General features: G+C 39.6%; 3 protein-coding genes and 1 long non-coding RNA gene across 8 annotated transcripts; 2 read left to right on the forward strand and 2 right to left on the reverse strand.

The window, feature by feature from the left end:
• The first annotated feature begins 19,713 nt into the window (after positions 1 to 19,713).
• Positions 19,714 to 66,639, forward strand: PPP2R5A (protein phosphatase 2 regulatory subunit B'alpha). The gene is made up of 13 exons (XM_074897171.1): positions 19,714 to 20,765; positions 38,747 to 38,943; positions 44,805 to 44,906; positions 51,162 to 51,254; positions 53,178 to 53,308; positions 53,526 to 53,585; positions 54,395 to 54,503; positions 56,879 to 56,932; positions 60,989 to 61,039; positions 62,011 to 62,130; positions 62,215 to 62,342; positions 64,524 to 64,625; positions 65,415 to 66,639. Exons 1-13 carry the CDS (start codon positions 20,615 to 20,617, stop codon positions 65,545 to 65,547), a joined length of 1,431 nt encoding a protein of 476 aa, XP_074753272.1. The 5' UTR covers positions 19,714 to 20,614; the 3' UTR covers positions 65,548 to 66,639.
• Positions 66,640 to 68,395: 1,756 nt separating this feature from the next.
• PACC1 (proton activated chloride channel 1) lies at positions 68,396 to 91,105 on the reverse strand. Of its 5 annotated transcripts, none has more exons than XM_074897176.1 (8): positions 90,918 to 91,104; positions 86,940 to 87,036; positions 85,142 to 85,243; positions 82,963 to 83,117; positions 81,340 to 81,482; positions 74,983 to 75,127; positions 71,704 to 71,808; positions 68,396 to 69,943 (listed from the first exon to the last, which is right to left on the reverse strand). In XM_074897176.1, the coding sequence occupies exons 1-8, from the start codon at positions 90,951 to 90,953 to the stop codon at positions 69,782 to 69,784; spliced, it is 945 nt and encodes a 314-aa protein (XP_074753277.1). In that variant the 5' UTR covers positions 90,954 to 91,104; the 3' UTR covers positions 68,396 to 69,781. The 5 variants fall into 5 exon arrangements, with proteins under 5 accessions (XP_074753277.1, XP_074753274.1, XP_074753278.1 ...); XM_074897173.1 differs by having other exon boundaries at positions 85,142 to 85,351; positions 90,918 to 91,103; XM_074897177.1 differs by having other exon boundaries at positions 86,940 to 87,099; positions 90,918 to 91,099.
• Positions 91,106 to 93,614: 2,509 nt separating this feature from the next.
• NENF (neudesin neurotrophic factor) lies at positions 93,615 to 97,407 on the forward strand. Its single transcript, XM_074926108.1, has 4 exons — positions 93,615 to 93,807; positions 94,961 to 95,021; positions 96,174 to 96,277; positions 96,915 to 97,407. Exons 1-4 carry the CDS (start codon positions 93,658 to 93,660, stop codon positions 97,089 to 97,091), a joined length of 492 nt encoding a protein of 163 aa, XP_074782209.1. The 5' UTR covers positions 93,615 to 93,657; the 3' UTR covers positions 97,092 to 97,407.
• A 37,529-nt stretch (positions 97,408 to 134,936) lies between these two features.
• Positions 134,937 to 140,981, reverse strand: LOC141969906 (uncharacterized). Its single transcript, XR_012635114.1, has 4 exons — positions 140,912 to 140,981; positions 138,963 to 139,042; positions 136,608 to 136,713; positions 134,937 to 135,444 (listed from the first exon to the last, which is right to left on the reverse strand). It is a non-coding gene; the product is annotated as an uncharacterized LOC141969906 (long non-coding RNA).
• Between the last annotated feature and the right edge of the window lie 3,198 nt (positions 140,982 to 144,179).

Consider the following 144,179-nt stretch of genomic DNA (forward strand, 5'->3'; position numbering starts at 1 on the left):
AGGTCGTTTAAGGAGGAACATCCATTTTGTGATATTTACAGACATACCATGTCTTAAAGCACTGTGCATGGCCAGGGGGGGTCCTGAAGCGCACCATTATGAACCGTTGGCACCATGGGGCTCTCTATTTCTGGGCACTTTTTACTCTCCATCTGCAGGTCAACAGTCATTCAGGTTGGTATTTATCATAACAGTCAGATGGACTGGTATTGATTTTAAAACAAAATTGCCTTGCTGCAAGGAAGGCCGAGCTTTAAAGAATAACTAGAGTGTGAATTAGAAGAAACAACAAACCAAGAGAATCCTGCTTATGTTCATGAGTGAATTTACTGTCTGAAGGTGGCTGGTCTTTACCAGCCATTGCTGCCACCAGCCTGTTTCTCTTTGTGAATATGTTGATTCACAAATGGACCTCAAGGACTTAGGAACTGAATCCACCACTCTTTGCAAATCCCTTAAACTGAAAAGAAACTAAATTTTGAGGGTCTACTAGCACATAAGTGCTCTATAGGGTTTGTGTTCATCCCTGAGCAGGGGAAATTTTCTTGGAATATTAACATAACCTGGCATTCTAGAGGGAAGCTTTACCTTGGGTGCACCCACAGAAATGAATTACAAGAGTAAATACACAATATAGAAATTATTCACCTCACCTTGACAACTTGCAGTCTGAATTTAGGAGGTTAAGACATAAAATGTTGAGGCAGGTATGAAAACTACTTCATCTGAATGTAATTTGAATGTCCAACAGAATGTCACTGTAGTCCCAAATCATCCAAATAAACGACTGCTCGGGGAACATTATTCAGAGTTTCAAATTAAGGAATATAGAAAAAGGAGATAGCCTACATTATTTATAAAGGCTGGCCCAGTGAGTGACCCAAAGAGCCTGAGCTTTTGGGAAGTTCAGCCAGAGATGATCTCCTGTCTAAAGTCATTGGACTCCATAAATCATTCAGCCAGAGTGGACTTCAATACCCACAGCAAAGAAGCCCATATAAAAAGAGGAAATATTAAAGAACACAATAAATCAATAGCAATCCTGAGCAGCAGAAGGTAACTTCCAAGTCTATGAATCTATTGATTCATTCTTATGTTTATATAGTACTCATTTGTTCTCTAGAGTTTATTAAAAATAGCATCCTTTCAAATCTGAGTGAAGCAAATTGTACCAAAACCATAACAAAAACATATGGTCTACCTACAATTTTGGCAATTAGCAAGTGTGCTATTTTGAGTTAGTACAATAATTAGCAAGGGTTCTGCAAACATTTTGGGTGCTCTGGCAATTCACAACAGGCATGATATTTATTTGACTGTATTTGCAGCAGAAACAAAGACATGTCGAGGTCTTGCTGGCCTCCCTGCTAGTGCTCTAGAGCTGTTCACCTGCCCCAGCATCCTCACAAGTGGGCTGAGGTGCGGTGCCTGTACAACAAGCTTTAGCCTCCCCAGCTGCCCCAGCAGTCCCAGCACTGGCAGCAACAGGAGGCTTCCCACTCTCAGGTCCCCACCCTCTGGCTTCAGAACTGAGACCTGCTTTTTATCTTGCTATACTGTCCCAAACTGGCCATGCTATTGGCTCTTCCTCTCTTCTCCTGCCACAGGCTGTCTTCCTGTCCCTGTCACTCAGCTGCTCTCCACCCATTTTCCAGTTATTACCAGTCAAACCCAGGAAAAAGCAGCAACAAAAAGACAATTTCTAGCTCCAACATGACGTCAGCTGAACAACTCAGACCACTTCTTTGCCTGGTATATCATCTTTTCCTTTGCCTTCATCTGACCATGACTCTATGAAGCCTCTTATATAATCATGTCCCCATTTGTCCTACCTATATTGCTTCTCACCTGGTTTTCTGGTGAAATTCCTGGTTACCATTAGCATGACTGTGCATACACAGCCTGCTCAATGCAAGTGAAATAGCCTTTCATCCAAGGTGACACAGTCACCTTTCTCCCTTCCTTTTCACTTCATCTTTCAGAGCTGAAAATTTTAACGCCATTTGACTCCAAGCGTTTAGTCAAGCCTCTTAAGCATTGATACCGAATCATCTCCTGCTCACTTAGAGGTTACAAGAATGCAGCTTCAGCCCATCTATCAACTACCTCTCTCCACTGACTGTAGAGGGAGCATAGATCCCTAATTAAGGCAAGTTACTTATGTGCCCAAGATTAGTCTGTATGAATCCATGCAGTCATGTGTTAATTGATATGAGTATTGAGGTCCGATATAGATCTTATTTTGAATAGTTACCGTATTTCTGTGGGCTGATCCAGCACCCAGGGGAGTGGGCCTGGAGCTATTCTAGATTACAGATAGAAAATAAACACATGCAGAAATAGCATGGCTAGTGTAGAAGTGCAGACTCTCAAGCCTTTGTAGAAAAACTGCCCTGGGCAAGGGGTCCTTGGCAGCCTTGGGTGAGTTCTGCATCTCAGAACCCCACCATCAGATGCAGGCTTCCTGAAAAACAAATATATCTTTAAAAGGGGCTGGTTTGGATCCTAAATTCTTGTACCTGAGCCAACATACAAGCGAGGACTCCATAAGGAGTGCTCTCTACACACCATTATCAATAGTGGGAAGATGTCCATATTCAACACTATGAAGTGTTTTCACCACTATGGGTAGGAGTGCTACCTTTATCTGTATCTCATCTGGGCCCTGGAATCACATCTGTTTTTTTCCTGTAGTTATTGTACACTAAGCCAGCAAGCACAGCCCAAGGATTTTGTTTTGTTTATTTAAAGCCTGTTTGCAGCCATGAGGTTTTGAAATTCAGACTTCTTTTCAACTGTTGAAGCAACACTCTGGGATGACATATCACAAAACCAAGGCCAACTGCTTTCCAGAAGGAGAAACATCATAAAATAAAATAAATGACAAAGAAAAATGTGCCACTGTAAAAGCAAAAAGAAAACAGTGCAAGGTGGTAACATAAGCAAACAAAAAAGCAATGAAAAAAACCTGTACAGAACTCACACCACTCTTTCAATCCACAAAAAAACTCAAATAAGGGCAGCAGTAGTGGAAACCACACAACAGCACCATCATCCAGCTGCTTCATTCTTCTCTTATAAAAGTGGATCTAATATTAAACAGTGTAGCTCCTTGTTAGAACATGAGGAACTAATGCTAGGCACACACCATGAATCATAGCGAGTTTCTATCTGTATTTAAATTTTCTGGACTTTGAACAAAATGTCTTAACAGCTAAAAATACAATCCAGTCCAAATTTCTAAAATCCAATTTCTGCCCATCCTAGCAGTTCATAGCTGGTGATGGTTGGCTGTGAAGGTACCAGTGATGTGATGCAAGCTCCTACTGATTGGCATGGATAGGTATTCGAGCAGACGGTTTCTCTGAGCTATCAGTTTTAACTTCTGTGTTGCCCAGACATGATGACAGGAATCTAAAAGTTAATTACCTTGCAATTTTCCTTCCTTAAAAATATTTTGTAAGACTGACTTCTGGCTCCTGTTACAAGACTGTGGGAACACTACTACTCCCTGTATTTGGTCCTGAATGGCACTCATAGTAGCAAGCAGTGAAAGATGTCTCTTCTTACCAACCACAGAGATAAAGCAGGAGAAAGGAAAAAGAGTGGATTTTAATGAGAAAATTACCACATACATTACAGATTCCCTAAAAGATATAAATTTCCACACTGTCCACTCTGACTTAACAAATTATAATTCAAAGATAAAACAATAATTATGAATAAATGGCAACATCGAATTTTGCATAGGTAGCTGTATATACTGTGCAGACAAGGCTGACTAGACTTGAAAATGTTTCTATGGGACATGTAGACCAAGACCTTACAGTATGGAAGTGAGGATTTCTGTCCTGCATAAAGCTAAATTCAAACACCAGTGTTCATAAGTCATGTTTGGAAAACAATTCTTACATAGTCACGTAACTATATAATTTAGAAACGTCACCAAATACTGCTAGTCTCTCTACACATCTGCCTTATAGTGGAAATAAAGTGACTCCATAAGCCAGGGTTATTTGGGGTATTGATGTATCTTCCTAAATCAGCTTCATTTATTTAAATAAGTAGCAGGTCTGACTTAGGAGCGCACATTCCCTGAAAGTGAAACGAGTCTTCTTTTCAGAGGGGTGGTGCCTCTGTACTTGCGTGAAAGGTATAATCCTATTCAGCTGGCAACCTCATCTTGACAAGAAGTCTGTAGGATTGTATTTTTACAGTTCTTCAACCATGACAACCAAAGAGCAGATCATGCTAGAGAAGACTACTGCAAAAATCACAGTGGTAATAAAATTGTGCACATTAAAAATTGAACACTTTACCTGATAAATAAAAATCCTAGGAATGTATAACAAGTGAAGGAGCTGTAATGGCAAATTTGGAAAACCTATTTGTTAACTGATTAACTATGTGAATAAAGCAACAAGCTTTGTAAGTTTGTTTTGCAAACAATACTACATTTTTTTTTCTCATACAATATGCACTGTTTGTATCTCACTCTCATTTTCTTCTACCCTCAGACCAGAAACAGCACTACAGCAAAGTAGCCAAACTGTGACCCACCACTGGTAATTGCCTCTCATTTTGAAAACCGTGACCCTATCCCATTCTGGAGCAGAGGATCACTGTGCTTCATAGAGGGGGTGACCCAGTCTGGGACCATGCCTGAGAGTCAGGACATTATTACCAGCTGAGAAGTTGATATTTCTTGGATACACAGTAAAGATTATCCATATCGGACTAATGACCTCTCCTGGCCCCCATGGAAGAGTTTGGGGGATGGACAAGCAGTGTTACACAGTCCAGCAGAGCTGGGACCTGCCTCATATGTGACCCTGGAGTTGCAAGGGAGCCGTGGGGGCAGATCCTGTGCAAGCTGAGGGACAGGCCTCAGGGAGCTCCTGGGCTCAAGGCCAGCCATGGTGGCTAGGGCTGGGCATGGGTCAGGTGTAGCTCAGGCCAGGCTTAAATGTACAGGGGGGTCAGGACAAAGTTCCAGGGCCCTGTGGGGCTGACCGGGGTCTCACACTGACTGATGTACTAGTATGTAAAATGAAGGTCATTTTATTACTCACAGAAAAACCTGATGGCAGCTACATCTTTGCCTGCTCTCTCAAGGAAACAGAGCTTATGCAATCATCTGTTAGTATGTCCGTTAGATGTGCCCCTACAACAAATCCCGAGTCTCTTGGCCAATTTTAACCACATCTGACAGAAGGACAGGGGTCTTAAAGATAAAAGTTCTTCTGAATGTCATGCAAATTAGCAGCACATGGGTTGTGGTGGGCAGACCACAGCAGCTACTCCAGCATGAGAAGAGATCACTATGAGAGCTCAACAGCCATGGGGTTTTTGGCTGGTCAATGTGCAGCAGACCTCAGAGGCAGCCATGGCATCATCTGCGTCCTGCCCGCAGGAGTGCTGGGGCACCGGGGAGGTCATAAGGACTCACAGGGGACATCTGTGGTTAGTAAGGTACTGTAGGGCATTGGACACTTATCATAGGAAATCAGGCCCCATTAGTTCTGCTGTGCAGCTTGTTGCTGCTTTCTTTAAATTGATCCACAGAAGAAGGGTCCTTGTTAAAGGTCACAGGGATGAATCTTGCAAGAAAGTGTTGTCAAGAAACCAATACTTTAAAGTCTGATAGTTTCAAATGCATCACACTGACATGATAGCATCACAGTGTTATACTATTCTGAAATAACTTCTGATGCTCACATAATCTGTAGATTACCATTCTGAAGCTCTTATTAAAAAAAAAAATCCTACTGCTTTATTGTTATTTGGAATTTCATGTTGGACTAGACCTTTACAGGCCTCTATCTCACATGCAGCAATAAATGGAAGAAGGTAAGTAGTTTTCCAGTGTTTTCTCCTGTGAAGATGAACAAGCATCTTAGGAAGCCAAGCATCTTAGAGAGCAGTAAGAGAAATCCAGTGAGCATACTAGCAGTCGGTTTGCAGTCAGTTGACAATGACATCTTCTAACTTTGATAACAAATATATATACACATTTATATATATATATATATATATAAATATATATATACACATTTAATAAAAATGTGTATAACATTGCCTTCTCCATCCCCACCAGCATCTTCTGCAGAGAACTACCCTAATCACCAGGAAAACAGCATGCCTTATGGTACCAACCAGAGGAGGATGTGCCCTTGGGAAAGCCCAGAATCATCAATTCTTGCCAGATTGGTTGAAGAGGAAGGGAAACGGAAAGTTTCAGAACCTGGATGGCAACCATAAGAATAGCATGCTGCTTCTTTTAATCATTTACTAAGGAGAATTGGGAATATACAGTTTATTTTCTTAGAAGAAGAAACTGAGACCAATATTACTTTGTTCAGTTCTGTTTATTTATAAAGAAGGAAAAAAATCCTGTGTCTTAGAATGAAAAAGGAATCAAGCAGCTTGAGAGACAGGCTTTGCTCACAAATCCAATCCCCTGTATGGCTAGCACTCTGCCCAAAGGTCCTCTTTTTTAAAAAAAATAAAAAATTAACATTGCCAGACTATGGGTACCTCTGTGGCTGTGGCCATAACTTTCTTACTGCCCTATCTCTGTTTCTATGCTTTTTCTAACTCCTATAGTTTCAGTTATCTGGTCCATAAAAAATCCCTTTTTTTACTTAGTTATTGCAACTTACCTAAACTTATTAATACACTTACTCCTCTGAAGGCCTAATTAATGTTTAGACACAGCAAAATGATAGCAGCATGCAATCCGATTAAAGACACTCAGCATGATATGACCTATGAAAGTAATACAAAGAATTTAAACTCTGGTCTGCAGAGCTAAAAGCAACACTAAATCACATAGTGCTACAATTCCTACAGTGACAGATTGTTTGCAGTTAAAAGAGATCAGTGGTGAGTGAAAACAGCAAATGTAATACAACAAATGGGGGAGGAGGGGCAGAAAAAAATAAACTGATTAAGAAAAGACTAAAGAAATTGCCAGATCTTCAACCAGTGTAAATCAGTATATTTTCAGTGAAGACAATGAATTTATTTAAGGTAATGGAACTGAGAAAATGGCTCAAAACAATTGTTAGAAATTAGGATAGTCATAAAAGAACAAGGGGGAAAACAAATAAATTAATGCAAACTAGTCTCACTTTGCATTATCTAGCAAAAGAAAAATACTTTAAATAACATGCTTATTATTACTCAGATGACCAGAACATTATAAAACTCCAGTGACAAACCCAGTAACCGTGCTCCTCCAAGTGCTGCTGGCAGTCTCCTCTCGTCATCTGCACACACTTCCAAGTTTCTTCAGACCCACAGTACTACTCCTTGAGAGAAGTTGAGCTGTCGCACCCACTTTCTAAGGTGCAATAAACAAAGAGCCAGTGCCTAGGAAGTGTCCCTTCCTAAAGGGAGAACTGTTGGACAAAGGGAAGAATTAGCACATACAAGTTTTGGAGTTTGGGGTAACAGAGTGACCTGGCCAAGGAGTAACTGTAGGCTGTGCAAATATATAATGCAGTGAGGTGATTTCCAGGTGTTTCATAGATGAAGTATACTTCCATTCCGATAAATGAAAGTTTTTTGGAAACCAGCCCTTGGCATTAAGAACACACTCTTACCCTCAAAATCAAGGCACTGCTTGTGCATGGCATACTGGGGACTTGGGAAGGTCAGCCTGGGCCAGGTGCTGATCCAGTAACATAGAGGTGGGAGAGTCCCAGTACCTGGGAACAGTCCCTGCACTGTTTGATTTACTTGTATAGTCATAGTCTCAGGTTCCCAGGGAGCTTCATGAATCCTTTTCTATAGCTCTAGCTTTGTACATGTTTTGGTCTTTAGAAGCCAAAGACCTGGCCAAGTCATGCCCAGCACCTACACGAGATGATGGTCATGGTAAGCTACTTCTGTAGTCAGTGTAGAGAGACAGGTGGTCTCCAGAGAGCAATTCAGCCCGTCTGAGATGTGAGTTTCCACTACAGAGTGCCTAGCTTGCTCCACTGACTGGAGGGAGCCTTGGTTAGCAGGCTTAACATTTACACACCTCAGGCAGGTGCCTGTAGCTGCACAGGATCAGGCCGTGTGTAAGTCTCTGGGTGTCTGTGCAAAGCAGCGTTCATAGCCATGTAGACTTTGAACTGAACTCTAAAACAAGTGACTTTGCACTTAGCTCACAAAAGAAATATACAGTCATCCACAGAATAATAAACAATATTTTCCAAGCCTCCGTTTCCACAGCGTTATTTGGCAATATGTCAGACATCCTCTAGCATATCTACAATCTTCTTGCATTTCACTGCTTCTCCTCAAAATCAAGATTCCTTTCTCTGACATTGTAGGGTCTCATAGTTAAATCGCATCTCCTTTTTCTGCTTAAAAAAATCGCCTTTTTTTCCCATTCAAAACCTTTGAAGGACTCAATAAATCTTCCCCTTTGTTCCCTCTGTGAGTCCCTCTGGGACTGCCATTCTCTTAATTTCTGTTCCTTCTTCCTGTTTGAGAACTTTCCAGTTTATCTGGTACAGCCATTAAAGTCAATGGCTCTTCATCACTCTGACAAGTATGTGGTATAGACCCAGTCAGCAAACCGTCTGTTCCACATTAAAAATACGACATTCACAATAACGTTGTCCAAAATTCATAAGATGTGTAGAACATGCTGGCCACCCCATACGCCTGGGATCAATTGGTGTTTAAATGTTGTCTAAAAGGGATGTTTCAGGGGTTTTTTTAAGACAGATTGCCACTCATTTCTGAGCCTACTTTAGTCCCATAAACAGCAGCTAATCAGACAAGTCAATTAACACCAATATTTAAGTAAGACTTCAGTAACAATGATTTTGAAATTCCACCCTTTTTTTTTTTCTCTATAAAAAAGGTAGTCAATGGCAATAATAAAACTGCAGAACCAAATATCAGTGTTTGAAATCCCCACTGCTCTGTTGGACAAACACTAAAGACATTTAAATGACAATACAGTTTTTTGTAGTGTTTAGTAATTATATGTGTAGACAACAGCGCATTCAACGCTGGACTACAGCAAAGATACTTTTTAAATAAAAAGGTGAGAACTTATACATTCTCTGAAAACTCTGTGATAAAAATTGCTGAAGATGGAAAACAATTTTTGATCTAAGGTATATATTTGGAGGTATAAATGGGTCATTTCCAACCACAGAAATGATAAATATGTGCTGTTATTATAGCGATTTGTCTACATTATTTTGGAAATGCAGTGAATATTAACAGAAGTTGTCAGAAGAAGTGATCCCCTCTTCCATTCGTTAGAGTGATCTAGAAAAGTAGTCAACTTGTGCCTGTATTGAATAAAGCTGGAAGACATCTTTTAACTATACCCCCCTCTTTTTCTGAACACTTCAATTTGTACAGTGGAAAAGCAGGCCTATGTTTCACAGCATGACATCTGACCCATGGTGCAGTACAGCTGTTGACACGGACAGAATAAAAACACACTACACAAGAATTTCAGGACACAGCAACAGTACTTTAAAAACTCTCCACTCAGCAAACTTACTAGTGATGCTTCTTACCAGCCATAAAAGTCCAAAAGTCAGAGTAATCATTCTTAGGTTAGAGAGGAACAACAAGGTCAATGCAACAAAGTCTATTTTTTTAATTCATACCATCGAAATCATAACAGCACTGAGTATTTTGGAATCAGTTTTACCAATGATTATGTTGAAATAACACTTAACATTCTTCTGCCATGTTTTTCACACACTGTTTATCAAATATCAGATCAGGTGCATTGATGCTATTTTGTGATAAATGCATGTTAAATGTCTTTACAAAGTAATCCATGTCCAAACCCAAATACGGTTTTCTTTGATTGCCTTAACTTATCAGACATGAAATGTTCTCCTATTTCAGAAGTTTCTAAGCTACTTCAAGGACGTGCCCCCAGTGGTGGCTCCCCAGAAGACAAAAAGATTCCACAGGCAGTGGGTAGCAAGTGGGCAGTGCATATAGTGACAGCGTGATGCATCCTATGGAAATGGTAATTGCATTTATTTTTCTTATGAAAGCCCTCTCAATCATCATTATTATTTTAAGACAAGCAGAGTAGACTCAGGCACAGTGCTACACTTCGTTGCACCGGTTCCCAACTAATGAATGCCTGTAACACAGGTGAGGCATGGAGCAGGCTGATAAATTCTGTGCGACTCATGCCAGCTCTGGGCAGAGAAAGTTCAGGACAGACTCATATGAATTTTCCAGCTGGGGCCAGAAATCATTCTGGCTTCCAGCTGGTGGAAATGGTAGGAGAGCAGGACATCACCCGGGTGAAAAAGGGAGGGCAGGTGGCAGCAGCCCCCCCCCCCCCCCCCCCCCCCAAGAAGCAGCACAAAGGTGATGAAGGCAAGGAGAGGAGGAAGGAGGCAGTGTGTGCAGCACAGAGGGGCACGACATGAGGAGTGAACATCAACGGGCACCATCAGCAGAAAGGCTGGGAATCAGTGCTTTGTGCAATACCCTGCTCATGGCGGGACAGGACCCCTACGGATCATTTCATTAACTTGCAGAAGGGTACAGCAAATGCGTTTGGTTTTGTTGGAGGTATTTGGTGTTGAGGATTGCATGGATTTGGGAGACCTAACACCAAACTCTGCAATTATTAGGCAGATAACCCAATCTGAGCAAGAGCTGCTGAAGTGGCCCAGTGCAAAGGGACATTGCAGACCCTTTTATTCTGTCAAATCAAGGGACTGGCTTGAACTTAATTAACAGAATAACCAGAATGGAACATACAGTATAAAATTAAATATAAATTTATCATTTAACGTAATGCAGTGGTAGGACACTCGAAGCAATCAGACAGGCAATGGCTATGGAGATGGATGCTAGCCTAGCAAGATGTCACCCAAGCCAATAGTAGGTACAGGTATCCTGGCCTGAAGTATATATTTTTTTGAATATATAAATATCTATACCAAATATATATATTTAAGATTGTATATATGTATAGTCTTAGTCCAGTCCTATCCCTGTATACATTTCATGTTTTTAACTGTAGCAGGGAGATCAGGGTCATGACTTGCCTTTAAAACCAGTTCTCTCAGAAAAGCACCAAGCCTTACTCACAGATCAGCTTGTCCTTCAGATGACTACCTGTTCTGTAAGAAAATGCATGGCTTTGCTTTCCAGACACCCACTTTAATGATAATTTTAAAGAAAAACTGACATTTAAAAATAAATTTTCATTTCAGAAAAATGCATTCCTGCATATTTACATTTTTTAATTATAAAATCTGGCCTTCAGGCTCATTTGAGGAGTTAGTCCTTAATGACATGTTAGTACATTTTGCGTCAACGTATCTTTGTCAGCTTTGGTGGCTTTATGGCCTCCAAAAACCACAGCAGAGAAGAATCAGGCCACCAGTTTTTACAGAAAGGGGAAAATGGAAGAAGATTCTGAGATATCCTCGTATGAGGGCAGACATTACCAAACAGTTTAGCATATTTTTCCTCTAAGGTCTTTTATGTTTTAAGTTATTAATCAGTGAGAAATAACCTAGAAAGGAATTACAGCAGGTGCTTGGTTATACTGTAATCATTCTGCTTCACCTCAGACAGTTCTGAGGTCTATTAAGACAGAATGTATTCTGAATTTTTTTCTTTCCTTAAAAGCTGGCGGCTTTTTAATGAAGAGATAGACTGGAGTAGCATATGTAGTCATTGCAATCTGTTCTGATCATTGCTGGCTAATTAGGGTTTAGCTAATTTAATTTTGAAAGATGGTTTGAGTTAGAATCTGAAAACTCTTGTTTAGTAATACAAATGAGAACTGAAAACATATGTTACAATCGAGAATGAAACAGCACTTGTACGACTCATCTTAATGGAGGCTGTAGGTGTCACTGACAGCAGTTCATTTCACAGTAACAGTTCTGACTCAAGGAAGATGATGTCTTTTTAAAGTGTGAAATAACTGACTGGTCAATTCCAGTGTTTGAAAAGGGACACTAAAAATGAAAAGGTCAAAGTAATCAGTGATGGGCTCAAGTGGAAAACCTTCAGAAAAGGCTTTATTCTCTGTAAAATATCTTTTCCAAGGCTTCCATGTTGTTTCATTTGTAGAAATGTCAATGCAAATTTCTATTAGTTTGACTAGCAATATGGAATGTTTTTCCCAACACCTTGAACTAACTGTCTTTCCTAAGACAACAACAGGACAAGAAGTTCTGCCATTGCTTCTTGGCGTGTTCCTGAAGGGCTAAGCAGGAATGGTAGGATTTATGCACAGGCAACATGTACAGCATGGCTACTCCATGGCGCAGTGTGCTTTGAGACAGAATAATATTAAAGATGTGCTCGTCTTTTACTTCATAAGGGTTTAGAATTATCTAAGTGTTGTCCAGTATGCTCCTTCCCCTGTAAAGGTGAGATTTTGAAGAAATGTGGTCAGGTGAGATGATGGCTTTGGCCTGAGAGAATCCCATCCCCATCCTGCTCCACCCCTCCAGGGAAAAAGCGGGTTGTGACTTCTGAAGGCAGCTTTGCACTGAAACCAGGATACTTTGTAATGGCATGGTAAACTCCACAAACATTAGAACATATATTGAATGGCATTCAGTATGAAAACTGTATCTTTTTATGATGAGTAAAGATAAGTATGTCTACAGGAAAAATTCAGCTTGGAGTCCATTATACTTACTGTGATCAACTCTATTAAAAATGTTATATATTAAAAAAATACAGTTGACTTATCTTTTAAGAATACTCAAACATATTTCATATTCCTGACATTTGGATACCGGTTTGCATTCACAAAGCTCTTTCTTGAAAGTGGAAATATAGCACTATTTTCTTGGCAATGTTTAACTTTCTTCTTCTTAAATATAGGAAAGCAATACTGCTATTTAGATTGCAAGAACAGCAAGAAGAACATTTGCTCTCTTTAAATCTTCCCTTTCTGAAAACATGAGGTTTTATTTATTTATAATATGTGGAAACACAACTGAAAAAAAGTAAAAAAAAAAAGTAACAAACCAGAGTTATGAACTCAAATTACAATAATGGTATGAAAAGGCAAACATTCAGAGGTTAAAAACATGCTATGTTGACAACTGGTAATTTAGGATGAAATGAATCTCTTCCAAAAATGGCAAGGTTGCATACTGTCTAATCACATTTGTACGACATGAAGCTTTACTGCTCTCAAAATCTTTGTCTTTTTGGTTGGTGTTGATCTAAGACATTAGAAATTATTGCAATCTACAGCAACACGGGGAAAAAAATCAGTTGTTAAGCATGTCTGACTCTTGGAGATAATTCAAATGGAAAAAAATCCAGGTCATTGGCCTTTTTAAATAGACCCCCGGCAATATTTACTCCTCCATAAATAGCACAGTCACATGAAATAAAACTGTGTTCAGTAAAGCCTGCAAAACAAAAGAACAATTTACAGACTGAAACACAAACTGTGGCTCACGTGTTTGCTGGGCAGGATTAAGTGAGCTTGCTGCACGGTCTGTGCTTAGTGACTGTGGTGTCAGATCCGCTGGAAGGAGAGCAAGTCAGGTCACCGAAGGTGCTTCATCCTTCAGCAAAAGCAGGGAAACGCTGGGATCCTGCTCTAGACAACGACGTGAGAGACAGCTTTTGCCATAATGTCACATTTCACTGTGGTGGAAACAAGCACTGCTGCCTTTACCATCATGACTAAGAGCACATCTACATAAGGAAAAATCACAGGCGTTACTGTGCTGCTTTAATTTTACCACTGTGGCTCTCCTGCTACAGGGAAGGCAGTACATTTCCCCAAGGTAGACCAATCCTAACACAGAGGTACACAATTCTGAAATTTCAGTAAGACCATTTATTTCATCTGCTGGCAAAAATAAATATTTTTAGATGTTACAGACAAAAGGACAAATGACTACATTACTATAAATGTTATTTACATCTCTCTAAAGCTCACATCAATCTCTTCTGTGTGCTTACCCATGCTTATCACTTTATTTCAAGTCTTACTTCTTTTTTCCCCCACCTAAAGATCCAGCTCTGGGAGTCATGTTATTACGGAAGAACCACATGTGTCTTTTATTAGTCTCTTTTGCAGCTCAAATACGGTTGAGAAAAACTTGAAAATGTGAAAGAACTGCACACAAAAGCCGCATAGCCTATATGACAAATTAGTAGTATCCACAAGAGCATGTGACTTGATTTCATTCATTAACCAGGGAGGTAAAGGACTGATTATAATTAATCAATATTTAAGACTTCTCCTTACTAATAGCACTCATTCTGCTTTTGCAAAAAAGGTTTAAAAAAATGCCCCTGGAAAGGTATAGTTTGAAATTGAGCCTGGTTAAAGAGGACAGATTTGCAGACAATGGGTGCCAGCCCACTTGCTAGTGGGCCACGGAGAACTGGCTGTTCAGCAGACTTGCCTCTTTGTTTCCAGTTGCTAAATCACAGCAGAGACAGATGAAAATATAAAAATACTTTTCTGCTATTATTCTCCAAGGAGAATAGAATTACAAGGGAATAGAATTACAATTCAAGACGCAAAACCAATTCCTTACAGAAGTATTTTACACTGTCAAAGTGCTCAGAAACCCTGGTACAGCAAACTTTCCATCTTGGATTTACAGAGAGATTTCCCAATCCTCTTCATTTCTCTTTGTTACAGCCTATATATCTGCTTTACATCTCTTGGCTACACTTCGTACTTTTCTGGCTGCCACATTCATTAAGTTTCCAAGAGCAGCTGATTCTTAGCATGCAGTAATTCTTGTTAGCCCACTGAGAAGCTGACAGCAAAAACCTTGCTGTTTGTTTGTTTAATTCCCTTCACTGAGCATTAGGAATTATTTCTGAAAGAACTCAAGCTTCCAGGTGTTTGCTTTTACATGCAAACATTTCATAACAGAAATAGTTCTCTTTTATTTTCTAAATGCCATGTTGAACAATCTTCATAGAAGACTGCAATGCTGAGGATAGAGCTCTATGGCATTTACAAAGGTCTGGTTTGCCCCAGACAGAAGCATTTAGAAAGTGGTAGAGGAAAGGCTACAGTGTTTTGTGGTGGTGGTGGTTGGTTGGTTGGTTAGAGGGTCTTTTTTTTTGCATTTCAGTGAATATAAGTGCCATTTGTTACATTTAAAAATACTATGAATGCACTCCTCTTGCTGAAGATCTTTCCCCATTTTATATATAAAATGCAAACAAATCTTTAGCACAGAGAACAGATTAATAAATACACATATGCTCATGTTCTGTATTTTTTTGCTAAGGAAATGTCATTATGGCAAAGTTGCTAACTGACTTTGAAAGCTTATTGTAAACCTATATCCCTAAGGGATGCTTTGCCTCTTACCGAGCCAGAAAGACTGCTGTTGAGTTCTCAGACAGCACTGTTTCCACCCATAATGATGGTTCAAGACACAGACAAAATTAAGGAGTTAATTGGGATACATTTTCATTGGACTATCAGTTATGAAAATCAGTGTATGAGTGTGTGTGTGCCTTGTGTGCAAACTTCTTAAAATACGTTTTTTATTTGTAACACAATCACACTGGTTGTCTAACAGAAGATTTAATTTAAAGGTTTTTAAAATAACAACATGAATCAGAGCTAGTTTTAACAATCCATTGCCTGCACATACCCATACACATAGTTTTGTCTGAAAAGACTCTAATGACATATTCATAGGTATGCCAAAGGAAATCGAACTCAGGGCCCTTGCAAAGACGGTCTCACCAACTAATCTCTGAGTTCCAATCCCAGAATTTCAAATCCTGCTCTGGGAGGAGGGTTACAGATGGTCCCTGAGATAACTAGTGCTATATTTAAGGATTTATCAAGCAGAAGTCTTGGGAACTCTTCTGCTAGATAGTGACTAGCTAGTGCAGACCATAGAACATGTAAACATACAGTTTTACCTGAATTATGTGAATAGCTCATTGGGTTTTACTGGGACAGTCCGAGTTCTTAAACCCAATTCCATGCATGCTTGAAAGAGCACAGCCTTAGCCCAGAAGGTATTTTATGTTAGTTAAAATACCCCGAAAAACTGATGGGGTGGTGCAGCTGTAAATATAAGCACAGCTGCAGCCAACAGGGCTTTTCCTTAAAAATTTTCATTTTTAGAATCAAATAAAAGTAAGTTTTCATAACCTCTCTCCACAAACCTTCCTGGATGAGGGTTCACCCACTTAGGGCATCCTCTTCACTAAAATATTCCTCCCACTGTCTCTGAGAAAAGCTAGATTTCTTGTAGCTTGGTTTCCGAGCATCTGTACAGAGGAATGGGAAAGCAGACCTATAGTTAACTCTTTGTCTGCTGGCAACCAGGCAACTCCCTGTAGCGAAAACTCGGTAGTAACCTGGCACCACACTTCCAAGACAAGTTGCTCAGGATTCTGTAAGTCAATGATATGTCATGTTCTCATTCACCTCTCCAAAGGTCTCGCTCTTGGGTAAAGATGCTAAGAAGGTGAAGGAAGTAAATCTCTATGACTGAAAAGAACTGCAAATGTGACTTCTAGTTAAATCTGTTCCAGAATGTTGCTTCTCTGTTTTGAATAATGATCATGAATGATAATGAGCTTTCTTCCCAGTCAAGTTAGAGACATACGTGATGTTTTGCAGAATCAGTGCTTCAGCACATATTGAGGGCTCTGACTTAAGAGTGGGAATAGCTTGGCATAAAATTACTATTCACAACATTCTCTGTGGCCACATCAGACTTTTATGAATTGGATTTGGAGCCAGCGACTTATAACCCGGCATCATCGCCGTGTGCCTTTAAATACATTCTAAAAACTAGGGGGTTCAGAAGCTGACTCAGAGCAGCTCCGACAGCTGTGTAGGAAGCAGTATGTGCATAAAGTGGGGAAGGGCAATCTTCAGCCTTCTCAAACACAGCTATTTCAGATTGCCAGTCAGAGCTCCTGCTTTCATTTTTTTTTTCTCCAAATACCCCAGTCCCACAGGCCTGTATGTTCCCATGGCTTCTTACATCCATGTAATTCCACTTATTTCAAGTATACTTTAATTCAAACATTACCCTTTCAGTTTGGGAAACTGTAGCTGGCCTACAGAACTGCTGATGATTCTTTTCTGAAACAGAAGTTACATTAAAAAGACACAAGAAAAGTCAAGAGCTAAAAATACTTTTCATTTATGTGAGAGAATAAAAGTTTCTTTTTGTTTGCCTGACTCACATTTCACCAATGTTTCTTTTACGAGTGATACATGAAGATATGGTCTGAAAATATCTTCCAGTACAATTGGTATGAAAATCCCATCATTGCAAAACTACACCTATTATTTACGGAGGTCTTTGCATCATGAATTTCAACTGCCAACAGATTTTTACAACATAGTTTTAAACAGCATGGCAGCCATTTCAAAGCCTAGTAACTTTTAAGAAAATATTTTAAATATCAGAAAAATATTTTTACGTTACTTAGAACTTATACAAGGCTTTTCATTAACAAATTCAAAAATATTTAATTGATGAAACTTTAAGGTGGGTTCTTTTACACTAGGGACAAGCAGCAAGGCTTCAGCTGCCAATCAGTAGTATACAGGACACACTGGGCAGTGTCACTTTCTAAAAATGGATGCAGAAGAAAATGACAGCTGTTGGACGGCAGGCAAGAACAGAGGAACACACAGATACAGGGTCTGGGCCTTAGCACTCTGTAAAATGCAAATTGACCACGTAAGTGTTTCCTTTACTGCGATGAATACATGAGCCAGCAGTTTAAAGAACAAGTGCCTAAAGACTGGATTTTGTAACACATTAAAAAAATGAAATAAAAAGTCTATACACCTACAAGAAAGATAACAGTATATTACACTTGCCCCCTATCATTTCTAGATATGTTGTATCCAGAATTGAGTCTGAAGTATACAGAAAAGAATTCTTCTAGAGTACTCTCAATCTATTTCCAAATGCTAAAGATTATTTCACCAAAAGCAAAAAAGACAGGAGGTGCACAAGTAATCATACATTCAAAAGTTAGTAAAGATTTTGCTGACAAAGGAAAAAGGAACGAATGACAGAAGGAAACATGGACACAAGTTTATATTGAACAGGCTTCCACAGTCATCTTGTATGTTTGCATAAAGCTATAATCTACACTTGGATTTTGATTTATGGTTTATACGTATAAACTCTAACCCATGAAGGCATTTAACAAGCATGTATGGACATATTTATGTTCTACCTCAGCTACTGAAACTTGAGCGTGTATTTGTAATACTACAAATACTTATTTGCTGAATTGGTACCTAAAACTATGTAGTAAGAAGAAATGTGCTGATGTGCATAAAACTTATCTCTATGTGAACAGTTACAAGCTAAGGCATCCCACGTTTGCAGTGCAAAAGGAGGGGCTGTTCATATATGGAAGCGGGACTGAGCAAAAGTCAGGCTTTAATGCAGTCCTGTACTGCACGCACCACCATGATTTTCATCTGCTGCAGCAGTCACAGTTCTCATTTCTCACAGCCTAACTTCAGCCTCCACCATGGAAATTGTACAAGGCAGAAGAATTAGTTACCCCATAAATATTTACTCTTTGAAAGTTAAGCACGTGGTTGTTTCAAGCAGTTTTGTGCCTTCAGCCTGCAAAACGAGACTCTGACTCAGTGCGAGAAAGTGAACGCCATGGTAACACAGACTCCCAAGAGCCAAATTCATCTGGAGATGTGAAGACGACCAAAACCGCTGAGGTGCCAGAAGGGTGGGCAACAAGTAGTCTGAAGATGACATGAAACACAGCCGCGCGCTGCCCGTGGCTCCCCGCTCTGTTAAACACCGCTTCGGCGGGTTCTCCCGCGAGGAGCATCTCGTTGCGGCGTGCGGCTCCTAACGGCTCGTTGAAAGCATCAAGCGCGACTGCTGCTTTCCCCACAGCAGCAGCAGCAGCAGCAGCAGCAGCAGCAGCAGCTCTAGCACCGCCGGGAAGCTCCTGCCCTGTCCGCAGGCCTCGCCCCGCAGGGCACACCCGAGCCGGGAGCCCCGGCTCGCTCAGCGCGCCCACGGCCCGGCCCCAGGGGCGGAGGCGTGCCTCGGGCCCCGGGGCAGGCCCCACTCTGGGACAGCCGCCCTCTCCCCACGCTCCTCCTCCTCCTTCTCGCACCACCCCGTCACAGCCCACACCCGACCATGGCAGGGCGCCCGCGGCGGGAAGAGAGCCCCAGCCCGGGATCCCGGCGCCACCGGCTCCCCCTCGCCGACGCCCGCGCCGGCTCAAGTCTCCACAGAAGCGGCAGCGAGCGGGCTCGGACTCCGCAAGGAGAAAAAGGCCTTCGCCGCCTGCGACGGCGGCTGCAGCCAGGGGCGGTTCGGTAACGGGGCGGCTCGGTAACGGCAGCGTCGCGCGCCGAACAACCCCGCGCCGCCGCCAGCCGCTTCCCTCCCCCGGCCCCACGACCGCCCTCCAGCGCGGATTGGCCAGCGCTCGCCCCACCCACCGCCTCCGCCCCTTCCCCTTCCTTCCCTCGCGTTTTACGTCGGCCAGGAAAACCCCGCCCACCCCATCTCCCCTCCTCTCGGTTGGAGAAGCATGTTGTCAATCAGGCCGTCCGCGGTGCGTGTCCCAGCTCCCGCGTCCTCCCCGAAACCCTGAGCGGAGGAGGGGGGGTGTTCCACGATCCTCTTCTTTCATTGGCTGCTCGGCGCCGTCAATCACGTCAGCAGCGGCGGCGGCTCCTCTCGCCCCTTCTCGCCCCTTTGGCGGTCGCCTCCGCCCCGCCCCTTCCCCCTCCTTCCTCCCCTCAACTCCGCTCGCTCCGGCAAGTTGTGCGGCCGCTCGCCCGCCGGCTCCGGGGCTGTGGCGGCGCGGCTGCGGCGGGCGGAGACACTAGTGGCGGCCCCCGGCGGAGCGGGAGGGGGCAGGATGACGGCGGAGGCGCGGGGAGCGTCCGGCGGCAGTTGAAGGCGGAGAAGGGGCGTGTGGAAGCGAGCGACTGGGGAGTGGAAGCCGCCTCCCCGGCGAGCTCGGCCCAGGGGCGAGTCCGGCCGATGACAGCGGGCTCGACGCGGGCTGGCGCAGGCGAGACCGACTGAGGCGGGCGCGGAGCGAGCGACGCGGGAGCGGGGCAGCGGCGCCGCCGAGCCCGGCCCGCGGCGGCTTTCGTCGCGCCTGCCCTGAGGAGAGCGGGAGCCCGGTCCGTCCCGTGTCCGTCGTCCCCCATTCCACCCCCCCCCCCCGCGGCGGGAAAGTTTGGCGCCTGCCCGCCCCGCCGGGCAAAGTTGTCGTCGGGTTTGTTTGTTTGTTTTTCCCTTCCCTCCTCCCCCCCTTCCGGTCTCCCGCCGGCCGCCGCTCTCCTCCGCCTCCCCGGCAGCCGGCTCCGCGCGGAGAGGAAACGGCGAGGGCAGCAGGAACTGAGGAGCCAGGCGGCAGCCCCGACCCAAGAGCCCCCCGGCAGCCCGCCCCGCCGCCGCCCCGCTCAGACGCCAGCCCGCTCGTCCTCTCTTCCCGTCGGTGTCGTGTACGCAGGCAGGGAGGACTTGGCTTTCTTTTGGGGGTTCTTTTTTTTTTTTTTTTTTTTTTAAAGCCCGTTTTTTGCTCGCCCGCTTCTTCCTCCGCTTTAATATATGCTTCTGGAGAGCGACGTCCCCCCGCGCCGCCTCACCGCCCAGCCATGTCGGCGGCCATCTCTGCCGCGGAGAAAGTGGATGGCTTCACACGGAAATCGGTGCGCAAGGCTCAGAGGCAGAAGCGCTCGCAGGGCTCCTCGCAGTTCCGCAGCCAGAGCAGCCAGGTGGAGCTCTCGCCGCTGCCCCAGCTCAAAGGTACCGTCCGGCGTCCTTCCCGGCCCTCCCCTGCTCGCCTCAGCCCTGGGGCTACAGGTGCCGGTGCTCCCGGCCGCCCGGGGCTGTCTCCTCTGACACCGCTTTGCCCTGTCCCTGCCTGCCCTGGCTTGTCCCCTTCCCCGCACCCTCTGGCCGTCTCCTCCTCCGTTCCCGGGGCTTTCCAGGTGGGGACCCCGCGGGAGCAATTCTGCGTGCGGATGGGCTCGGCTCCTCTGCTCACGTAAACAAGTGTCGTACAGGTCGGTTCTCGTCTGCTGCCCCGGGGACTGGCTCCATTAACTCGCCACCCCTCCTCGGGGAGATTTAGAAGTAAGTCTTAGGAGGGCAAGTGTGCTTTTTGAGGGCTTACTGCAGGAAATGGAGACGCTAAGTTTTGTTGAGAAGTGCAGGGAGTTGAGTACTAAAACCTAGGAGCGAGCGGTGGCTCTTCCCCCGGGGGGTTTTGCAAAGAGGAACTCTGTGCCTCTGGCATAATATCCTGAGTTACCGGAGAGAGTTTGTGTTTTGTTCCTTCCCATCACTTCTGGACGGTGTTTGAATGACGTTTTGCCCGTCTTGTTTTAACCATCAGGAGTTTCCTCAGAGACCTTCTCCTACGTGGTGCTGCATGCGAATGCTCACAAGTGAATGGAAATTGTAGATGCTGGCATTGCTGACATTAAAATAGTTAGGTGAAGGTTGTAGCCTTAGTACTGGAGCTAAAATCTGAAAATGCTCAGTTCATTAGATTACGCAAATGAAACTAAAGATAATTGCAACCTTCTAGACCTTTGAAAGTCAATTTCTGTTATTTCTTCTTCTACGAATGGCAAAAAATATTAGGCAGAGAATATAAATCTGTTATTAAAGTATTTGACAGGGACCTGGAAAATACGGGAGAGAGATTACCTTAACATGGCCCAGCGTGTTAATTTTACACTAAAGTCAAGGTTTTTGAAGCTTTATCATATGATGGTGGAAAACATCTGATGATTTGCAGCAAATACCCCAAATCTGAATGAAATATGGCAAACTTAAAAATATTCCTAGATACTAAGTAATTTTCTGTTTGATTTTCGTGGCTTTTACAGTCATGCGTTGTATTTCGAGACAATTTTTTTTTTTTCCTACATCCGAGTGGCAGATGTACACAAAGTATAAAACTGGTGGAAATGTTATTAAACACTAAGCTTGGGTAGAAGAATAACAAGGGGAGGTTGTTGTTTTGTTTTTTTCAGCATGTTTATTGTAGCAGCCTTGGGTTTTACTTTAGCAACAGCAAGGGTGTTCTTGCTGCTTGGTTTGGGCTTTCTTTGTGAAGTTGTGTCCTGTCTTGGTACACTAGTTTGATTTGAGGGATTTATAACCTGAATAATTGGTTTGAAATCAAGATTTAGTCACATGCTGTTTAGACAGTATATTTTCCTCGGATTATTTTTATAAAACCACACTTGAGACCTTGTAAAAGCACTTGGTCAATACTGCACATAGGTGGCAGACTTCAGAAAGTTTGAATCCTGATCCGGCAAACAGTTAAACATACATACTTTATGCAGGCAGTAGTTCCCGTTTAAATCAGCAAAATGTCCCAAGTTTATGTTCTTTGCTGAGCTGGGACTTTTATATTAATTCTGTAACTCGGTATGATTAAATCTTACACTTTTGTGAGCGTGGTTTTACAGCTTTTTACTTCTAACACAGAGATTTGCATGGGATCAGCAGCTCAGATGTTCAGAAATTTGAGGCCATAAACTATCAGAGGAATTTCTTCAGTTATGCAGAGTTGTATAGTAGTTTGAATTGTCTTAAATTCTTAAAGGAGGATCTCACCTGTCTTTATGCTTATGATTTAAATTGCCCCCTAAACCTGCTTCAGAACATGAATTGTGGGCAAAATACACTTTTATGAGTTTCAGTATCCTCGCTGGCCAGTCAGCAGAAAGTCAGACAGTGCTTTTCTGCATGTTTTCTCCTTTGGGTTTGTGATGTTGTATTTGTCCTGAACATAGCTATGGACATAGGATGATTTCTCTCCATCTGCTTGAAGGGCTCCCTCTCCCTTCCTCTTTTGAACCTCCCCTGCCCCTCAAACCAAAAAAGCGTCTAGAAGGAAAGTGTTTGCTTTCTCTGTAAATGTATCATTTTGTAAAACTTCTTGTTCTAATCACTTATGTCTTGGGAAGATGAAGCTTTGCTTTATTACTTGAAGTTAATATGGAATTCGGTAATAGTTGTGATGCTGCCAGTGTAGTATCATCTACAGAGTAGTAGATGAGTCTTCCTAGGGAGGGGCTGAAAAGGGAAAGTACAGTCATACTGATGCCTGAGGGTGCTCAGCGTACACTTTCGAAATTAGATGAAGACTTTTTGCTTTTTCCAAGTATCTTCAAATAAATGGTTAAATCTGAGGTGTTTGAAGCTTGTATTGGGAGAAAAGTAGCATTTTGTGGATGAAAATGCAGTTTGGTATTATGCTGCTGTAAAATATTTAATCTTGTTTACAGTTACTGTCTTGTTTCATCACTTTTAAGAACAGATATTCTGAAGTAAGTATAAACAGTATTCTAAAACTCCCCAATAGGTTTGTGGCCTAAAATACTTACATCTACTTTACTGGGAGGAGAGATGTTCCAGAACAAAAATAAAAATTACCCATCCATGTTAAAACCTACCTTCTTGGGTAGATAGTGTTGTGGTTATTTTTCCTTTTATCTAGGGACTGTTGTTTGTTTGCCACTGAAATGGCCAGATCAGATTGTGTAACATGCTTTCATAGTTGTGTTGTTTGAAAGTCTGTACATATTTCTGGAGTTAATTGTACTGCTGCTGCATATTACCAAAATTTCTTATTTTGGCTGCATGTTCTATCACTGCTAGGAGAACAACTGTATCTGCAAGTAGTAGGTAACAGTCCCAAATAGTAGGTACTCTTCACTTTGGAGCTTTTGTTGGGGAAGTGAGGTTGAGAGGAGGGGCTGTAAAACTGTGTGGTGTCATTAACTTTTGGCTTATTTTTGTGTGTGATGATATCTATAATTTTTAGATAAAAGCTCTGCAAAACCTGACTGATGTCAGGATACATAAAATAATTAGTAATGTGTTCTTCAGTTAAGTTAGCAGGTTTCCTGTGTGTTTATTATTCAGGAGAGTGTCCATTTTACTGTACTCTTTAGAAGCTGAATAAGAAATACTGAAGACCCAGTGACTGTATTTAAAAGAAAAAAACCCCTCTTGTTAAACCTGTTAGAAGTTGAAATTCCTTTCCCTCCATCTCCTTTTAATTTCGTTACTTTATAGTTTACATAATACAAATCCTTTGAAAAATCTGCAGCCAAGTAACGTGCTGGCTAACAGCAGGATTTTATCACTTCATGGACAATTCTTAGAGTGGGGAGTTTAAAGAAATCTGGCAAAGGAAGTGTTATTTTTAACATCTTAAGAAGCGGTAATTTTGTCTCAATAGCAAGTTGTTTTAAAAGATTGTGATAGCACATGCAGTTACCTTCATTTTTGAAAAAAGAGATACTTGACCTTGAAACCTGATCTGACTCATTACAGTAAAAGTATGCATACTTGTTTGTCATTTTTGGTTGAAGAAGCATGTAAGAATATCGGTGGAAAATGGTGAATAGAAAACATAACTTGTTGCTTTTATTTAGTACAGTTAATATGGTCTGTCCGGTTGTAAAGCAAATACACCATTTTTTTCTCTGTGTACTGAACATGTCAAGTGCAGCTGGAATGAATAAACATTTCCTGATGCCTTTCTGTGATCTTCCTAATAGTGAATATCCATTTGGGAAGATGCATGTCACCACAGGCTTGTTTCCTATATCATGCTCAGAGAATAAACATATGAGAAGAAATTCTTAGTATTCACTTCCGAATTAAACTGTTTCCCCACCAAGAAAACTCTGGCCTTTACAGCAGAAGAACTGGAAGGTGGTCCAGAAATCTTTCAACCACAGGCTAGCGATGGTTATAATGATCTCTGTGGGGCTGAGAGTTACAGTGGTGAAGTATACTGGAATAAGACATTTTTAACAAGACCTTCCAATATGTAGTTTCAGCACTGAAATATGGGATCTAAAATAGGTGTTAACAATAGTATTTTCTTTACTTAAACCCTTGAGAGAGAGCTTGTGTTTGATTGAAAACCAGGTGTTGTGTTCAAGCTAAGCTTTTGTGGAAACGTTACAGAAAGGCCTTATAAGCTTGCTTATGGGTAAAATTTTAACGTTATTAAATATGCCAGGGTCAGTTCCAACCTTAAAACTTTGAATGTTTTGAGTCATATACTGTGTGCTTCAGAGCAACAAAACTAAGTGGAGTTAAAAACAGCTGAGAGGAATTCTCGTATTAAATTGCTCACCAAGTAAAATGTCCTTCAGAACTTGAGAATGGTTTACTTTTACTATACCCTTAATAAATATTTGTAAGTGAAATGACAGTTTTCTGGTTTGGATTTGCACTTTATCTTGTATCCCTCATGATTCATTGTTATTCCCTCTCCTGTAGTCCCCCATCCTCTACCTTCTGTATTCAACATCCCTTGCAACTGTGATCTGGGGTGAGTTTTTCCTTGAGAGAGATAATTTTTATTTCAGATGAAGAATGAGGATGTTCTGTGAGGAATTTAGGTTTAACTCTTATGTATAATCTCAGCAGGGCATACTATAAAGTAGTTAAAACTTCTGTTCAGTGAAGTTACAATCTTGAGAAATAGAGAACCTGTAATAGCTAAAAAAGCTTCAAGATTTTTTTTTTTAATATTCTAGTGTAGTTCCATGAAAAATGAGCTGTTTAATTTTTTTTTCTATATTAAGGAACTATTCCTAGTTTATGGAGTGGAACATTTAGTCTTTAATTCTTAACAAATTGACCTTTTTTACCCTTAGACTTGAATTTTTGGTCTTAGAATATACTTCCATCAAGAGCAACTCCTAAATATAGAGCCTATTGACAGTCTTCACATGAACTTTTCTATTTAAATCTTGCACATCTTCTGTGTGCCAGCTTAGTATCAGATTTCTTTTTCCATATTCATTGCTTTCTAGTTTAGTCAGATATTAGTTTTGCAGGTGCTGAATTTAATGTTAGTTGCTGTAGGAAATAAAAATGGAATTACTTATTGCTCCAGGCTATCTGATCAAAAGAAGATTACTTCAATCTACAGATTGTATTTTTTTAATATCTATCTGTCTTAAAATCATTCAGTGCTTTTGAAAAGGTGTCATACCAACAGTTCTGGGCAGATTAATTTTCCTTTTAAGCACAGAAGGGATATGTATTGTGTTCTTATGAAAAAAGACACTTCCATTGAGAAAGATATAAAATTCAGCTTCTATGCCATTGTAGTCCTGACTCCTGTTTTAATCTAGCAGGCTAAAATTGTATTTATAGTCTCATAACAGCATGTGGATTTTGAAGGTTGGAACCACAGCTGAGCTAGATGAATAGGTAGTAAATAACATCTGTTTTATAAGACTCCCTTGGCAAAATGCTCTGCTAGAAACTGGACCAACAGTGACAGCTTTTTAATGTCTGAATCATTGATTTTGATCAGACAGTCACTGAACTAGTTTCTGTTAAGTTTTGCTGAGTTCATGGCCAATGAAGTATGTTCTCTGCAAGATGCCTACTTCATAGTATACTTTTGACTTAAAGATAGAGCTTATCACAATTAAGGTCATCTACAATTTTCCTTCACAAGACCTTATTCTCAGCTGCTTACAGCATTGCTAAACTGTTTGGACTTAAGTTTTCCATGCCAAGTATGGACAGTTTTATTTGGAACTCTTTCTCAGGCTAGTTTTCTTAGTTTCAGCAAAAACAGTTCAAACTGCTTCAAAGACTAGAGGAAAAATAAATTGCATGGTGTCGGTATTAAAAAAAACCCCACAAAACCAACCAAAACAAACTGCCTTGAGGTTTAATGTTTGCTGTACTTTGGAGCTTAGCACATAGGTCTTCATGAAAATTGATCTAATTTGATCCACATTCTAAGACATGCTCAGTAGCTGTTGTAGCTCAGTAGCAAGACTGGTGATTTGGTATCTACTATGCTATTCTGTATAGGTACTTCAATATCTACCACTGTTCTCATCTACTGTGCTCGGTGAAGCTACTATGCATGGCTTTTGTTTCGTTTTCTCATCTGTAGTACTGTTAGGCATGTATGGAAAACCTGTATTTTTCTACAAGTAAGACCCCAGAAGTGTCTTACAAGGGAGGGGACAGAATGGAATTGGTGGGCTGGTTAGAGAAGCCAAAGTGGGAGGAGAGGGAAGAGGCTAGCTCCTCTCCAGTAGCTGCAGTATTTTGAGTCTCAACACTCCTGTTAGCAGTGAAACTTTCTGGAAATGTTTCTTACTGTACTCTCTTCTAGTTTCTTCATAATTTTTCATTGCAACTATGGTTTTTGAGTTTCCCGTGATGTTCCTAAAACTTTGGCTTCAGGTTTTTGTTCTGTACATCAGGAATTGATTGCAGATGAGTTGGCTCGCCAAATGAGAGTCTTTACTTTAGAATTGAAAAATGAGGAGAACGTAACTGCAGTAACCATGATTAGATCATGAAATTAACTTTCAGTCATTGTGCTCCTGGCTACTATATGTTTGGGAGGGGTGGTGTGGGAAGTGAAGCTGAGAAGAGCTGGTGGAATGTAGATGTAGGATACTAGGCCTTGGTACTTTAGGGATATGGAGGCTATGGGAAGAGACAGCAGTCTTACTGGAATTTTAGGTGACCTGTAGCCTGCTTAAGTAGTAGCATGTATTGCTGCTGTGAATATGATGAAGGGAAAAGGATACAGATTTTTTTTTTTTTTTTTTTTTCAAATTGTGCTGTTGGGTTGCCCGGCTGCCACTGGGAAAAGATTTGTATCTTGTTCTCATCTTTGCCATTGTTTCTTACTATTTTACCAAGCAAAGCTTTGGTGAAATCAGTAGTTTTTTTGTCAGCTTCATTGATATGATAGGGTTCAGAAGAGAAATATTAATTTTGCTTTGGAGCTGGGAGGCCAAGGTGCAAGTAGCAACAAAAATGATATTTGTATGTGTATATTCAAGAATAGTGCTGCAAAAGGAAGATGTTCTAATTCTAGCAAGTGGGTTTTAAGCCTTTGAGAATTAAAGGCATTAAAGCTACTCCCTACCATGATAGGAAAACTTTCAATGTATTGTATAAGTTTAATTTTTCAAATTACTCATTAGAAGTTTATATCTGAGACCATCACACCATTGGAGAGCTGACAAGCTGTGAATAACAGAGGTGAAAGCAGCAGGGTAGATTTTTCTCAGAACTGAAAGAGGAGGTGAGGTGAGTGAGTTCAGAGAAGGACAATATAGCATGGGCCAGGAAGGCTGATCTGAAGAAGAGCAGGGATAAAAAGTCACAGCAATTTGTCTGAATATGAAGCTTTATTTCTGCTTTTGCTGTATTTGAGAATTAGCAGGGTGCATCCCTGCATGAAACAAGTGAACTTTTAGAAGTGATTTAATAGGTTACTTTGTTTCTGTAGATGGTTGGTCCTTTAAAAAATAAAAGCACAGCTTCTATTTTATTAATTTCTTCCCAAGTAAAATTCTAAGGAAAAGTGTAGGGGAATAAAGTGGGTTTTTTTGTTGTTTTTTTTTTAAAAAAAACAATTTAGTGTAATTGGGTAAAGCTTTTGAAGAGTATATGATGTTTTTCTTTAAAAATTCTGTGCTTACTTAAAATATGGTATACATGTATGACTGAAATCTTGAGAGGCGTAAATTTTGGTTCCTTGTGTATGTAACAGCAACAAATGATGAGAATTTAACTTAGGTTCTGACTCATATATGGAATAAACTTGTGCATTTCAGCATTGTTAAGATTCTGCAGGAAAACAGAATTATTTTGAGATAAAAAATTAAGATGCAAATGTTAGAACCCCCTAGAGAGGCATAGGCAGGGTCCCACAGTACAGTCAGGAAGGACAAGATTCAGTAGCTTATATTGGTGTGTATTTTCCCTTAAGAGTAGGAAGCAGGAACAAAATAAACTCGGTACATCAATATGGTGTAAAAATAGCCAAGAGATTTTGCCAGATGGGAATATACTTCAGTGTAGGATCCCTCGTTACTGAACACTTGATGTTTACAGTTTTTGATAGAAAGAACCTAACGGTTAGAGTATGGTTAAAATTGATTTTGAAAGTAGCTCAACCTTCTATTTATGAGGCTAAATGTTTAATTTAAGTGAAGTGGGTGAAGAGATCCTACAAGTGCTTGAATATTCATCTGCTCAGGATTATCTATTCACATTGAGGTCAGTGGGAGTTAGGTCATCGAATGCAGCAGAACCAGGATTCCACCTGTGTTTCCAGTCTAATCTTAGTTCTTCCTACTGTAACACTTATTATAAAGTGTGTCATTATCTTGTTTGTCTGAGAGAATTGTGAAAATTCATTAAATATATATACTTATCTGAAGAGTTAATCCGCTATCTGTAACTTCCACCTGGATTTACACGGGGATTCAAGGGAAGAGGAGGTGTTTCCCTGGTTTTTGAAAAGCTAGATTGCATGTTTCGTCTGGCACAGACTTCCTATTAAATTATTCCTGTATACATCCCCTTCACACATTTAAAATAGCTGAATGCTAAATTAACTGCAAAATGAGTTTCTGTACCTCTGAAGTAATGTTTAAAAGCTACCCCTTGGTTTCAAATAAAAGGTATTTTTATATTACACTCAGCACTAATTTTGCTGTGTGAAAACAACATGAATGTTTCTTCAGTTGCTGGGAAAATGCAGACAAACTTGATTTGTAATGTTGATTTGCATTTTATAGCGTGGTGTTGAAGTTGCTCTAGTTTGGTGTCTTATTCAAAAATAATTTTATGCTTAGATAAGGTGAGGAAATGATTGGGGAAGAACACAAGTTGATAGATTTAAAAAACCCCCAGTATTCCACACTAGATACACTTATGGCATACTTCATTATCAATTCTCACTAATTATAAAATACCATAATTTCAGTCAGACAGGAGTTTTGCAGTTGACTTAATAAAAAGGGAACTTACTCAAATTGTAAATAACAGTTTCTGGCCTTTTAAGCTTAAAAAGTGCAAATCGATTTGTTTTGGTCGTCTGGTCAAGCAAAGTGTTTCTGTTCCTATGAATAGAGAATGCTTTTTCTACAGTACTGTATAATGGGTATTGAGCTTAAGTTTTTACTGAGTCTGTGTGGCACACAACTTTGTCACCTGCTTTTCAGCTGTCTTTATTCCTTGGTAATGTACGTACATAGTACTACAGCTGTTGGGGGGGTAAAATAGGAGCAGAGCTTGTTCAGATTAGTCTTCTTCTAATTCTTAGCAGAGTAGATGTGAAACGGTTCCTTGAGTCTGCCTTGTCACAACGTGAAGGCTTGTTTTACATCTTCAAAATTACATGTGAATATCCAAAATTGTATTGAACCCTTACACTTCGATAAATATTTCTTTAAGGGCAAATGCTTATGTTTGAGGAATAGTGTAATTAACAGTTCATGTGTCAGGAACAAGCAGCATCATACGGATTGTCCCTTCAGATCTTTTTGATTTGACAGTTGTATAAACTTGATCTGTAGTTTCTTCCACTTTCTGTAGAGTCTCTTGAGTCTTGCTGGTGGCTTAATTTTCCTGGCAGGTGAGTGAGTTACCAGGAGTAACAGTTACCAGGAGTTGTGTGCCAGCTTCTCTGTGGTACTTTCAACTTGTGTCTAATACAATGTAACCCGAGTTCGACTTTAGAGAGGCCTGTTTATATACCCAGGACTTTACCTTGACCTTTATTTGCCCTCTTGTTAGGAGGACTTTTTGAAAGCATGTATGTTTTAGCATAACAAGAACCTTTGTTGCATTTCAATATAACAACAGCTATTTAGGAGTTGTGTTTTCTGTTTTGGGAAAGCACTTTTAATTCTCAGGGCTTTGTATCAACTTTTGTAATTTTAAGTTAAAGGTTGCCATTTATCCCATATTCACATCTGAGAAACAATTTCCCATTCCAGAAATCAATTATTCTCCCTTCTTTCCCAGTTTGATGACCTGGCTGTGCATGTTAATTCTGTGATGGGATTTATCACCCTGAAATTTAACACTGTATTCCTTAAAGAAGCTGGGTTTCTATTTTAAATGATTTTATTATGACTATTACTTAATAATCATGAGCTATTACGCCTTTGTCAAGCCAGTGAAACCATTATTTGGGCTAATGTCTTGCATGCAGGAGAGAATGCTAAGCTCTTAGAGCCTCTGGTTATATTCAAAATAGGCCCATCCTGGCATATGATCAGTCATTAAAACTGCTTGATGGGTTTTAAATGAGGTCAGCAAATACAGTAGCAGTGTATGCCAAAAACATAAATGAATGTGTTGGGGAACATAATGGTTGGCTTACTGGTGGAAGAAAGCTGGTTTCAAATATGAGAGGAGTAGCATAATAGTTTTTTGAAAACATACACTTCAGCTGTGTAAGAAGTGAAACTTTGCCTTTTATAATAAATCTAGTATCACCCTGAATAAAACTTACATAGAATTAACCATACGCAAATTGCTAGACTTCTCAATACCTTCAAAGGCAGCATTGATTCAACTGTGTCAGGTCATTGGACAATAAGGGGTTTTTTTTCTGCTTTCTTTTTTTTTTGTTGCATGAAGCTGAGTTTCAGTTAGGTTCTGAACTGGTGGCATGCTTTTGAGGAGATCATTGTATTGTTCAAGTTGTAAATTTTGTTAAGGATGACTTCAGGGTGTTTTATGTTCCTGGTCCAGTGGTTGGTATGTTTGGCAAGTTTTTTGTTTAAGGAATCAATGGTGCTTTATATCTCCTTTTGAGAAAGTGTGGTAGAAATGAGGTAAACTGTGGCAGATCTGGTTATACTGGAGTCTTACTATTTAAATTTTGAGGACCAAGAGTAATTTCTATTACTTTTTGCATCTGACTGCATGTTGTCTGAATTAGTAGGAAATAGGGCTATTAATATGAAAGCACTTCAGCAGGGTACTTGCTTACTGTCTGAAGTGTCTTGGTTGACTCAAATCTTCATTAAAATCGAGGGATTTAATGTGGTAGTAGCTGAACATTCTTAACTATATGAGATTATAACAAAGATGGTAGAAGCAATGAAGATAAGATACTTGAAGCTTACCATCACTGCAAAGAGTCATTTGTTAGATCAGCATAGGTTTTTCAGATTTTCTGGACTGGTTTGTTAAGGTCAACTGCTGGTCATGTGGTGTGGCAGGTGAAACCATCTAAACAAACAGTATCTGTTACTGAATGGAAGATAGCTTTTCAGGAGTACTTTCAGTAAACGACTTCAAAATTATCTATAGCCTAGACTTTGTAACTGACTTAGGAAACCACAATGCTGTGTATGAATGAAAGTAATTGTTTATTATTATCCTTCCCTAGTTTTACTTCTAATGTGTGGTTTCTGTTTTTTTGTTTTTCTTTTTTCTTTTTTTTTTCCTCTTGTTCTTCCCTGGCATGTATCACAGAACTAGTCTTCAATCCAGAATATTCTCATGACAAAAGTTCTGATTTCCTAGCTAAAGAAAATGGAGGTTTACTTGGATGGTGGTATGATTTTTATCAGATTGGTTTGTTTTGGTGGTTTTAACTTGACTTTGCACAACTGGTTGGAGAAAGGTATATATTAACTTGTATAAAACATGTGCTGTGGGCACAGTTGAGCAAGCAGGATGTCACAGTGTATTTTTGAAGTATTGTTCATGCAGATCTCTTAGTGGAAGTCCTGCCCGACAACCATCTGCAGAACAGTTTACGTATAGGTGGAAGTGCAACAGAAGCTGAAACTATCTTGATTGCTCTTTTGCAATCCTTTAGATTTCTGAAATGAAGAGGTTAAGTGTTAGTATGAGCACATGGGTCCTAAATAGGGTTGGGCAATGTGCCATCTGTACCGAGTCTTTGTTTTGGTTATCTCCTATATGTAACATGAATTTCTTTGTAGCATAATGTTTGAGAATACCATTATACTTTGTCATCTTCCAAACCTCCTTCTCCATTGAACAAACCTACTACTGTATAGGGAGTTGGTTAACTTTTAAGATATATAATATTGCTCTATCTGACTCCCTTAGCTGACCTGGAAACTGAAAACAGAGGAACTTAGCTCCTTCCAGAGTTCCAGCAACCGCTGTAGACATTGGGATAATGGGTAATTTGAAAACATAGCCTGTTGAACTCTGAGTGGAGGGGTGAGGAGAAAACCTACAACCCTAGTCTGTGAGGAAATGGCACTTATTCCTTAGGGTGGCAAAGTTTTTTTCTATGTGAGAAAACCTGAAAATACTGATGACAAGATTCCTTGGATGCATAAGATGCTGCATGAGCGCTTGTTTGAGTAGCCTCACCAGTTTCAGTTGAGCTGTTGAGTTACCAAAAGCTGGAATTGTGGGAACTTCTCTTATAGGTGTATGGAGTTACTGGAGAATGTCATAGACTACCAGTATAGCCAAGTATACTGTGAGATTTCATACAGGGGCTACAGTTTCCTTTAAAAAGGAGCTGAAAGTGATTTTAACACACACACACACAAAAAAAAAAAACAAAACCAACCCAAAACCTCAAAATGTATTATTCAAAAAGGTGGCTAACTTAATTGTGTAGGTAGGATTTTTCAGTTATCTCCTACCTCTGTAGTTGGATGATATGATTCCAGAGGAGATGGTGAACTAACTTAACAGCTCACTGCAGCTGAAAGGAGTTTCTGCTCCCATCGCTAATCTTGTGCCAGAGCTGATGCACATCAGGCCCCTCCAAAAGCCATTTAACCTCACTAATATGGCCATGTTATTGAGTTAAAGCAGCTCACAGAAGAGTCTGACAAGTTCCAGAGCCAGTGTTGAGGGATGGATGTGACTGGGAGCAGAGGAGGGGAAGGGGAGGAATAAATGGCAAAGGGTAGCAGGGAGAGAGACCTCTCCTTTTCATTGTCAGCCAACTGTTTCACTGCCTGTCAAGCTGCAGATGTAGACTTCTGAGAACCTGGAAACATATTCTCTCTGTCTCCTGTTAGAACATCAGTTGCATCAAAAGTCCCATTTCTTAACAATGTCTTACCATGCCTATAACAAACATTGACACCCAGATGCTATGGGAAATCACAACAATAATGCACACAAAAACTCCCCGGGACAAAAATAAACCTTAAATTTAGATTCAACAGGACTCACTATCCTTGGTTTATGTAGGTTAGGGCATAGTTTGCCAGACTAACCCCTTTGCAGACTAATGATATCTCTGAAAAGAGCAGGCTGTACAACAGTGTTGATAATTTATTGATGTGAAGAAATAAATAAAAAAGCAAACAAAACCAAACACTTGATGTCTCATAGTACATGAGCTTCACTCTCTGTGTCAGTGTTAGGACTTCATTCTGCTCTAGCAGATCCCTCCACCATTGAGTACAGCTGCATATGGCACAGTAGATATTACTGGACAATGCAGACTAGATGCTAAACTTCACACTGTGGAATATGACATAACTATGGCTCAATCCTTGTCTGTATTTCAGCTTGTCAGAGAATTATTTAGAAGTGTAGGATTGCCCACCAAGTTCAGTTTGCTGTAAGGAGAGATGCAGTACTTTATTTCTTATTATCATTGCCCATTAACTGTTTGAAAGGGCTGTACGTGAACTGTTTTAAGAGACTGTCAGAAGAAAACTTCATGGTTGTTTCTCTGACTTCTGCGTTTTCCTAGGGTAGCTTTTTTTCAGGAAAAAGTAGATATTCTTAATTTGAGATGCTAAAAAAAAACCACTGGAAACTTGTTGCAAGTGTTTGAGAGGGTTTATTTTATCTTGGCAGGGAAAGTATGTTTTTTTTGAATTTCCAATTTGTGTAGTTGACAGAGAAGTTTTTGTAGACTTAGGTTCTGGTTCCTGCTACTGAAGCAAGGATTATGTCAGGTTCTCTGGCTTTGTACAGAAGGTCTTGGGTAAACAATTCTGTTGAGAAAGGAGAAGTATCTTATCTATTCCTTTCAGGAGAAAGGCCTGTAAACATATGAGATAAATATATTGTGGGAAGAGGTAATTGTAGTCCTCTGGCTAGTTATGTTGGTGGTGTTTGTTCTCTTCAGTTACATACTAGTGAGGTAGCTCTGTGATTTGTGAATGTTCCGTATCTATATTTTGTTTGAACCCTTTCTGAAAAAAATAATCTTTTGACTCAATATTCCATGCTTAGACTTGGATCAATGATCTTATAAATTTGGATGCATTTGACTTAAAGGTAAATCTATACAATCATGCAGTTTTAATGTTTAATAACTTCTGCTCTGGAGGAAATTCCAAGTCAATTTATTTGTAACTTTTTGTCCTTTGATATTGTGGCTGCTGTCTGTAGTGATCAGTTCTTTGTAAATACTAGAAGTAGTCTGAGAACTTCAGTATTATGAAGTACCATGATCAAATGAGCTATTTTCACAAATACTTTGCTTCTGGTCATATATATAATAGATGGTAATGCATATATTTAGAGTCACAGTTAAAGTGGATTATAATTTACAATAATTCTTTTGTTGTTAGATGGAAATTTTTGTCTTTAGGATTTCCTACCTGATTAAGAATTTTGTGGCTGCCTAAAATCTCATTACTACCTTCCCAAGCACCTTAAAACCAACCTTTCAAAGAATGCAACAGTGGATTTAAAAAAAAAAAAAAACCCTTCCTAAATCACACATCTGTTGAGCAGCCTCTAGAAACTTAAGTTGAGGCAACTGCCTTTTGATCATCTGGATGACATAGTGTGTAGACCATTTTCTGGGGTGTGGTTTAATGTTATGTATCTTGACACTCTTCTAAATAGGATTAAATGCCTTTGTTCCTCTTTTTCTGCTTTAGGCTTCCTCATGTTTTGTTTCCTTCTTTCCATTTTTTTTTTTTTTTTCCCCCTCAACTGTCTTTTCCAGCAACATGCAGCAATTCAGGGACAGGCTGGTCATAGAATTCAGGATTAATTTTTTTTTTCCTGCCACCCCCCATACAGTCTGACAACAGGGTTATTTTATTGAGGCATTCACTGTCTACTTTGAACCTGTGTTATCTTCTATGGTCCTTATGGTATTTAGGTTATTTGAAGAAAATCAGTTATCTTGAACTTCAGATGTATGCTGTGAATTTTGATAGATACTAAATTGAATTTGGTTTAAAAATTATGCCACAGATTGTTAAACTGCTAAAGCTAAAAGCTGCAATGCTAATGCAATTATGGTGGCATGGTTTATTTTGTTCATAGAATAGGAACAAACTATTGCAAAAGGTTTTAAAAAGTTAAGAACACAATCTGAGAAATTTTCCCAAATCACTTGGAGATACCCATGGTACCTCTCATAGCATTCCCAGGATAAATGTACTGTGTGTCAAGCAAGGATTGAGCGCATGAAGACAGATAGTGCTGGTACAGTGGGACTGGGTTTCTTTTTACCTTATTTATTAGCCTGGTTGCGCATAACGTTCATCTCTTGCGGATGTCTTTATGTTATGATTTCCCCTTATAAGTATGGAAAATGGATGTATGTGTAGAAGAAAATATTTCCTTTTGGTTTTGCTTTAAATAAGAGTAATAGAACAGATCAATGGGCAGGTTTTTCATTAGAGAAAACACGTCAATTTGAGATAGGTCATGTTGCTGATGAAATGGACTGATGATGCATGGCAGGAGCGATAGGATCTGTGTTAACACTAATGTCTAACTAAAAGGGTTTAATGCAGGGATTTCTTTGATATTCTAACAAAGATAGTAAGTGATGTGATTATTTTGTCTGAATTCCTGTTACTTGCTTTTAACCTTAGGTCTTCAGTATGTTTTAACCACTTTTAGGAGTATTCACATGCTGTCTTGGTTTTTGAATCTCCTGGGTAGATTTTGGTTAATGATGTTTCATTTTATTGAACATCAGCTAAATACACCGTATTAGCTGTGCCTCACTGCTGGGCTTTTGTAACTTGAAGTATAGTTCAGTTTGTAGTGAGGAAAAATAAGAGTAGGTTTGACTCATGTTTGAGTCTGGCTATCAGCTTGGGGCTAGCGTCAGAAAAAGCTGTCCTCCCTGTGTTGGTTTCTTAAATTAGGCTTTTTTGGATTTTATCTTTAGCATGTCACTGTTGTTGCTTTGTTGCTATGATACAATACTTACTCATGCAATCCTCTGTAGAATATTAGAAGGTCTGAGCTGAAATGTTATGTAACTTACAAATGTTTTTACAGCTGATGTTCATTATTTTGCAGAGTGTAACAATTCATGTCTTTGTAGTTATCTGAGCCAAATAAGCATCTTGAAAGATTTTTATTCAAAAGAAAAACGGTTAAAATTGCAGAATTAACATTTGAAAGTATGAATTGCTCTTTATGAGGGAGTAGTAATTGCTGGCTTTTTCAAAAGCTTAGTGAAGTTGTTATGCTCAGTTAATAGGATCATAACTGTCAGATGGGGAAAGGGAATACAATACAATATTCTGGTGTTCGAATTTGCAGGGCAGAGTGAGCAGTTAGGATTACAGTGGCAGTGTTTTGGTCCATTTTAGCAATTACTGTTTGCTTATGGAAGGGAAAGAATTTTATCTGATAATTACAACCACTGTTAACCTCTTGTTCCAGCCACTAAGTGGGAGGTGTTTTGGTAAGAAACTTGAGGAACTGACATTATCGAAGAGTGTTTGAGTTGTCATTTTAAGTTTGTAAATTTAACATTTGTTTAGTTAGAATAATCCTAAAACAATGAAGAGGAGTGTGAGATCTCTCTGTGATTTGTTCAAATTTTAAAGTGAGGCTTAAGATTTTTCAACACTCGGTGTTACAAGGCAATTGCCTTTTTCTTGTCTTGATAATCTTATGACTAAACAGCAGTATTAGTATCAGTACTGCAGTGAATGAATGAAGCTAAGGGATTAGTAGGTCTTGCTATAGACAGGTCTTGAAAATTCTTCAGGGGGAGAGCATTCCTTATTTGCAGATAAAACTGGAAATTTTTTTTTTTACCGGAACAAGTGAAATATCAACTGACTGATAGATGAGGTGATGCTGTGTGCTGGAGTGGCTTAGAACCTGAACAAACAATTAAAAACAAGAACGAAAGGCACTAAATTTTTTTTCTAGTTAAAACCATGGCTGCTTTTGTTGTGATCATGCAACTTTAGAACAGTAACAATGTTTTAAGGATGTATTAAATTTTTGAAGTGTACCATACTTAATCTGTCTTTTCTTAGAGTTAATGTGAAATACTAATGGAAGAATTTTGCTTATCAGCTTATAGAGAAACTGCACACTAAAATGAAAATGCCAAGTCATAGCCAAACACGTTGTCTTAATAGGCCAAAAAAGCTGGAAAACCTTACATGACTAAGACTGTAATAAATTATTTGGACCAAAGCATGAAAATTCAGGATTAATTCCTCTGAAATATTAGAGTTGATTCTTAAGAGAAATATTCATCACATGATGTCAAAAGTATGTAAAGTATTTTGCATTGGGATAAAAAGACAAGGTTCCTTCAAAGCAGATTTTACAGCTTTTAAGCAGGTTACATAATACAGGATTAAGGAACAGAATGAGACAAATAGGATGAATGAAAGGTTAGTATGATGCACTGCTTCTGTATGACTTTTGGTGAGGGAGAGTTGGTACTTATGTCTAATAATTTAAAATGAAGTTAATTCAGGAACTCATTTTCTGTAAATATATCTACTGCCATATATTCATCCATCGCTTCTTGTATAAAACACAAGCTGTGAATGGCAGGTCTTTCTTTCTAACATACTTAAACAGATCTCTTCAGTTTTGACAACATTGTTTATTAATTTGCTGACTACAGAGCATGCTATTCCCCATAATAAAACCCTGATGGCTATGCAAATTTTTGTCAACAGAATAGATTTAGAAATCTTAGTTCACTTCTAAAGACTTAAGTGTTGGATACTTTTTTTTTTTTTTTATAGATGCCACCTTCAATGAACAGCAAGATCTTTTTTGTCAGAAGTTGCAACAGTGTTGTATACTCTTTGACTTCATGGACTCTGTTTCAGACCTGAAAAGCAAAGAAATTAAGAGAGCAACGCTGAATGAACTGGTTGAATATGTTTCAACAAATCGTGGAGTGATTGTTGAATCAGCTTATGCTGACATAGTGAAAATGGTAAGTAGAGTGCTCTTTTACATTTTGATTTTTAATAAAATAAATTCATCAGTTTATGACTGATGGCATCTAACTCCAGAATTGCTGCTGGTTATTCTGCTTATACAATATAATATAATATGTTAATGATAATTTGGCTTACAAGTTTGTTTAGAATGGCTTGTAAAAACAAACAACTTGTAAGTTTTAATTATTAGCTGAAATATGATGCATTCTGGTTAATTAAAATGAAAGAACTGGTATATTGCAGATGCTTGCAGTCTGGGTAAACTTTGAAGTTTTCTCATTCAGAAAAAGGCAGTATTTCAGTGCTGCCTGTCTTTATTTAGGAATGGTGGTGGAATGACAGGCTAAAGTTTTTCAGGTGAAGATTCTTGCAGGTAGTGGTGTCAACAGAAAGGTTTATCAGTTAAACCTTAAGAAAGCAACTCTACTTTGCAAATGCTTTATATAGCTGTTTGTTACTCTTCTGGCCTTGGAGAGCTGCGCTAGAGGAGTCTAAGTAGTTTGCCTGAGTTGTAAACCACAGGATGACTCGTACTTGCAATTTCTACAAATGGCTTGTTGAATAAGCAGCAAAATATTTGTGGTCATTATCTGATGACTTTCCCAGGTTTTTTAATATGAATTTTCAAATGCTGTGTAAGTGATGTTTTAGATAGGCCTATACTCTATATACAGGGAACAAAACAGAAGGACATTTGACAATAATCTGAGATAGTCTAAATTTTTTTAATGTGTTTAGTGCCTGTGCATTAGGCTAATCGTTCTCTAAACTTCAGTTAAGTTTACATGGGCACAATGCTGACTTTAAAAGTAGCTATTGGGAGTGTAAGTTCAGATATTATGGCCTGTGACTTCTGTAGCTTTCTATACAGTGCAAGCTATTTTTTCTTAAGTTTTGTTTTTTGTCTTTTTCTGTGAGCAGCTGATATGCAGGATCAGATCTTTAATATCAATAAGCGTAGAAATTACTGAAGGGCTAGGAATATTTAAACCCTTTTAATCAATTTTGCTGTTGCACCAGTTTCCTATTAAGTTTTACGAAAGATCTAGGACACTGGAGTTTTTTGTATAGTTGTTTTTTTCTTGAAAAGACCTGTGTTTCTGTCCTAAATGTTTTTTTACACAAGGAAATAAAGGACAGAGTATGTCCACCTCTTTGGCTTTTTTTTTTTCTGCTGGTGGCAGCAAGCCTGAATCCTTGCAGTATTTTCTTACTCTGTGTGCCTTCTATAGCCTCTTGTTAGAAGGACGAGTATACTCACTAACGTATCATACTTGTTGAAGGGAGATTTTTTTTGTGGAGATAAGGCGGTGTTGAGCTGTTCTTTTGAGGTTATTGTTGTTGTGCAAATGATTGGGCTCTGTGGATGCTTGTTTCTCCTTCCATAACAAATTTCCATCTCCTTTTCTCCCCTAAAATGACAGAAAATGATGGCCTTAAATGTTCAGTGAGAGCTTTTTCAGAGCTTGAGACAAAAGATCCCTCCAAGCCTGAATAGTATTTCTAGTCTCCCTGGCAACTGGCAGCAGAAAAGGTCTTTGCTGTGAATTAGGACGAAGTACCAGCTTTCAGAAAGAACTCTGGATGTCTCTCTGCCTCCTAACAACACGTGTGTCAAGCTTGAGGCCTTTCTTTGTAGCATAACTTCTGTGTGATTTACAAGAATTTGTAAAAAAATTTTTAGACTTTTTAGTGTTACTTTCGCAGAGTTTGAAGTATAGTGTTTTTCGGGACAAAAAAGTAAAAATCAGCTTTAATGAAACCCAGCTATTATCTGACTGGTAGTAAAGGATGCACAGACTACATAAATGCCTTGAAAAAATACAGAGTGGCATCAGTGGCAGAAGCAGAGCAGTTTCCTTCCAAAGCCCATTGTCTTTCCGTAGGCCTGGGACACCTTTCCTCCAGCTTGAAGAGGAAGCAGCCCAATTTCCTTGGAGTTACCTGAGTCTTGGGGAGGCAAAGTCAACAATCCCTTACAGATATCAAGATGAAAAAAATATTGTTCCTGACCAGTGCATAGGCAAGGTCTATGCAGGTGAGGAGATCTCCTAGCATTCCTTCCCTTCACATGGTCTTTGTTACCATGATAGTCACTGGGCCAGTACCACTCAGTAATTGCCTGTGTAGCTGTCCCTGCTCTGCTTGGATTCTGTGGTAGGGAGCACTGGTTGAAATGATACCAGTGTCTTTTCAGGCCACCAAGGAAGGAATGAGATCATTAAAAAAAAAAAAAAAATTTAGGCAGGTGGGCAGGACATATGCTGTAGGTTCTTTTTGGTGCCCCAGGCAACCTGATTTTCCTACTGTTTTTCTTCCAAAGCCTTTGAATTAAGAACTGAAGAAGAGTTTTGCTTACAAATAGTGTTGAAGGGGTAGCACAGCGATCTGTGCACCTTCTTTCTAGGTCATCTAAAACTAGTGTCTTCACTGTTTGGGAATTCTTAGTTATAGTCTGAAGCTAACAGCAAATTAAGGTTTGGCATTGTGAATAGGTTTTTAAGCTTCCTGGGAAGTTAGAAAGCTCTAGCCTTTATCAGATTTGGAAGCATAATAGAAATGTCCCTCCAGTATTACTCCTCCATCTCCTTGTGCCTGCCAACCTCCCCTCATTCCCCACAAGCATATAAAAATCCAGTGTAAATGAGATTGTCCTAGAGGCTTGCACAAGCTATGAATTCAAAATTTCAAAAAACATCAGGTATCTGCATGCTTAAAAGTTGGAATAGAATCTAGGGTCTGTCCAATTGCTTAGCTCCTTGGGAAGTACAAGAGGCTGCTTCTTTTTAATGAAACGTAATTGCTATATCTTAACACATTAACTGGCACATTTTCAGATGTCACTTTCGCAAAACTTTGAAATTTAATTTAGAAAGCTGATGCTGGGTTTGCCTGGAAACCTATCCAGCTGTAAAAGCCTTTTATTATTTGTATTTCTCAGACATAAGACCCCACTTAAGAAGGAAGAAGGGGTATTTTAAATAATATGAGGATTGTCACGAGTGAGAGTATTAACACAGTAATGACTTAACAGGAATTTTAGATTTATCAATAAATAACAGCAATTGATCATTTACAAAAATAATTTAGAGGATGTTATATAAATAGTGACTTATTTACAGATTCTAGGATGACAAGATTCACACTACCTTACTTCATGGTATCTTAATCTATACATATGTGCATGCGCATACACAAACGTACAAACACATAAAAGTATTTGGATCCAGTAGAATGAACACAAACGTACAAACACACAGTGATAAAAGTATTCGGATCCAGTAGAATGAAGTATGTACCCACACACCAGTAAGCAGAGAAAGAACGGGTGAAAGAGAAGGTAGCTCAAAGTAAAATTTCCCTCTTCTCGAGTTTAGAGCTACTCACAATGCCTTGGCATTCCTCAACAGGTGATAATTGAGACTCCAGTGGGTTGATTTCACTCTGGCCTTCCGAGCTATCAACACTTTAAGGGTGTTGGTACCTGAGAGGCGTCCCAGCTCAGGGGAGATGCTGGTCACAGGCCCGCAGAGATCCAGGAGAGCTCAAAGGGTCTCCCTTGTGGTCACAATTTATAGGGTCCAAGATAATTGACTTTTGTCAAATACCTTTTGCTCAGGCCTGCCTCGAACAACCAAGTATTCTGGTGCCTTCCAGCAGTTGCACAAGAACTTGATGAATGTGCAACTCTGTTAATTGTTTCCGTTTGACCACTTCCCAGGCACAGGTGTGCCAGGCCTTTAGGAGGTGATGAGCTGTTATAACCATTTCTGAGCAATCTGGAGGGGCAGGAGCCAGGCTCCTTAACGTTATCAGTCCTTATCTCCACAAATTGGTGTATAGTTTGGGGGGGAGGTGGGTGGAATCACACCTAGCACCAAGCAGCCCAACAAGGAGGTCCGGGGAGGGGTAAGAATTGCACCACCACGATGATATAGAGAAGTTGCCGTACAAAAACAATGGGGGTTTTAACCCAAACCACATTTTTGATCAATACATTAGAAAGAGGCAAGAGAGAGGAAGCTGAAGTATTTCAGAAATAAAGAAGTAAATGAACCTGTTCTTTAGGGACACAGGCTGGTACATAAAAATGGTACATAGTTTATTCTAAGTTTCATATGGTCTCAGGAGACCGATAATGCTAGTAGAAGTACAAAATACTCTGAAAATCATGCAATTAGTTTTCTAAAGGTCTGGCCCAGAGGCTTGCTCTTTGTTTCTGCTACAGAAGTATGTTCAGTAGTTAGTACCTTTTGTTTTGGATTTGAAATTTTTACATTCTGTACTGAGGTTCTGTGCTAAAGGGTTGGCAGGTTCAGTTCAGGAAGAAGCATCTAGAAATAAAAGGATGCATTTTTCAAGAAATGTTAGTAGAGAACTTGTAAGCAGAAGTAGGGGAGTCTCTATAGGGGACTGATTTGTATGTTGGATGTTTTTGCTGAATACCCAAGAAGAGTAGACAATATCAAATAACAGAAACAGGATTGTGTCTTGATTTTCAGTTCACATTCTCTCAGACTCCTATTTCCCCCTTCTTTTCCCCAGCCAGTTTCTCTTGTGCTCCAGAATCCCAAGTCCTTTGTGTTCACAATCTTAAAGGACAACTGTATTGTTTGTTTGGGGTTTTTTCTGCTATGCAGTAAACTAGGAGACTGCTGTAGTGTCCATCCATACAGACCGTCATTGCCCTTCTACTCTAGAGCAGCAGCATCTGCAGCTTTCCCGTGTACCAACAGGAGACAGTGACAGGACATAGAATGAAGCGCACAGGAGGAACTGAAAAGTTTATGCAATAGCTTGATATCTTGTTTAATGAGGCAAATGATTCTTCTGTGCAGAGCCAGCTGCATGACTTCTTTTAAAGTCCCTTTGCAACATTCTTCAAACACCTCTGAGACTTCATGGAAGCTGTGCAGTAGCATTTGCTGCAAACTGTCAAAGATTTTCTTTTGTGTTTAGTAGGCTTGGATGATTAGCAGCTATTTGAAACAGATTTGATCAAAAAGACTAAAGAATTTGAAAGATGCTTGGAGAAGCTAGGCTAAACATGTTCCTGAATAAACAGTAGAAAATGCAAAAAGGGAATTTAACTTCATGTTCTCTTTTTTCATGTTAGAGGTTTAAAATGCAGTATGTTACATCTGGCAGAAGAGATGACATTATTTTACTTTTGACATCTTGGTCTTCTATCCAGACTTCTGTATGCTTCAAAAATCCCTGAAGAAACCTTTTTAAACTTGCCCTTTTGACACTGATTTAACTATATTGTATTTAAAGTAACTTGGTAGCTATTTTTCTTGGGTTTTTTTCAAAGTTACTCTGTGTTAAATCACAAAGTTACGATTGTTACATATTTCTGACTTCCCAAAACTTTGAAACATCTTGAAATTATGAAAGTTGAAAAATTGCAAACAGTTCTTCAGTTCTACTTGAAAGTGAGAAATATCTTGAAATTAAGAACTGTAAAATTAGATGTATTTTTGGGATTGTCTGCCTTACATGTGAAGAGAGCTTAGTGTAAATAATAACTGTTTAATCATACTGTATTTGTTATATAAAACCTCAGTTCTCAATGTCACACTTAAAAATCAATCTTTACAAGGGTAAACTGAAATGGTTTTTTTAACTTTAATGATTTCAGAGCAAAATTTTAAATATGACCGTGTCTAGGTACAAACTTGTAAAACAGTTGAGACAAAAGTTACTTTCTTATTATTGTCATTGGCCTGTTTCGGACCTTTGGATGATGATTTTGTTTAAATGTAATTTTAGGGTAAAAGCAGTACCTTGCTGAGTGTGATCTGTGGAAACATAAAAAAAAATTATACAATTAATATTTTTTTTTCTCTTGCAGATTAGTTCTAATATTTTCAGAACACTTCCACCTAGTGATAATCCAGATTTTGATCCAGAAGAAGATGAACCAACTCTTGAAGCCTCATGGCCCCACATACAGGTATGCAGTTCCTTTATTTTCAAGCCTTATTGTAAGGCAAGAGCTGTGAATGGAGTAATTTTGTGCCTTTGGTAAGAACATCAAAATGGCTTTTATAGTATAATTGAGTTTCTATAGTTGGGAGGGGAGAAAAAAGTGGTGCGTTCTTAACATGTATAAATATGGCAGAATGTAAATCTTCCAAAGTGCTTAAATACTTTTTTTTAATGGAGTGATTGCACTGTTGAAGTGTGGTATATGCATGTCTAAAATATATGGATATTTTAGGCAATTATGTTCTTCACTTAAGAGGTTTCTTTTCTGCACTTGAGCAACTTTTTTGTGTGATTTCAGTGAAATATAAGTGCATGTTAACAGTTCGGTTTCTTGTGACGGTAACAAAAAATGCAGTAATATCCTTTATTTGTCTTTTGAGCAAGAAATAGATTCTCCTTCTTCCCACCCTCTTCCCTTCCTTTATGCAAGAACTTTACAATATTGGCGTTGTTGTTTGGTAACAGTTGGTTAGTTATTCTATTGTTGCACTCCTGTGCTAGTCTCGTGACTTTTACAGCATTGCTGTATCAATCACGTGATTTACTTGCAATACGGCTGAATTTTTATTCTTTTTCAAGTAACTGTTAAACGTTGAAGAAACTGAAATAATTTGTAATCATCCAAGTTGATATCTCGGGTACTTTGTTGATGAATTTGTATAAGTAGTATCTGTTAAATTTATGTAGCAACTCCTAGTAGTGGGTGGAAGATTAATAGCTACTGCACATCTGGATACCATTCTCTCCCCTCTCTTAAGAGTTAAAATGCTACTCTATCCCTATATTATTACAGTTCTAATGTATCAACAAATGCTCTTATTTAAAAACTGGACCTCTAATATTGGCTATAAAAAGTACATGTTCAGGATAGTATTTGAGACTTACACCAAGTAAGAAACAGTTTATCACAGAAAGTAGGTTAAAAGCTGTGATTATTATCTTATACGTGGTTGATTCTAATTCATAGGAGAAATAGCTATAACTGAACTAGATGAGAAGCTTGATTTTTGTAGTGGGTGGGAGGGCACACAAGGGCTATGCAAATATGTCTTATAGATGATGTCACTACTGACTGACCTAAAAATGCCCCTGTCTCTCAGGAGTAAAACTTGCAAATGTTAGCTCAGTTCACTTCAGGTCATAAGTAAACTATAGTTCTTTTTATAGAAAAAGACTTGTGGTTTCTACATCCAGTTCACTTGTGCTTTAGGCTTGTCTAAGAGAAACTGATAGATTCATAGCCTGTGGTATTATCTGAAATTTTATTTTCAGCTTTTTCCTCTGCCTTTTTCTAAATGAGGTTTGGCCAGGGCTGTCTGATCATTGATTGTGGATTTCCCTTGCCTGCATTGGTTGTTCACCCTGTGCTTGGAATAGATTGCTCATTGCAGCACAGTGGGAACAGTTTGTGTTTTCCTCTCCTTTCTTTTACAGTTTATGTGCTACTCGATGGTAGAAGTGAGTTGGATAACTGACTAATTGCCTTCCAGGAGCACAGAGCTGCTGGAAGTGTCAGATTTTGTGTATGGAGGAAGGGGTTGTACACATCCATTCCCCCCTGCACCCATCAGAACCCGTTAACTACTTTTGGTATAGTCTAAAGAACTGCTGGCAGGCAGGCATGGATGTTTTCCTGCCTGTGATTTGTGATTGCTCACTTAAAAACAAATTCAGAATTCAGGTAGCCAGTTTTCTAGGAGGGAGAAGAAAAAATCTGAATCCCTACTCTGGTTGAATTTCTCTATAAAATAACATGATAGTGGCTTAATAAGTTGCCAGTGTGTGTAGTCACAACAAAAGACTCTGGACGTTCAAGTAAAATGAGTGCTGCTTGAAAGACATTGCTTTAAAGCTATGCTCAAGGTGGTTTGTAACAGCTAAGCTAGGTTGAATGTACACAGTGGCGTTAAAGCCACTGTGTATTCTGAAGCCTGGGGAGTTGCAGAGTTGTTGGAATTGGTAGCTTAAAGCAGTAATATTCTAGTGGTCTCTGCAAGAAAGAAGATTGAATCACCAAAGTAATAGGAATGTTATTTCATAGCTCTTTGACCCAAGCAGACCAATTTTGAGAACCCAAATGGCTAAATCCAATAGTTCTCCCCTGATTTAGTATTTCCAGTGGTAATGCTTCAGTTAAACTGGAAGTTGAACATACCTGTTGGTTTTGGTTGGTATCTGTTGTGACTAGAATCCATTCTTGTCCCCCTAGTTGATAGTAGTTGTTGTATGCTTCTAAATTTGCAAACATTAGCATGCAGGAGAAGGGAGAGGCTGACTATCCAGCAATGGCCACTGCAGCTTGCTTCCTGAAATGCCTCAGATAAAGCTTCATGAATTTCCCAAGGCTCCCAAGGATTTCCAAAGTTATTTGATACCTTTTAGCAGCTGTACATGTTCTAGGAGCAGGGATACAAATTATCAGGTTGCTAAATGATTCAGTAAGCATCAGAACTGCATAAATACTCTGGTGCACAAAACTTCTCTGTGAAACTGCTCAGAAACTGGATTTTTTTGAGCACTAAATTTTGTTTTTCTGAAAACTCTTTAAGAACAATAGCAGCAATTGTGGTTCTGGAATTGCATGTGTTTATATGAAGCATTCAAGTAGTTACTAATACATACTCTCCCTGTATTAGAAATTAGATATGTAACTGATTAATTTGTCATCATATATTGAGAATCTTGCATTAATATTGACTTATTCTATTTTATAGATAATATGTACCTTGGTTTTGGTCCCAATTGATACCCTAAACTTAATCTGGGACAGTTTGTACTGAGATGTTACAGCGCTATGCTTTAACTTGGTTCTCCTGCTTGACGTTTATCACAGTCCCCATATCTATTTATGGAAAGAAGCCATAATTGTCCTTCCTCCCCCTGTCCTTTAGGGAAAACAAAACATCCCAATTTAATCTTCACTTGTGTAAGGTGCTCTGTCCCATGACAATTCTAGTGGCTCCTTCTCTCTATCCTGTCAGGTTTGAATAAATTTTCTCAAGCATGTGTAGGACTCTGCTTTTACATCTGTGCTGTCAGTATCTTCCTGGAATAACTCAGGTTTTCATCTGTCGCTTCATTGTGTAGATGGATATTAGTCATCCTATGGTTAACCCTTTCTTAGCCTAAAGGCTTGCAAATGCTTAGCAAAGCTTTTTCTTGGATTTCTAACTGTGACTTTGCAATCCTTGAGTTTCATCCTGTATTTATTACTCCAGGCCTTCAGGGTCAACTTGCCCTTTTTCTTATTGATAACCTCACATACTTTTTTCCTTCCTTTTTTTTTTTTTTTTCCCTGGTGGTAGTTTCTGATATCATTGCATCATCTAAGCAATTATCATATGTGAATATTCTGTGTTGTGGTCACTGATAGAAATATTTAATACAGAAATTTAATTCCAAAATTAATCCTTATGAAGCTGTACTAATAACTGTTCTCCTCCCCTGTGTTTCCCATTTCAATACAAATCACTAATGAATTTATCTAGTTTCTAGCTTGAAAAAGATCAGTGGAATAATAAAATGGTTTGGGCTGGAAGAGACCTTTAAAAGATCACCAGTTCCAAGGTGATCTTACTCCTGCAGTAAGCAGGGACATGTTCAACTAGACCAGGTTGCTCAGGGCCCCATCCAGCCTGACCTTGAATGTTTCCAGAGTTGGAGCATCTACAACCTCTCTGGGTAACTTGTTCCAGTGTTTCACCACCCTCACTGTAAAAATTATTTATATATATTCCTTATATCTAGCCTGAATCTACCCTCTTCTAGTTTAAAACCATTCCCTTTTGTCCTATTTTAACAGACTCTACTAAAAAGTCTGTCCCTGTCTTTCTTATAAGCCCTCTTTAATTACTGAAGGGCTGCAATAAGGTCTCCCCAGAGCTGCCTTTTCTCCAGGCTGAACAATCCCAACTCTCTCAGCCTGTCCTTATAGGGGAGGTGCTCCAGCCCTCCGATCATCTTCATGTTCCTTCTGGACCAGCTTGAGTAGGTCTGTGTCCTTATGTTGGGGGCCCTAGAGCTGGACACAGCACTGCAGAGGGGGTCTCACCAGAGCAGAGTAGAGGGGGAGAATCCTTTCCCTTGACCTGCTGGCCACACTTCTCTTGATGCAGCCCAGGATACAGTTGGCTTTCTGGGCTGCGAGAGCATGTTGCTGGGTCATGTTCAGTTTTTCATCCACCAGGACCCCCAAGTCCTTCTCTGCAGGGCTGTTCTCAATCCCTTCATCTCCCAGCGTGTATTGATACTGGGGGTTACCCTGACCCATGTGCAGAACCTCACACTTGGCCTTGCTGAACTTCGTGAGGTTTGCAGGGTCCCAGCTCTCCAGCCTGTCCAGGTCCCTCTGGATGGCACATCCCTTCCCTCCAGCCTGTCAACCGAACCACACAGCTTGGTGTTGTCGGCAAACTTGCTGAGCGTGCGCTCAATCCCACTCTCCATGTCACTGATGAAGATATTAAATAGTCATGTTTGATCTTCTGAGATGGACTGTAGAGTATGGAACTATTTAAAATTACACTATTGGATTGTATTACCAAGTTTTTAAAAATTCTGTCCTATGTTGTTGTCTATTTTGCAAATGTGTGTTATTGTGTTTATGTACAAGACAACAAATTAAGGCTGTACAGAGAAGCTTGAGTTTTAATACAGTTACATGGAATTTGTGTACATTTAAACTGCTGATATGAAAAGCTCTTGTTAAGCTTTGTGAGAAGGGAAGAAAGAGTAAAGGGGAACTTGTGTTTCTGAGCTGCTTTGCAGATACAACATACCCTCCTTGAGGCGATGCATAAGTAGCTGCCGTCTCAAATGTTCTAGATAAAAAGTACTTATTGTCAAGCAATTCTCTCAAGTGAACTTCATAATTATAATTATGAATTACTCAGGTGTTGGCTCTCAGTTTAATAAGCACTCAGTGGTAATAATTGAAATACATGCCTGTGAGTATGACTAGAGCTCTGTGTGGGTTTTGTTTAGAAGTCTAATCAGCGATGTCTGTACGTATCTAAATTGCATTTTAATATTATTACTGATCAGTTGTTCAGCTAATGTGGAGTTCAGAAATAGGTGTTGAGAATATCAGCAGCTCTGAATGTATCTTAAACGTAAGACATCTTTCCTCTCAGTTCTGTCTTGCTTAAGAGATGCCCTGTGTGTATCTTATAAATCTGCCATTGTTGTGCAAGTGCACTATTTTGTGTCTTGGACTTCTGATGAACCCCAAAATATGGGATTTGTGCTCTGGCTTCTTTATGCCTCTCCTCTACCTCAGGCCCTTGCTAGCTCTATCTCCTGTCTGTTTTTCCATCTGTGGGCATTGTGGGATCACAGCAAATGGGGACTTAAACTCAGTAGAAATAATATACTACAAAATATGAAGGATGTTGAAGATAAATCTGCAGTGTCCTGTTGTGGGTGTTGGTCTCTTCTCCCAAGTGACAAGTGATAGGACAAGAAGAAACTGCCTCAAGTTGTGCTGGGGAGGTTTAGATTGGATTTGAGGAAAAATTTCTTCACTGAAAGGATTGTAAAGCACTGGAACAGGCTGCTCAGGGAAGTGGCTGAGTTACCATTCCTGAAGGTATTTAAAAGATGTGTACATGTGGTGCTTAGGGACATGGTTTAGTGGTGGACTCGACCGTGTCAGGTTTACAGTCGTACTAGACGTTCTTAAAGGTCTTTTCTAACCTAAATGGTTCTATGAATTGAGTGTCCAGGATATGGAAACCTAATGTTAAGCCAAACTTTTAGGTTTCTGTGTATTCATTTTTGGAGTTTGCAGTTGAAACTTAATTTCAGGAACACATAGTTAGCAGACTTTTCTTCACCTGTTTAAGGAATTATGTGATGTTAGAGCACTTAATTTTACCCTCAGTGTTTATAAGTGTTTGGTAACTTATTTCTTCATAATAAATTCTTAATGTAGTAGGAAATGTGAATATATACTTGTTTTTTGTCTAATAGTGATATTTTCAGTAGATAATTTATTAAGCTTTGACTCTTCTGGGAAGTAAAGTGTTCTTGATACTTACTGTAATTCTTTCAGTAAATGCCAGTAGAGGCTGTGATTGAGCAGTGATGTGTTAGGTTTTGGTTTCCTTATGTACCTTTTAAGCATGTGAATAGTTCCCACTGACGTCGTGGTGGTGGTGGGGCTGAAATCTGTGTTATGTTATACTTACTAACTTCAAAATTTTCATTTCAATGTTTGTAGTTGGTGTATGAATTTTTCCTGAGGTTTTTGGAGAGCCCAGATTTTCAGCCTAGCATTGCAAAGCGATATATTGACCAGAAATTTGTACAGCAGGTAAGTAGAGAGTTTTCCCACCCCAAGATTTAAAGCTCATCTCTCAGGCCTAACTTATCAGATGACTGTAAAGCTAAGGAGGTATTAAAGGTTTTTTGTTGACAGAGGGCTAAATTTTAGTTTTTCCAACAGTGGATTCTGCCAAACACTAAATAAACAGCACATCATACCACACAGGCTATATGTAACAGGCTATATTAGTAACTTCAGAAACTTTTTGTTTTCACGTATTGACCTCAGTGCTTTGCAGTGTAAGATAGTTGTAATGTGTAAATACAAGTTGTGTTTTTAATGATTTGTAGCTTGTTTCCAATTGGGTCAACAATATGCGAATTAAATTGTCGTTGTGCTTTTATGTCTGGGGTTTTTTTCATAGATTTATCTGGGGAAAACTTACAGCAAACTTTTTTCCTGTAAAAAGTTCAGGTACTTACTGTACATTAAATGTGTTACAACATCTGCTGACTTATGACTAGGTAGTGTCATTCTCTTTATTATTGTCTGGTAACCACAGAAGGAGAATCAAATAAGAAAGTAGATAGGAAAACCATGCTTCACCATGTAAAGTACACATGAGCAGGAAAGTGAAGTGAGATTTCATTTTAAATATAACTTCTTAAGGCATTAGGCGGTAGAATACTATAAAAAATTTTTGTCCGAGGTTAACTCAGTGGGGATTTTTTTACCATGTCAGAATACTTGTTTGTTGAAGAAAAGCTCAGTATCTGAAGAGCAAGTGCTGGCAGGCCGTCACAGTACAGCAATGAAGAATAAAACTATAGATGACACTTTCCCTCCCAACCTTCAGTGACTGCATTTAATTTCTACTTGTTTGGTTTTAGTGTTCTTGTTTATAGGTGGTTTATTCTGTTTTATTTCCACAAGATTTAGCTGTGGCTATCCAATTTACTAATTGACCCATGGTTCTTAAAAGCCATGTTGAAGAGTTGCAATTCCTGACATTTCACTTGATCTTTTTCTAGAGTACAAGGCAATGCAATGAACAGCTAGCTATATATGGGAAAAAAAAAGTGGAGTAGTGATCCCAAGAAATTCCTTCTAAATATAAAAATGAAATGAGCCCAAACAAAGTTCCTCAACAGCTGTTTCCAGCCATTCTTCTGCTTGGTGTAAAGATACCTAAGCTCACAGACCTGGACTGAGCAGGAGACTGTAGTGACTGCTTGAGCTAAGTTACTAACTTGTTTAGTGCAGGTAGCATTTCTGAATACACTCTTACTTGGACATGCAGGGGAAAAAAGTTACTAAAGTAGTGGTTTGTAATGGGACTAGAATATCTTTTGATGTCTTCAAGTGAGTATGGTCTTTGAAAACTCTAGAAGAAAAAAATGCATGAAAATCTTGCTAGTTTATTGCGGCATTTAGTCTGTATTAGCAGAGAATTGGTTCATAATTACATATTTTATGCTTACTTTGTGATCCCTGCCATATTAAATCATTAATTGTGAATTATCTTGTATAGGAATGCTTTTGCTTAACCTTCAAGACACAAGCAGCTTTTTGAGATGAGCAATACAGGATTTTAATTAAGAAATTGTAAATATCTGACATGAGTTTGATTCATTCAGATCTCTTAAAGACCAAGTGTAAACTGCTTACCTGAGGTTTCATAGTCTCATTCTTACAATTTCATTTCGTTTTGGTAGTGTGATAGTTGTTGGAATGGCTTTGTCTGTTTTATACAGACTTTTGAAGGAAATGCAGCTTCTGGGTGTTTTTAACAAATAATCAGCTTTATTGAAATTCTAATTTTGAAAATATAATATTGACATCCAATCAAAATTTTTGGTTAAACTGATTCTAATGTTTCTGATGTAAATTAAAGATAAAATTCAAATTGGCTAGTAACATAACAAAATTCAAGTCTTCCAAAAGTAATAAATTTCAATTTAATTTTTAAAGTTGTTGGAGCTATTTGATAGTGAAGACCCACGAGAACGTGATTTCCTAAAGACAGTTCTTCATCGAATTTATGGAAAATTCCTTGGTTTAAGAGCATTCATCAGGAAACAGATCAACAACATTTTCCTCAGGTATGCTGTATATATCTGTGTGTGTGTTTATGACTAGGTTGAGCAATACTTTATCTTGCCTTCATGGTTTGGGTCTGCAGTGATTGATTCTTGAAGTAAAAGGCCTGGCTTTGGTCTGTGATCTGACTTTCAAATATTTGAAACTTATTGAAGGTTATTTCTTTGGAATCTCAGATCTTCCGTTTTGATTTTTGATGGTTGTGCTTTTTCATAACAGGTTTATATATGAAACAGAGCACTTCAATGGTGTTGCTGAACTTCTTGAGATATTAGGAAGGTACGTGTGATCTGACACAAAATATAAAATGTTATTGTGGGTGTTCATCTTTCTTGCTTTGGGAGTGGAGGGAAGGAAGAGAATTATTACAGTAATGAGTGATGAAGTGCAGTCACCTATATAATCTAATACTGTCTGGTTTACCATGTGAATATCAAATTAGGGTATAGAGTGTAAATTGTTCTTTTTTCAGTGCAAGTTTTAAAAATGACTGGCAAAATATTTCTCAAGAGTCTGAGGAATGTCTACTCTTGCTTATCTTATAGCTGATAGATGACATTCAGAAAATTAATGTTAACTTTTGCCCTTATGCTGAATGAAATGCTTTAATCAGCAGGCTGTTTTCTTTAAATTCTATTCAGGAAAGCCTTGTAAGTGCTACGGTTTTTTAGTTGTCCTTTTTGACGTTATTTCATTAATTTTGAACTTTGAAGGTTTTTGTGGTAGTATTTTACTGTTTTTTCTAAACTGTCACATATATTTCACAGTAGACAATTTTATAAATATTACTGGTTAGACAGCAAGACTTACTGTAGATGACTTTACTTAATGGAGGTCATGATAAAAAGACTCATCTAATGAGTATTATTTGACTTCTACTATGGTTCTCTGGTATTCCTACCAAGAGTCTGAACTTGCATGATACCAACACTTTAAAGGCTTTGCATATGTAGAGTTATGGCTTCAAAATAATCAGGTTTAGAAATTGGATTAGAAATGGAGTGTCTCTTAAATTTACAGAAATTCTTGACTTGCTAAGAAAAAGCTATTTTTTAATAAAAATAAATCCTGCTTATTCGTGTTTTCAGTATTATCAATGGTTTTGCACTGCCACTGAAAGCAGAACACAAACAGTTCCTTATGAAAGTTCTGATTCCCATGCATACTGCAAAGGGATTAGCTTTGTTTCATGCACAGGTAAGCTTTTGCCTATTTTTGAGTATTGGGGGTTTTTTGTATTTGCATTTGAAACTAATGAAATTTAAAGCAGTATGTGTTGTATCAATATTCCAAAATATTTGCAAAATCAGTTACTTTTTTTAAAAGATCTTACAGATCTTATGTCTAAACGTTAATTTTGAGATATTTAGCATATATTAAAAGTGAAAGAGTATAACAGCAAGTCACTTATGTCAGCTGAAGGGGGAAGCTAGTCTTGTCACACTTTAAACGTCATTGAATCCCAGGAGCTTGTGCTGTTACCACTTCCTTTGTGTAACCTAAATGCTGTGTATAAAGGAACCTTGGGTATGGCCAGGTACTTATTTCAGAAGTGCTTTTTTATTACTAAAACCATACCAGTGACAGGGAGGGGAGGAGAATAATGCATATAAATGGCAGGAATGTATAGCAGGATCAGTGGATCAGCTAGAAATTATGTAAATCCATGACATGCGGTCCAAATGCTGCAGTTCTTCATTTGCCTTCCATTCTTATACTTTGCACAGACGTTCAGAATTTTATTTGAGGAATAATGTATATCCTTTCCAGACATATGGCACTTGACTATTGAATACATTTGATGCAAACTTGCAAGTAATTCTGCTGTGGCTAATTAAAAACTTGCTTTGTGAACTTCAGTCACTAATACAGCTCCTTATAGACTAAAGATACAAGGAGATGAGTTTCTAGTTCAAGTGACACTATGACTATGTAGCCTATAAACAGGATCAAGTTAAGAGCTCAGTTAATTCCTAATTCTCATATAAAATTTTACTTTAATTAAATCACTTGTGTTTGTGGTTTATTGCTATGCAATAGGCTGCTTCATGGAATGAGTCAGTGGTATGAAAGGGACTTGCCAAAGATTTTCTCATCAATAGGTCAGTACAGCACGCTGTCCTTTTCTTCATGATATGTGTAATCTGGTTCATCGGTAACTGAAAGGGTCCTATTAATTCAGCTGTACTGTGTACCAGAAAGTAGCATTTGGCTTGCTGACCAGGCTACTCATCCATCCCTTATAAACTATTAGTGCCACATGCAGTTTGCACTCTGTTTCTGTGTTACCCTGAAGGTGTAAACAAGTGTTAAATCTACTCTGCAATCAGGAGTGGCCTGCTTGCTTTGTTGCTACAGCACAAGTTTAGCCTACCCTTTAAAGTTGAAGCTGTAAAGCTAAATTAAGTCTTTGTCTTTGAACAATAAAGCGTTACTGTACAATATATATAATGGGATTTCATGAGATTAATGTGTGACATTAATTATTTTTTGAATCTACACATATACATCCTTAGCCTTAGGGTAAAAAATAAACTAGACCTCTTGTAATTACAGCATTGTAATTTTCTGCTTTGGGGTAACAGATTAAAAAAAAATAATGGAAAGGTAGTGCTTGAATTCAAGCATCCTAAGTATTGAAATTTACATGTAATGCATGTAAATAATTTTTCTTTGCTTTATATTGTGAGATGAAAAGTACTGTGACTTCTTAAAATCAGTCTTAATGGAATCTAGGTTTGTAACTACTGTAGTAATAGGATTATTGTATGGTTTCTGTACTGGGCAGAGGTATGGTTGTTCCTTAACTACGTGCTATGTAACCAAACAATAAGCAATTATATAACATCTATCATCACACTTTGGCCTGAGAAGACCCCTGGACAGAAATCACTAGAGGCTGGGAAAGCATGCTGGTGACTTAATCACATTATGCTTTCCCCACTTCATAAACTCTTGCACAGGCATTTGTTGTTGGCCATTGCTGAGGACAGGGTACTCAGCTGGACAGATGCTGCCTGATCTCTTGTGGCCATGTAATATGTTAAAATTTTTTCACCTGTAGTCTTATCACTGAATGTTGCATGCTGCAGATGTCTATTACTTCAGCAATATCTGCTCAGTCAGTCCTGTTCTAAAACATTTTTTTTGACTGAAAGTATCACCTTCTTTACTCCAGTATAGATGTTTGAAAATTAGAGTTTTGTAATGTTAATACAGGAATTGATGTTGAGACAGATCTGTCTGGATACTGGATCTGAGTTAGGGAAATATCTGTCAAGCTTAAAAGCAATTTTCTTCTAGGATGAAAAAAAAAAAACCCCACCACCACATTTTTGGTATGCAGGAAGTTTTTGTAAGATAGAGCAGGCCTGTATATCTTGCTGCTTTAATTGCTGTTTTGTTTAGTTTGAAAGAATTTAAAATGGCTGCACTGGGGTGGGTTTGGGTTGGGTTCCCCCTGCCCCTGTCCTGATCTGAAGTGCTTCCATTTTAAGTTGTGATATTTAGTTATGCTGCAATGTCTAAACAGTGTCTGTTTAAACTAAATAATCATATGACTTACATTCTAGCTTGCCTATTGTGTTGTACAGTTCCTGGAAAAAGATACAACTTTAACAGAGCCTGTAAGTGTTTTTCAGTTGAATGTTTTTCTATTTTTAATTTCAACTAAATATTTCAGTGTAACTTCTTAGAATTGTATAGCGGTGCTATCTGTGCTGTCTTGATTAATGATCCATAGGCGTTTTGGGGAAAAAAAAAATATTTAAATCTGGAACAGTTGTCAAGAGAATTCTGGGTTTGAAAAGGCAGTTATCTCTTAACCTGTGACCAAGATAGAGCACTAACTTAAATAAAAGTTTGAACCACTGATACAGTGCAAATTACCTCATGTGAGAAGGCATGTAACTGTATTCCCCCCTGGTAAGGACTAAAATTTCATTATTTTTGGTGCTGATGGCTTGTGCCTAGCCACTGCATAAAGCTGAAATATTTTAGGGAATAAACAATCCCAAAATAAAAGTTGGAAAGAATAACAACACTTTATTTAGACTGAAAGAACTTGAAATTCCAAATGCGGTGTTTCTGTTCTGTCTTTTCAGTTACTGGGGTGCCTGTTGGAAGTTACAATACAGGTGCTCCAGGCATCGGTGCCTTTTGCCAGACTGAATCTCCCATGATGTATATTGACAGCTCAGCTAAAAAGGGGCTTGCAGTGCCCTGTGCAAGGGCTTTGGCAGTACCCGTAAAGCAGCATGCAGGCTCAGGGCAGTGCAGCAGCTCATGGGATTGTAGACTGATATCAGACCAGCTAGGACAGAAACTGGGTTTGGTTGGACAATCAGAAATCTTTCTGTTAGGAGGTGTATGTTGATATTTAAATACTTTATGCCTTTTTTTTTTGACAAAAAATGTAGAGCTTATGTAAAAATCTAAATTTTTTCTGTAAAGGCAAAAGATAAACCACTTTGTAGAAATAATGTAGATCTTCACTGGTCTTTCAGTGGATCCTTGTTTTCTGCACAGCTACTTAAGTATTGGTGTTCCTCATCAGAGGGCAAATGATTCTGTAGGTGGTGGAAGGTGGTCTACTCAACTGTCTATAAATTTGCCTTGTCTGCTGGAAGCATCTTTTCCCCTGTACTGCAGTGTTGCCAGCCACACTGGTCAATAAGCTTAACTTGTTGGATTGGGCAAGCAGAAAGGAATTGCGTAAGTCAAGAGATAAAGCAACCCAGGCATTTTGACAGTTAAAGTTGACATGTGAGCAGAAAATGTGTAGTATTGCATGAACACCTGCAAGATTGAATGAAGTGACAATGTGACAAAGTCAGAACTTCCTGATATGAATTTACAGAACTGTGATGGAGGATCCAAGCCCGAACTTTGAAGAGAAGAAGGCAGGGCTTTTGGAGTAGGAGTGCCGTAGTGCAGTTCTGAGACTTCATCTGGACTGTAGTATATACAATTTGATTGCCTCTTAATCAGTAAAGATGAATTCAGAATGGAGAGGATAAAAGAACTCACTGCAGAGTTACTGCCTGTGCTTGCTTTGGTCATTACTCTGAGTATATAGCAAAATAGGCTTTATAAATGAGTAAAAGATAATAAGAAGTGAAGCTTTAAGAAACTTCCTGAAATGCTTGAAAAGTAAATATTAAAATTTGGGGCAACTACTGAGATAGCATTTGAAATTTTTTTTTTGGCTTTAGGTCAAGTTATATTTAAAGAACTCCATCAGAAGGCTGTCTTCACAAGTACCTTACTGTTATTTTTCTGGCAGGAATTGTCACTCAGGGTCAATTTAGAGGACATTCAATCTGAGCTCTTGTAACTATGGTAGTCAGCCTTAGGTCAGTCCTGACGTTTGCAGAGCTGACAAGAAGAGTTTGTTACCTAACCCTGCTAAGTGCAATGGCCTTTACATCGAGGAAGTCAGGCTAAACATGCAGTCCTTGTAGATAGGTAAGTTTTTCTTTCTAGCAGGTGCCTACTGTTGCAAGTCACTTCATGGGAAGTTTGTGGCTCAGAGAAAAATATTAGTCTTAAGAGTTTTGTGTAGTAAGAGCAGCAAGATTTCAGACCTGCATTCATGTTGAATATTTCTTTGAATAAAATCTTCGGACATAAATGTGCATGGATCAGTTTTTTAATATGAAAGCATAGTCAAGGTGGAAACTGCTGTCTCTGCGGAGCAGGGAATAGGTATCTTGTTGAAGTTTGCACTGTTACGCTCAGAACATGGTATTTCTTTATCAAGTTGAGAATATGAGTCTCTGTAGCGAAGTATATTCAACACTTAAAATAACAAGTGCTGGAAACTGGACTCTTCCAGCTAACCCAATTTTATGCTTTTGAAACCAGAAAATTCATGCTCCAGTTAGGGATGCATGGTAGGTTCTCCCAGCTCTTCTTTGGCTAATGTGCTTCTCTGAAATTCTTTGGCTTACTTGCATTGTTCTGGGGGAAGGGAAGGTGTTGGCAGAATGATCTATTATACCTTTAAATGTTTGGGTTTGTTCTTTAAAAATACAAAATCTCAATAGTATATAACGGAGTCATTCAGTTATGAGCTAATTAACAGAAAATGGACCTAGATTTAAAGTGTATCTACATAGACTACTTTAAATTATAAATCTAGCGAAACGAATGTCATTAATTCATGCAAATCTGATTCCTTGAGCGTGGAGGAGAAGCTAGCGAGCGAAGGACTGCCAGATCAGGTAATTGCAGTGGAATGGGGGAGATCAAAACTTCTCCCCCTCATTGTGCCATCTGCTCCAGCTTTTCTGCTTCATCCGTGGAGGCATCAAGGAGACTGGGTCAGTACCAGCTGAGCAGCTGCGGGAGGGAGCACTGCCTTTGTGGGCCAGACACAAAGTTGTAACCTGTGTGGGCTGACCCAGGCCACCTGCTCCTTCACCAGGTGTCAGATGCTGGTGTTAGTATTTGGCATTCTCTGTATCTTTCAACCAGCTTGGTAGTGGTCAAGGCTGTGTAAGGAGCCTGTTCTTCCCTTGTATCTTGGTCTGGTTTTGTGGATTTGAGTATAGGACTTTACCAGTTGCCTGAGGTTTCTGCATTTGCTCAGTGTCATTTGAAGTGACATTCAGTTTTGTAGTAGCAGGATATGTGAGTATCCTAGGATAAAGACTTGTGGGCACTTAAGATCATATTAACTTCTTCTCTGGAAAGTCACTTTTAATAGTACACATAGTTATGAATAAAATGGCCAGCTGGGAGGCTGGGGGAAAAAAAAAAACAACTAACATGGCAAAAACCAAATACAGGAGGTATTAAAGTACTTGAGCGAGTTTTACAGTTGGATGTGATCAATTAGGTGCTGTGGTATCATAAAAATAGAGGTTCTTTCCTCAGAATGAGAGTTTATAAGGCTCTGAGAATGTTTCTGCTTCCAAAACAGTCACAGCTTTTTTTAGCCAGCATTAATTTTGTAATTCAGATGCCATGTCAGATGATTGTTTCTAAGAAACAGGCCTCCAGCCTTTGTTTGTTGTGTGTTTTCCCCCCCTTCCTCTTGGGGACTGTACTTCCTAATTAAGTTTTCCAAAGGCTTTTTTTCCCAGTCTTGTATAAGATAGTTACCTATATAGATACTGAGATATATTTTCCCTGTAAGTCCACATTTTTTTCTTTTGTTTTTTAGTTTTCAGACTTTAACATTTCAAATCCCAGAAGAAAAAAGCGAAGTGGTGGAGGCCATAGCCCCTCTGTATAACCCTGTTTGTGCAGCCAGCATACTCTGCCTGCTCTGGGGCTTCTAACCTTGTTGCCGAGACAGGTGCTTCCCAAAGCAGTAGGATGAGTAGAAGACAAAAATGTTCTGGGATATCTAGCTAGAAGGGAGTTAGCTTCATGTTCTGATGTTTAATGTTATCAACATCCTATCAGTCAATGTATGTACTGGGATGGAAGCAGAGTGTTAACAGATTAATCAAGGACTTGTAAAGTGATAAGGGTCTAAATTATTCTGGTAAACCTAAACAAGATAAATACTTACAGAGCACAGTATTTATTTTCAGTGGAACTACATTTAGCTGTATTGAGTTTTCACTGAACCTCTGGGTAAGGAAAAGCAAACTAGTACTTTTTTTTTACATCTATTTGATAAGATTAATAGAAATTTGTTCTGCTTTAACTTGTTTGTATTTTCAATATAGGTAATCAGAGGACTGCTCAAATTTTGGCCAAAAACTTGCAGTCAGAAAGAGGTTGGTTTTGTCTCTTGTTTCTGGTGTCTGCTGTGATGTAAAATGTGGTGTGGCAGGTTCATATACCTTTCCTCTGCTGTGCTTTTTCAAGAGACCTTGCAGAAAACTTGCAGTTCTTTTGGCTTTTTGAGGCACTCATCTTTGTCACGCAACTCAATGCAATTGTTTTGTATGTTTGTTCTTACTATGGTATGTTAAAACTGTATAAAGCTATAAAAAAAGTTCAGATATTGTACAGAGAAGCAATTTTCTGAGGTAAAAAGTATTACAGTAGACACAGACCAGGTTGGAGGTGGTCATCTGCAATGGGACACTCATTTAGCATTTGAGGTATGTAGTATTTGGTAAAACATACATACGTTCTTTTTCTGTAGTATAAAAATAACTTTAATCTCGAAAATAAATTTTTTCTGGTTTCTTCTATGTAATTAAAATGAGTTGAAAAATTAGGAGTTTGAATTATGCCATCAGATCCCACCCCCCAACAGCTCTTTAAAAGTGTGGTCCCTTAACACTGTTGGCCCTGTTTGTGTGAATGGTGTTAAATTTTTCCATGCCACCTACTTAGTGTTCTGCTGGTTGTAATTTTAAACAGGAATTAACTATCTCTTCAAAAGCTACTTTTGGAGAGCTCAGATAATGATAATCTCTGCAGCCATTCTTGAAGAAATAAAATGCTGTAGTATTTTTTTAACTGTTAAAAACCCCCACCTGTATGCTGCAGAAGCAGTTCTGTGAAGTGTTCAGAGAATTACACAAAAGAAATTCAAGATGAGAACTGTAACCTGGTAGCTGAAGCTGGTGACTGAGTTCTTTCAGGCTGCAAAAAATCTGTGGATGTCTAAAAATGCATAGTAATTACATACAGTGTTCTTTGCAGGATTCATGGCTAATGTCTAAGGTGTAGTTTGTTTACAACGGTGATCTAAAACATTCTCATGCTTTTTGATATATTTCTTTTATACAAACAGGTAATGTTTTTAGGTGAAATTGAAGAAATCTTAGATGTAATAGAACCGACACAATTCAAAAAAATAGAAGAACCTTTATTTAAGCAAATATCCAAGTGTGTGTCAAGTTCACACTTTCAGGTAAAAAAAAAGTATAAAAAAACCTAACTTGCAGTAATAGTAATTTATTTTGCAGCTGTTGACCCCTAAACTTTTGTGTTTCAGGTTGCAGAAAGAGCTTTGTATTTCTGGAATAATGAATATATTCTTAGCCTGATTGAGGAGAACATTGATAAAATTCTACCAATTATGTTTGGCAGTTTATACAAGATCTCCAAAGAACACTGGAATCCGTATGTAATGTTTAACTTTCTCTATAGTACCATAAATAAATCGTCCACTTGCCTGTAAATGTGACTTCATCTTTACTTAAATCACATTCAGTCAATGAGAATGAGTGCTAAAATGGACAGTTTTCAGCTATATCATGCTTTCACTGTTCTGTATCGTTACGGTGGAGATCTGGAGTTTATGGCAAAAGTATGAGGAAGTGGGATGATGGTCTTCAGTACTGTAATCACATTTGATCTTATGCATTAGTTAAAAAAGCACATTAATACTACTTAGACCAAAACCATTTCCAAGGGATGCTTCTGCTGTATTTATTCTTTGGTGTCCTTTACTGCTTTAGATGAACAAAAATCTGTCAGTGTCATCTTAAGTAGTTACTGCTGCCCAGTGAGAAGATGATGAGGAAAGACCCAGTCAGAGCAGAGCAATGCCTACTACTGTAAAGGATGGTAGGAATGGGAGATGAGTGACTACTTCATTTTATATTTAATGCCACAAGTTAAATATTAGTATCTTTTTATTATGTTTGAAAGAAGCAAGAATTATACTGAAATACTAAAAAGCAAAATTTGCTTGTGTCTAGCATCCTGAATTGAGTTGCAAGTCAATTTGTAGAATGTAAAGCTCGTACAGGCAAAAGCCAGAGTAGGCAGGAGCCTCCCACAACTTTGAAGTAAAGCAGATGTCCTGTTTGAAGCCTGTAGAGGCTCAGAAATTATTCTGAATTTACCTAGACAATGTGTTTAGTTGCAAAAGTATCAGCTGAGACTGAATATAAACTCTGGAGATAAAGTTCTTGGAGCAGTAATAGTACTTGGGGCCTCAACAAGTTTGCAGGATGTCATTCTTTCTCTCGCTGCAGACAGAAGTTGCTCTTTATGAAGGAGGTGAAAGACATAGGATAATTGTATACCTTGAGGACAAGGAGGCTTGGGGAAGAAAGTCTAACCCTTTGGGTTTTTTAATCTGTTCTGGAGGGCAGAGAAACGTGCTCATATCTATCTAGCTGTCCCATGTGAACTTAACTACTCGCTCAAAATCAAGCTTTTCCTCTCAGAAAACCAAAACTCTGGATAAGCTTTTGTCCTCAAACCACATGAAAGCCAGGGTTCAAAAAAAACCCCAAACCCAAGGAAGGTATGTAGACAGCAGGCTAAGCGCACCGTGCATTTTGGATGAGCATAAGGCCTCTGATGAATAGAGTGCCACAGCTCACAGAGCGTACTGAAAAGATAAACCTGGTCCTTTGGTTACTTCCATAGATTTTTCTTTCACTCGTTGTTCAAGGTCATGAGACTGTACAGCACCCTGCCCTACAGCCTGACAGTCAGTGCTGCTGCCTGGAGGGGAACTGAACTGCTGCTAGTGGGGGGAAAGATGGGGAGGATGGTTCACCTTATTTTTGATTAGCAATAAGCTTCATGATAGGCACTTTTTTTTAATATTCAATTTTATTGCTATTTTTGCATTTCTTTGTATAATTGAGTTCAAAGGAGATAAGCAGCCTGATATTTGGAAGATAATTATAGAAATATCAATGCTCTCACAAAAAGAAGAGTAATACCTAATGTGGAAATACAGTCAGTCACCTAAGGCACAGCCAGTATTGCTCAAGCTGTTCAGTTTCTTAAAGAAACTGAAGTACAGGAAACCATTATTTGAGGTTCTCAATTCAGTTCTCTAACAGGGCATATGCAGCAAAACTGATCTGCTGCCCAGAAATGCTTCTGGTAGAGCTCTTAGCAGCTGTATTAAACCATGCGCCTGTGGTTCCTCTGCTGCATTCTTCTGCTGCCCAGTCTTGAAGCTATTAGCCAGAAGTTTTATTTTTCTAGACTCTCGTATTTCATTACTCAAATATTACAAAATTGTTAAAACTCGGTTTATTAAACGTTAACATAATTGAATGGCTTTATAGTACAGCCACAGTACTAATAATTATATCCTGTGCAATTACAAGAGTCAGGAATTTAAGGTTAAATAGCTATTTAAAAAAATGTTTAAATATGCATTTTATTAATTTACAGGGGAAGTTATAGTAAAGGATTTTGTTTCAGAAACTCACTGACCTTACAGTAGTATCTTAAATAAGAAGCTCAGAGTACAAGAAAGAAAGTGAACACTTGGTGACAAAATTAATTTTGTGTTGAGTGATTCTAATGGTTGTGTTCCTTCTGTCCTAGAACCATTGTGGCACTGGTGTATAACGTGCTGAAAACCCTGATGGAAATGAACGGCAAGCTTTTTGATGAACTTACAAGCTCGTATAAAGCAGAAAGGCAAAGGTACTGCTGCTCCTTCCACTGCACGTTGATGAACACATATCTGAAATGTATCAGCTGAAAAGAAACAAAACTGAACTGTTGTGGCTCTGGGGTTCTGTAGTATTTGCTGTTGGCTGGTGCGTGTCCCGGGGGTGAAGCACCCAGGTAGGCTGTCGGGGTGTGGGGGGGCCGAAGCCCGGGGAGGCGGCAGGAAGGCCCCAGCTCCCTGTCCTGCCTGGGCAGGGAGCGGCGCCCTCCCCTCTCTGGGGAAACGGGGCTCGGCTGCGGCTGCGAGGCGCTGCCTGGTGCTGGCTCTGCGGCTTCGGGGGTGTTGTGGGAAGAAAGCCGAGCTGGGGAACACTTCAGAGCTCAGCTAAAGCCTCTCTCTTGCCCTACTAACCCACCAAGCCGTAGGGCTGGAGGAAGGGAGGCGGGGCCTGGATGATCCTAGGCCAGCTGAGACCACACGCAGAGTCTCCTTTCAGGAGCTGTGTTTTTCTCCCCCAGAGATGCTTCGACCCTTCATTTGTTCGCATGTGATAAAAAACTTCTTTAGAATTGCAGTTGCTTGTGCAAAGTCATGCTACAGCAGTTATCTGAGTTTGTTAGAGCAAAGCTACAGTTTTGCCATGAACCGTTACTAATTTGCTCACTTTTTTTAATACAGGAAATTGTAATTGTCTCTAAAATTAGCTTTGGAGAAAAACTTAAAAGAAGAATTAGTAGATGTAAATCACAGTTGTTCAGTAACTGTGTCTCCACATTGCACTTAAAACACATCTGAAACTGATGCTTCACTCTTTTCTACAGAGAGAAGAAGAAAGAATTGGAACGTGAAGAGTTGTGGAGAAAGCTTGAGGAGTTAAAGCTTAAGAAGGCTATGGCAGAAAAGCAGAACAGCACTCACAATGTGCTAAATGCACACAATACAAGTGCCAAATAAAAGAAATGACCACCTTAAAAAAATGTCTACTCAGCAGATGTACTTTTTTGTACCCTTTTGAAATATATAAGGATTTGCAAAATAAACCTCATCAGTATGATAGAAACAGCCAATTTTTTTCTCTGGCAAATGTAAAGATTTGAATTTAAATACAGCAGTTAAGTGATGTCATTACCACAGCATATTGTAAATTTGTCTAATTATTGATATACTGTCACTTCCAATGTTTCATAGAACTGAATTATCATCCTTAATGAGTGAAATAATTATGGGAGTGGTGAGAATTATGACTTGAATTTTTGATTGTGTTGCACATAGGTGGTATAGTTTGCTATGTACATTTTTTTCCTTGTTTTGTATGTGCTTTTCACATCGCTGCATACTTCGGTTAAGATGATAGAAAAGGCTTCTAGTTGTGCTGTATTTTCTCAAATGAAACCAAGGTACGTTACCAGTAACTTGAGATACTCAGTATGTGCCCCTTACAGCACTGAAAGGAACTCAGATATGGTGCTGTCCTTGAATTCCTGGTCAGATTCAGATTTCTGTAATGCTCGTGTTAGAATGAGGCAAAGTAGGGAGAGCAAGTTGGCTTGAAGGGGTTGGGGTTCACCTACCACTTGGTGAGTGCCTCAGCCCCATTCTCGCTGCCTCTTGGTCCTGGGCTACTTGGAGATTTCTTCCTGCTGCAGCTGAGGATGGAGCTTCCTCCAGAGGGCCCATCAATGATGCTCCCCATCAGCCCAAGGCCTCCCTGCAGAGCGGTGCAGGTCTCTGAGAGACTGTCTTGGACACTTCTGCATTTGTTTAGCATCTCATGGACTAAAGAATTAGACCAAAATTGGGATTATTATGGGGGTTTTTCAGTAAAGAGGAAAGGATGTTCCTTGTTTTATTTAAAGAAAATGCAGTCTGTTTCTTAAAGGTGGAAAGTTGACAATAGAAGTCTTGTCTGTTTACTTGATCAAGTATTTTTCACATCTTTTATCAGAGTACCATTCCAATCTCTTAAATTGCAGTTGTGTGGAAAACTTTTGTAATGAAAGACCTTTGGGGAATTGAGCAGCATTCAATAAAGTCTTTATGTTTGTATTTAGTGCTTTATATTCCATCTTTCTGTTTATAAAGACTAGAAGAATTAGAATGGCTTTTACGAACAACCTCTTGACTGCGCACGTCTGAGTAACCTGTGGCTTTTCACGAGTGGCAGAAGGGGTGGAGGCGCAGGCCCTGGGGCTCTCCTCCGTGAGTAGAGTGGTGGCTGGCATTGTTTTGCTCTGGGGTGGTCAGAACAGCCAAGGCAGGCAGCCTGGGCTTGTGTTACCTGATGCTTGGCCGGTTTACTGACTTTATTTAAGCAGTTCCCAGGGGGGAAAAAAGTCTCTATTGCACTGTTTGAGTTGACTTTATTACACTTTTATTGTTATTTCATTTTTGTCTCTAGTTGCGTTTCACAGAGGAAATGGGAATAACACTGCCTGAAGTAGCTTACACTTGCAAAAGCTCCATCTGATCAAAACCAAGTAGCTGCTACTCTCTACATGTCTGTTTCACATAAAAAGACTACCTACTCAGCTGACCAGAGAAGGCTCTACCACAGTAGGTGGCTGTCCAAAATGGGGGGAGGGGGGAATCCTTTATTTTCCATGGTCCTGCTTGACATTAAAGGCTGTAGGGCCTGTAAGGGTTGTGCTTTGCCAGCTCAGGAGGGAGGTGACTGTCACACAGACAGTTTACCTCAGTTTAGTACTTTAGTGCCTTTTTTTCTGTAGAAGAATAAAGCCCCCAGTACGAGATAAAATATTTTCAGATGTCCTACAGTCTAAAGGAAATGAATTATACAGATGGTGGGGAATCTAACACTTACCTTGCAACAGTACAATTACCAGCTTTTGTAATTGTTATGAGCTGTTCAAAAATTTACAAATATGGACATCAAGAGTAAGTACTAGAAAAACAACACAGTAGCTATAAGAGGCCATTTCAAACAAGTTGTGCAATACTTGCTATTAGAATCATTCCTATAAATAGGTATATAACAGAAAGGCTTCTTGGCTGGAATCAGCTGTCCTGCTCTAGTTACATTTCCTTATAAAACAAAAGATCTTGATAGCTGAGATGTAGTGACTGAAGCTGACTACTATGGAAACTTATTTTAAAAAAGTAGTACATTAACTACTGCAAAAAGGAGTGCATCCTTTATTTAACCGTACTGCCCTCAGCTCTGGGGTAAGTTGTATTCCACCTTACCTTCTCTGACTTCATTAGCAAAAAAAGCCCCCAAAAATCAGTACCTGATCAAATTGTTTCTAAACATTTTTGTAAAATCAAATAAATACCTGCTGTAGTATCATTTGTTAAAAGAACACTTGGGTGTGAGGTAAGAAAGCTCATTTGTCTCTGTCTTACCTGTAGAACAGCTCCTCAGCAGTGTCTGGGAGAGCAAAGGGCCATGAGCTGCCCAGGAAAGGTGGTGGAATGCTTTCCTACCAGCATAGGCTGTTATACAGCACAATCAACATGGCTTTTCTTGATACAGATGTTCCAAGTCTGTGTGTTATTGTTTTCCCCACACACACACATATTTCTGTCCCATTCCCCACCAGCACCTAGGGCTGAAGTGGCTTTTAGTTTGCTTCCACAGTGCAGGGTTTGGTCTTTGCTTCTCCCCTTTCCCCTCCCTTGCTATGGACCAGCCTACCTACCTCGCCCGAGGCAGGTACAATATTGGCCCTGCTGGACCTGTTTAAGAGCTATCAGTGCAAGATACTGAATGTAAAATGGTCACTGAACAGCCCCTGTTCTTGCCTCCAACCCTTTTTTTTTTTTCTTTTCCTCCCCCCCCCCCCCCCCCCCCCCCAAGATGTAATCAGGTTAGCCCAGACTCCACCACTGAAATGAAGAGCTGCTTGAAGGACCACCCCAGGACCTGGGGAGGAAGCTAGAGCAGTAACTGCAAGTGGCTGGCAGACTGTAACTTCCACCTGCCCTTGCTGGCCTGGACCCAGGAGAACCTGTACGCTGCCTCCGTGCCTGCGGCCAGGGCTGCTAGTTTGTTTTTCTTACTGCAGTGAGTTGTTGCTCCCTTGCTTAAGGCTGGGTTTGATCAATGCAGTGCCTTGATTTGCTCTGGAAATCAGCTGAAAGTATTGAATTTTGTTCCAACATGCTTCCTTAGAAGGCAAAAAAAAGAGGGGGTACTTTTGATGTGCTTACGTCTATATTAATATTCTGTAAGCAGAGGATGGAAGAAGCAAAACATGACTTGGCATGCTCCTTCCCTTGCACCAAGCCTTCAGAGCACCCACACAGCAGTGTGCTGCTGACCTGTGCATCTAGACTAACAAGGGACTTACAAGGAAGGTGGCGATGCCACCACCCCAGCACCGTTAGCGCATGTTCTCTATAGAGCAGAATCCCGTTTAAATGTCAGGCTGATGAAAGACTCCTTTTCACTTCCTTAGCAAAGATGGGGGGGGGAAAAGAGGGAAGAGCAACAGCCTAAGACAGACTTTGAACTCTGTCATCAGCTCAGACAATAGCCGGGTAGTGAGTTGCACTGATCAGGAATAGATTTTCAGTTTTCACCTTTTTCTCTTGCAGTAATACTCCTGCCCAGACTACCTCTTGTAAAGCTCCATCTGAATCTGAGACCAGGTAGTTTCAAAGCATGTACACAGTATCTTCTTTGAAGGATTTTTTAATATTAAAGTCACTATACTTTAGTTCAAAAATGACACATAATAGAATTCCAGTGTATTTTGTTTTAAGACATACATACTTTGGAGAGGGGAGGCCAGCTTATTCTGTGCTGAGTGCTTCACCTTCCACTAAACACAGTCACAGAAGTAACCGCATTACAGCAGCAGATGCAGCTCATGCAGAAGTTACATGGTCTCCTGGCCCAAGAAGGATTCAAACACTGTCCCTCTTCTTAGAATTTAACCACTACTGTGACTTCTTGAACATTAGTGAATTCCCTCCATTTCCCCTGGTCCCCCCCATATATTGAGGTAAACTTGTTAAATTTGGAACAGAAAAGCCCGAGTTTGTTAGACCTGTCCTAGAGTTAGTGCCTTTCTGAGGTTCCAAGGCCAGTTCACTAGGCTGTTCCTCCAGCTGTCATTTTTCTGGAAGAAAACATACCTGATTTGCATCTTTAATTGGTGATTGAAGTTTATTCCAGTTATTTTCTATCCCTTTTGCTATAAGTAGTTAAAAGGCAGCCTTAGTCTCAGTTTATGTGGTTCATTACTTGACGACTCCTCTTCAGATGTCTCTTTCGGATTTTGATCATCCATTTAACACTTAACTTGGCAAAGTCTGCTGCCTTAAATAGAGCCAAAAAGATACCACAAAGAAGAGCAATCATGTTCCATGGATTTGCTGTGATAATCTGAAAGAGATTAAAAATATTATTCCTTCATCTGACTCAACATGTATTATACCTATTCAATAACAAACAATTCCATTTTTCAAACTGGTGTTTTGCAGCATATTCCTTTATGCTTCACAGGTGGTCTCTAGTGCCTTCCTCCACAGATCTGCCTCACATCCTGGTTTTCTGATTCTATCCATCAGGAAAACACTCCATACTAGCTGCTAAATTCCTTTTAGACTATTTCAGGATACTGACTTGTTTAAAATTTTAGAGATACAGTTAAATTGCTAACTTTAAGATGATAGATGAAATTTACTGTATTAATGATTTACAAGACAAAGCAGTCACATTAAAGATCTGCCAAAAGACAAAGCTAAAAGAAGCAACAGCACTGTAATGCTAAACAACTTTTGACAGCAGCAACCTGCAGACTTCTTACAGCAAGTATTTTATTTTTCTCTTTTTAATTACATTTAGTTCAAGAGTAGTTAAGTTTATTTACAGTTTGCAATTCTCCTCGCACCTCTAGGCACAAGGATGACTTCTGGGATCTCAGATGCAGCAAGCAGAGCTAGGCTTAGGCAGCAGTAAGTATCACACAGCTATGGGACTTGCAGCACAGCCTGCAGTTCTGATGGTCAGCATGAGCACAGTGTCACCACCCAAGCCAGGCCTTGAACAGGCTTTCCATACCTGCTTATCTTCCTAAAAGTGGCAGTGCTGGCTGCCAGCGCCTGTGAACTACGGCAAGCGGAAAGGAGCCCCCCCATGCACAGGATGGAGAGCAGCGTTCAGCTCGAAGGCAGCAGAGGTGTGATCTCCTCTGGCAGAGAGGAGCGAGAGGGGCCAGAACAGGACTGGGCTTGCGAGGCTATGGAGGCACCTGCACCAAGGAGGGGACCTGGCCCCGGCGCAGCCACAACAGGAGTGCGCAGGACCAGCTACCCCATCCTGCCCTGCACGGTCTGTGTTCACACACCAGCTTTGGGCAAGATGACAAGAACGCTGTGGATTTTTGTCAGTGATGGACTTTGGTTGTCAGGCAGGGCCATTTTAAATGCAAAATTTTACACAGGTTGTCTCTGCACACTTTGCTGTTCTACATCTTTCTGGGGAAGGCAAATGTACCTGACCTTCTCCCCAAGAACAGTAGGAAAACAAGATCTAGCTCACGTGCTTACAGCACACGCACCTGCAGCGCACACCTGCACACGTTCCAAGCACCCCACGGACTGATGGGAGTCCTGTCTGGCACACAGGCCATGCACCTCTGGCTGCAGCACACTGAGCTACATTAAAGTGTGCTTTGTGTGTTAGAATAGAATTTGATACTGCATTCAAATAACAGAGAAAAGTTATATTAGGTGATTTTTAGTATTCTGATTTAAGCCTAGGTTTCTTCCTTACCAATTAATTTAAAGTCATTAAATTGGTTTGTCCAAGCCACACTTCCTTAAGCAAAAAGGTTAGACTTGACCCAAAGCTACTCTTTGCTAGACCACAGGGGAGATGTGCTTTTTCTTAGCTACAGGTATCTCTAGTTGCAAAGAGAGTGCTGAGTGTGGCCAAGCCAAGGAAAGGCATCAGCTGGTCTTGACCCCCACAGAATTTGCATTACTGGATATAAGGAAGAGCCTAGACTGAAATTTCAGAAGTAACCTCACCCTTCCTCTGAATTTCTGCTTGGAGCGAGGTGAGAGAGGCATGTGCATGCACATACAAACCACGAGCGTGTACAGTCAGATGATTCAAAAAGGGACTAGCATGTTACTCACATCTTGAACAGTCTGTATGAAAGGATCTTTCCATTCAAATACCACAAAAAACAGCTGGTCACTTCTTGGTTTAGTTCTCTGGTCAATATAGTTAACCACACTAGTCTGGGGAGAGAAAGAAAAGGCAAATGTGCACGTTACTTTCTTCAGTGGTGTAACGAGTCTTGTGCAACAGAAAATATGCGTAAGAAGGTGGAAATACCAGATTGCTCAGGGACTTCCAATCCAGCCTTCCTCTACCTGGAACAATGGGCTCCCGAAATATGGAAAGGGCCGTTTCCTCCATCTGTCTCATGTCTGTATTCTTTTCCTATTTCTCACTTAAATACCCCTGCAATACCATTTTTACACTGGTATCCAGGGCCTTTATTTTATTACATACTTTTTTCCCCTTTCAAGGAGGGAAATTTCATTTGCAAAATTCATTTACTGAAGAGTAATACAGTATTTGGAAAGTTCTCACAAATGAATGCTAGATTATTTTTATTTACCAGAGAACCACATGATAGTGGCAGGAAGACTTTTTTTTTTTTTTTAAATTTAAAAATCAGCTGTAGAATAAACTAGAAGATGCTAGCAAGTGCAGAATGAAAACAGAAGGGAAATGGAAGCCTAGATGCTAACAATTAAAAAACATACTTCCCAGTACTGCCCATTAACTAGGTTACCATTTGAAACTAGCACTGAGCAGCAGAGAGCTTTAGTGCAATCCCACCAGCGTACAGTTTAGGATACCAGATCGATGTTACAGCCACACAAAGCCATAGTCTTAATACTTTCCTGATGGTGGTTCTTAAGACATCAGGCCTCAGAAAAACATTTATCTTGTAACACACACACACCCCCAGCCCAGAGGGGAAGTGCATGGAGTTTGTACACATGCAGCAACACCAGGGTTTGCACTAACCCCCCTGCTGCTAGGAGACAATGTAAACTGCTCAAGAGCCAGGCAGTTCCCTAAGGGGAAAGCACACCCCAGCTGCAGCAGAACAAGTGATGGAAGGACCTGCCCCTTATCCAACCCTCAAAGAAGTACTTACACCTTGGTGTGCACACAAGGGAGTACTGCTGCTCTGCCTATGTTAGTTTAATGCTGTACGGGAAGTCAAGAATCCAGCAGTACTGTAGCTGCATTTCAGGGTTGTGACAGGAACAAGAGACAGATGGAGGAAACGGCCCTTTCCATATTCTGGGAGCCCATTGTTCCAGGTAGAGGAAGGCTGGATTGGAAGTCCCTGAGCAGTCTGCTATTTCCACCTTCTTACGAGCCTTTCCATTGTACGAGGAATGACCTACTACAGAAGCCTCCCATCTACCACGGCTTAGTTCTTTCAAATACTTGAAGATTCCTGTCAGTCTTCTCCACACACCCTGCCCTGACCAGATTTAGGCTGCAAACACATAGAAGCGGGAGTCCAAACACTATGTGTGTCCATTCAGAGCACACGGGAGCTTCGCCACCTCACATTTTCTGGTCAAACACCTTTGCTGCAGGCTTACCCTACGCTCCTACAGCTCATTTACTTGTTGCAGCATACCGTCACCCCACCTACACTCATTCAAGAAAACTGCACACTAGGAAGCAAACAGTACGCAAAGCTAAATGAAGGCAATGGGAAAGGAATAAAAGCCAAAGTAATGACTACTGGGCTAGTTGGCAGCCTGACTGCTATTTGACCTAATACTTGTATTCATCTTTCTGGTATGCCATCTCCCAGTTTTAGATTTGAAAGGCTAATGGATTTCCTTATGCAATTTGAGCAAAGTGTAATTTATGTCTGAGCTATTTCAGCTTCTACTGTATCAGCTTCTAGTGGGATCTGAAGCCCAAAATTTTTTGTACCAATTCCTATTTCCTAGATTTTATTAAAAAACAGCCAACCCACAAAACAAACAAAAAAAACAACCAACCAACACAGTGTACACCTACACAGATGATCAGAGAGTCCATAGCTGCTGGACTAAATGAATGTTTATGGTCACAAAAAGCTCAGCTTTTTGTTTCCACTTTGAGACAGGTTAGACTTGGCCACAAAAAGGAGGACTTTCAAAGACCCTACAATGGTAAGTACAAAATGGCAAGTGATAGATACAGAGTGTCAGTGATGAAGGACAGACAGACAACTGCTGTTAGTGCGTACGTCGCAGCAGCTGACTGATGCATTCTTTCCTTTACTCCAAAATAAGACATTAGTTTGGAACTTGCATGACTCTGGGATTTGTCTCCTGTCCTCCTCCAGGGGAGTAGGAGGGTACTCACCTCAGCTCTTCCCTTAAGGCTTCACCATGTAATGCCCTAACTCTTAAGAACTAAAGACAGGAGAACTGAAGATTCTGCTTCATTTCGATCTCCACAAAGTACTGCTTCCAAGCGTACCACGGATTAAGTGTAGTCTCTGAAAGATACATTCTCTGGAAAGGACTGCTCTTAAAATTCTTATTTCTCACCATTAATGAGACACTTCCTCTTCAACCAACACCGGGAACAAGATAACAAACTCAAAACAATTATTCTCCTGTCCATTATTGTGAACAGAACAGGACCAAAAGTAAAAGTCATTTCATCTCCAGTTAAGGTTGCATCTTCCACCTGCCTATTTTCTTGTTTGAATTGATGCAAGAAGTTACTCCATTATTCTAAGCATACTCAACAGCTAAAAATCCCAAACCTAAACAAAAAGCAGACATGAGAATGCTACAAAGGATACAAGGCTTGTGTTTACCTCTTCATGCCAACATCAGCCCTTGTGGTAACCTAAATACCACCTCTTTCCAGTACTTTCTCTTATTCAGACAGTTCCTTTGGCAATTGTTCCCCACCTTGAACTAAAGGTAGCTGTGTTAATATTGATATGTCAGTCTCTTCGGACCCTTACTTCAGACTACAGGTCTTACTTAGGTCACATTCAAGGCCTGGATTTTTTGGCCTCCCCATTAGGAGACGTTTGCCTGAGATGTGTCACTAGGCCACATCAACAGCCAAGACATAAATGTCTTGATGCTTTTACAGACCCTCTCCATGTTAAGAAGGAATGCAAGTAGCTGTACAGCCAAAACTGCTCAGTGGAAGTGGCACAATGGATGCAGTGAAACAAAAGCCAAGCTCCTGATGTTTCATTTAACCAACCCATCCACCCACCCTTCTTCCAACTCATACTGTTATTTGCCCCAAGAACTGCTTCTGGTGGCCAGTTATCATTAAAACTGTGGCAGTAACTAGTTCTTAATAAACTAAGAGGTCCCAAAACACTCTTCCTTTTTTTTTTTTTTTTTTTTTACCTCTTGTTTGAATTCAACAGTCTCACTACCATCTTCTTCTTTTGTTTTCACCAAGGACATCTTGACCCAAGTTCGAAAGCCTCCGGAAAACTTCCAGCCAGAGTATGAACTTTCACAGTCCTTCATGAATTCTGCTTTTTCTGGACTAGAAGAAAAAGACCATTACTTTACTGACCAAACTCAGAGCGGTATCTGAGTACTGTAGGCAGGAAAACATCAGATCTACAGGCACTTCAAATGTGTTTAAAATTCCTTTTATGCTGAATTTTAGCAGCTGAACCATATCTAAAAACATTGTGAGTAGTGATGTTTTGATTAGCGGTAGCACTCGCACTCCTGTGCTCTTAACCACAGAAGCCCTACCTGGTGCCCTACCACCCTAGAGTTCTGCCTGCCCCTCAGGATTGTTCTGCCTTACGGAGGAGCTTCGTTCTGCTCATCTGGCATCTCTTGGACAGAAAGGAGCAGAGCCAGGACCCCAGGAAACAACTTGCCACAATGCTACGAAGCAAGAGATGGAAGGAGCAGCCTAGAGGCAGGGCAGGCTGCTTCACCCCACTTCTGGGATGCAAATAAACTGGTTGCGATGCAGACATACTTAAAACGCTTTGAAATGTATATTCAGTATATTCCTATTATTTTGGAAACACTGTCCCTTTGGTGTAAGGCTCCCACCTGCAGTAACACAGCTGCTTTTCCAACATGCAGTCACAGGTATTTGTAGCCCCAGAACAGCAAGACTGCTGTGTCTTTTTTTTTTAATAGTAGACCATAAGCCATTTTAAGGCTTCCAATACCCCTCATGCTACAAGTGGTAAAGGCTCTAAGACCTACCTGTCTCCATCCTTTCTCTACCAGCTGCACAGGACACAGTGAATTAACCATGCTATTTACTTGGAGCTCCTCAGTACCGTGATTTTAGCCATTTGCATGTCATCTCTATGAAATAAGCCTGGCCCTGCAGCTGCTTTTTCAACAAGGTTTCATTTGAAATGAAGGGGTAAGCCACTGTGATGAGTCATGAATCATTAAAGCACAGACTGCTGATTTTTACTAAGGATAGATTTCAGGATGCAGAGATGTGTCAGGGTATGCTGGTCCTTGAGAAAGGGAAAAGGTTTTGACTCTGACTAAATCTATCTTCCTAGGGGAAGGGAAATAATATACTTCGCTTATATGGCTGAGGGGGCGCATGACTAGGTCAGTGGGAATATAAAGGTATTTTGGTCTTCCAGGAGAAAGAGGCAAAGAAGCATAGAAGAAAAGTTGGGCTGAAGAAGCAAGTTCTTGTGCCAGAGAACAGACTAATCAGGAAGATTTTTCCTATACCAGCACTGACTGGATTTGCATTTTTCCTGTCTTTTTCCTTCGTTTTCAGAATCGGGTCTTCTTTTCTTCCTACAAACCAAGATGCCTTCCTTGTCTACAGGGCAGCAAAAGCACACACTGAAAAAAAAGAATATACTGATAGCTACTCTGTACTACGATGCCTGCTCAGGCTTAACAGATGAATATGCACATGTTCCAAGGAAGGCAAAACCTAGCAAAGCCATTGCTCTCAAGTCAGGGCTTCGGGTGATGTGCTCAAACACAGAACTCCATTGTGCATACAAACAGAAAGAAGTGTTTCTGGCAAGAAAAACTAACATGCTTTGCTACCCATCAAGACAGATGATACTCCAGAGTGTTTTAGCAAGTTAGGAATATCCTTATCTATTTGTAATGTTAGGTGCCTGTTTAGTGACCCCAACAGTATGGCAGTGTGCCTCTCTAACCCCCACAGGGAAGATGTGGGCAAAGCATAAGAACAAAGCCCATCGCCTGACTGCTCCTCAGCACACAAACCAGCGACACAGGAGGACCTAATCTGACCATGATTTCTTCTCCCTTTGGTATGTAGGTACAGCGGCAGCTGATGGGACAGTACGGAAGAGCACAGCACTTGGCCACTCAGGGGAACATACAGAATTAGCACTCTGCCAGTCAGTCATATGCCTAATGCTGGACTAAATACAGCATCCTAGAAAAGCTTTCCAAACCAACACGGAAAATTGAGGCAGGAAGTTATGACGCAGAGCTGAACGTTACAGCCACAACTTACATGGTAAGCAAACAGCAGTAGTATACTTTGCCTTTGACAGTAATTGTATGCTTGAAAAAGAATGATTAATATCTTAAGAGAAGCTGCGGAGAAGTGATCTGAGAAGGCATCTCCTTGCATGTGCCCATAATCCAGACCACTGCCAGAGTCAGGGGAAAAAAAAAAAAGGTGGGGTGGGGGAGCAGAGCAGAGAGGCACAAGCTTTGCACACTGATAGCAGAGGGCAAATAACACAGCTTAAAAACCACACACAACTAAGTGAACACAAGACAGACAAGGGATCTTAAATTGAACAATTCTCCAGGCATTTTCTTTTAATTCCCTCTTCACCCCAAAGACAGACAACCTGCAGAGGCTGCACATTTTTTGTTGCTGTTGTTCAGTAAGTTGTTCCTTCTATTACACTGTCCTTTAGACATATGGCAAGATTCCCACTGTCTTAGGATATTAACGGTGCCTCGAGACCATGCAAAAATTCCTATATCACGGCGGCAAAAGAAAAGTGCAGGAGGCCACTGTCTCACTCAAGCCCTGGTCTCCCCTCAGCGCTCTGGTAACCACTGACAATTCAAACTACTGAGAGGGAGCCCTCTGCCCCAGCCCAGACTATGAGACTGTATTGTCCCAGCTGTGGGAGTTACTGACCTCATTCCGGACTGGGCTGGAGCGCTGCAGAGGATCCTTCTAACACTCTGAGGACCCACCCGCAAGAGCCAGAGGCAGCTTAGGACGTCCCACCGCAGATTCCAATGCAACAGCAAGAGCCAAACCCACAGATGGGTCAAACCCAATTTATTGCTTTTGCTTTTCCCTAGACTGGGAAACTCTCAGACAGCCATGGGATCTAACAAAGGGTCAGATGGTGTGGTACCAAAAGTCTCGACCTTTCTATGTTATCATTTATTCCTCTGCACGCAGCAGTTCAGACCAGAGACATGAACATGGAGCTCTGTTTAGACCCTTAAATAATCTCTGATCTGTTCAGACTGGTATTCATCATTTCATATGACTGTAAGTTATTTTACATGCTGTGCTAACAATAGTTTTGTCAGTATTATGTTCAGAGGATTTTCTTCTTAAACCCACATATTATATTAATGACAGTTCAGGAAAGGCACTTGTATATTTAGCTGCACTTTTTTTAAAATTTGCAAGGGTTTCATTATTTCCTTCCCTCCAATTAATATGGTACAGACAGCCACTGTCTTAAAGAAAAAAAAAGAAAGAAGAAAAAAGAAGCCGGTGGCAGTATCCCTCCAACTCACAGGCCAACAATAGCACACAGTTCAGCCGTGTTCTGTGAAGGCCAGAACAAAACTAGCAAGCAGTGCCAGTTTCAGGCAGTCTGTCGATCCAATTTTAGCAGAAGAGCTGCAAAGAATAAAACCCTTGACAGAAAGAACCGGACCTCACTTCAGTCCTCACCACTTGCTATGCCTCAAAAAAACAAGTCTCTGGATGCCGTTTTTATTATTGCTGATGCTTGCAGCAGCCTTCACTGACAGGACTATTGCCATTTAAAGCAAAAGTGAGCTGCGCCTAATAATGCCTACACAGTGTCACATCCTGCTCTGTGGTGTAGATACAGCAGGACTTCTCTCACTAATTTCAAGGAGTTTTGATTTAAGGTGATTGAATACCCTACAAAAATGTTTTACAGCAGTCTGCCTGCCCAGGCCAACCTAAGATGTTTGCAGCCATAACAGAAAACTTGTAAAGGTAATTATGCTATCTCATGAGTTTTAGCATATATCTCGGCATCTCTGACAACACTTTACATGAATTGATGGACACATTGTTAATAATATGCTCTCACAACCAGTGAGACACTTTGTTAGGAAAAGTAGGTAATAGCAGCCAGTAACTGAAGTTACTGAAAAAGGCCGTATGGAAGGACACACAACAGTTTCTACAGTTCTTAGTCCAAACTTCCCATCAACCAAATTCAGCATCCACTGATGAACCAGAAATAATTTCTATTTTCTCGTGTGCTGGAAGTTGGACAGAACAAATACATTCCGTATATGCATGTGGTTTCACATGCACTTCATAGTCAGGAGAAAACGCAAACTTTCAACCTGCCCTGAGCCTGTCCAATTCATGCCCTGGGATGCCAGGACAGCAATACACAATCCTGAGCAAGATGAGCCATACAGTCTGTACCAAGCTTTGGAGAAGGCTGTAAGGGAGACACTACTGGCCTCCTGAGCGCAACTGGTTCTCTTACTGTATTTTACCCAGACTACTAAGTTTAAAGTCCTACATACCTTCGCCAACCTTACCATTATGTGGGTTAGTTTAAAAACAGTTTTAACTTGCACTCCTACTACCTGCTGCAAATGGGCACAAAGGATGCATCCCCAAACAGAGTTTTCACTTTGTTCCAAACATAACCCAGGCTCAGCCTTTACTCTCTCAGGTTCAGTCCTGGCGCCCTCCAACACCAAGACAAGGAAGCTTCTCTAGGAACAAAGCGACACTTCCCCATCTCTTCGGGGATTGATTCTGCCATCTAACCAATTTGACCTGGCAAACCGGGAGGCAGGGGGTTGCGATCCAGGTTTCTCCCAGACAGCTTACAGATTCTTACTGATTCACCTGCACTGGCACACACTGAGCCTTGAAGCTAGGACCTTTGCAATACTGCTTATTGCTGTTGTGCAGCAATTGTGCACATCTAACCTGCCTGTGCACAACACATAGCACAAGCATCTGGGACAGCAGCCTGCAGACCTGCGGCTTGCTTGCAGAAATACTGCCAACTTAGGTAGGACATACACGTTTTAACTTGGGTAGAAACAGCTCTTTAAAACAGCTTATCTGCAAATTGATAAAATGAGCACAAAAAGGTGGCTTCCAAGACTTGAGTATGCATAGACCAAGTTGTGGTTTGGTTAAGTTGGCTCATCCTGCAGAGAGCCAGGAGCCAGATGCAACACAACCGTGCCTGCTGCTCTGTGTTTCACAAGGGGTGGTCTCAGACGGTGCTTGTGTCTTGCAGTGCAGAAACAGCTGGGCACTTTGCTGGAATCAGGCCCACTCTATGTACTGCCAACTGCGGCACAAGCCACAAAAACCGAGAAAAAAAACAACACAGAAGGAACGAGTAGCACCTGTGACATCACTACTCTTGACTGGTATTTTCTCACCCTAATATATCAATGCCTAAAATACCTGGAACATTAGCATTTTATGAGTTTTTTTAGTAGAGTTTAAGATAGTACTTGATGACTTAAGATCTCTCCTTCACTGAAACAGAAATGCTTTGTAAAAAGCAAGTTCAGATAATTGGTCTTTGGCATCCCAGAGATACCGTGACTGAACACTTCCAGTCTTCACTCTACCTGAAAAACACCAGTATGATACTTTGTTACGACAAAATCTGTTACTTTTCTTCCCCTCCCCTCATCTGATTTTTTTCTGCATATGGCCTTTATTTCCTGTTACTTTTTCACTGAGCAAATTGAAGTTTTCTAACAGATCTCACTGTGACTAATATCTCTTACCTAGCTTTTAATCTGGATCACAGAAAGAAGAACGGAACCTGAATTTAAATTAAAGCAAAATTAAACAGTGAAGTATGGAGTTTATTCTCACAAGGTGGGAAAAAGGGTGGGGCTTTCAAGAAAGTTCAAGACAGGATTAAGTCCACTCCAGTTAAATTTAGAAGGAATTGGATCAGTCACTCCAATAGCAATGTTGTCAAACCAATACAAAGAAATTTTGAAAACCCCATTTATGAAATTACACCATTCTGTAGAATCTTACATAACACAAGTAACAGAAAGAAATATAGTTAATCTTTCAACAAAATCACAACAAATCAATCTAGGGATCTGATCTTTACAGTAATAGCTTTTTTTAAAAAAAAATAAAAAGAAAGGCACAGAAACATTAGTGTTCTCAGTGCACTTCCTGAGCACATTGCCCAGGACAGCACATTTCCTGATCACCCACGGCAGCAGACAGCAGGTAAGCCAGTGCAAACTTCACACTTCTAGAAAGTGCAGCAACAAATGGCTGAAGGATAGCTGAAGGGCAGTTTTTGTCACTGAAGAAGTCCTCAATTCATTTTCTAAAATGTAAGATTAGGAACCTAAGACATGAAAGAGCATCAGTGTAACCCAAACATTAAAAAAAAAATAAAATAATGAGGATATAAAAGCCTGTCTGATTTTTACTAAAAAAGCCCTGCTTTCACTAGTATTGTTGTAGCACATTCAATGCAGGTACAGGCTATGAGCTTGTCTACATACCTGTTGATAAACTCTTGGAAAGAAGAAAACAGAAGGTAGTCAATGGCGCTAAAATCTTGGTCTGTTCCATTTAAATAAAACTGCAAAAACACCAGTTCCTTTTTCTTCACATCACGAGGGCCTTGAACAACCAAAGCATACTTCTGTAAGCAAACAGAGAGATGGTGAGAGTAGCAAAGGAATCCTCATTTCCTGTCCATTAATTTGCCATCTGTCACTAATACTCCACAGAAATCGAATGCACACCAAGATTTTCTTGGCTTCTAATAAGTATATGTCTGCTAAAACATGTAACAAGAATGCCAATAGAATTCCTCCTGTTAGTTTAAAAATGAAGTCTTTACATCAAGATTTAGTGTTTTTCTAATAAATCTGCTTTAGTTCTATCACAGTCCTTTGGGTGCATGTCAAGGCCCTGCAGCCTGCATTCTGCAGGAGGACAATCAAAACTGTTTTGAGCACCAAGGTCTAGGAACCTTCAGCTCTTGACATGAAACAAGTTAATGTGGAACCTGATGTGGAGAACATCAGACTGCTTCCTGAGAAAAAGGGAACAGTTTCACAGTCCCCAGCACGTAAGTAAGCCACCGAAAGGAAAAAAAAAAAAACCAACGAAAAATTATACCAAGCAGAATACAACTTAAAAAGCAGTACAGGCATATCTAACAGCAAGCTGTTGCTTGCAAAAGGATTCAGCCAATTTGAACTGGGCTCCACATGGTTCAGAGGTTTCTGCCTCAGTGCCTCTATTCTACTGCAGGACCAGGGCCTCCAGCTGCAAGCTTCTAAATGAATCCACCAGGCAGCATAAAATGCAGATTCTTAGTTTGATAAAACATGCAAGAGGAGCCTATCAGTGGCAGAAATTAAACTAGACTTGCACCTAGAATATCACTTTTGAACATACTAAGCAGCTGCTTCCCAGAAAGAAATGGTGACTAGACAAAAGGCAAAACATGAAGGGGAAAAAAGCTGACCAAGCAGGTACCTGGACTGTTTGTTCATGTCTAGTTTGAGCAATGACTTTAGATGCAAATGACTGTATCTAATACTTTATTTTTTGAATATTTATACAGAAGCTGGATTCCCTGCATTTTTAAGGGCAATTTAAGACAATCACTCAATGTACCCATCTTATTGGCTCACAGCATTTCAGTGTAATGAAACACTTGGTGCTCAGTTAAAGACTTTTCCAAGTGTGACAAAAATAAAATGTCATTCCCAGCAAACATACAAAAAGAAGTAAGCTATCCCACTTTAATGGAATAACCACTACTGTTTTCAGTCAGAGCTAGATTTACTATATCAAGGAGTATGCTTGCCAGTTCACTTAGCGGAGGAATGAATCGAGAGTTTAATTCTGAAAAGTGACTTATTTTGTCCCATTCAGGTTTTCATTCTCCACACACCCACATGACAGCTGATCTTCCATAACACATATACAGAATGACTGGGGTCTTTTACATTTCTGAAAACAAAAGGACAGATGGCTTGAAAAAAAAACTAGAAGCAAGGATTTTTTTTGCAGCACTTAGTAAATATTTTCACTTTCAAATACTATTACGAGCAGAAAACCCCCACTGAATAAGTTTTTTTCTATTATATTATAATTATTATTATTACCATGGTTTGATTAGTAAAAGGATCTGTGTAGTTGATTCTCTGAGTGGTGCACTCAATGTCTCCTGGCTGACCTGGATTTACCAGAGGCGGAATGTGATCATAGTAATGATGCTTGCAGCTCAGCAGCCGAGCCTTGCCTGGGTAAAAGGCAATACCTGTTTTGGGAGAAAAAACATTGACCAGAATTGATTTCCTTCCCAAGTACACAGATTTTCATTCTAGGATTTAATCCCACAGGGTACCGAGCTATCCTCAAGATCCAGCAAAACAATCGAATTAAACCATGTGCTTCAGCATTTCTCTGGAGCAGGACAAAAGTGCCAGCTGCACTGGGACAGAAACCCCACCATGTGTTGAAAGAAAAAACAGGGTTCATAATTCTGTTACAACAATCCAAGGTTCACAGAAGCTACTAAGTTTCCCCAGTCTTCCAACAACCAACAGGCTACTACATCAGTTCCTCTCACCCCAAATGAAATGGACATGTAAAATAAGTTAGGAGACTAACTGATGTCAAATGGGACATGTAGTGCTTCAGCATATACATGTTTTCAGATATTATCATTCAACATGTCAAATTTTACTTGGAAATAATGTCTGTACTACACATGACAGATCAAAGATCCCTGGCCGATCTAATAGAAGTGAAAAGATGCTCTTCAGGACATCTAGCATCTTCTGTTCTGAATACAATGTAATAAAAATCAGAGCCATAAAGGAAGTAGTAATTGTTACTAACGCTTATTTACTTATATCATTGGGTAGGCAGGCTACTACTTCACTTGTATGGGAATTTCATAGACCCCATAAGCCTACCATTTCAGACGAACAGCACACAATAAAAGAACCTCAGTCACCTCAGCTGTAAAAGACTAGCAAAATACAAGGCTCAAAACCAAAAATCCTGTTACGCCACATGCCACATTTATTACTGGAAACAAGTTTACTTGAAGATATTCTAGACCAACTACCCCCCAAAAAATATGATTTATTAACTCACACAATGAAATGACCTGTCCCCCAAAATGCAAGATGTCAAAGCCATCAGCATATATCAGTCTAAAAATGCTTTATCCCCTTCTTCGGTACTCTGTGCCTGCAACTTGCTATCTCATGACTTTAACAGAGCAACAAAGCAAAGCGCTACATTAATTTAGGTTCTCTGATCTGGCAGGGATCCCCGACAATAATTCTGATTTATACGTATGTTGCTCTGCTTCTTTAAATGACATTTTCCTCCTGTTCCTGTATGAAAAGCTCACATTAAAAAAAAATAAAAAAAATAAAAAAAAAAGCAGCTTGCTCTTACAGTCAGATCCATATGGCCCAAACACAAAGACCTACTTACAGAGCTAAGCCTAACTGACCATACAGAAAAACAACTGCAGGAATATAGCAACAACTTGAAACACCTTTCAGCCACAATTACTGGAGTAGTTATTTGTAAAATGTGGTAACACTTCAAACAAAAGTGTTATTTTTAAATTGGTAACTGACCTACCACAGCTCTATTTATGCAAGGTTACTGGATAATTAAAAAAAATTATAACTATAGAACTCACTATTCAAAAATGCTTCTGTGGCATAATCCCTCCCGCAAACTGCAACACAGTTTTCTGATGCCACACAGCATTTTCATGCCAACATTGTTCCCTGCAGTCACATCACATTTTCATTGCCTACTGATGTAATACCAAGTTGTAAACAATGCAGAACAGAAGCAGAAAGTGGCACTGTGCTTATTTTGTGGTTGGTTTGAGAAATTCACCTCCTTTACTGTCAACAGCATCTCACTGTCCAGTGCAGCACTGAGGTCCTGATACACATCCTATGTGTCACCCCGTTCGAATGAAACAGTTTTGGGAATATTTCCATAAGGAATTACCTTCTTTCCCTGAAAGAAGACTCATTTTAGGGTCTGAAAACACTTCTTACCTATTAAGTGTTGGATAATGCTCCACAGCTACTGCCATTCATGCTATTGGCATGAAAGTCCCAAAATCTCCTGTACAATATTAACATTTCCATGCAAAGTCAACACAGCATAGATTAAAAGAGGAAGTGAAAGACCTGGGTCAAAGCATTATATGCACTCTGGGCCCTGAAAAATCAACACCAAAAATTCAAGTCTAAGATAAATGTGAACAACTTAACCCATTTTGTTTGTTACCAGTCTTACCAGGTGCATCATACAAGGACACTTCCTTGTAAGAGACAGACATCACTGGATGCTTGAGCTTCTCTCTGAAGTCACTGATAGTTTGGTAGACAAGGAACACAGCTACAGCCATGAGCAGCAGATAAATAAACAGGAGAATTACTGAAAAAACATTCTTTAGGCAGGTCTTGCTGAAACGCAAAGAAGGGGCAGTAGTACCCAGTTCACTATCTGGAACCAAACAGAATATGGATTAGGACTTTAAAATACAGATATTTGGGCTGAGTTAATGTAGTGTTCATTTAAAGATCAATCACTAGCCTCAAACTCAGCTTGATTAAAAAACCCACAACTATTGCTGGTTTTGACTGCTGGTCAGACAAATGTGTCTTTCTCAAGCATGAGGCATAATCATCCAAAGACTGTGCCACTTTCTCACATGTTGAATTTGGCACTCTTCTTAAGGACAGGGCAGGCAGGAAACAAGGTTTATTTTCAAGAAGAACAACTCAGAAACAAAGTTCAAAGTTCATAAGAAAAAAAGTCTGCTGATGGTCAGTGTTTCCTCCTGGAAAAAATAATTCCTTTCCCCCCTGCCAGTCTGAAGTGATTCTTATACACACAAAGAGATTTAATATTCTAATGCTCTTACACAGCTATACAGCTTACACTGCACTGCGTCTCCAACATGGCGTAAGTCACTAGGTATCTGTCACCATCTCACTTCGGGATTCTGGTTCGTAACTCCTTGTGCATACTACATGAAGTTTCACAAACAGATTCGTCAATTACTGCTAGAAAAAGACCAACCCAATCCTCTCAGTTTCCTTGACTTCAAAGCTTATTCCCTGAAGATCTTGACACTAGTCACACTTGTACGCAGACACTGCTTTCCCCACCCTCCCTGCATTCACCATTTCTTTTGGCAATACTTGTAAGGAAAAAGTTCACGTACTCTTAAATTACACGTCATGTTTCACCTGTTAGTGATATATAGCTGAACACACAAAAGGAGCATTAAAACCTAACATATGAAAGGAGATAAGTAGGCATATTTTACTGACTCTTCTGTGTGATGTAATTTAATGAGTCAGGCCCTCTGAGGCCATGCCACACTCTGCCCTTTAACTGTAATAACAGGTTTTGGTGTTTGTTCCTTACCACAGCAAACACTGGCCTTGTAGTAAATCCTATTGAACACATTAGCTCTTACAAAGGTCTACGGTCACACACATGATCCCAAGTTACATTGACAGGAGATGGCAGCCAAAGAAATCAGGATATTAATATGCATAAAATTGCACTACTGAAACAAGTATGCCTTGAACAGCTGCAAAGCATTTAGGCGATACTCATTTTGGATTGGCTTACCTTCATGCCTACATCTGAGCCGCAATAAGCCCATTTAACACTGCCCCTCACCCTCCAAAAGCAGGTCTGAACAGTCTCACTAAAAACCATTTAAAAGCACATCTGTTCAATACTTCATCTTGCTCATGTAAAGCTGGCACAGACTTTGCTTGCAATCTACTGTCACCACAGACCCTGCAACTCAGGTAAGATACAACACAAAGAAAGATGACACACTCAGCTATCTCAGAACCAGATGTGTTGAATCCTCTTTGAGCACAGTTCATGGCAAAGAAATGTTCTCATCTCAATCCCTGGAAAAATTCCTTGGCTTTCTATCAGTATTTATTGCCCAAAATAAGTAATTTACTGTTTTGTTTGCTTTCAGAACTGCAATTAAAAAAAACCCAACCAAACCCACATGCAGAAGCAGCTTAAAATTGGTAATTTCTGGGTCAGTAGTTCTCACCTGGTAAAATAACAGAGCTGGCATCTTCATGAACTTCCATCTCTCCTTCTCTCTCATCTGTTGGGTTTTCAGATACTCGCTCCACATCTTCACTCAGCTGTGTAGTTAAAACAGTGGTTCAATTTCCAAACATGCTCTCAACTTGCAATTGTTGGAATTTCTATGGTACAAATAAAAGAGGCTCCAACTAACCAAACACACACAAAAGTGCTCCCAGTCCAAGAGCACCCAACATCTGTTCCACTTGTTCACAAGGGCCACATTTTTGTAGACCTACAGCTAAAACTTAAGTGAGTTGCACACTGCAAAAAGAGAAAGATGGCACATTAAATTTAACCTACTTCCACCCTGCTTCTTCAACAATGGCATCATGATTTCTTTCAAGATCAAAGTAATTGTTTCCCTAGCAGTTTCAGCTCACATTAAACCCCCAATTAGCACAATGCCCTCTGAAATAAGCAGGAACTTAATTCTGTCACTCAAAAACATATTTTTAGGCATAAGCAAACCACAGCCCATACCTGCAAACAGAGAATTGGCACTTCTTCATAAGGAGGTGCAAAAAGAGTGAGTTGCATTTTGACAGGTATTAGGGCAAGTAACTCAAATGCAGTCTCAGCCACATAGGTAGGTGGGTCATTACAAGACCACAGACAAACATCCCTACATTTCTGGTACTTATTTGAGCTCACTGCACATATTATTATATATTAGTGGTTATGCAACTAATTAATCTTCCAGTGTTTCTAAAACAGCAACAGAAATCAGATGTTTTCTTGTTTTGCTATTCAGAGCTCTGGGCCAAGACACCTCCATCAAAGTCAGAAGCTTCTCATGTCAGATAGGTGTCACATGAGATTGTGAAGTATTATTTATTAAATTTTCCCGTATGTTTTCCAGATTTCTTTCATGGCAGGGACTGACATACAAATTAGAACAAGGCAAACTGGGGCACAAGCTTGCAGCGCATCACGTGTTGCACGGTAACTGTTCAAGCTAAACATTCAGCATCACCTACCCAATTAGGTAAGGAAGATTAGCTTTGTTCCTATTTCAAGGAAAATGGGGGCACAGTTAATGCAGCAGCCACACTGAATGCTATTAAACTTTACACCAACTTACTCAACAGTAAAGTACATGTATCCATAAGGAAGTGCTTTTATTTCACCCAACTTTAATTCAGTATTTAAATCATCATTATACCATTTAAGAGATCATCATTTGCACTTATTAGGAAAGAGTCCACTCATTTTACATCTTCAAAGTCTGACGTAAAGTGTCAATCATCTGTTGCTGTATTTCCGTATTCATTTCCACCATGCAAAGCAAGTTGAAAGCAGTTACCCACTTGTTTTTAAATACTTTGCACATAAATAAAGCACAATTTCCCATGGTGTGAGGCATGGAGTGAACAGGTAACCAACAGGCTAAACTCAGCTCATTTGCAGGAGACTTACAGAACCCAATCGATGATACCTTTTTCAATTATCTTCCTAAAATTAAGGAAAATTAACACTCTGCTCCTTTTTGTAGAAGCACAGTAGTTCTATTTGCTCACCTGATCCAAAAGAAGCTATTCTGACACAGGAAGAGTATTCACTGAACCTCTTGTACTGGTTAGGCTAAAACAGCTAAGAAGCCTGTTCTGTTCTGTTACACCAGAGCTGATCCAAAAAGTTACAAAGTCATCACTGCATTTTCTCAGCTGATTACCACACCTCTCTAGTTCAGCCACCTCATCAACTGAGGTTAGGTAGAGGGTAAGTGAATTCTACTGATAGAAAAAACATCCCAACACAAGTTTAAACAAGAACACAATATGTAACATTTCTTATCCTCCCAAGAGGACCTACAGCAACTCTTCAATGTCTAGGAGAGAAGAAAAACTCAGAAAAATGTAACCATTCAGTGTTCCTTAGGAACAAAACCTCAAACAATATGCAACTATGTTTTCTTATCTCTGCTCTAAGGCAGATAGTTTCATAACCTTTTCACACATAAAACCAGTGAAGTACAGCTAGTCAAAAACAGGAGTGCTAACATTGCCTCAGGTGCAGCCAGTATCTTGAGCTGGTCTGTAAAATCCCCTAAACCCAACTAATTTCACTGCAAATCCTGAACGCCTGACTTGACAAGAGGTGAAGTTGCATAGACCTACTGAGGTCACCAAGAACCTGGTGCTGTTCACAGCTCAGCCCCTGTGTTTTGAGCATACAGCACACAGTAAACTGACTCTACAAGGCACAGCAGCACAGACCGACAAACTCAACAACTCACCGACATATTGAGCTACAGCCTCCTAACGACTGGAAAGCCAGCAAAACAGCCAGTTCTAGTTTCTCCACCCTTGACAGAATCCCCATATCAATGCAAATTACAACAGTGACCTGGTGTACACCAGTGGTGTTCACCCTCACAGGCCAGCTCTTCCTACCTCTTAGTTTTGGTAAAGATGGAACATTGTGCTAATGCACAAGGACCGCAGATCTGCAGGGCAGTTAAGTCTGAACAGGATGTGGATAGGATAGGATAGGATAGGATAGGATAGGATAGGATGTCAAGAGCAGGAAGGGCAGGAAACAGACCTTTGTTCAGCATTCATCTGGGCTTGGCATGTACAGCTGAGTGAGAAACAACTGCAGGAGGCTGCCTGTGACCTGGCAGTTCATTTTCAGTCCTGCGCACAGAAAAGCACTGGGCAAAGAGAAGCTAAGAAAAGGCAATTCCGGACAACTGAGCATCCTTGCTAGGGGCAGGAACATCACAGACTGCCCCGGGTGCTGGAGAAGGTGTGGAAACGCAGCTGCTGCACTTACACACCATCTAGACTTACACTATGGAGTTTGGGACCATCCCAAACATACAGAGCAGTGTCAGCGGTGGCTGATACACAAGGCGGAAATGTAACGTGCACAGTGTGGTCCATACTTCAGGCATCAATGTGATTTCATTAACTCTCTGAGGTACCTCCCCTACATACAAGCTCTTACACGAGTTAAATTCTTCCTGATAATCGTGGGATAAAAACTTCCTACTGGATAAAACCCTCTTAAAAGGAGAACTTGTCCCTACAGACCTTTTGCTGTTCCACTGATTCATCACCTCCCAGTGTCTTCTAGCCTAGCATGAAAACCAGAAGCTGAAACTAATCGGAGGTACTAAACTAAATTAGAACGTATTAAACCAGAGCCCCAAACTACCCATCACACGCAGGGGAAGGCAAACATCTACATTCTTTTCGCCGGCGAGATGCAAACAGAAGTGCCCTGCTGCAAGCCTCCACCGCTGCTGAACTCGGCACAAGCAGCTTGTGTCTCTAGTGGGAGAGAGAGGAGCCAGCAAGGCCCTCCGGCTGCCAGAGCCTGGGCATTGATATGCAAACCCGGCGCTGCCCCGGGCTCTTGGCAGGACGATCGTGCGGCCTTCCGCTTCCCATCTGAGGGAGAGCCCTGGTACCAAAGCTGCTTCTCGGGCCCGACAGCGCACCTCTCCTTAGGAAAGCCCCGGTTACGGAGCTCACCGGCCAGCTGCACCTACCTCACACACTTAAAGAACAGCTGCCGGTTATTCTAACCGCGTTGAGAGGTAAAACGTGACAGTCAGGGTGCGCAGGACACCCGCTTCTTTCTGGAGAGGGCAGATGCAACCCGGCGCCCCGGCCAGCCAGCAGCGAGGAAGGTCGGGGCCAACACCCGGCAGGTGACGGCCCACGGCGACACCCGCCCGGGCTCCAGCGGAGGCGACCGGGCCAGAAGGGGCCGGTTAAGGCGCGGAGGGCTCCCTGTGGCGGGCGACCCGCTCCGGCGGCGCTCCCCGGCCAGCCCAGCCGAGCTCACGGCGACAGTGTTGAGCGTAACCGCTTGGCAGGCAACGAGCCCCAGGCCGGGCATCACCGCCCGAGGGGCTGCCCGGCCCCTCCCGGCGAGCCGGGCCCTGCCGCCCGCTAGCCCTGTCCCGCCCGTGCCCCCCCCCCCGTACCTCCTGGTAGGATGCGGAGACCTCCGGCCTTAGCATGGCATCGGCGGGGGGCGGCAGGGAGCGGGGGCCGGGGGGCAGCCCAGCCGCACCGCGCGGGACGGCGACACCGCGGCCGGGCCGAGCCGCCCTGCCCGGGCAGGGCCACGCAGGCGCCGGGACCCCCCGCTCGCCCGCCGGCTGCTTCCCGCCCCGGCGCCGTGGCCTCGCCGGGCCGCCGCGGCGCGGGGGCTGCTGGGAGGCGTAGTCCGGCGATGGCCGCCGGGCCGTGGGGCCGGGCCGGGCTCCACAGCTTGGCCCTCACCTCGGCACCGCGCCGCGAGGAGGCCCTGGGCGTGCCGGGGGCGGCCGGAGGTCGCCACCCTCGTTTTCCACGTCCCGGCTGTGGGGGACGGAGCTCTAAAAGGCCCCAGATGCTCCGCGGCTTGCAGCCCGTGGAGGAGCTGGGGCTTGTTTCAGCTGCCGGAGCTCGGTTAGCAAGTTCTGCCGAGCTCTTGCTCCAGGCCTCGTAAAGCCGCCCAGCGCAGCAGGGTTGAGCGGGTTTTCTCTAAGGTTTGTGGGAGCGTTTCTCTCTGCTGAGGAGACAGAAGGGTAGTGCCTAGTGATGGGGGAGCGAGGCTTTTCTACACCACATGCTGCACAAACTCCTCACGCGAGACTGAACTGGGTTGGAAAACCAACTTAAAACATTTGCCAGCTCTCCCCAAGATGCACACAATATTGCTTTTTCTAAGAAAATTATTTTTCTTTCTTGCTGCTCAAGGCTGCTAGCAGAGCACTGAAACAACAGACTCGCTTGGCAACCAGACAAAACTTCTGCAGGGCTCCCATCAAGACCCATCCACCCTGTGCTGGTAGAGGAGTGGCAGCAACGGGGCTCTCCGGGAAGATCCAAAACCACAGAAGACCTGATTCATGAGCCATCGGTCCGCAAATACCTACACAGCTGTTTTTCCTCCCCAGCGTGGAAGTAATTGTGAATGTTTCATCATCGAGAAAAAGCAATGCACAACATTTCTTGAATTGAGATACAACGCTGTAGTGGACTCCCTGCCTAGTAGATCATTTCCCTATGCCTAAGACCCACACCTAGTAAGTTAATAACCAAGGTTTGAAGCCCTTCGACAATAATGATCCTAATATACATCTTCTCCTTTCAGAAAGAAACTATTTTAGTTCTAGTTACTAATTTTTCAGATGTTTGTGGTTCAAAGGCAGGCTCTAACTCACCCCCCAATCAATACCACTTCAGACAGATGTCGGCTAGTGTTCAGCACTTGCAGCCCTCTCCTGGGAAGAAACTGATGAATAATTATTTCAGAATAAAAGGTAAACCTATAATGTGATTGAACCAAACTGACAAATCAGACTTCCGTGTATTTCCTGTCAGCATGGGTCTCTGTGGCAAGCCATGCAGGGTGTTTGCAAGCAGAGCAACCAGGCAAATGCCAGCACTTGTGCATAACGGGAGCACTGGGGAGCTGCTTTGTCCAAAGCCTTACTAACGGTCTCTTTCCTGCTTGGCATTTCATATTTGCCTTGTGGCTGTGCACTCAGCAAATGGACGTGGTGGACAGCTGGGATTGGAAACCCATTTTGAAGCCCAGCTACTCTTTAGGCAGTGTAGGCAAACTCCACTGCTTAAGGGGAATCACGGTAACAACCTTGTAAACCTCACTCCAACAGGACCAACCCTCAGCTTGCCACACCAGAGAGCAGCCCGCGGCACTCAGATGGACACAGCAGCTCCCCTTGTCCGTGCCCTGGCTCTGCAGGCTTCACCCAGCTCCTCACACAGGGATGGGCGCACTGGCCATCACCCCCGTGTGGTGGTGGGGTGCCCTCAATCCCTGTCCTGCCCTGCGTCTTTGCTGGCTATGGAGATGCTGCTTTGGATTTGGTACTTCAGCTTGCCCGACACCCATGTACAGAACTGCCTTTGGGCAGCCTGTGGGAAAGGGTGTTACCTCCGGCAACGTGGAACAGGTATCCTCATGGATTTCATGCAAGGAGAGTTTATAAACAATCCTTAAAGCAAAGCTCAAAGCCTGTTCTGTCTCCTAGTTACTGCCCAGATCCTTCTCCAAACCGTTCAGCTGCCACCACTGTACAAAGAGCGGAGACACCACACAGGGATTTGAATTACAGCACCCGTAGTCGGAAGACCAAGTGCTGCAGCATCGAACATCCAGGCTTTAAATCCTTCGAGTCATCACTTGCCAGCACTGCAGTGTGGGATGTGATATGTGTTATCTAGATGGTAAAGTTTCTGTCTTCATTAATTAATAGAATTACGAACATCAAACTGCTTATTCTTCCGCCAGCCCAGAATGTTTCCCCGTGCTGTATTTGTAGCATGGGGAAATCAGGTCATTTGAAAATTTCCTATTTATTCTCTCCTTCCTTAGGCTAAAAATGTCAGTTTGCTGGTTTAAGTCATAACGAGGAAGCCTGCCCTACACGCGCTGATCTCGCCAATAAACATTTGAAAGAGCGAGCGGAGACGCTTCAGAGGGGCAGGGGGGGTGGAAATGGAGGCATCTTGTATGAGCAGCTCCGTACTGGAGGGCCGGCTGCGCCTCCCGCTTAACCCCTTCCCAGTGCTTAACTAAGCCACGGAGGCGGCGGGGCAGGAACCCGCTGCTGCAGGCGGGCCCGCCTGCCCGGGGCGGGGGCCGGAGGCGGGGCCGGGGCGGCCCGTTCCCTCGTTCCCCCCGTTCCCCCCCCGTCCCCCCGCGGCGGGATGGCGAGCGGCGTGGCGCGGGTGGTGCTGGCGGCCCTGCTCGGCGCCCTGCCCGCCGCGGCCGAGCCGGAGCTGCGGTTCAGGCCGCCGGGCGAGGCCCCCGTGCGCCTCTTCACCGAGCCCGAGCTGGCCAGATACGCCGGGCAGCAGGTAGGGCCGGCCGGCCGGCGCTCGGGCCCCCCCGGCCTCCCCCGGCCGGTTCTTTAAAGCCGCGGGGCCGGGGCGTCGCCTCCGTCCCTGCCGCTCGGCGCCCCGAAATCGCGTAAAAAGTCGTTTCGCGCTGCTGTGCTGCCGCCTCCCGCCTCCCTCCCGCCCAGCAGCGAGGGGGGAACTTGCTTTGGAGGCAGTGGCGAGAAGTTGGCTGGCAGCCGTGCGTTGCTCGCCCGCTGAGCTGCTCTGCCGGCAGCTGCTGGGTTCGGCCGCGGAAGCTGCGTACAGGCAATCAGATGGCACGTTCCTATCTTATTCGTTGCCTGCCTGACAAGGTACTCATGCCAGTGAATTTCAGATGGCCCTAAGTTGGAGCCAGAGTAATTTTCTCTCAATAACTCACTAAACCACATATTTAAACCCTCTTTTCCCCCCTACAAGATTATAGAAATAATAAAGCAATTAAGCATTTTTAGCTTTCTGTGATGCAGAAAACTCTGCAGAACTTCACATTCAAAATTCTAAAGTCCCATAGTGATACACATCTGCCTTCTCTTTTGAAAAACTTTCTGGCTGACCTTCTCAGGGTCTTCTGTAGATACTTCCAAGATACTAACCAGCATCTGACTAAAAATACATCTTCCACATAAAAGACAAAGTAGAAGCATTGGCTTATTAAGTAAAACAGACGTCAGCAGATCAGATTTGGGCGTGTTTATGTATTTATCTGTTGTTCTCTTAATCAAATAAAGAATGCTGTTGGCCATGCACCCTTTTATCTTGTGCAATATCCATCTGCATTAGGAATAGAAAGATGCAGTTGATCATCTTCGAGCAGAGAAGGGTATGGACAAGAGGTGACTTGCAAAAGGGACGTGTCTTCTGTGATTGTGATGTTTAGATTAAGAAGATTCTCTCATTTCATATGCTTGAATCCTACCAAAAAATATAAATCTCGGACAGTTTAAAGCACAAGCGAGAAATTTCAAGAGAGAACATGCATACTTGTATACACACACAAACAAGAGACCACCTACAATGGAGAATTTAATTCTCCTTTTTGTGTCCTGAGTGCTTATGGATTTTGTAGCTAAAACTAATGGCCTTTGCCTGCGCTGGATTGTTGAGGATATATTGCTGGCTTTCTTTCCAGGAAGGACAGCCCATTTACCTGGCTGTGAAGGGAGTAGTATTTGACGTCACTTCTGGAAAAGGTGAGTTTGCTTCTCCTCTGCTGTTTGCTTTGTTTTCATGCTATTATTCAGTCATTTGTTTTTAAATATTCCCTATGTATTAGAAGCCTGCAGTTCAATTGCAACAAAAAGAATATACTTTTTCCCTTTTTGAAAACCCTCAGTTTTCCTCCTCTGATGCTTCCCCATGAAGGTTCTGTCTAGAACTTACACTGGTTTGAGATTACAGTACACATAGACAGATGAGCCAGTGTAGCCCAGTTAGCTTGGGCACCGACAACACCTGCCCAGACCCCCGAGCCCTTGCCAGGTGCGGGGTTGGGCCACACAGAAGCCGCTGCTACAGCGTTTGCTTGCACCAGGTACATGAACTGACAAGACCAAAGCTAAGCTGGGTGTACCTGTACTGCTCTACACAGTGTCAGCACTGCTGCAGCTGCATCTTTGCCTTCTGTGCTGGTGTTTGCCTACCCATGCTCTCCAGTGGCCCGGTCAAAGCGCTTGGAAGAGTTGACCGTGATTGTGAAAGGAGGATGGGGAGCCAAGTATTTTTTTTCTCCTTTAAAATTTTCTTACTTCATGAGGCTTCTCATTATTTACAGCTAAGCCATTTGCTGTTTGTGCCTTCCCTAAAAACTACAGATGTTTTAATGTGAGCTCCTGCTACTTAATCCAGATGTGCTGTAAAATGTTTGAAGGGACCATGGGGGTCCTGGACACTCATCTTAATGTCATCATAAGCAAACTAATGGCTTGTTGCTTTGTTTGTACTAAGCTTGCCTGGACATACATGTAGGTTGATCTTCAAATCCTAAATTAGACAAGGCTTGCCACTGCTAATTCTGGAGTCTACAAACCTCTCATGAGAAGGTAAAGCACAACTCCTTAAATAATGTCTTAAATTTTAAGACGCAGTATAGGAGTTCAACAGTTGTATAACCCTATCCTCTGATTTTTTGTTGGTTTGTTGTTGTTTTGTGTTTTTTTTTTTAAAGACTGGGATGTATTATCAAAAAGTAGCAAATCAGAAGTCAGCTTTGGAAGGAAGAGTCTTGGACTTGAGTTGTTGCTTTCAGTTCACTGACAAGTGTAACAGCCTGGTGAAAAGCAGAGGCTGAACATACCCTGTACATTGGCAGATCATCACTGGATTTTTTTTTTCTAATCTGACAGAATTTTATGGAAAAGGAGCCCCATACAATGCTTTGGTTGGAAAAGACTCAACAAGAGGAGTTGCAAAGATGTCTCTGGATCCAGCAGATCTTACACATGACATAGTAAGAAAACAGACTGTTAGTTTAATGCCATTTTGCAAAGATTTATTCTTTTGCAGGATCATATTATTTGTGTTAATTTATTTAAGTTGATTCACATCTTTAAAGGCAAAATGCATTCATATTCTTTAAATACATAAAATGGACGTATATTTACTGCTCTTGAAAGGTGCAGTGCTAACAGCCTTAAAGAGGAAAGTTTTTAATCTGTGGAATCAATAAAATGTATGTAAGCACATAAAGAGGCAATTACCTACTGTTTAAAAACATGCTTCCAAAGAGAGTAAATCACTTCCTTTGTCAACTGATTTAGTGTATTCCGTGTCACTGACATGGCAGTGGATGCTAACTCTGGCAGTGGGTAGTTGCTTGTTTGAGGTGTGATTTACTTACGCAGGGAATATGAAGGGAGATTAATGGTTTGTTTGACCTGAATATATTAAAGTTTTGTCAAAGTTGAATTTGAATGAAAAAAAATAAAATTACAGGTTGAACTCTCAATTTTGTTAATCATGCTCTGCAAAGTAAACCTCAAGGCTGACTCTAAGGTTTATAGTAATCAGTAAAACCCCAAAATGTATGTAAATATCTGTATTTTTATTTCTTTGAGATAGAACTTTCATTTCCATATTTCATTTAGACAGGACTCACAGAAGAGGAACTGAAGTCCTTGGATGATATCTTCAATAATGTTTATAAGGCCAAATACCCAATTGTTGGCTATACTTCTCGAAGAATTCTGAATGAGGATGGAAGCCCCAATCTAGACTTTAAACCTGAAGACCAGCCCCATTTCAACATTAAAGATGAGTTTTGAGGAACATTTTTGTATCTAGAGAATGCCCGGGGAGAGGCACAATAGACTGTTAGATTGATTCCCTGTTTTCTGGAGTTCATTACAACAATTAGCTATCATGAGTTGGTTTTCTGTTTAGAAAATACTTATGTGTGTACACACCAAGCTTAGAGGAAACGAACAGATCTATGTTAGTGTAATACACTTGGGGAGTTTGCTCTGAATTATGAGCATTATTTCACGTGAAAGTTCTTTCTGCCTGGATTTCTCTATTTACAAGTGTGTAATGTAAAATTACATTCCTCAGAAGAGATAAAGAAGTTTTTAACAGTTGAAACATGACTGGTCTTTTTTGTAAATCACAAGTTGTTTCCCACTCCCTGAAAAAGCATGAATGCATCATCTGGACAAGCTGACATCAATCCTCTGTGCTTCAACTGAGTGTAGGTATCACAGGTACAAACAGAGGCTTATGTTTTAAAAAGCATTGTGGGATTTAATGTTTGATACATTTGAGAATACTGGATATAAAACACTCAGTCTCTTAAAATATAGTTACTGTGGAGTATTTATGCAAAGCCTACAGCTGTAAACCAAGAAAAAAAAAAAATCTTTCCCTGTGAGAACCACTATGACATTTTAAGATTATTATGTTAGTTTCAAATAAATGATACTTCACTTTTTTTATGTAATTATCAAAGATGTTATCTATATTAGATTATGATTTCCTTCTAGCTTCCTCCACTCTGACAAAAAAAGGAAATGATAGCCCACTGTTTACCACATACTCTTCCAGCACAAGTTTATTATTGTAGTTTAGTATCCTGTGGATAGTTAGCATCTTTATATTGACAATTTCAGCTGTCGTTTTAAATTTCTGACAGTTTTTCTTTGTTCTTACTCTGGTTTCATCACTGCTGCTGCAATGAAGTGTGCATTTATATGTTCCTTTTCCTTTTAACCAAATAGGAACCTGCAGTTCCTGTAGGGTGAAAGCAGACCCCCTTTATTGGGTTTCTCTGGCAGTCTTCAGCAACAAGAGGACTGTAAAAGCATGTGCTAGATAAATGCTGCTAACCACTGACTTTCACTAACTTAAGCTGAATGTAAACTGTCATGTATATGGATTTATCTGCTACTGTGACAGGTTGAATTGACATGGATAAATTGAGCAGCTGCTCCCAATTCTGTATTAATAATATAGATATAATAAAAATTCCATTTCATATTTTGTGCTGTTTCTTTGGCATTTTGGCCATTTTCTTTGAAGGAAAGATTAGGTGATTCTCCACTTCATGGTTTGACGGGGTCAGCTGCCTGTCAGCTGAACAACTGAAAAAGCGGTTTCTATTAATTTGTCCTTTCTTTCAGTGTTACAGATTTTACTCTAAACTTGTTTTGCATCTTATCATTAGACCACTTAATTTGCAGGAGGGATTCCATGCCTCCCCCCAGCCCCCGCTGTTGGATTGTGCTGTGGGGTGGAATAAATACTTTAGCATCAAAGAAAATAGCATTGCTTCAGAGAATTGGTTTTGTTTTATTATTACTGCTGACATTTTTGTTAGATACCAGGAGCAGCTGGGAGTTGCCCCTTGAAGATGCCCCGGCAGGTCGGGGTGTATGCCTGTCACCTTTATGGGAACGCACATGGCTTTGGTTGTAATGGTGGGTGGTTGCCCTTTTGCCAGCATTTCATGAATAATTTTCCAATGCCTGTTGGTTTTTCCCTCTTCTCTTCCCTTCCTTGGATGCTTCCTTACGGGGCAGATTCAGTAGCCAGGCTACTGTGATTGCTGTTAATAGTCTTGGCTTCACCAGGCATCAGTATATCCAGCTGCACTTCAGAAATGTTGTAGCTCACCACCACTGCATGGCTTAGTGTTACTATTCTCCCCCTGCTTTTCCTATTCCTGCTATGGGGGTCACCTTTGCTGATCTTGAAGCAGGTAACTCAGCTTCTATTTGTACTAAATTTCAGGTTCGTTTCAGTGAAGAAACCCTCCAGTTGCAACTGCAAATGGTGATTTAAACCCCAGTCTTACAGTGTGAGATCCTTGTGAGTCCAACCTGCCCTCACTCATGCCTGTGACCAGACGGAGATGCTCTAGTCCTTCCTTTCTGTTATTAAAGACAAGATTACCACAACTGAGTGCATTTTAGAATGCAAAACGTTTTCTTTTTGTTTCTATTTCAGTTCTTCGGTTTTCCTTTAGGGAACTGAAGGACTCGCATTTAATCACTTCCTAGGCTATTTCACTTGAGGTTCCCACTCACCAGGACTGTGTTATGATAATAAGGCTTTAAGTGGGCATAAATCCTTAACAATGTTTTCACTGACCACTTCTTAAAAACGCATTCAGAGTACCACAGTATTTCTTTCAGTGTTAATTCAATGACGTTATTTTATGTCTAAGGTTGTTACTTGCCAACAGCCTGAAATTGATTTTGCTTAAAAGCAAACTGTCTGCTATGGTTGTTTTGTTCAGCAAGTTGCATTTCCCTGACCTTTGTATTATTCCAGTAAGACAGGTGTCCTTGCTATCTATACATTGCACTCAAAACAAGCAAATTGCATGCTATCCTTGTTTTCTCAGTCAGCTGCATTTCCCTGACCTCTGTATTATTCTGGTAAAACAGGTGCCCTCACTATCTATAAATGGCACCCAGAACAAGCAAGCTGTGTAAAGCCTTATTGTAGCCCTCCTACTACTCCAGACCTCCTTTGGAGAATGAAGTCTTTATTTTCAGTTTACTTGCTGCTTCCAGATAACACTGCAGATGTCAATATTTTCGCTGTACTACTTCTAATCTGCATCTTGCTAATTTAACACGGGCGTTTGAATGGTCTGAGGTCTTAATGAATTGCTGTGCCAAGAATTACCTTACTTTAGTACTTAATAATAGTTTAATCTTCAGAGCGTTAAGAATTATCAGATGGGTTCATTGCTAGAGGATGCATAATCTGAGTTCCTGTTCCCCACCTGGCACTCTTTTCAGTAGTCCCTCACTTTGCTCCTAATACATTTGACTAACTTTTGTGACAGGGTAGATTCTATCATCTGTACTTTAAGGAGGACTTTTCTGATTAACTACTGGAGCAACAAGACTAATAATATGAGCAACCAGAATTCAATAAAGGGGTTATGAAATGCAGATGAAAGTATCATGTTTATTTTTGCAGTTGCAGAGACTGCAGTTAGGTAAAATCATTGTAAGAACGTGTAAGGTGTGTTAGCAGCTGTTAGAGTTACTGGTTATTTGCATCCCAATCTAAACAAGATCACCTGCCAGAATGCAGGTACTCTGAATCCTGCAGACTGAGCAGCTCAGATTTTTCCAAGAATTTGGGTTTAGACATAAATTGGAAGTTACTTCTTTCCTACCTGTAATGTGTATATAGACACCATTCCTTTTGTGACCCTTTTCCAAAATAGGAGCATTTCATTGATTTAAGTGAATCAGTTTCTGTATTAGTTTTCTTACACAGAAAAGGCCTTGTGTTTCTTTGAAAACTGCAGCCTAGGCTAATACTCTTTGTGGTCTGATGATATTGGCTGTGAATTCATAACAACATAGGAATCAGTGTAGGATCACCTTTCAGACTGCACTTGTCAGACCTGCCAAACTTTCACATTTCAGTTAAAATTAAAAGAGGATGCTTATCGATTTAAGTACAGTGCTTTGGAATGGGAGAAGCCTCAACACCGTTTGTAGATCGCCTCCTTTAACTTTTGTTTCAAAACCACCATCGGGCTACATATTCAACAAATGATATTATAGTTTGGAAAAGCATTTAACTGCTGCAGTTCTTCCCTTGCAAGCCTCCCAAGAACATGTAGAACTCACTTGATGATACAGGAGAGAAAACAAGAAAAAAATGTGGGTTTGCTGACTTTTACAAATGGATTCTGTCTCTTTTATAGATAAATATACTTACCTGAAATGTGTTCAATGTAATTTGCATCTGCTTAAGAGAAAATGGAAGAGATGTGAAAAGTTTCATATAGGAAGTCCAACACTAATTTTTAAGCTGATCGGGTTAAACTGAGAGGAAAAAAATTCAAAAAAACCTTCTGACTACTTCTGTGAGTGAAAAAGCTGCCAGTCAAGGATTCAATAAGATGCGTTAAGTAGCTCTGATTGGTTAGTACTTGCATATTTTCAGATGAACACTGGATAGTCCGAGGGATATCTTGAAATCCCCAGAATTGACATGATGACAATTATACACTTTGTTATGCATCATCCATTTATGCTTTTGCTTAATGTTTTTCTGTCCATACAGGAAACAATATACAAGCCATGCAACTTATGACAAATCCATGCACCATGAGTAATATTCAGCTAAAGTAAAACACACGTGAACCTATAACCTGAAAGCTGCTTACATGATATACAGGACGGCTGTTTTCAAAGAAAAATGTCTGTGAATGCTTTGATTAAAACAAACTAAAAAAAACCCCTAACATTTAGATTTGTAATAATTACTTCACCCAGAGCTCTATCTGTGAATACTGTCAGATAGTTATAATACAAACTCTATCGAATGCTTTGACAGAAAAAACAGTGCTATATCAAAAGGTGATTTTTTTTCCACTCTACTCAATCAGAGTCTTAAAGAACTAAGTGTATGAGAGGTGGTCATCACTCCTAGAAGTACTTGAATAGCACAAGCATGATTTTGATCTTGGCATGACCAAAAAACCCCGAATCCAGAAAACAGAAGAGGTGGGAAATGAGAATGTTTTACTGTGCTATTGGGACAATTTATACTGGTAAGGTAGATTTGGCAGAGTACATGCAGGTCTGATAACAGACAGTGCTTCCTATTTTCGCTTCTGTCAAATATGGTCAATGATAACAATGTGAACTTGTACCCTTACCCATATGTTGGTCTTTATATTATACCTTCTCTTTTGGCTTTTTTCTCCCTGTTCAGTACAAGGTGTGAGTCCTAATTTACTTGTTTACTTACACTTAGGTCTTCTTGGCTTGGGTCGTCTGTTGACAAGAAATCCAAAAGAACAGAAACTGAGATTAATGTTCTGTGAAAAACAGAGCTTGTGTGCCTGGATGAACTGCAGAGCCACAGGAAGTATTCTTGAATAAACAATTCCTGTTACTGTTTCCCATAGGTTATTTGTAGTTGTTGCCATCAGAAATTCTGCACTGTTAATGAATGTTCAGATTACCATGTTCTGGAGTACTTCTTGACATGAGCTGTTATCCTACTGAGAAGTGAAAAGTTTAGAAGAATCTGGGTGCAAGCCATCTTGGAGATAAGCCACCCAAGAAAAATCAAAATACAGCATCATTTTCCCTTAACTTAAAGAAACATCTCTGAAAAGGGAAGAGAAATTGATGTCCAAATGTCCATACTTTACCTTCCAGATTTTGCTGAAAGTTTTCTTATATTGTGCAAATGCAGCAGATAAAGCAGAGATTTGGATCTAATCTTTGCATCGTGAAAACTGGAGTCTACTTCTTGGCATACCTACTTGTGCTTTAGAGATTACGACAACACAGATAGACTGATTACAAAGAGTCAGTCACATGAACTAAATCCAAACAGGCCTAAACTTGTAGGAATGTTTGAATGTAGACCTGCACTTAAAGCCTTGCATCCTTCTTTTGCGGACAACAATCTTTGAATGAAAAAACTCTTAGAGGTAGCATTTGTTTCAGCCAGTTTGAGCAGACAGAATTAGATGATGACTGAAGCGAAAACTTCCCTGGGCCTACTTCTGTGCTCCTTTGCGGAGATACTAAAACCAGTTGTGTTGGAGATGCAGATCTTAGTTACCAAGCAATTAACTGCCTGGAGGATAACTGTAGATTAAAGTGATAGCTGTGGCAAATCAAGAGTATCCTAGGAGGCCGCCCTTCTCGTTGGAGGCTGCAGCTTTCTTTTACGCTGCAGTGCTGTTTTGGTAGTGATCACAGATAACGTCCAGGCAACTAAAATTTATGTGTTACATGTAACACTTTATTAATTTTTATGTTTGAGCAAAGGTCCTAAAAACATTGTCTCATTAAAAAGAATACTAAAAGCAAAGTGTTCATTCTGAACTTCAGAACTGTGCAGCTGTGCATCAGTCCTAAGTATACTAATGGCAAAAGTGGTAATTGAAGGGATTACATGTTTAAACTGAGATTATATTCTTAGGTCACATGTCTGTGACCTACATTATGTTTGGAAGTATCTCAAGAATATCACTGATTTTTCCTTATTTATTGTTTAACCGTGCTCTGTACTTTAAAACAGTTGTGTAATACTTTTTAAGAATAGGACAGTAGGATTTTCAAGGCATTTGCAATGTATTTTGTATTACATGTATACAAGTATGTCTGTACACAACAGACAGACCTAGCAATTTAGACAAAGCCAGCAGTCTTACAGTCTTTCTAAACCATGCTGTATTCCATGTATTTCTTAAACTGAACAGGTCAGAAATAACACCCTGCCTTTTCGATCTCTGACACAACAAAAAGGTTAGAAATGAAATGATGATGGCAGCTTGTAGGAATATCTGAAAAGCTCTCAGTATTAGCGTGCAAAAGACCAACCCGTCGATCTTAGCGAACTTGAGAGAATGTTAAGAACCCATGCTTAGTAGGGATGTTTGTGTATGTGTCCTCTATGATTCTACACATTAAATATTACATATGTCCCTAAATTACTGCTGCCATGGGTAAATGTGTCCTTGACATTTCTCCTTCAAGTTTAGTATGTCTTGGAGATGGAAGAAAACAGGCTACTGAAAGGTTTCTATGCAAAGCAGCAGCATATCAGTGGACTATAACAATCCGAGGCAGAGAGAAGGAAGGTGAGTTAAATTCTACTTACAAGAAGCAGCGGGAGATTATAAATAACTCACAGGAGAGTACAGTTTCAGAAAAGGTGAAACTTGCTGATGCACTCAGAGATAAGGTTGAACTTGAGAACGGAAAAGTGTGACATCCTCCTTGGATACAGTTCTGGGAAAATCAGCATGAATTATACAGTTCATGACTGCTGGCTCCTTGCTTGACATCCTCAGTTCATTTTGCAAAAATACTGATGCCTTTGGCTTTGATACTTTGCAGGAGCCTGGGTTCATAGAAAATCATTCTGCTGCTATTCAGTCCGTAACTTACCAATTCTTCTCATTTTGTCTTTAAACGATGTTCATTCTAGTTTAAGAAAGAAGGCTGGAGTTTTGCTCTAAAGAGGTGACCAGGGACACAGAGATGAAGGTGCAATTCTCAGCTTCACTACAACTTTGCAGTCTTTAATGCTAGGTTTCCTGGCCGTTCAATGAGCTGATGTTTCCTTTGAATTCCCTTTCATCCCTATTGGGACTTTCAGCCATCTGGAGAAGGTAATGTTGGTTGGATGCAGGGGCTGGTGGGAGCCCAAAATGGCTGTAATATCAAGAATGCTTTAGCTTTCCAAAGCTCTAGCTTTAATTTCCTCATTCCAAAGAGGTATCACTTTGTGGTGCTTCATCTTTCAGCTGAAGTGAGTATATTTTACCAATGTTCATCCATGTCTGTCATCACTTGGAATTTGCCTGTATGTCCATTGGTCACTTGTTTGTTGAAATACTGGTAGAAACCACGATAATCCCAACAGTACACTTTAGTCTCAGACACTTTAAGACATTGTATAAAAGGTGATTCACAACATTGTCAAGAGTTTCAATGACACATTCAAAATGTGCAAAATGAAGGTGCAGCTGGAAGCTAGAGGTAAACTTTTTATCTACTACGTTTAACTAACTTATGTTAAAATAGACTAGATATTTCAAATAAGTAAGAAATGAGCTTCTAATCTGAAAGAAACTGTTTGTAGCCTTTGCAGACTAAGATACATTAACCTGAACTTCTCTAAGTACCTAAAGGAGCTTTTCAGCTTGAAAAAAAGTAAAATCTTCAACAAGATTTTATCTGAATAATTATGTTAGCTGTATCTGCTTCACAGAGTAATAGAGTGCTTATGGGAACTTTTAATATAAAGGGAAATAGTTACGAACTATTATTCCACAATACTGTAGCTCACCTTATTGCAAACCCCATCAGTATGTGTGTAAATTCCTCATGATACTGTGAAAACCCAAATATAAGTTATTCTAAGTGTTTTACATACATCTGGTTTATGTTACCCTTAAAAAAATAAATCACTCCCATTCTAGTAGGCTGTTTGATTTAACAACAACAGAAATACATCAGGGGTTGTCCTGATACTAACTGAACCATTGTCTCACTGAATGTGTTTTCTTCACAGTTGGGAACCTGCTGGCCACTTCTGTTTGTGCACACTGTTACTAGTCATGTAATATCACTGGAATAACCGCATCAATTATTTACATAAATACTTCTAAAATTCTACTTTTAAAAATATATTCTGTTTTTAATGCAACTGAACTGAAAACAAAGATGGCTAGCACCACATGACTAGAGCCACTGGAAAGCACTTCTTGATTTACAGACAGGGTTTGGAAAGCCAAATGAATTCTGCAGAATGTTTATATAAAAGCATTACTCTCCATAACTTCCTCTAACTGGACTGTCCTTTCATTTATATCTTTTTCCATCAACTCATTTAGACCGACTCATTGCACCTAAAAATAGTTTAGATTTACTTTATCTTTTTATACACAGAATAACACCACAAAATGGATCGTGCCTACATGCAGTTATCTGAGAAAACCTACTCTGTTATTTCAGCTTATTCCTTTTGGTGTCTGAAAAATCACTAAACCACATATTAATTTGGTATAAATTTACAAAACCATAAAAGTCAAGGAAGTTATGTGCAAGAACCTGAATTCAACTTACAAAGTGTAACAAAGATTACTCTCTAGGCCATAGAAAATGTCTCACCTTTAGATATCCTTTTAGAAACAGAGCATAACTGCAGTGCTGTTAATGGAATCATCCCAGTTCTGTGTTGGTGTTACTTCAAATAAATCCAAGTTTCTTGAATTTTAATTTTTTGCATGTGCTGGAGCAATTTTTCCACATAGCAGGAGCTAGCTTTACACCACTGGATCTGAAGGGGGAACTCTATGAATAGCAAGCTCTTACCCTGTCTGGGACAAATTGTAAAAAAGAAACAAAACCAAATGTAGTTTAATAAACTGCATTGCTCTGAAATGTGGTCTTTTTAGACAGGAAAAAGAAGGGATAGAGGAACATCAGAGGAAGAAGTGGGACTATAACTGCACACCAGAGAGCTGGTATGAACTTTAACAGTAAGGTTTACCCCTTGTACACATTTTTAGCAAGCACAAAACTGAAAAATTTTCTGAAACACTTAAATCCAAGTGAGAACAGCACAGATATAATTTATCGGTTATTTATCTACTTCAGAAAACAGATTTCTGCTTCAAGCTATAAATCATTAAGACTTCTAACTTTCAAACAGTGCATCACAAATTAGCCTTCCGGTTTATAAAAATCATCCTAATGTGCCTCAGCACTGTTATATTTCAAGAAAGTCTACAGAGAGCCAGCTGTCTGAGCTGGTCGTGCTGCTATGTAAGATTTGTGCCTAAGTGTCTCTCTGGGAGTTTTGTTTTGGTTCTATCATTTAATATTCATGACAATCTTCATTAACCTGCCAGCTGAGCCATCTTAGCATCCTGCCTCCAGACAAAGTCCTAGCCCACACAGCTCCTGAAAGCCTACATTTCCACATTACAGGCTATTTCAGCTTGGAATTCTTATGTTTAAACTAACAGGATGTATATAAAAAAAAAAAAAAAAAAACAAACCACCAAACCCAAACAGAAGAACTGCTAGGGAAAAATATAAAGCAAGAACAAGAGGGTGTTCAGTCCTAGTTATCAACGACATGGTTAAGCAATGAAATTAAATCTGATCATTCCAGCCCGTACACCAAGGCTTTGGGAAAGCTGACAATTCAAATGTGTCCATTAATAATAAAATGTGATGGGGCAAAAGCAGAGGGGAAAAATCCTTGCTTTTAAGCTGCATGGAGTAGACTGTGCTACCTTAAAATTGCTCATAGCCCACTGCAATATCTGTCAAAATAATACATAAATATTGGGGGTAATAATAATTTTAGTGTCACTGAGAAGAAATATATTCATGCTAAAAGCAAATTCTGTAATTACATTATTATTTTAATATACATTTTTTCTCATCAAGGATGTCAGAATAATCAAATGATGATTAACACTCTAGACAATTTAATTACACAACACCCAGAGAAATCCTCAGGATGCTATTTCAGCCTCCCCTACCAAACAGAACAAAATATACAGTAGGTCCAGTCCTGCCCATGTGGAGCAAACTGAAAAGCTGTTGGAGGACCAAGAAAAGGAAAGAGTGACACAAGGAGGAGAGTTACCAGTGGAAGGAGGAGAATAAGAGTAGAGAAGGACCCCCAAAATTAAGCGAGAGAGAGGTAATAGAAATTTTGATGCTGACAACCAAGCAGAGTAGAAGACCAGAGCCAGCCTAACTGCGTGGTTGGTTACTGCCTCACTATTCCAGACTAGCATAGTGAGGAAAAAAGATACACACATTTTAAAGAGAAAACTGTTGGGGATTATGTATTATTTAATACTGTACCTCCTGATTAGAAGAAATAAATGTTGAATTTTATTTTCCCCTCTAAATTTCTATGATGGTTTTTGTTCAACTGCAGTTGAATGGAGGGAAAAGGGGAGGAGGATAACTTGTTGCCTGGAAGAGAAAAAATGTTTTTTCTTTTTGTATGCTACACCCTGCAATGGAGCATCAGGGATGGATTTGTCAAAAAACAGCAGCTGAGGGAACTAAGAGCTTGCTCTTAAGACTACATCTCATCACCTTTTCTAAGAAGGCATACATTTTCTGGAGGGAACCAGTCTCTCAGGGGTGTTACTAGTAAAAATGTACTTCTAGAATTACCTTTCAAAAATAAAGATCTTGATAAGAGCTCCTATGTTAAACTTTAGATAACCAATTTCTAAAACTTGCCAGTGCATAAACAACTTTATGAATGCTTCTTCCTCACTGACAGAGAATTTAGGAGGCTTGAGGAATGTGAAATACAAATATCTAACATGATGAATAGCCATCTACACATAAAATGAAATTACCCAAAACAGTAACAGTAATGAAGAGTAGAGCAAGGGCCTCTTAGTTTCTATCTAATAGGCACCCCAAAAGGGGATGCAGATATCCCGAACTAAATCACAGTTCACCTGCATCTCCTGGGTGGAACCAGCTCAGTTGTGACAGGGAAAGTGCCAGCAGCTTTCACCAGACTGTTCCTATGCCATAAACCAGCACTGCTCAGTCTTGTTTCAGGCTCTGGCTGCCTTCAGTAAAAACAATTCTACTGCATTTTGTCTGATTTAAGGCTTTAGCAGCAGCAGAAAGTCCACCAGGATTCAAAGCCTGCTATGAAATGCTAAAAGGAAGACCCAATTTTCTAGCAACTCTCTTCATATTTTGCATATCCTTTCATAAGCCTAATGCTGTGAGCTGGCTAATAAAAATAAGGCCCCCCCAACACAACACAAATACTAAATGGAAGAGTAAAGCACAATGTAAGTTAATTTGCCAACAGCTGGGTTTCCCTGCACCTCTAAGGGGAGGAAAGAGCTCTTGTTTTCTCTAAGTATGATAGTTATGAAGCTTATACACATTACCAATTTATGCAGAAAATAATGATTTTGTATCTTTAGTAAAAGCTGCTTATTAAGACTGTTAGGTGTCTTAACATCATTAAAATTAAAGTGAAAAAAGGCAGTAAAAATAAAGGAGAAGCAGCTCCTACTGCATACCAAATAGCAACACAATACAAGAAAATACAATTCAATACAAGAAAAAAAATTTTTTCTCTGACTCCTTTCTGGAAGACACTTTTTGAAAGATTTTATCTTTTCTTCAAATCCAGACATAACTAAGGCTTTACGATGATGTGGCATAGCTGTTGCATTAAAAAAAAAAAAAGAAGCATGTCCCCATTAGACTGTTTCTGATCTTCTTATAGTCACAAGCTATGCTTAATAATGTTTATTTTCTATAATTTGTTAGATCATGTTTTACCCTCAAGTACATTTAATTTAAGTATTGCTCTACCCACTGTTGATTCAAAACAGCTAAAGGAAGTAGGAACAGCAAAGTATGCAGTAATAGGTAACAGGCCTAGAGAGAAACTTTAGAGAAAGTTTCAGTTCAGAGCATAACTATTTCTGTATAAGTAGAAATCACCTACAGGCAATTTTCCTTGTTTTTAGGAGGCTATTAACTTTGATATTTACAAAACTATTAAGCTGTTCCTTTGGAAACAACCATAGCAAATGCTCCTTAAGGGAAGCATGGGTATTTTTCTCTAGAAAGCTTCTTTAGAAGTAATGAAAAAAAGACAAAAAAAAAAAAAAAAAAAAAAAAAGACATTTAGTTCTTGTAAATATACCATCAAGGCAGCTAAAAGAGCAATCAAAGTTTGCTTCACATTTCAGTCTACATTTTCCAGGAACTCCCCACTAGGAAACTTTGTTAAATTTAATAGTAAATTCAATTTAGAAAGAGTTCTGTTTTCACTGTATTTTTCTTCCCCCAGTGTTTTCCTAGATGGATGCTTTCATAACAGTGCTTTGGTTTGCTTTGTTTCTAGTCAACTTGAAGTCATAAACCAATGTTCAACTAGTGTGCATCAATAGAAATAAAGAGTTCCAACTGAGCTACGCTGATTTTCACTATTTTAGAATCTGGTCCCCCCTCCTTTCCCTGGACCACAATAACCTCCTACATTATCAGCTTTGATGTTTTCTATGGTGCTCAGAAACCTACATATTTTACATTATTTAGATTAAGCAACAAAAAAGGACCTCTCTAATTATGAACATAATTACAGATCCGCTTTTCTTCCATAATTCTTGAATTAGACATTTGCTTTTGACTAAAAATACACTGGAACTTCAGAGCTCTGTACTGCACTCATCTGTGTACATTATTCTCCCGTTCCCTTCACGTGTCCTTTTGCAGTTTTAATAGATCAACACTATGGGGGTTCTAACAACACTAGGACAAACATTGTTGCAGGATACAGTATAGGATAATTAATGATGAACTCTGAAGCAATTGCTCAATCTAGCTGAAAGCTATGGAAAGAAACCATACATTATAATGATGCTTATTCTTGATTTTGGTGAGGGGAAAAAAACAAACATCCCCTCAAAAGCTCAAAGCAAAACTCCTTTTCTAATTGAGTGCTAATTTGCAAAATTAAGTAACTCTCCAGGGGTTTCATTGCTAGTCTAAGGTAATGACCATACAATCTGGCCCTTGCATTAAATAACCACGTCTGATTATTGTTTTTACACATAATCAGGATTAGGTAAAGATCTTTCCCAATAGTAACCTGGAAAAGCTAAAATCCAGAAGGAGTAGAGGCCTTAAAATACTCAGTATAGCAAAATGCAGTTTTATCCATCCTAGATTTTAAGAACACAGCAATGAGCACATTCCCTCTTTAAGGCTTAGTTTAGACTGTTAAACAACACTTCTGACATTCTTTAAATTTCACTCCCTGAGATAAGAGAAAGCAAAACTTCTTGGACGACTAAATGCCATTTAGGTCCTTTAAAAAGAAGTTCAAAGGAATTGATAATGGCACATTTCAAAATACAATAATAGACTGGTTCATAAACCCACCTTTTACAAAGAAGTGGGAAGTACACTTTACCTGCCTGTTTTCCTTAATGGCTACAGAGAAAACCATCAGAAAACAGTGGAATGAAACCAGCTCGTAGTTTGTAGAGAGGAAAATGGTTTTGAAGTATAACTGTGGGCAAACAGAAGACACAGACAAATAAGTATCACCTTCCAAGCCCTAGCCACGAGACAGGCAAATAAAAAAAACCTGAGCCATGTGGATGTCAACACAAAGGTGCGTATATAATTTTAGCAAAATGGTGTAAATGACGCCATCGGAAATGTTACATATGTAGCCCCCCCCCCCCCCCCAAAAAAAAAAACCCAAACAAAACAGCGAAATACTTTGTAGAATGATCCTGAATTTCCACAGAGAGAAAAAGAGGGAGCGAGAGTTTTCTGAGAGCAATGCTGATTGAAAAGAGAGGCTTGGGTTACTGCCAAAGGAGCTGTTTCCTATTGTCTTTTTTCCTGCTAAATTCAGGCAAACAGGACCTCAGTTTAATCCCACTTGATTACAAAGAATGTACACAAAGATATATCACTTCATATCAACATTTTTGACAGAAATAAACTAGAGGAGCTCAAATATTGGCCAACCATTAAAGTAGAAAGCTACGCAACTTTTCATGTATACCGCAAAAAAATCCAGCAAAATTCTGAAAGATATCAGACTTTTAGCATTCAGAATTTGCAATCTAAGTTATTTTTTAACTTTAAAAAATTAAACAAATACTGTGAATATAAGGAAACATGCTATCTCACAATATACAGATTAAATTATTTCTGAAAATAGTGTGGAGAATTGAAGAATGGAAAAAAATTTGTCGTCATTGCTTGAAACTGAAAGATCTCTATTACAGCCCTCCCTAAACCCAAACGCCTGTATTATGCTAGCTAAATCACTGAAACCCTAAATTCTCAGCACTCACATTCATAGTTCCTTCTGAAATCACTGCCTAAGGCTTCACTCTGTTCTTCCCTATATTTCACATCACTGAAAGCTATGTGCTGTGAAGCAGTGTGAAACTCTTTGATTCTACACAAGTCAGAGACCTTGAAGTTCTTAACCTCAAAAGGATTTCTTAAGCATTTTCCTGCATTCATTTATTTTTTGACACCTCCAACAAACTTAAGAGCCAGATAAAGCGCATGCAGAAAGATTTCTGTTGCTTAAGCAATGCAACCCAAGTAAAACCAAGACCTGGTCCTGTACCTTCGACTCACACAGATAACCAAAAGTCTCTCCTAATGATTACTTTTCCAGAACAGGATTTCATGGGAAGTTCTGAATGTGTGTGTGTCTCTCAATTCTGTTTTCAGAATAGAGAAATAAATAGAAGGTGCAGACTCTTCCAGAAACGGGAAATCTAGTTCTTGTCTAGCTGAAGTTACTCCCAATTTCAAATGACCTAAGCCAGAAACCTCTGACAGGAAAAACAGAAAATTTACCTGGTGCATTTCCACTATCCAGCCTAACATAATATTTGCTTACATACTGTAACTATCAAGAAAGGCACTACTGATTTTAACTTATTTTCTCAAATAATACTCAGTTATTGACAGCAGGTTATTTAATATAGTTGTGCAGAGCACAACTGAGAAGAATGGGGCTGGTATACAAGTGCTCTTGTAATGGAAGAAAAATGCATTTCTCAACTGTTAATCTCACTTATATCTTGTACCTATAGTCTATCATGTCGAGAGTTGGACTGGTGTCATATCATTTCAGTCCGCCAGGCAGCACTGGACAGCTGGCTTTCCATACTGACCCATTTATCTTTCTGAGATGTAGGTTTTTCACTCTGAAAGGCCAGTCCTCATGCATGCAAGCAGAACAAGAGAGACATCCAGCGGTTGGACCATTTAAGTGTATTTTTTAAGCTGACTAGAGACAAACTCTACTATGTTCTTACCTAGTCCATGTTCTTGCATGTGTAAGAAACCATTTATGAGCCAACTACCAGAACCAGATAAAAATTATTCCGGTGGCTAAAGCACTACTGTCACCTCTGCTGTGTATTTTTTCTGCAACCTACAGACTTCCTCACTGCGTACTCCAAGTCCCATCTGTAGTTCTTCCCTTTTCTCTTAAGCTTAACATAATTATTTTAATTCTCAGCTGATGCAAATTGCTATAGGTCTATTGACTTCCATGGAGCTATAAAGGTTTGTGTCAACCCAGAATCCCATTCTAACTGATGCCATTCAGACATGTAGTTTTCACATGTACTATCTTCTATTCAAGTATTTTCTCCAACCTTAACTCTATCTGTATTACTTATTTTTATCTGCATAGTAAATAGACTTCCAAATCATTACTGAAATAAAATTCCAGAGATTCAGTGGTAAATCCTGGTGTTCAGGGGTTTGATCCTGTAAAAGCAGGAAGAAAATTATTATTAAATTAGTAGTATCTACAGTATTTGTTATTAAAAAATCCCTATCTTTGCTGTTGCATCTAAACTATTTCTTGTATATAAAAAGACAGCTTATTTGAAAACATGTATCAGCACAAAAGGGCTTATAAACTCAAAAATCTGAAGACAGGATGAATAAATAGGAGAGAATGTAGTGATAAACTCTTTCATAAAGTATTAGCAATACTAATTTATTTGCAAAAATCAACTTTGTCACTGCTACATATTAAAATCATTCTTTAAAGGGCTTGACCCTTAAAAACTTGATAGATCTGTATAAAAAGTTCTGGTAAGAGAGTAAAGAATGGGTTAATTCTTCCATATTTAGTGAAGAATTGAAGGCAGGCAATTGCTGACTTCACTTACAACAATGTAGGATGAAATGTTAGGGATACAGTTAAGTGCTATGAGCAAATTTCCCGGCTCCTAAAGAGAAAACTATATGCAGTCAATGGGGTAAAAACAGATAATATTATGACCCAAAATTAGAAGGATATGCTACTTATGAAAAAAACTGACACACCCAGTATGAGAAGAAATTTGGCTCCCTTCTTACCACATACAGGTATGGAAAATCCATCACACATAAGACAAGCAACATATCAAGCTGCAATACAGTTATTCCTAATATTAAAAAAACCCAACCAAACAACACAACAGAAGGCCCAAGTCTTTTACTGTGCCCTCTGCTAAAATATTTCACTCTACTGTGCACTTGCTTGCAAGGGTTTTTTTTTTAACTGTGTGGCTACAAAAACACTCACCCCAAGCAAAATAAAAAGAAAAAAAAAAAAAGGAGAGAAAGTAATGAAAGAAATGTCCACAAGGCACTTCTTACTGCTGCTTAGTAAGAATTGCTTGGTGTAGCTTTCATATCAACATTAATTCCATGCCTGAATTAAATAAAACATTTATTCACTACCAAATGTCCACAGAGGTTTATTTCAGTTGCTAACATTATTAGAATCTACTTTCAGAAAGACTGTGAATCAATATATTCACAGACTTCTGGATATACCCTACTGTGACTGAAATATGAGAGCAAATAGTTTTCCCTTATGATTTCAGAGCATATTTGATGTAATTAGAAGGTCAGACAGGCTCCATTGAAGCAACAGAGCTGTATCAATAGAATCAAAAGCTGAAACCAGGATCTCAGGTTCTCAAAATCAAGTGCAGCCTCTTTACCAATACCCTTTGGACAAGGATCTAGTTCTTTAAATATTTTATCAAAACACTGGTCAAGTTCTTTTGTTTTTAATGGAGGTATCTAAGCAAGGCAGAGTAGGTGACATTTGGAGTATTATTAGACATGCCGCAGACCTGTTCTTCAGTTTGAAATATTTTTAAAAAGGGTATGTATCTTGGACTTGCTGTAAGGCAGAGTTGTTCATGTTGTCTTACCTTAGAGATCTATCTCGGTATCAATGGGGCACACCCATAATCAGCAAACTCTCCTCCCCCAGGCAATTGAGAATTAACTGAGGAATTTATATTGTCCCTGCTGACTATGTACATTAGGGCTATTTGGTTTCCGCACTGTGTCCTGTGTTTGTAAGTGATCAAACAATAACAGCTGTTGCTGAACATTACCCACAATTCATTTATGCAGGTGGCGGTCCATGGCACTGATCTGTGATGTATAGTTTCATCTCAAGCCTCACGAGCAAGTCGGTTGTCAACAAGCCTCACTCCTTGACCAGTCTAGGGAGGGATGTTGTGTTGAACTAACCTTGTTAGCTAACTCCAGAGCCTCTTGTGGTGGTGAAACAGACTTATATTAAACATTTCAGTGTCTTAAAAACCTCTATGTCAGAAAGCTGTTGCATACAAAGCAAGCCACCCAGGCAAAGAGCAATTTAGTACAGGGCACAGGCACAGAAGAATGGTTTGTCTGACAAATCACAGAACATGGATTACTGCTATTTCCTCCATAGCAAATCCTTCACTGATGCCTTTACAGCAATACTTTGCAATACACTGAGCTACAGCCCATCTAGCATACACCTGCCACCCCTCAAATTAGCTTTGATCAGTGTTAAATTAACTGTCCAGTTGCTTCACCCAAATGACCTAAATTGAGGATTTGCCCATCTGCCGAGTCCTGAACAGTGGTCTCTAAAAATAGAGACACACCTTTTCATCAGTCTGGGCACATGAAAATCATTAAATATTACCTAATTGCTGTACTCTGGAGGTCTAAACTCCCTTAGATTATTGCTCCATTGGGAGGAAAAAAGTGACACTGGGTAGAGGTGATACTTGGTTTCTTATGAACTTCTTTCTTTCTCTACTTACTCCCCTGGAAGAGTGCAGAAAAAGGCATGTGAATTTTCTTCTATTAGAAGGATTATTAATTATCAAACGGGTATTTGATGCCATTTTCACCTATACATCATTGCAGTTAGATGGATAACAGACAGTAACTTGAAATTATTATTACTTTCTAGTTATCTCAATTATTTTTTTAAATTAAAAGTTAAATCAACAACTGATTAACACTAATGATTTAATCATATAGGTCTAAATATATTAACAAAACATATTCTAATATGCCTGTATGAAAAGAAAAGCAAACATTTGAAATCTGGTTTTATTTTGTTTTTTTTTCTTTAGCTTCCATCTGCTTTGGAGTCTGTGACACTATGTAAGAATACACTGAAAAACAAAGAACTTAAAAAGTGATCTACATATGGCAAGAGCTCACCCTGATTTTATGCAAGCATATAAAAAATACCACTCCTGAGAAAGGATTCTCTCAAAGAGCTTGGGTCCTATTGTCACAGGCAAGTTATTATTGTTTTTTACACTGCATATTCTTTGCACTAAGGACCTTGTTCCATCAACAATCCCCCAACACGGCGATAAAGTAGCTATTACTGTCACTCCACTCTCCCTACAGAAAATGGTAGGGAAAAATGACATCCAAGTTTGACCAACACTTTACAGTTGAAGTGGAGAGATAACTCAAATCCTTTGATGATGTTTTGTACCTTTGCAGCAAATATTCTTCCATTTGAGTTCAAGGAACAACACAGAAGAATGGCTGAGGCCATTCAGTTTAAGTTCCAGTATCACAGTTCACATCACCTTCGTTACAAAGTTCTTCTCTTAAGAACTTCTTCCTAGATGTTTCTGTTATTTTTAGGCAACCTTTTCAAAGCAAGATGGTTCTTCAAGAACAATATTAACGTGTGAATAAGAGAGAGAAGTGCCTGAAAGCACTCTGGTTTTGAGGTAAGACTGCAAGCATAATACTTTACCACTAGAGGACAGTATCATGTAACTTCCTGGACATAACGGCATTTGGCAAAGACGACTCACGGCTTCAACCATGTTCAGAAATCTGACAACCTGAAGATAGATGAAGACTTTGTGTATTAAAGAGAGGAGGAGAAAAAACCGGCACATTCCTGATTTACTGGGACACAGAGAGCAGCATCAACATGCAGCCACAGCAATGAGCATGCTTGCGAGTGCTAGGCAGAGCTGATGGTGTATCTGTGCTTCGCTGTTGGGCTGGGGGTTAAGGAGAAGCCTCTAAAGGCTCTTAACCCTGCTACTTGGCACGAATCCTAAAATGCTCTTTTTTACTGGTCCTCTTACTCAGGCAGAATGGCATCAACTTTGATGGAAAAGCAGCCCAACTAAGAACTGAGTAAAAACTGGAGAAAGGCTTCAAGCAGTCGACCTGTTAATAGACTATGCAGAGAACTGAATGCATCAACGAGTTTTTATAATGAAATTAATAAAGAAAATGTCAAGGGTTAATTACTGGTTTTTATTCTTTAATATCACTATCTTCTCATTGTGTCATATGACACAACACTGATCCCATTTAGGTTTCTGAACCAAGTCACTGACTTCAATGTGTGGGCTCCTCTTGATTTCTGATTCCTGAGATGAACCTCTTTCCTTAGGGCCCAGGTGAAGTGGGCTTCAGGATATCAAAGGGGTTTTCAGGTATCTACCTAGATTGCACAAGGACAGCACTGTGTACTTCGGCAATAACAGCACAGGAAAAACTTAGCACTGGAATAAGAGAAGTGATACAGGTGAGCATGGTCTTAGGTATGCAATGAGACATACATGCAGACATACAGCAGCATTTGGTTGGCTCATTAACTTTAATGACTCAGTTAGCCCATATTAATGAAAAATGCATACCACAGAAACAATATACACATACAAAAATAAGCAAATCAAGTTGCCAGAAGGAATGGTCCCTTGTTAAGATGCGTATGACTTGGGCAGCGGCCTGAAGTGAGAAGAGCTTTTTAACTATTCCACAACTCTGACAGAGACCAGGGTGTGATCTTGGTCAAGCTGCTACAAGCACCTGTGTCTTTTTCTGTGCAAGAAATGAGAAGGTGCTTACCTAGCTATGAGAACTGTAAGTAGAAAGCACTGGATAAAGAGCAAAACCTTACTATATTACACCTGGAAAAACAGAGGCAAGGAACCTCTGTACCTGATGAAACTCCTGTTCAGGGAAAGTTGTGAGATACAGAGGGAAGGAGTGAACATGAAGGCTGTGTAGCCACTGCAGTCCAAGAGGGCTGATTTACAGCACAAGGAATAGCAGATTTGAGGTGAATACCCAGAAGGGACACATATCTGTGCAACACGACAGGCCATCTGCAGCATCTCCTGTGGCAGCAGTGCCCAGGGCACAATGAGATGACTGCACCAAGAGCAACAGTATCATACAGAAAATTTCAGGTTGGTTGGGTTTTTTTTAAATTTCTATCAATGAATAAATTTACATCCATTCCAGGCTAGCACAGCATGCTCTTCCAGAGTTTAGAAGCAATGAAATTTCTGTTCAGTTTGCTAGAGAAAAGAGGGATTTGAATGGGGGTCCACTGGCACTCAGAGCTAGGTCTCTGTTCTGAGCAAAATGACCATGTATAACCTAGCAATTCCCAGAAGAGTTAGTTACACCCTCCTTCCTGCTGCTCTGCACCAAAATAAGGTGTATTTTCACAAACATCTCTTTCAGCAACAGTGCTGGCTTTAAAACAGCTTGTTCCCTCCAGTTTTTGCCCACTTTATACCACAACCTTATTTGTGCCAGGACAACTGCTGGTACGGGCACACATTGAACTGTATTGAGGAAAATAACCTTCTCCTACCCACCAAAAAAAGATTTAAAAAAACCCCTGTATTAGTTTCCCCACCTAATTCACTATGCATCACATAAACTGTTACACAGGCATAAGTGAGTGTGTGGGTAAAGGCAGGCAGCGAGCAAGAATGAACAGTGAGTGGACAGCCCTGCTGTGAGAATGAAGTGTTTGTGAAACCACAGCCTCAGTGGAGGCTGAACCTCATCATTAATCACTGCTGAAGCACATTTAACTTTGGCACCAGCTGAACTATTCAGCTCTTAACATTTTAACCTGAGCACCTAGACAAACTCAGATGGTCTTTCCAGTTAGAAGATACTGGCATAGAATTTAACTCTAAAATAGTAATGGGTTTAATTATTATCAAGTTCACAAATAATAATTAGTTTTAACTGTTTTAATAACTAGTATTAATGTATAATTTTAAGGCATCCCCCATCCTCACGCATGTTACCCACTTTCACCTTGCCCACCAGACTTTCCAGACCATCAGTCATGCCTGATGCTGAGGTTGCTGGATCAGCCTTTGCATCAGTGGGGGGACAGGGGGGAGAAGCCAGGGGAGGAGTGGGACTCTTCCACAGCATCTTTGCCGCTGAGAGCACAGCAACTTTCGTTAGAGCCAGATCATTTTCAGGAGACTGATGACACAGTTTCCAGTTTGTGCTCCTCACCACAGTTTCAGCCTCTCAGCTGTTCCAAATACAGGTACTTAACCTATTTGAGTATTTGCACTCTAGGTGAAGGAGTAGAAACCTCCAACAGAGAGAAGGCAGAAACAAGAACTGACTTTACACTTTGTTTGTTTTTCAAAACACACATCCACACACACACACCACCACCACCCACCCCCCCCCCCCCGAGTTTATTTATCAGCTATACTTTCAAGATAAAACTAAAAAGCCCTTTGACAGGGCCAGATCTTTTCCAGCTGTGCAAGAATCAAACAAATAAGACAGCTAAAAGTGCCCCCAGCTGGTAAAGCAGGATGCTGCCCCAAGAGCTCTTGCTCAGCTTCTCTTTACTCTTACCCAAGATATGCTTCCTACTCACTCTGTGGTTTTTCTGTTTTAGTTCCCAAACTTGGCTCTTTTTCTTCTGCGTACGTGCTTCCCCCCTCTCAAAACTATGTAGTATTGTCCTTTAGTCCAAATTGTTCAAACATCCAAGAAGCCTGTATTTTTTTTTTTTTTTCAAGAATTGCTAACATGAGTGACTATCTTTTAAAACACAATGTTTTATGTAATTTTATGTTAAAGAGATTATAAAGGGCATCAGTAAAACCTCCTGATTTCAGGAAGGTTCACCTCACTAGTTAATAATGGAATACTCAAGCACACACAATCTATCTTTAACCCAGCTGCATCTTCCCCTTCATTGACATATGAAACAAATAGCTTAAATTGGTCACAGGAGAAGAGACTTTATACAAATAATTGTAAAAAAAAAAATTTAAGGGGAATCAGTAGTCCTAATTTTTCTTCTTGAATATTGTAAATTTTGATCTCAAAAAGAGATAAGCTCTGTGACTAGCAGGAGAGGATAAAATAACTTTTCCTATATTGCATAATGCCTGCATATTGGAAGGTAAGCACTTACATTCATTTTACAGAGACATTCTCTCTCTTCCCACTTTTCTCAGTTCATATTCCAAATCAGATTTTAAAACCTTCTTTTAGTTGCAGAAAACACAGTGGCTGCTAGCAGGAAGCAATAGTCAATAAATATGTTGTAGGGTAATTCCATCACACTGAAGAGGAAAGGCTGAAAAAATAGGTTTATTTACATTTATTTCTGCTTTAAAAAAAAAAAAAAAGTCTTCAAGATGGCATTATAAGAATGAAGTTATGGTGTCCAAGTTATACTGAACCCTTGTGTCCAGCAGTGCTTCTACTTGTTCTGGTCAGTGTTTAGTTTCATTTCTGCACACATCAGACTGGCATTCCACTTGTAGGTGTAGTAAGAGAAAACCAAACTTGAACTCCTTTTGTACAATGTAGCACTTTCAAGCTTGGATGCCTACATTAAGCCAACTAAAGGTCAGAGCAGAGGAGCTGCCATTATGCTTGTTGTTAGAAGAAACCCGAGGCCTCAGTCCAGAAACGTATCAATGAAATTGCTTAGCTTTCAGTTGTGGAGCACTATAGAAGTTTAGTGATACTTTCCTAGATAGGATCTTAAATATGGACTGGGTTTCCAAGTACTTTACAGTAGATTTACTGGTATTGCTAATAGGTCTGTTTCCCTTTTTACTTCACTCCATAAAGCAGTACCCAGTCATGTACTTGCTTAATGCAGACGCAGTCCCCTTCCTATATCACAGCTGTGTCTGGGGCTGTATTAACCCATTTTAAAGTTTTGTACTATGCGATTTATGAGAGTGGTATTTGTTGTCTCAAACAAAAGATAGTACCTCTCGCAGATGGGGCTTCATGTTTGCATCAGTACTGATCACCTGGACTCTTGTCTGCTCTGACTGAAGTTACAGGGAATTCCTGTTTTAAAGTTTTGCTAGTCTTAGCAAGAAGGTGTGGCAACAATGGGCTAAATGCCTGAGCTGGACTGAGCTGCTTTTTCAGACCTAAAGGCTGCATTTCCATGTGAGAACAGAGATGCTGTCATGCCAGCATGATGAAAAGCTGCAGTGTAACCATACATGCAGTATCTGTAACGGGGATAAAGAGAAAGTGTCACTTTCCAGAACTGCGAGCACAATACCTTCCCACAAGCATGAAATTGTCTCTTTTGGAGGGGGAAAAAAAGAAGACAGACAAAATTCCCTAATTACCATATTATGTTCCTCATACTGTCAAGTGACCTAAAACACTGTGATGAAGCATGTGAGGCTGGCTAAATCCCACCACATTATATAATTTGGTGGTAACAGCAAACTAGGCATATTAGCCAAATGACTGAGAAGAGGTGGCATTTAAAAATGTCAGCTTTGTCCTGGACAATCTTAAAAGCAAAAAAAGCTAAACCAGACACTTCCATCATCCTGATTACAATCTTTGGTGATTATTTTACACCAAATTTTTGTCTGCAACATGTGATTTTCCCTCTCTGTCCTCCTCAAACCCCAGCTGTGGGAGTTTTCCCACCTCCAGTGCCAATGATGGAAAGGAAAGAGCAGAACTGCTGCTCTGGGTCACATGAGTGGTCACAGAGACCCTGTCCCCAACCCCAACTTCACTCTATGTATCTTAACATGAAACTGGGGAGGCAACATGTCCTTAACCTATGTCTCCTGCATACTATCACAAAAGTCAGTGAAGGGAGCACGTTCTCCATCTCATGACCAAAGCAACGGGCAAGCTCCCTGCATCCAACTGTTGTCAAGCAAATACTTGCTCATCTAAATTACTTCTCAGAGATTTTGGGAATGTGGCCTAAATTTGTACAGTGTGTGCAATTTAAACAAACTATGTAATTTCCCATTCAAGTCCAGAAAGCTATACTGCCACACTATTTCTATTTAAAAGATCTGCAGTCCAATTCATCTCTTGTAAGTTAGGTACCCACAGTAGAATGGACGATAAACTAATAAAAGAATGCACAGTCCAAATACAGTGAGCATACACTGCCTGCATACAGTGAATCAGTATATGATTCACCCACTTTCACAAAACAATCGTGACCTTTCATCTGACTACTTCCTCAAATGCTATACAGAGAAATATATATATAACATACAGAAATCAGGAACTAACAAATTGGGGGAATAATAATAGCTCATCTTGTGATTTTTTGCTGTTGTGCTAATCCTTACTACACACTCTATCAAATATTTATGTCATCTCTTGCTACCCTTTGACTAACTAATCAGAACAACTAAGGCATAGGTTCCTCTTTGCTATGAAATGAGCAAAACCAGAGAATACCTAGGCTTTTGAAGTATCAGGCCCTAGAGGCCTCGCAAAGTGGTAATTAAAAAAAAAAAATCATAAAGAGAAACAATGTTATATGAATAAATAATATACCGATCTGCAGATAGAGAATCTCTATTTTAAAAGTGACATTTATTTTTACAACTAACTTTCCTTTCTGCCACTTACAATATAAAGCTGATAACAAGCAACTCCGGGCACAAACATTAAATATTGTCAACACACAGAGCTTACACTTAGAATTAAGAAAGGTAAGGTTAACATGCTACAGCACTGCACCACAGATCTTTTCACCACAACATGTGGAAAATTGCAGACAAAGTTAAACACTAGACCAAAATCCTCTCAAGCACCTATTAGCAATAACTCACCCCACTAGGACTTTTGAAACAATTAATTAAATATCAGAGAAAAAGCCCTGCTTGGTCTCTAAAAGATAAGGTAATACACATCAAGAGGAAAATGTATTTTAAATTTTATGCAAAGCTTTGACAGGAAGATTAAAGCAGCACCTTTATAATCCAAACTCCAAACCAGAGTTGAGAGAGAGAGGAGAAAGATCAGAGCCCCACTGAATTCTACCAGGTCATCAAACATAAGAAAGAAGTATATTATAAATCTGAGAAGCAAAGGCTAAATGTATTTTTCAAGGGACACCATCTGGCAAATATTTTGCAAACAGTGAAAAATAGTGCATTTTTGTCTCAATATATAAGACTCTAAACTGGTGCTTCGCTGCACTTTTTTTTCCCTTCTAAATCAGATATTTCTTTGTAGCTCACTCTGGTCAGGGATCATAGCATTCTAGGGCCCATATAATTGGTACCCTAAAACACAGAAGAGATGGTTTCTTGGAATGTCATGGTGCTTGATGCTCACTAACAGGTTGCGCTATGAATTCATACCTGGGAGAGACAGCAGAGCCCACAGTGCATTAGAAAATCTCCAGGGAGTGGCAGAATTGTGAAAAAGGTTGACTACTAACAAGGCAAAGTCACCACAGAGATGCTCTGCAATTGTTAATGATTCAAATTTCCAACCATGTAGCTAGAGGCCTGTTCTGCAACCCTCCGAGGGGTCACTTCAAAGCCATGGTACAGCATCTCCCTTTTCCCACGCGAAGATGGTGACAGTTTGCATGACCCAGTGCCTAACGCTTCTACATATTAGACAATGCAGTGGATCAAAATGAGTCAACCAATGAACCATCAACTGAAATCAGATTTGTATTACAAAAAAAAAAAAATCTCATCAATCCCATAAGGAATTGGGTCTTATCTTTGGCAGTGTATGAATAAGTAACAAAGAGCTCCTATCCCAAACAACACATCACCTCAATAGCTGACAAGATGCCACGGGAGGAGGAAACATAGAAACAAGATGGGGATGGATAAGCTTAAAAATAGCTTGAAGAACAGCAGAAGTCCAAGCTTCCCCTCTTCCTAACCATTTATTTATGTCCTTTGGCAGCATGGCACAAATGCAGATGATTTAAAGCTACTCTATTCACCCTTAAAGGGAAATTTTCTTCTTCACTTGCTTTATCAGTAAAAGATTAGCACAGTTCAAGCAGCTCAGATGTTCAAATGCTGATGCACATTTGGAAAGAGAGATGTTTCGCAGTTACTCAAATGCTGCAACAGGCAGACACCCACAGGTATAGATGCAACGTGGTGAAATAACTCAGGTCTGCAGCAAAGCTTAATCACACTATCAAACACAGCTGTACCAGTCACATGCTGGGGATTTCCCAGCTGCAGACTCTATCTCCCAAAGCACACGTAGTTTGAAACAATTCAGTCACTATGTAATCAGCAACCATGTGACAATTTCAATTTCTCTTTCAAAACATCCAAACAAGTCTGGATTCAGAAAGACTGTGTGGCTCAGCCACTGTGACTCTTCTTAATGCTTTTTCTGCATTTATCATGTCAAATATAACACTGCTACTGCAGTAAGACTATACTGGCTTTTACAGAAAGTACTTCTATCATCTTCATTCAGGAAGGAAATAAATGTTCTTATGTACTCACAAGATCCAAAGATTTCTTTAGCAACATGAACTGGACAAATCATATCAAGACCACAGGTTAAACATGTGACACTCGGGCATCAGTAGGTTTTGAGTCTCTATCACTGGAAAACATCAGATGAAATCTGTATAAGATGATGACCATTTTAACAGAGTACAAACCAGCTAGGAATTAGGAGAAGAAAAGCCTGTGTTTAAAATTCTTTGTACATTCTAATTTTGCTTGCTTATTGTTCTTCTTTTTAGTTACAAACCAGACTGCAAGCCTGTGAAGGAAGAGTTAAAAAAAAAAAGGAAGAATTAAAAAAAAAAGGCAAGAAAGTATCAAGACTACAATAGTTCCAGCAGTTATATAGACCCTTTTCCAGATGGAAGTGATAAAACCATTAATACTGATGCAGGAGAATCAGAAATTTTTTGAAATATTTCTATTTAATATTTGGACAGATGTTCTTATGTCACATAATGATGTCAAACTATTTTCCAGTCCCTTAGTAACCAAGCAGGATGTTATATAACAGGTACTAGAAATAAACATTTTAAATCAGCCAATCCATCTACCTCACACCTAAGAACTAAGACTGAGGAGACCTGAGAACTAATCATGTTTATTTTAATAAATTAAGGCATTCCAGGGAAATTCCATTTGACTGGAAAGTGCTAATGTTCTGCCAATAATAATAAAGGCCAGCAGGATGACTCAGAGAGCTAATGGATAGTTAGTCTGACGTTACTTCAAGGTAATAAAGCTGTTATAAAATTAATAAAGAATTAAAGTACCGGAATATAATTAATATCAGTCACCCCAGTTCTGTGGCAAATAGATCTTGTAAAATAGTTATTGCATTATTTGAGGAGACAGACATTTGGCTGATTAAACTAACTGTATATCTGCAATATATTTGTGGGAAGCAGTTGACTTACCAGCATATGACATTCTCATTATGAAAATTAGCACAACACTATCAATAAAATGTGTTAAATGGACTGAAAACTGAAAGATCTAACAAAGTAATAATGAATGGAAACTTGTAACAAACTTCAGGGCTTTTGTGATTTGGAAATAAATATAAATCATCAGTGATGTGGAAATAAATATATACATCCATGATAATAAGATCTGTGAGATTAATAAGACCGTGAGGACAAAAGCTTAAGATAGTCATGTAGAACAATTTGAATCACTTAATAAACCATGGCAGTTCTAATTAAACATGTCTTAATAGACCCAAATGCAAAGGGATTAGAAAAGCTCCACCAGCAGCCACGTCTCCTCTGTGGAAACACAGGGTCTGACAGGTACCAAGGACTACAAGCAACAAACAGCTGATATCGTAGCAAAAACCCCCAAACCCTAATATGATCCTTCTATATATAGATAAAAAAGCAAAACAGCTTTAAACTGCTATGCAACACTGGTGAAACATGCAGTGAACCACTACCTCAGGTTTCACATTTTAGAAAGAATGTTTTCAAAACAGAATACAAAAAAAGCACACAAAATTACTCAAAGAGAAAAGTGTCTTGCAGTGACACGTTTGAAAGAAAGACTTAAAGTTCACTTGTTAACATTACTAACTAGCTTGACTTAATGTATCACAGAAAATACTGGCTCCTACAGGGTTCTTCAGCGTAAACATAAAGTTCAGTTAGGAAACACAGCATATTAAACAACAAGTTATTTATAACTCAAATTACCATGGGAATTCTAAATAGCATCTTTAGTTCTTGAGGTCTTCAAGTCTGGATATCTTTCTGAGTGTTGTAGCGTAGCATGTATTTGCATGCTTACTACTGCAGTTGAACACAATTCTTTACAGAGGTTACTGTATAATAATGACCTATGATATAGAGAGCAAATTAACTGACTTGGTTCCTTCTAGCTTTTTTTTTTACCCTGTGGATACAGTAAATATATTTTACTATCTCTTCTGAAGAAGTAAGCTGACACCACTTTGCTAATTTTGGACAACTGTGTTGAGATCTGCCAGAAATCACTAAAGATTGTCAGCTCCTCAGGCTTATCTTCAGAACGGGTATTCCCTGGGAAGGCTATTAAAATGGTTTTGTTTAAAGAAAAGGTGGGGGAGAGGGAAGAGAAAATCCTAAACCTGATCTCATTGACATTAATATGTGATTTGTCATTGATTTGCAGAGGCAAGATCTGGAGTAGAGTTCACAACACTATGGAAATCATTCTAATTTTCTAATTTTGGTGTTCTTAATTCCACTCACAGTTTCTTCAGGACCAACTGCTTGGCTCTGTGTATGGTGTAATAATGACAGATCTGCTTTTCCAGAAATAACTGTGTCATAAGCTGCTGCTTCCTTGTTTTATCTATTTACAGACATCAACAAGCCTATATAAAGCCTCTCCATAATTTGTTCATATACAGTTGTTTTCCTTTTGGTACATTTTTAGATCATTTGCACTTAATACTTCCTCAACCTACTGAACTTTGCTCTGGTACAGATGATCAAGAGAAATGCAAATACTGTACTGTTTAAAAGAAGACAGCCAACATTTTCCACAGGACTTGCTGAAAGGGTAGGGTACTATGAAGTACAGAGTTTAGCGTGACTCCAAAGTGGTGCAGCATTCATGCTTACAAACTCTGCATCTGCCCTCTGAGTTGCCTACAAAGCAAGATAGGTGTAAATTTATCAGTGTGCAAGAAGCAGAAGCTAACTCATGATCTCTCAGTTTTCTAATAAACAGTGTCACTTCAAAGAAAATAGCTTTAAGTCTCTTTGCAAATAATTTTATCAAAGGGAGAATTATAAGAAATAAGATGACTCATCAAGGAAAAGCACTGTGTCTGTGTGCTCCTTTCCTTCTTTGGTGCAAGGTACAAAAAAGCTGTAAACATTTGGAAGGGGTATTTTCCTAAGGCTAAGTTGTTGTGTGGCTTCAAGCATACTACCTTAGAATCTCAGGAATGTCAAACCTCCCCTTTTGCGAATTTTCCTGTGTAGAGGATATAAACAGACCCAACTTCTGGTTACTGGCTCTAGCACAGGAAACCTTTCTATCAGATTCTGCCATTCCCCACAGAGAAAGAGGTGTGGCTAAGCAGACGTGCCTGCAAGATTTTTTAGTCTAAAAAGCTTGACTGCTAAAGCAGCAGACTGGATGAAAGTCACCAAAGACTGTGGAGACATGAAGATTTTTTTTTACATGGTTAAAGTACAAGCTAGATCAGTCCCAATTACAGTACTGGGTACTGTTGCATGAATAGATTTCCCCTCACAGAGTGTAAAGTACACCAAGAAAAATTCATAGTGGTTTTGAAAAACAATTTTCAGCTACCTCGCATGCTACAAAAATTCTTCTGTACTGATTCTGTTTTGATCCCAGGCAGCTAACGTATATCTTACTGTGCAGAGCACTTGTGTAGGGAGAGAACCTGTTAGCATGTCGCCATTGGATGAAAAGACTCTTTATGTGAAAATTTTGTTTTAAAATGCTGATTAGCCACATAATTAACAATCAGAATACTGAGGAGAAAAGCACTTGGAACATCTGCAGTTTGCAATGATTCTATCTGAGTTGATAATCTACTGTGCGTTAGAAATTACACACATCTCACCACATCTTAGCGAGGAAAAACCACAGCAATTTCATCAGATACCAGATGATATCCCAGCAGGTAAATACAAACATTACAATGTTAATTTTTGTGCTTTCTAAGTGGAAATTGTTGAGATACTGTATTTAACGACTATTTAATTTGTTTTTCAGCATAGTCTTAGATTACTAAACCATCTTGAATAGTGATTTAAAAAGACGTTCACAAACTACATACAGTGATAGAAGGACATCCCCAGAATAGGAGACCCCAAAGAACTAAGATATTACTCCAAATTGTATTAATGGTTCAAACGGATGCCCCTTTTCCTTATGACTCAGTATAAGGCTATATCCCCCCATATTGTTTGAGGAGTACCACATCACCAGAGGTCATACATCTGCTAGCATTTTCAAGAGGAAAAAGAGTGATAGAGGCCATGATAAATATCACTTCAGTAAAGTATTCTACTAATTCTAATTTTCCTCTGAAGATTCAACTGAAGGTGGTGTTCTTCACTCACAAACACACAGTGTTTCTGAATGCTGACTACAGAAAGACATCTCAGGGCAGCTGAATACCATCCTTTCTGTATAACTACCTGGGCAGGTTCAGAATACCTGTGTGGTCAACAAAGAAAACCAAAGTATATACATCAGTGGAAAAGAGAATAAAGTGATATCAGCTCTATGGGAACAAGACATTCTTGTAGGACCGATTACACTGCAACTCCTGTTCTGCTGGCAGTACTAGAGATACGTGCAGGTGGCATATTTTGCAGCCAGTAATCCAAAGGAAACTGCTGAAAAACAATCACACGCTAAAGCATAACACTGAGAATGAAGGCAGACACAAATGGTCTTTGAGATGGAGAGTGGTATACAACATGAAATGAGATGGAAAACAACTGACACAGGGACAGGCAGGACAGGCACATGAACAGTACAAGAAAAGACATGGAAGCCTGGAAAGGGTGGAAGCATATGGCTATACCATGTGCAACTGAAGTCAGCAAGAGCTGACTCAAACTGGCAAAAATGGAAGGATATACGTAAAGGTAAAAGAATGGTGATGCACAGGGTGTGTGTTGGTGCTGATTTCACAGGAATCTGAAGCTAAGTAGTCAGGAATCTGATGGAAGATGAAAAGCTGGTACACACAATCTTTTTCAGCTGCTAAACTTGTGTTAGATGAAATTCACTCCATCATAACTGAAATGCATGCCCACTGTGAATGCCTCAAGCCACCACAAATCGTCTTTCAGGATCCTGCAGAGCCCTGTCATACATATGGTCTGGATCTTAAATAATTTTAAGAGGATCTTGTCCTGTAAAACTCCAACAACTCACTCAGTAACAAATGTCTTTAAGTTTCAGCAGGAAAAATGCCCCTTTCTCAGTTGTTATCTAGCCTGGCTGCCCCTTCAGGACCTTTGCAAATAAATGGAGCAGTCTTGCCACACTTACTCACAAGGAACAGCTCCTGTCACATGGCAGCCTGCTATAACCCAGTGACATGGCTTGCATGAGTTAGGATTACAGAATCAAGCCTACGGAGACTAATGGATAAGTTGTTCCTCCCTAGTAATCTAAAATTATTCGGTAGCCTCCAGACTCAGGTATTATGTTCTCTCCTGACTCATGCTACCTTTTAGCCCAGGATCCTAATGAATCTGACTTAATAATCCACCCTTCTGTGCTGCTGATCGCTACTAAGTCTTCCCCATCTCTGTTGTCAAAGTGCCATGCTTTAAGAAATGCCAGAACACAGCCTTTGTGGCAGCACTGAGTGAACACTACTTTTAACGAGAATGTACCAAATCTCATTAAAAAAAGATAAAGCCACCTGGATCCTAAGACATCCAGTTTAAAAAAAAAACCAAACAAACAAACAAAAAAACCCAAACCCACAAAACTATTTTGAAACCAATTTACTAAGAAAAACAGAAAGGAAAACAAGTTTTCTGCCAACAAACCTTGTAGCCCTTGTCATCTATTACCACATGAACAAAAGCACTCAGTGACTGACTCCAAGACCATCGTCAATTATTATGACAACATACAGTATAATCCTATTATGTTTACAATATAATACATGTGAGTATTCGATAGAGACTGGCAGCACTTCAGTCACTGCCTCTTCTGTGCTTTAAAAATCAATTTTTCAAACTGAGTTTGCTGTATAACGTGCTCCCTAATTACATACGTTACTGTATAGAAAACAAGAAAAAGATATTGATAGTGATTTCAGGCAAACCTCTTAACATTTAGTGAGGTAAACCATTTTTATTCACACACATTGACCCCCTACCAGCCAGCATGATGTCTTTATTCTATAAACATGCCCCATCTCATTCCACTGACATTAGTGGCAAGTTTTCCAGAAGTTTCAGCTGAAGCAAAATCAAGACCAAAAGGTTCAGAGCCTAGTTTTAAAGGGGTTCTTGCTTCACTGTTTAGTCTACAATTGCAAATAACTATAAAGGTAAACAGGATCATTTAAACATCTGCTTAATTTGTGAATGACATCAGATAACAAGCTTACCAAATGACTCCATTTATATTTGCCAAATCATGTGCAAAATACAAGTGGGAGGTCACCTTGGAAAATATGGACTAAAGACAGATGCTCAGAAACAACTATCTAGATACTAAGAGACCCCATTGTCAGCCCATAGTCAATAACTCAGTCAAATATTCGGGTGGGCTACCTACTTTGCAGATAAATCAGGACACAGGTGTTGAGATACTTAAAACAGTAACTTGCATGCTAGTTTAAGTGTGCCATGCCTAAGCAACAGCACACAAATACAACTATAATGATATCTCTGGAATCTCTCTTCCAGAAGTAACACGGTTCACACAGCTCTTCCTCCAAGTTAGTGAACCTCACTGGATTCAAGATATCATTGTAAATTATTATAATGCACCAGCTTGGGTGTCTGTCATGGTTTAAACCTGGCCAGCAGTCAGTCGCCACACAGATGGTCCCTCACCCTCCCCCACCCCCAGGGAACAGGGAAGAGTGTTGGAGGGGTAAGGGTAAGGAGAGTCACAGGTTGAGATAAAAACAATTTAATAATCGAAATAAAATCAAATTAAGTTAATAATTATAATTATGGTAGTAATAGAAAATACAAACAGGTAATGCACAATGTGATTGCTCACCACCCTCTGACTGATGCCCAGCCTGTTCTGGGCTAGTGATCCCAGAGAAGAGAGAATCCTGGAACCACCATCCCGAAAACCTGAGTGGAGCTTCCCAATCCACCTTTATCTATATACTGAGCCTGACATTAGATATGGAATATCTCATTGACCAATTTGCGTCCATTGTTTTGGCTCTGCTCCACAGCTTCTTGTGTACCTGCGTACCAGCAGGACATGAGAAGTTGAAAAGTCCTTGATTTCTTAGCAACAAGTAAAAACATCAGTACATTATCAACATTCTTCTCATATCAAATCCCATACAATCCAAAACACAGCACTATTCTAGTTACTACAAAGGGAAAAGAAAAACCAAACAATTAACTATATCCTAGCCAAAACCAGAACAGTGTCTCTACACTGTATTCCACTGAGCAGCCAGTTTCAGAGACTTCTTAGCTCAGGATCAGTTAAGAATGAAATCAATTTAGGTTTAAAAATTTAGATTTAAAAGCAGTAGTATTATTCACAGCTTGCTTTTCTCCAGACTGTCCTGGTCCCTCACTATCATGACTTAAATGCATTTCTATGATAAAATGTTACTTAATGTAATAACTGAATTACCAAAAAAAGTAACATTGCTTAATTGATGTAATGTGTAAAAAAGTTGGTTTGATAGTTGGTTTCAGAAGGTAGTGGTTAATGGGTTTTCCTCATCCTGGAGGCTTGTAACAAGTGGGGTAGTGCACAGGTCTATACTGGGACCTGTTCTGTTTTACATCTATCAGTGACCTGGAAGAGGCAATGAAATGATGAAGTATGTTCTCAGCAAGTTTCCAGATGACACCAAACTGGGCAGATCAGTCAAATGTGCTCAAGAGCAGGGCCGCCAGTGAAAGAGACCTAGATAGGCTAGAGGGTTGGGCTGATACGAAATTATGAAATTCAACAGGGACAAATGAAAGTCTTGCACTTGGGAAGGAAAACCCCCCTGAAGGACTACAGACTGGAGACCAAGTGGCTGGGCAGCTGGGGACATTGGCAGCAACAACATGAGCCAGCAGTGTGCCCTGGCAGCAAAGAAGGGCAACAACATCCTGGGCTGTACAACCAGGCACATAGCCAGAAGATCATTAGACATCATTATCTCCCTTCACTCAGCACATTTCCAACAGCATGGAGAATACCATATCGAGAATATGGCTCCCAGTTTTGGGCAGTATGTTGATAATCCAGTGTGAGATCACTGAGGGGCCACCAACATGGTCAGGGGGCTAGAGCAGAGACTGGGTGAGGAGATGCTGAGGAAAGTGGACTTGTTCAGCCTGGAGAAGAGGTGGCTGCAGGAGGACCTAACGGCAGCTTTTCAATACCTGTAAGGAGCTTACCAAGAAGATGAAGCCAGGCTCTTCTCAGTGAGACACAACAGGTCAAACTAAAACAAGAAAGGCCCCAGCTTGACATAAACATAAACTTTTTCACTAGCCAACCATTGGAGCAGGTTGTCCAAAGAGGTTGTGTAGTCTCCATCCTTGGCAGTATTCAAGACCTGACTGAAAAGCTCTGAGCATGTGCATATTGAGGCCACAACTTGAACTCCAGTCACTGACAAGCACTGCCTTGTTCTGCTATTGAAAGGTGCTCAAAAACATATGCCACCACTGGCAGCTCCAAAAGCACAGCCCTGGTTACATGGGGGGCAGAGTCAGAGCAAGTAACAATTGCAGAGTTACATTCTTAAATGTGATGCCCAGCTTGGAAATTTTAGTGCTGGCACAGTGGTCTGAGTGGAGCTGCTTTGCAAATACCTGAAGAATGTCTGGAACCTCATAGAAACTTCTCTGATTCCTGTTGGGGGATGCATTTTCACACTTCAGTGTGATTTATGCAATCTAAGATCCATGTATAAACTTAACAGGAAAATTTGGAATATATGTCCTTGTATTTCTATAGCACCGGCTAAAGAGAAAACAGTTAAAAGTATCAGGCCGAAGAGAAACTGGTACGGTAATTCAAGTATCTGTCTTGGGACATACTTAATATTTTCCCTTCTGACCTTGGCACAGAAATTAGGTCTGTGATAAGGTGCTAGTACAAAGAAAGACTGTATTCCATACCAAAGGAGAATGGGTAACTCGGCAATAACAGAAACAGAACGAATTTAGATAAAATAAAGTGCATGGTTACACACATAGGAGTAAGAATTCCTGTGATAAGTTGGAAATAACAAATGAGGAGAAAGAAGAGGTTGTATCAGTCCATCAGAGGATGACTATGAGCAATCACTGTGATGTGGCACAGATAACACTATGATATTCTGGGCAAGATGTTGGCAGGAAAGATAGAGAAGTATTGATATCAGGATACAAAGTGCTAATCGGAGTGAAACATATTACATGTAAGGTCTTGTCACTCATATTCATGAAAAAATAAATCAAAATGGAGCAATTACAGAAAAGTCTGACTTGAGCTCCCAGGTAACACAGTAATGAAAATAAGATGTTAAAGATGTAGATAAAAAGTATGCTATGAAAGAAAAGTCTGAACAAACTATTAACAAGCTTATAAGATTCACTACTTTGCATACTTCCTTTGCAATATCCTTCATGTATAAATAATTACAATTTCAAATGACCAGCATTATGTACTGTGCTTCTCTAGACATGAGTTTTAGCATATTTTTCTTCTTCATATTTTTCTTAGTCTGTTCCAGGACTATGGATATCAACCATTCTGAAATTTATTTCAACATGGATCCTTAGAAAAACAGAAAAAATTGTTATACTCTGAGAGTTACATGAAAATGTACCAGAAATATCAGTTACCAAGGAGAAACAGAAATAACAGAGTTTGATTTCATAATGAAAAGAAAGTCTGTGCTATTATGAGTTTGTATTGCTGGAATCAGGAATCTTACTGTCATTCTTCAGACAAGATTGCATGGCAATTTGCCTGTTCAATTAATCCTCATGGCTCTCCTGTTAGGTAGGTTAAAGACCTACCTAAGGCCACAAAAGAAAATCAATTAGAATTAGAACACAGCAAGGTCCATCTCCCAGGTGTGTGTTGACCATTAGACCATGCTCCTCTTCTAGGATGGGATCCTGGCAAATCCCAGGCTTTATGGGAAAGAGGCTCTATTTAAACATTTAAAACTTTAAAGCACTTACTGGAATAGAAAAAAAGGAAACGGAAATAGAAAATATGAGAAATCCAAGTTAATCCAAGAAACACGATAGCAATTGATTGCAGTGCTATCTGGAAGGAAAATGCAATCAATACAGAAGGGAAGAAGTCACATAAAAAAAGATATTGCTTCAGTGACTGAAGCAAAGATCATCAAATTGCAGCTAGGGATGATTAATTTCTTCTCACCCCTACTGTACAATAAAAACTAGAAAGCTAAACATTAAGAAATGTCATCTAATGACAATATACATTTCTCTTACAACTCTGTAAAAGTGGCAAAATAGAAGTCTGAAATTGCTATTAGAATTGCTATTCAGTTCTTTAGAAGTGTCTTCCTCACCAAATAGACTGCTTGCTTACTGCAAGGGAGTGTTTTGGTGCACCTGTGCTCCTGGAAAATGATGTTAGCATGAAAATTTTTCTGGCTTTTAATGTCTTCTAGATCTGGTATTGATATTTTGATGACAAATTGATATTTTTGCTGAAAATTTCAGTTTGTTCCAGGTATTAGGAACATAACATTGTTCATGAAAATAATGCTAACATTAACAAAATGTGTGATGTTACTGATCTAAACAGAAAGTACCACACAGGCAAGTATCCTAAATATTAAGCAAATATAGTTTTCATTTAGGAAATAAGTTGTAATGATTTTCTGAAATATTATTTTGTACCTAAGAAGTAGGTCAGTATGGTCCTATATATACATAGAGGATAGCAATGCTATTTTGCTATGAAAATCAGAATCTTTCATTAGAGCATTAGACAATTTTAATTTTTTTTTTTTTTTTTTTTTTTTTTTTTTTTAAGAGAAAGGTAGGCAGTTCCCACTCTGCAACTTGGAAAACTGAAGTCTCATAATCAAGAGCTCAAAAGTCAAGCTCCATTATTCATATTTTACAGTATTATATTCCATGTGTAGCTACAGTAACTCACTGCCAACACTTTCACAGCACAATATTAGATAGAAGCAAGAATGCAAAATCTAGCTCAAAGGTTTTAGTGAGAAGTTCAGAAGAAAATCTTGTCTTTGTGTTTTCTCGTTTTACCTTCCAATTCTCAGCTTGTTCAGTCTCTTGCAGGATGATATCTGAGGGAAATACTTGAATACATACCCTCCTTTGTGTCCTATACTTGCTTTCTGGAATTAACATAATAATTTAAAAAAAAACCAAAAAACAAGACTCCTCTAGGTTACATCAGAAACTTATCTGGCCCTCTGTTAGTACAAGGATAGGAGAAGAATGATGGTCCAATTTCTTTCTCTCTCTCTTCAGATGGGTCAATATGACATAACTGGGGACTTGACCACCTGCCTTTCATAGGCAAGTGAGTCACTCCTAGGATTAAGAACACAGACATTAATGTACACCTGATTCTTGAACCTCAAGGTCAAATCAAACTCTTTTCTCTTTCAGATACTATTAACTCTGAGAATATGAGGTTTTTTTCCCCCCTTAAGTTTCACTGAGTTTTAATTCTAATTTATTTTTAATGTAAGGATTCCCTTAGTTCAGTTTTCTTGAGTTTCAGTTTTTAAAAAAGTTTTAACATTTTCCCTCAGAATTTAAACTCTTCTTTCTTTCCAAGGTACAGATGACATTATAAAATGAATACTGTTTCTTTAAAGCTGACACAGTAAGAACGAGCAGACTGTCTTAGATTGCAGGCCATTTCATTTCTCATAAGCATGCTATCATTAGCTACCTTTAGGAGAACGAATTATATTGATTGGTTCAAATCAAACTTGTGACCTGGTGGCAGTATTAGATGTTTGTTACAAAGCATCATCTCCTCATTAATCTTTCAATAGACAGCATGATCCGAGAAGCCAGCAGCAGTCACACCACGCTTACTCTCTCGAGTGATGCCACCACAGAGGGCTCCCTTATTGGATCAGAGCAATTACTGGCCTTACAGCGCAGATTCTGAAAGCCTTATCAAATTTCCTCCTAGATATGGCAAGCTTACAAATAATCATGTGCTGTTTCTTGGGTGAGGACATCATGGAATTACACCAAAATGCAGTAAGCTCAAGTCATTTGCAATTAAACATGTGACTCTCAATTCTGAGATGATACATCTTCATTTACAGTCTATGAAGTATTTTACAGAAAGCCGAAATACATAAAATGAAGGTGTCTTTAAAAGTTCCAGTCAAAGAATAGAAAACTGCCAAATCAGATTTCTTTATGGGAGCAACAAAGCAGAATCTCTGGTATCTGGATTGCTGGCATCTCAGTGCTGTGACTTAAGGGAACTGGGTAACATCTGCAAATAAACAGACAGTATGAGAAAGAAGCATCTGTTCCTGCGTACCTAAGCACTGCTGGAACAGAGCCCAAGAGGGGGACATAGGTGCTTATTTTCAGCTCAATAGCACGTCATAACAAGGCCTGGGGGGGAAACTCTAACAACACATGATTATTTGCATGTAAACATAAAAGAAGTTAAAATGTTAGTGGCTCTGAGTGAAGAAGTGTCTTAATATACTGCAACTGACCTGTACTTCCAGGGATCCTCAGGCATAAGGGTTGTATCACTAAGTTATCTTCTGCAGCCGTATGAAGGTAGCATTAAAATCTGAATGCAAGACATCCCATTAACCCCTGCAACCATTAAAATAAAAATTAATGTAGCAAAGCACAAACTCTCCATTATAAGAGAATTTAAAAATACACACTGCAGAAATGTTCTTAGTCATGTAGCTTAAAAAATCATTCTGGCTAAATTACCAAGTTTTGATCAGGGATATGGAAAAGTGACATGCAACAGTGCACACTGATGTAATGTAATAATGTAACTGTCCCACTATTGCCTCAGGCAAAGTTGTGAGCACCTTCCAGTCCCACAGACGTTACACGTCCTAGAAACACCATCCATGGCCACACCCATGGCAAATCCAACAGAGTTGTCCACTACCAATATGACCATGAAAGGACAGACAGCCTCCCTAGAGTATCAAAATTAAGACTGGCTTCCTTTCCCACATGAAAAAAGTCCCAAAAAAGACACTTCCAGGACAAGTACAGTTAGATAAAATACAGGACAGGTAGGTGAGGCTAATGATGTAAGTTGTGGGTTCATTTTATTATGGGCAGTACAAAACATCAGCATGACTACACAGACTCCAGTGGTTCAGAGTTTGGAATTTGGTCTTAAAAAGATAATCCGAGCTTTACTGAAGTGCTTCCTTTTTTATTATGCCGTTGGCTTGGGCACTTAGTTAAGAATTTATCTCCTCTTGTGTTCAGCAAGAAACTTCTGTTATTGTTCTCTCAAGTCCCTCTACCAAAGCACGTATACTTGGAGAAGCAAAATAATACTGCCCTAATTCATGTGATATACTCTATCATTTCCTGCATGATAAAAATCAGTCCCTAGTCTCTTATGCCTGGGTTGTGATAACAGCAAAAAGACCGACAAGACGAGCTGACCCAGATTTCTGAGAGACAGATTCTCTGAACAAATCTGGACCTGGTATTTGCCAGAAAAATCAGCCTTCAAGTTTCACACTAATCTCAAAATACTTCTTCATGACATGGTTCCTCAGTGAGGAATATGGACTTTGGAAAGATTTAAACTGTAATAGGCTGTCTTAGCTCACACACACTCCAGCTACCAGACAAGTTTTGGATAAGATACCAGTATTCTGAAAAAAAATACAAGTCGCTGGTAAAAAACCTTTTCAAATGTGAACATGCCATTCTGATGCAGAAACTGAGACTCATAAAAGGGGAAGAAAATACATAAGGACTGTCAAGATAAAATGAAATAGAACATGGTATGATTATATATTTTCAGTTGCACATAGCATGCATTCATTTTTTAAAAAGACTGAAATTTAAATATTTCTAACAGAAAACCATGCATCATAACCTTCCGGTGCATTTACATTACAGCAAAATTTTAGCAGCAATAGGCAAATACAACAAGTACATTCCAAATTCTGACAAAACAGTTGTCAAGCTAATATACACTAGGCAAGATTGTAAGCCTAGATAGTAAGACAGACTTTCTGGATGACAGTCGTATGTCTTGACAAAATGCAGTAATAATAATGTTAATAAGCCTAACAGCCTGATTAATATTCAGACACATGCATATGAAAAATTTTAACCAGTGCAACTATCTTAAAAGTTACCCAGGGATTATTTCAGCTGGATCTGAAAAGTAGGCATCTATGAGGCAAAAGGTAACTGCTGTGTTACACAATTGTTTTGGTTGGGGAATACATTCCAACTGAAACTGCAGAAATAATTTAGGCAGCTATATAAATATAATTTAAAGATATGGAGGTTAACAACCTTGAAAAGAATCTTTACTGACCACAAATGGCTTCTTTCCAAAAGACACCTCAGTATCACAGCATTCCACTACACCTTCCTTGAAGCGTGAATCCCAAATACTTAATTTTTAATACCAATTCCTTGAACACAGACATGGTCAGTAGATGTTTCCAAGTTTTTATTAAACCTAATGGACCCTGACACACAAAATGTGATAAAAATCAAAACACAGCGATAAAAACTAGTGTGAATCATACAGGTTAATCATATGCACCATGCACCTATTTTAAGCATAAGGCTGATAGACTGTTATTTGTTCTTTTTAATTCCTGGAAACAGATACATTAAGAAATAATTGTACACTTAATTTACTATAAGTTTTCCATCAGTAATCTGTATATTACTACCATACTGTGAAATGTTGAAACAGGAAGGAATTATATAATGCTCTGACTTTTAAACTCCATATAATTAATAAGCCATCCTTAAGAAGTAGTAGATGTCTGAAAGACAAACTCTTTACATCTAATAGAAGGACTAAGAAGGTATAATTTAATTTTCCAACTTACCAAGCAATTGAATTCCTTGCTCAAATTGCTGGAGATTGATAATAAACTGTAGGTGTCATCATGATCATGGTCATACAAGCCTATTATAATGAAGACAGAAGCAGTTTACATTTTTCAACAATGCTATTCATTTCACCCAAGAAGTCAGAAGTGGGTAATTTCCAATAGCAAACAATAATGTGACATATGAAACATGTCTGACATAACTAACTAGTAAATCAGTCCACATAAAGCCATTTGTGTTAGAAAAAAAAAGAAAAGAAAAAGGACTGGAATAGCAGAACACTGCTTCACAAGGTATACAGTTCCACAGTTCTTGACTGAACTGCAAGCAGCTAGACCTAAGTGTCTTCCTCATGCAAACTGAGCTTGTCTAATGGCAATAGTTCTTTCCACAGAAAGAAACTGTGTATCTCCATGCTTCCCTCAGGCTTTTGCTTGCTTGGCTGGAAAACAGATAAAATGGAGCAGCTCATCTGCTTCTCAAAAGATGATGAGAATTCTTTTCATTCTAAGAAAATATTTTGCATTTGAAAAATTGTATTTTCTGACAACAAAAAAATCCTACCACAATCCCCATTTTGCCAGCTATAACTTCACTTGTCTTTCATTATTCCTTCCCTATTTTTCTGTTCTGTAAGTGAAGGCTTCTGACTTTTTTGCTTGACCACCTAGAAATGCTCCAGGGGGACAAGATACATGAAGCAAAATCAAATAAAATTAACAGAAACTAGATCTTTCATATATAATCACAATCAGTTGGAAACTTCAAAACAATACTGAGGACATTCCTTGAAGTTTTGGAATAAACAGTACAGCTTCATTAAAAATTTAAGGTGCTGTAGTCAGAGAAATGTTAATGTCTTGAGTGTTAGACTTTACTTTGCTCAGCCAGTATCACTGATATCATTCTGATGCATTAATAAATATAGCTGAATATGTTTTCTGAATTTTGTCAGAGGCCTGGCAGTAAGCTCATTGCAACAAGGAAATCTTTTGGAAAGCCTCTATAATGATAACCTTCCTGATAAATACTCAGGGTAGAAAACAAAAAGCATGATAAAAACCACTGGGTACGGACTTTGAGAAAGACCTGAATCTATGCTTACAGAAGGATGACAGATCCTTGCACAAAGGATACTGTCATTTGTTTCTTATTTGATAGTATGAATTTAATCTCACAATGGTAATACAGAACTCCAGCAAATATTTTCATAAAATTCTTGTATTTGATTCTATACAGAACTTATAGTTACAGGCTTGGATCCTGCCTCCTTCATGCATGATACTTCAAAGAACAACCCCAGCTCCTTTCAGAAAAATCCAAACTCTCAAAGGCTCACACCAGAAATGAAACAGGGAGGGAAAATTAACTTGTCTGAGAGGACTACCGTTAACTCACAGTTCTCATCAGATTAATACAGAAATTGGGTTCCTAGCCTGGTCACCGTTTTTTTTTAATCTTATATATGTGATGCAATACTTAGGTGTTGTAAAGGATTAAATCTTTAAACCCTGATAGAGCACTTATGCAAGCAAGCCCAATGAAGTAAGTAACTAAATGTGAGATGTGACTTCCATGAAGAAAATCACACTATGAGAAGTTTAGCAAAGGTTTCCACAGCTTTCAACTAACATGATTACAGGAGAGGAAGGAATAACCCAGATAAGGCAAAAACACAGCAAATTTTTAAAAAAGGTTAAATTAGGTGAATGTACTAAATAGGTTCTTATAACCTACTTCACCTGTGAAAAACCTAAAACCTAAAGTGCAACTTTAAATGTTATTAACAGAGCAAGGCCTGGTTTAAAATAATACTCATGTTGAATCTTACATGGTAAAGTACTGTGCTGAAGCCAGAGTAACTGGAGATAATGGTACCTGATTAATTCATAGATGGATAATTTTTCTGTAGACAATTTAGAATTGAACAGAGGAAATAACTCACCAGTACTAAAGGATGATAAGACAGATGTTTGTACTGTAGACATCAACAACCATCTGGAATCTGGACTGTTTAGTTTAGAACACATGGTATAAGAATGATTGGTAGTGAGAGGAAATACTGTGAACAAGTTTACAAAATCTAACATTCCAAAAACAGACTTTCTGCTTCATGAAACAAAACAAACTTCACTAAGTTTAATGCCAGAAAACAACCAAAATAATTCACAACCCTGCCTCTGAATATCTATATTTTTGCTGATCTTGCTGCAAAATCATAAAGTTTCATTAACTCTGTACTATTTCAACATCAGAAATACATATTCTGCATGTTTGTATACAGTAGTTAGCACACATTTTCTAGACACCTTTTAAAAAGATTTGCAAGCATGGCTGAGCCTTGCTCACATACATAACAAAACATGAAACTAGATGTATTTTGAGGGGGTTTTGGATTTTACCAAGAGCTTTTGGCACAGCATAACTCCCTCCTATGCTGTCATTCCAGATCACAGATTTGAGAAAAACAAAACACATTCTCATTTACTTTTAAGTCTGTGGTATACTGTATCTAGCATGGAATTTCTCTGTAAGCAAAATTCACTTAGGTAAAGCATTATTTACTAATCAAGTGTTTGGTAATACATGAAGCAATTCAAATACCCCTATACAATCAACAGTGTACCTTCCAAGGACTGTAGAATGTATATTCTTCAGAGATCAGGAATCACCTACCACAGTGAGTCACACAAAATCCCAATACTTGGTTTCTTTCCAAACAGTCTTACTAGAACACCAGATTGAAAACTCAACTAAAGACTTAATTGTAAATTACTTTGTTTTTCTAATATGCACTGCAATTCTAATAATCAATCAGTTGTAAAAAGGTTTCATTTGCACGTGACAATATGGGGTAACATCCACTACAAGGAAATCGAAATACATTATCGGTGCCAGATAGGTTTTAATGACTTGCTTCGGGTTCTTCTTCTGTGAGATAGAACTCTTGCTTAGAAAGTCACACAGAAGATATGAAACTGGAGAAATTAATCTAACTTACAACCAACAGAAATGTTAAAAATATAAAATCCAATGGAATATGCAGTTATAGTTAGATAATGCAGTTATAGTTAGATATAAATGGTATTTTTATATGTATTCATATATAAGCATAAAACAAAGTACGTGTTACCAAACTGTATGATTGGTGCTCATCTGGAACACTAGCTTGGTAAAAAATGTATATGAAACCATGGTTTGTATACCAAGGTATACTAGTATATATGTCCATTGAAATACAGAGATTAGAATCTGCAATTTGTACCCAACCTAAAGACAGATATTCTATCTACCATACAGAACAGAGCATCTGATCCTATTCTAGCAACAGCACTTCCATTGATATTCCCCTGTCATATGGAGACTCACATCCGTATATGCATTAAAACAATGTTAGACACATTTTATGCATTTAAAAAAACAAATAACTTGTTGTGCAAAATATAGTGAGTTTGACATTATTTTGTGAAAACCTTGGCAGAAGAGAGAAGGTTATAGATTAGTATAAGCACACATGATGTGGTACTGGATGGCTGTCCTGAACAGTTCAGTATGTATTTGGATACGTATTTGGTTAATTAAGTGACTATACTTTATAATTATGAATTACATATACGGAATTGCATTAAGAAAAATATTTAAATTCTAAACTGATAACATCAAATGGAACAGAATTGCCTGATTTCATGTGAAAAACTCACATTATCACGTAAAAGAGATGGCCATTTCAACAGTAACTGAAAATGGAAATGCAGAACTGTATTGAGCCCTTCCATGGACATTCCTGCTGACCTAAGAGGAAGAGTTATCTATGCAGGATTAATATTTGAGCGCAATGTCTGTTCAGCATTCAGAGCAATGAAAGAACAGGCACTGCACATCCAGTGCAGGGAACAAACAAGAATCCAGAAATCCTATTTTTTCAGGGCACAGCTATATTCTGCTTACACCAACATGACCTCCCAGTTCATGCACCCAAGATGTAAACTACGATTCATGAAGGTGGCAGTGGATATAGATGTGCAGCTATAAAGGGAAGAGAAGGATCACTTTCACATGGGAAACTAATGGAAATTCAGCATAATGCTAGATCCCAAAGAACATTCTTATAAAGCGGAACCACTGTCCTCATTAAACAATTCTTCTGGTCATTGTTCATAATGGTCCTAACCTGGCTATTCACTAAACACATTGTATCTCAGTAAGTGATTTTTGAGTATGTAGTTTTATTTAACAAAACTTTTGTTCTGAGCCACTGATGAGTATTTAGACTAGAAAACTAGATATTTAGACTAGAAAACTTCAGGTCAAGACATTTTTTGCTACTATAAATAGCAATGTTTTAATCCTTACCTGCTGAGAATGAGTGAATTTAAGGATTTAACTAAATCCTTTATGAATTTAAGTCAAACACTGAAGATTAATTCAACATGGCCCATTTCAGTTTTATATTCTATACTGCTTGCTATGTCACTTCTCTACAACAAAATATCCATGTAGCTATCTATAGTTGATCTACACAACGCTAAATGCGGATATGTGTAAAAATAATTCTGTAACACAATATTTGCTTTTAGAAAGTCCACAATTATCCAAGATGTATGCATCCTAAGGTACTGTTGAAAGTTACTTTAAAACCTCTTGTGCACATCATTGCTTAGAACTTTAGAAGTATAAAGTGCAACTGACATTCAATTTTTTTCATGTAAGATGTGTTCATGCTGGCATTTTTTTTTCCCGTAAGAAAAAGAACTTCTAGCTTTTAATCTTATATCAACAGAAACAATAAAATCAAAGAGAAAGAGAAGTGTCTCCAAGAGTTGTCCTCATAAAGGAAAAAGTTATGTTAACTCACAGTAATTAAAAATACAGTCATAACATTGGCTGCAGTATAATCTAGACAAGCCTGTTCTAGCTTCAGAATAATTTGCTGGGATACTTGTAGCGATCTAGGTGGGGCAGCACAGAGCTCAGCAATGGCTAGCAAAATGGTTTGTTTCAGGCAGTCAAACTCAATGGAACTGAAAGCTTTACAATTGCAATATAATGTGAATCCTTACACAAGATTACAAGGAAGCATATTTATACATTTGATTTGCTAATCTTTAATTCAGAGTACATGCTCGGATGGTAAGTGCCCTCACTTCCCCAGGTTTTGCCTTTATGTTTATAGGAATTAATACTTTCATTCTTCAAAAGGCCCATACATGAAT

This window comes from Athene noctua, chromosome 1 (assembly GCF_965140245.1).
Source record: "Athene noctua chromosome 1, bAthNoc1.hap1.1, whole genome shotgun sequence".
NCBI classification, from domain to species: domain Eukaryota; kingdom Metazoa; phylum Chordata; class Aves; order Strigiformes; family Strigidae; genus Athene; species Athene noctua.

What these genes read in the sequence shown, in the direction of transcription:
- NENF (XM_074926108.1), top strand. Translation starts at nt 93,658, where the DNA reads ATGGCGAGCGGCGTGGCGCGGGTGGTGCTGGCGGCCCTGCTCGGCGCC. An exon ending in CCAGATACGCCGGGCAGCAG is followed by an intron (nt 93,808 to 94,960) that starts GTAGGGCCGGCC and finishes CTTTCTTTCCAG; the next exon opens with GAAGGACAGCCCATTTACCT. An exon ending in CAGATCTTACACATGACATA is followed by an intron (nt 96,278 to 96,914) that starts GTAAGAAAACAG and finishes TATTTCATTTAG; the next exon opens with ACAGGACTCACAGAAGAGGA.
- PPP2R5A (XM_074897171.1), top strand. Translation starts at nt 20,615, where the DNA reads ATGTCGGCGGCCATCTCTGCCGCGGAGAAAGTGGATGGCTTCACACGG. An exon ending in ATCAACAACATTTTCCTCAG is followed by an intron (nt 53,309 to 53,525) that starts GTATGCTGTATA and finishes TTTTCATAACAG; the next exon opens with GTTTATATATGAAACAGAGC. An exon ending in TATAAAGCAGAAAGGCAAAG is followed by an intron (nt 64,626 to 65,414) that starts GTACTGCTGCTC and finishes TCTTTTCTACAG; the next exon opens with AGAGAAGAAGAAAGAATTGG.
- PACC1 (XM_074897173.1), bottom strand. Translation starts at nt 90,953, where the DNA reads ATGCTAAGGCCGGAGGTCTCCGCATCCTACCAGGAG. An exon ending in CAGCTCTGTTATTTTACCAG is followed by an intron (nt 85,352 to 86,939) that starts GTGAGAACTACT and finishes GTTTGGTTCCAG; the next exon opens with ATAGTGAACTGGGTACTACT. An exon ending in CTGTTGAATTCAAACAAGAG is followed by an intron (nt 71,809 to 74,982) that starts GTAAAAAAAAAA and finishes TTCTCTCCCCAG; the next exon opens with ACTAGTGTGGTTAACTATAT.